Here is a 127067-nt window from a genome sequence, read left to right as displayed (position 1 = left end):
TCTCCTTTTGTTAAAGATAGATTTTTATGTGTTGCACAGACTGGCCTGGAACTCAAGATCTCCCTGCCTTGGCCTCCTGAGTGTTGTGATGTTGTGGAATAATCTTTTTGTACACTATAAAGACGCCAAGGCGTCTTCTGGTTTGGTTTAATAAGAGCTGAATGGCCAATAGCTGGGCAGGAAGAGGTTAGGCAGGACTTCCAGGCGGAGAGAGAGGAAGAGGAGATGAATCTAGGCACAGGAGATACGCCAGAGGACAAGGAGGGGAAACGTGAGGTGCAAGATGGAACAGAGGTAAAAAGCCAGGAGGCAAAATGTCGATTAAATGTTTAAGTTATAAGAGCTAGTGGGACAAGCCTAGCTATAGGCTGGGCTTTCATAATTAATAATAAATCTCTGTGTCGTTATTTGGGAACTGGCAATACAGAAAAAGCCTGCTACACATGGCACCCAATTAGAGCCATGAATATCCATATAAGGCCTGAGAAAGCTTAAAAAAAAAAAAAGGTTCAGAACAGAGTCAAACACAGCTTCAAACACGACCACAGTCTCTTGGGTAGGCTCAGTGACATACAGAGATGTGGCTACTGACCCCTGCCTGCAGGCTTGAGCCAGCTACCAGCATCATGTCTTAAGCTGAGCCATGTAGCGGCTGACACAGCAGTTTAAGATTTGTCTCATGTGGTCAAAGAATGCTGCAGGTGCTCAGTAAAGACAGATCCACACAGAAAAAAACTCTAAATAAGTTACAGTGTGTTTAAAAAATGTGTGTAGTCTTAGAAAAAGAAAAGAAAATGGGTATAGACCATCATTAAAAATAAAGGGGCTGGAGAGATGGCCTAGTGGTTAAGAGCACTGATTGTTCTTCCAGAGGACCCAGGTTCAGTTCCCAGTACCCACATGGCAGCTCGTGACTGTTTGTAACTCCAGTTCTAGGGAACCAACACACTTACACAGGCAAAACACCAATGCACAATAAAATAAAAATAAATAAATAAATAAATAAATAAATAAGTAAGATCAATTTAAATAAATAAATATTGCTCACAACCATCTATAATAGGATTTGATGCCCTCTTCTGGCATGCAGGTATATATGAAGAGCACTCATATATAAAATATAAATACTTAAAATTTTAAAAAAGGATAGGAAAACAAAAAATAAATAGTTTATAAATAATAAGATAAAGTCTTTAAAGAGAGAATAAATAATATAAAAGGGATAAGCCACATAAAGATGGAGAATACACAGAGAGTCTGGATCCTATATGGTGTCTTGTTGACTTAAATTTTGTGATTGCTGATGAGTGAATGACAACTGCTGAGAGACATGGGATTGTAAGAGGAACTGCTGAATTAAACTAGCCTAGATACTTTAAGAATGCCTTAGCTTTAAAATGGAATTCAAAAATGTATTGTGTTGGGGAAACGTTATGCTTTTGTTTCCACAGAAAACAAAAGACTGTGGATTCATCCAAGGTTAAAGAGAATCATGTTTCAGGGTAGAACCCTGAAAATCTTGACTACAGATATAAAGAAATACACCCAGAAAACCTGCAAGACAGAGCAAGGGGACCAGACACCAATGAATGAAAATGGGTAGCCCAGGTGATCCAGCCTCTCAGAGTGCCTCTGTTGCAGTTTCCTCAGAGTTCTGCATCCAGAACAGCTTCAAGGCTGCTGGCTAAGATGGGCCAGACTCAGACTATTCTAGCCAGGACTGCAGAGAAGCCTTGCACTTTCCCCTTGCACAGAGACTGGACAATAAATGTTATACCTAGCTTTCCCAGGACTTGACCATTATCCCAATTTTCTCAGAATCCTCTAAAGATGTCCTCATCCCCAGTCTAGAAAACACAATGCCAACATTCCCAAGAGGTGAGTGGGTGGTTTTTGGTCATTCAGTGGGTTATGGATGTTTGTCATCATTTAGGGGGGTTAGTTATAAGTTTTTATTGGTAATGGTCAGGGGAAAAAAACTAAACAAAGGAGATTAGATTCAGGGATCTCTTTCTGAAGAGGAAAAGGGGGGATAGAGTAGAGAAATGATGGGATAAGATGGTGGATTGTTGAGTCTACTTTCAAACAACCACTAGTCTCAAATATTTTACATTGGTATGGATTTTTGTAAATTGAATCAAATTTAAGATTATTTTGTTACACTGTATATATGTTCCTACTCTTGTTTAAGGTATTGTATCTGTGTAGCTCATTTAAGAAGTCCTGCCTAGCTATTGGTGATTCTGCTCTTTATTAAAAAATGTAATGCAGGACTTCTGAGCAGAGAGAGAGGAAGAGGAGATGAATCTAGGCGTGGGAGATACACCAGACAACAAGGAAGGGAAACATGAGGTGCAAGATGGGACAAAGGCAAAAAGCCATGAGGCAAAACATAGATTAATATAAATGGTTTGATTTGACTTATAAGAGGTAGTGGGACAAGCCTAAGCTATAGGCTGAGCTTTCATAATTAATCTCTCGTGTCATTATTTGGGAGCTGGCGGTACAGAAAAAAGCCTGCTACATTGTGATGACAGGCATGTGCCACCATACTGTAGGCTTTATTTATAGCCTTCTAATAGACAATATAATAATGATCAGAAAATTTTTTTCTTTTATGTACACATTTGTCTGCGTGAGGGTGTCAGATTACCTGGCACTGGAGTTACAGACAGTTGCGAGATGCCATGTGGGTGCTGGGAATTGAACCCAGGTCCTCTGGAAGAGCAGCCAGTGCTCTTAATCGTTGAGTCATCTCTCCAGCTTGGATCACAAACATTTTACAAGGGAAAAATTGCTATAAAGCTACCCCAGTCATTTATTTCAAATCCTTGACACTATGCATATTTTATAGGTACTTTTGATGTGGGGGTCTATACAATATATTTGGTCTCTGCCCTTATTTCCTGATACTTAATTCCTGAAACCCTTAAAATATCCAAAGTGGTGTCATTTTGGATGTTGATGAGCTGAAGATGTCTGAGGCCCCTGGACTGCTTCACTTGGTGGGGCTGGCTGCTTGGGGAAATCCTGTGATTACAGGATTGGAGCTATCAGCCCCACCCAGACCTCTGGGGAGGAAGGAGTGCTGAAGATTAAGCCAGTCCCTAACCACCAATAATTATTCAGCCGTGCACATGTGGAGGAACCACCTCAGAAGCCTAAAGGACAGTTTGGAGAGTGACTGAATGGAAAACACATCCAGGTACTATGAGGGTAGTGCCCCCACCTGGAGAGAGAGTGGACGAGCCTCACTCCAGCCCTTACCTTCTGAGTTGTGTTGCATTTTGTTTTGTTTTGTTTTGTGAAAAGGTCTCTGTAGCCAAGCTAGCTTGGAACTCACTGTGCAGCTCAGGCTGGCTTCCTGCTCATGGTGATTTCCCAGCCTTGGCTTCCTGAGTGCTGGGCTCTTGTCTGTGAGTCAACACACCCAGCTTCTGAGTTGTGCCCTTTATACTAAACATATGGAGTCAGCTATTTGCCTGACTTCTATTAAGTATTTCTGAAGGAATTGCAACATCAGTAGGGCCTGGGGCATAGCTCTGTAGCACAGCATGTGACTCACATGCAAAAGGGTCCTGTGTTCAATCCCCAGTGCTGGGGTGCAGGATGCCACCAAAGACAAAGACAGCAGCAACAACAAAAAGGTTACATCAACTCTCCAAGCCAGCACCTGCTAGACAACTCAGAAAGATAAGATGACAAGCTTGAGGACAGATAAGAGCTAAGTGGAGCCATGGAGCCTTTAAGTAACAAGCAACCAGGCCAGCAAGATGGCTCACCAGGCAAAGGTGCCTGCACTCAAACCTGAGGCCCCGAGTTAGATCAGATCTCCAGGACCTACCTTGTAGAAGGAGAGACCTAACTCCCACAAACTGTCCTCCCCTCCTTCACCCCATTACTCTCCCCCCATTAAATAAATAGATTAAATAGATAGATGAATAAATAAGATAAATAAATAAATAAGAAAAAAACAAATAAATAAAGGTTTAATGCTTTTAAGAAACAGGCTGCCGGGCGGTGGTGGCACACACCTTTAATTCCACCACTCAGGAGGCAGAGACAGGTGGATGTCTGTGAGTTTGAGGCTAGCCTGGTCTACAGAACAAGTTCCAGGACAGTCAGGGCAGTTACACAGAGAAACCTTATCTCAAAACAAAACCACCACAACAAAAGAAAGAAAGAAAGAAAGAAAGAAAGAAAGAAAGAAAGAAAGAAAGAAGGAAGGAAGGAAGGAAGGAAGGAAGGAAGGAAGGAAGGAAGGAAAGAAAGAAGGAAAGAAAGAAGGAAAGAAAGAAAGAAAAGAAACAAGCTGTTACTGTAGTCCAAAAAGAGACTACAGCATCCCAGTCTGGGGATGTACTAGAGGACAGTGCCTGTCTAACATCCACAAAGCCCTTTGTTTGACCCCCAGCCCTGCATAAATTGGGTACAGTGGTACAGTGGACTCCTGTCTGTAATCCGGGCACTCTGGAGGTGTAAACAGAAGGACCAGAAGGTTCAAGGCCATCCTCCGCTATACAGTTGGAAGCCAGCCTGGAATATAAGATTCCTTTTCTCAAAAAAAAAAAAAAAAATGTTTATCTAGTCCTACTTATAGAAGAATGGAGTTGCTTCTAGTTGGCTAGGATGCTCCAGCCAAGAACTAGAAAAACTAGATAAAAGACACAAATATCACTTTCTCAACAGTCTCGGAGAGAGATGGCAGGAGCTCAGTGGTGCAGTGTGTCTCAGCCAGGACAAGCCCTGGATTCCATCAGAGCACCCACCCCTCAACACACACACACACACACACACACACACCCTGGAAGGAGATAAGATAGTCTAAACAGACACTTGTGCCCTTCCCTTTGGCTATCAGATTATTAAAACAACAGGCCCAAAAATATTAAAATTTCCTAGGAATCCTATGCTGGGGGGGCAGTCTGTAGTCCTGGTGCCAGACAGAAAAAAAAAATTCCTCCCCCTAAAAAGATTTTGCACACTCCACTTTGAAGGACAGACTGGAGCAGAAGCAATGGTGATTCCAGTGATGGGCAGGACCATATCTTGATAAGGACTGCTTAGTTATACACACTCTTGTCCTCTCTTTAAACCTAAACTTCATGTAGGACCTAGAAGATGGCCTTTTGGCAGGGGAATCACTGGATCTGTTCATCTGCTCCTTTTGTCTATATAGCCACATTGAATGAATCTCCTTTGTCTTTTTTCATTATTAACTGTCTCTTTAATTGGTGTATTGAGGATGGACACCCCACTGCAGTTTGTTGGGATTGCCAGAGCCCAGACTGTGACCCTAACAACTACAGTAACATACACATATAGACTGTGTGTTTGCGTGTTCCCAACCACTGCTGACGTCGGATGGAACAGAACCTACTACCGCAGAGTAGGGCTAATCACAGAAAAGTAAGCCAACAATTGCAGAAGCTTTTTCCTGGCACTTGTTTGCTGTTCTGAGTTTGAGCAAGAGGCTAGGAATCCAAGAATGCACCTGGTCACCAAACAAGCCAGTTGAACTGAGTGGCCTCAGAACACGGAGGGACAAAGGGACAAAACTGGGACCCGAGGAGCCCTGAAACATAACAAATAAGTTATGAGATATTTCTAAATTCTAAGACTAGAGTGAAACCAGAGGCAAAGGGGAGGGGGCCTCAAACTCTGAAAAGCAGAGCAAGGGTTTAGGTTGATGGTGCTGATAATTAGATTCCAATACCCATCAGGTGGAGGGCGAAGGATCAGGTCTCCTTACTGGGAACGAGAGGAAACATGGAGTGAGGCATGTCAAGATTGCAGTGGTGGGCTAGGGAATAACTCAGTGGCAGAGTGCTTGCCAAGCACAAGCATGCATGAGGCCCTTGGTTCAATCTTCAGAACCATAGTTTCGGAGATGATCTTGCAGTATAGCTTCCATCCTAGCTGGGTTAAGACGACTAGTTCTCATCTTGTCTAGTAGAGGAAGGAGCAGGAGTGGAAACCATCTGGAGACACTAAGTTTTTATACATCTGGAGACACTAAGTTTGTATACATCTAATACAGTTTTGGAAGACTGGGGAGATGGCTCAGAATCCCTTTGGCAGATGTGAACCAGCTTCACAAGTTCCTGAGAAAAGCTGGTTTTTATCTAAGCACCAGAAATCTTCCTATAATCCAGTTTGAACTTATTTCTGGATATTTGGGCAGCCTGAGAGCTAACGGTGGCCTTTAATCCAAGTACTTGAGAGGCAGAGCCAGGCAGATCTCTGTGAGTTCAAGACCAACCTGGTCTACATAGTGAGTTCCAGGCAGCCGGGGCTACAAAGTAAGACCCTGTCTTAAAAACCAAAGCAAAACGAACAAACAGAAAAAAAATAGGGAAGAAGGTATGGAGATCTGAGCAGAGGTGTAGCTCAGAACCAGAGCTGGCATGTGCAAGGCCCTAGGTTCTACCCCCAGCACTGTAAAATGAAAGAAATGGAAAACTAGGAGACCTAAGTATGATTTATGCTGTTATCCAAACAAGCTAATTGTCTGGTAAAAGAAACATCATTTTTGGGAGAGAAATAACAGAAGCCAGAGGACTTACAATCTAGCACTTAAAACTGCTGCCATGTAGGCTGGTTCAGTTCAGATACTGGAATTAAGGAAGATTGTAAAGCTTTGGTGAAAGCATGTTCTCAGTGGAGAAAAAGACAGGCAACCTCTACAGAGAACAATGAACGATTCTTGAAATCCTGGAATAAAAGTTATAATGGCTGAAAAATTATATTTCTTTTTCTCTTGGGACACAGGGTCTTAGTGCCCTACGATGGCCTCATACCATTAAGCCACGATGACATTGAGCTTCTTCTGATCCTCTTGCTTCACCTCCCAAGTGCTGGGATTATAGATGTTGGACAAGACATCTGCTTTTATGTGGTGTTGGGAACTGAACTAGTGGCATCCTGCATGGTAGGCCAGCATGCTACCACTGAGCTACATTTACTTACCTTTTTTTTTTTTCCACTTTTTTTTCCCCTTCAAGACAGGGTTTCTTTGTGTAACAGTTCTGGCTGTCCTGGAACTCACTTTGTAGACCAAGCTGGCCTAGAACTCAGAGATCTGCCTCTCTGGAATTAAAGGCATGTACCACTGCCACCTGGCTACTTTTTTTTAAAGATAGGGTATCTCTATGTAGCTCTGGCTGTCCTGGAACTCCATATGTAGACCAGGCTGGCCTTGAACTCACAGAGATCTCTGCCTTCATTTACTTTTTTTTTTTTTAACACTCTTCTTTGCAATATCTCTCAGAAAAGGCAGCATGTTCATTTATATGTTTTCTGTCTCCATTTCTCTCTCTGTCTTCTGGGGCTTTCACAATCATATTTTATTTTCTATTATTTTGAGACAAAGTCTCAGGTAGTGCAGTTCAGGCTCAAACTCACTATGTTGGTGAGGATGACCTTGAACTCTTTAAAAAAATAGATTTATGTGTATGAGTGTTTTGCCTGCAAGTATGAATGTGCATCATATTTGTGCCTGGTCCCAAAGGAGATCAGAAGAGAGCATTAGATCCCCTGGGGCTAGAGTTACACCATGTGGGTGCTAGGAACTGAACCCAAGTCCTCTACAAAAGCAACAAGTGCTCTTAATCACTGAGCCAGCTCCCTAGCTCACATTTATTTATTTGTATGTTTGGGGGAGCTGCGTACATATCATGGAATACATAGAAAGGTCAGAGGACAACTTGGGGTAGTCAGTTCTCTCCTCCCTTTATGTAGGTCCCAGGGATTGAATTCATCAGGTTTGACAGCAAACACCTTTACCTGTTGAGCAATCTCACCAACCTCTTTTTGGTAGTTTTTGAGAGTTTAGTGCCGTCCATGCCAGCCTCAAACTTCAGATATTCCTGCCTTAGCATCCCGAGTGGTGGGATTGCAAGTAGGCGCTACCCTTGGTTAAAGGGTATTGTGTGGGGGCACTCTTTATTGGCACCCCACCCTCCAGTTTTCTGAGTTTCTTTTTTTCTCCTTCTTTCACAGTTTACTTTGTGTGTGTGTGTGTGTGTGTGTGTGTGTGTGTGTGTGTGTGTGACATACGTGTCACATGAAGGGCAGAGAACAACTTGGGGAGTTGGTTTTCTTCTTTAATCATGTGGGTCCCAGGGATCAAACTCAGGTCATTAGTCTTGATGAAAAGAGCCTCTACCCACAGGGTTGTCTTGCTGCCCCTAGGCTGCCCATGAACTGCCAATCCTCCAGTCTCTGCCTCCTGGATGCTAGCTTTACAGACAAGCCCAGCATGCCAACAGTCTCCACCGGGTGAGGGTGTGTGTGTGTGTGTGTGTGTGTGTGTGTGTGTGTGTGTGTGTAAGGGGCTTCTTTCCATTCCCATGTCCCCTCAGCTTTTTCTTTCTATCCTACCTCTGACTGATTTAACAGTCTAGTGACCTGGAAGACAGACAACAGAAATGATCCAAACCAAAGAACAGACAGAAGGGAAATAGGACAGCCCAGTTTTGGGAACTAGTTAGGTAGTATCAGACTGTCTAACAAATATAATTAGAGCTTGGGAGGCAAAGAGAAAGAAACGAGCAGACAGAAATATTTAAATAAACGACAGTCACATAGTCCCCAGATTTGGTAAGAGACATGTACATATATGAAATATCAAATGAGCCCACCCTGACAGTATTTTAAGTCCATATCTAGGGCTGGAGAGATGGCTCAGAGATTAAGAGCACTGACTGCTCTTCCCTAGGTCCTGAGTTCAATTCCCAGCAACCACATGGTGGCTTGCAACCATCTGTAATTTGATCTGGTGCCTTCTTCTGGTGTGTAGGCAGAACACTGGACACATAATAAATAAATAAATAAATCTTAAAAAAAAAAAAAAGGCCGGGCGGTGGTGGTGCACGCCTTTAATCCCAGCACTCGAGAGGCAGAGGCAGGCAAATCTCTGTCAGTTCGAGGCCAGCCTGGGCTACCAATTGAGTTCCAGGAAAGGCACAAAGCTACATAGAGAAACCCTGTCTCGAAAAACCAAAAAAAAAAAAAAAAAAGTCCGTATCTAGTCAGGCATATTTGTACTCATCTTTAATCCCAGCACTCAGAGGGCAGAGGTAGGTGGATCTCTGTGAGTTCAAGGCCAGCCTGGTATTCTAGACCAGCCAGGGATGCACAATGAGAGAAAAGAAAAAGGCCTGATCTAGGTGTCTCACAGTCATACTGCAACTAAAGATGAGAGCAAATGTGCTGCTTAGTTGCTTGGGTTTGGGGCAGAGCTCTAACCCAGGGCCTTTCATATGCTAAGGCTCTGCCCTTCCTCACCACAGCCCAACCCTGAGAGCAAAAGCCAGGCAGCACATACAGAGGACTTGCAACCAGCTGGCTCTCGGAAGCTCACAGGCCAGAAGTGAGCCCACAACAGCTCTAACAGGCCGAGAGAGATGGAACACTCAGAATTCCATGTTCACCAGAAACAGGCCCCGAGAATGAAGCGGAAACACATTTTCAGATACAAGAAAATAGAATTAGCTGCAGAGGGAGAGAAAGCAGGAGGACCCCTTTCTGTTCTATCCTAAAGGGTCTTGGCTTGCACTTTTGTGACAAAAGACACATTAACCAAAGTAATGCATTGCAAATTCACCAGACCATGGTTTTATGGGACATGAGAGCCTTTGGGTTGGAGACCCACTGTCCCTGATGTGCTATCAATTTTTGCTGTTTTGCAACAGAACAGGTGGCATGAAGAAATGTGATTGGACAGGAAGGGTCTGAGTGACAGAAACAGCCTGGGGCAGAAGCCCAGCAAGGCCTGTCTGCTCATGCTGAGCCTCTCCATGACCGCATTCCTTCCTCCGGCTGTGGAGCAAGGCCTCTCTGGAACAAAGGTCTTCATTTCATGACCAGCTGTTACAAGGAAAGGCTAGGGGGTGGTGAGAAGAATGGGGTTTGTTGTTGCTGTTTTTTGCTTTATGGCTGGCTTTGGGGAAAAAGAGTCCCAATTTCTGTGATCTGTCTTAGGGAAGAGAATTATAGTTCCAGTGGCCTGCCATGACGGAGAGGAGAGGGCTAAAGAGGCATTTTGCTTTTGAGGCTCTTGCACTGTAAGTGCTGAAGTCTTTATTTGGCCAGACAGGAAATGAGAACTGAGGAAAGTCAGGTCCTCAGCAAGGAAAGCAGCACACGGTGTCAGTGTTGAGGCGCTGTGCTGTGAGACTTTTCTATGTAGAATAACATCTACCCCATCAACTCCAAGAATAATTCATTCAAGTTCATCTTTCTTGTTTTAGACAGGGTCTCTCTACTGTAGCTCTGGCTACCCCAGAACCCGATATGTAGACTAGGCTGGCATCAAACTCACAGAGATCTGCCTGCCCCTGCTTCCTAAGGGCTGGGATTAAAGTCATGCACCACCACTTTTGGCCCTCAAGTTCATCTTGAATAAAATGACTTATTAAGGGTCACTTATGGGGACCTCCAGGCAGCTGCATTTTCCCCCAAAGTCACCAGCCCCTTTCCCCTTAGGAAGCTCCAATTTGTTTTTAATCACATTTACTTATTTCATGTGTGTGCATGGATACTGTGGGTGAGTACATGGTGTGTGTGTGTGTGTGTGTGTGTGTGTGTGTGTGTGTGTGTGTGAGCATACCCATGCCATCTCAAGCATGTGGTCATCAGAGGGCAACTTTAGGGAGCTGATTCTCTCCTTTCACCATCAGGTCTTGGGGACTGAACTCAGGTATCAGGATTGGTGACAAAAGCCTTTACTCACTGAGCCGTCTTGCCGGCCCAGAAAGTCCGGTTTTCTATGGCTCTAAATGTATAAGACTGGTGAGATGGCTGAGCAACTGAGTTTGATCTCCAGGACTACATGAGGGACAGAAATGACTCCTCAAAGTTGTCCTCTAGTCTCCACATTCTAGTGGTGGCATGGGCACACCCATCTGCGCTCTCTCTCTCTCTCTCTCTCTCTCTCTCTCTCTCTCTCTCTCTCTCACACACACACACACACACACACACACACACACACACACAGGATGCATGGACAAACAACGTTTTTTTTTTAAAAGAAAAACAGTGCAGCAGATGGCTGCAAATTTCGGTTGAGAGCGCTACCTAGTGTTAAGTGCTGGGGTGACGCACTCAGACAAAAGGCTCAGACAAAACCAGAACTGGGAAGTTTGTGTGTATCCATCCTACTTGCTGTCTGGGATTCTGCTGCTCTCAGCAAACACTGTCCAACCGTGGGGAGGATGGCCGCTTTGCTGCCCTCTGGAACTTGGGAAAGTTAAATGGCAGCTTGCTGCAAGATGGGGCACCCTGCCAGGATTCAGAGGAGCCTCACGAGTCTCGGGTTCAGTTCTGAGTGCCTCAGAGCAAGACAAAACAATCCCCAAATACAAACGGTATCAGGAAGGAAAAGGGGATGTCCTTGTGGCTATTACAAATAATAAGGAGCATGATGAATGTGTGAAAAACTTCACAACCGTGATGTTTGGAATTTCATTTCAAAGAATGGGAACCTCTTGCAAAAACAAGAGTATCCCAACCTTACTCAAGAAGTAGAAGATCTAAACTGTCTTAAATACATTAAAAGAATTTAGAGATGTTCACACACAAAAAAGAAAATTCCAGATTTAGCTTTATCAGTGAAATTTCACAAATATTTAAGGAAAAAATGACACCCAATCTCTTAATCTCTTCCAGAGACTAGAAAAAAAGAAACTTCTGCTTCATTTTATTTTTTAAAGATTTATCTTTATTGTTATTTTTAATTATGCATAGGTGTATGTGTCTACATGTGGATGTGAGCCACCTGACTTTAGTCCTCTGGGAGAGTAGCAAGGCTCTTAACTTCCTAGCTATCTCTCCAGCCCCTTATTTGTTCACTTTGAGACAGAGTCTTGCTATACAGTCCAGGACAGCCTTAATGTCCGATCATCCCACCTCAGCCTCCTGAGTACTGAGATTACACGTATGTATCATCATGCCAAGCAATGCTGCTGCTGCTCCTTCTTCTTCCTCTCTTCTCCTCCTCCTTTTCCTCCTCCTCGTCCTTCTTCCTTCTTCTTCCTCTTTCCCTCCCTTGCCCCATGCTTTTTTTGTCGCTGAAGATCAAACCCAGGGCCTTACATATGCTGGGCAAGCATGGTGTCACTGAGCTACATTCTTAACCTTGTGTCATTTTATGAAGGTAACTTAACCTTAATACCCAATCTGACAATGTCTTTACAAGAAAGTAAAATTACAGACCAGTGTCTTTCATGAATGTAAGACCTGAAGGAAACATCAGTCAGTGAAATCCAGCCATAGACACAGAAGAATGAACCAGGCCAGAGAGACGGCTCACAACACTCACCTGCTCCTTCTGAGGACCAGGATTTGGTTTTCAACACCCACATGGAAGTTCAGGAACATCTGTAACTCCTGTTCCTGAATATCCAGTGTCCTTGTCTGGCTTCCTCAGGCACCGCACATGGTACACATACACAAAGGCGAAGACACTCAGGTACATACTATAAAAAACAAACAAACCTTGAAAAAGACAATATATGGGGCTGGAGAGATGGCTCAGAGGTTAAGAGCACTGGCTGCTTTTCCAGAGGCCCTGAGTTCAATTTCTAACAACTGCATGGTGGCTCACAACCATCTGTAAGGAGATCTGGCGCCCTCTTCTGGCGTGTAGGCATACATGCAGACAGAACACTGTATTCATGATAAATAACTACATCTTTAAAAAAGAGATACCATATCTATGTCAGTAGTCCTCAAGACCACACCTGGTTTCAGTGGTTCACTGGGAAAAAGCAAAGACCTTGTCACCCCTCCCCCCCTCCCCTCCCACAACACAATGTAAAATATTTTTAAAAATTAAGAGTTGACTGGTATGCTCCTGTTATCAAATCCCTAAGGAGGTGGAGGCAGGAAGATTGGGAGTTCACAGCCCTCTTTAGCTACATAGCAAGTTTAAGGTCAGTCTGGGTTATAGGAAAGCCTGTTTCAAAAACAACAACAACAAAAATCTACTAAAACTTATTTAAAATAATAGGTATATTAGTCAAGGTTCTCTAGAGGAACAGAACTTACAGAATGAATATCTGTCTATATGGGATCTATTTGAATGGTTTACAGGCTGTGATCCAGCTAGTCCAACAATGGGTGTTTATCAACAGAAAGTTCAAGAACCTAGCAGTGGTTCAGTTCACGAGGCTGGCTGTCTTAGCTGGTTTCCAGTGTACACCGGAATCCTGAAGAGGTAGACTCTAATATCAGCGAAGGAATGGAAGTTCTAGTGAGACCAGAGCGAGCAGGCAGAGGGCAAGCTTCCTTCTTTCACTTCCTTTATATAGGTGGGGCTCAGATGAAAGGTATATCTTCCCCCTCAAAAACCTAGATTAGAAGTGGGTCTTCCCAGCAGGCCTGCTGGGCAGAGAAGCAGTTAAGCTAATTGCAGATCTTCACCTCTCTCTGCTCCTCCAAGTCCAGGTCCCCAGCCTCACCCCTAGATCTGCAACAGAACACCTACTGCCGCCTCCCTTCCCCTCCTGCACCCACCTCCAGGGGATCACACAGGTCTTCCCCTCCAGAATTCCTTCCCCCACTCACTGTTCTGTCCCAGCCCCCAACTCCAGCAGGCACTCCTTAGGAACCTACAGGCCACTCTGACCAGGGAAACAAGTAGGCTAACTGGAGATCTTCGCCTTTCCCTCCATCCTTCCACCAATCCCTCAGTCTCATCCCCAGCTCTACAGCAGGTCTTCTGCTGTGGCCTCTCTTCACTCTCTGTCCCCTTCTCAGGGAACAAACTAAGCAGATCCTGGTGGAACATCCTGATTTTCTCCCTTTTAAAGCCCCTTCACTGCCCCCAGCCCATCCCCATTCCTAAGTCTCAGGTCCCAATACCCAGAAGCACATTTTACCTGAACCCCCAGTGCCCACACCTATCAGGACCCCAGAAGATTTTCCTACAGGCAACACACAGCCACCACACTCTCCTAAGCTAAGAGGGAGAACAGAAATAGAACCAAGGAACAAAACACACACCAAACAAAACAAGACCAGATATCAGCACCTAGAATTACAATCTTCCCAATCCCAAATGCCTAGATACCAGAGTAAAAGCACAGTAACAGGACAGTATGTCTCAACAAGAACCCAGCAGCCCTAGCACAGAAGGCCCTGACATATGCCAACAGGGCTGAAGCACAAATAAAAACCCTTGAACAGCCTTTATGAATATGACAGGGGTCCTTAAAGAGAAAAGGGACAATCCCTTAACGAAATCTATGAAAAAACAAGTAGTGGAAGGAAATGAATAAAACTCTTCAAGACCTGAAAGTGGAAATAGAATCAATAAAGAAAACCCAAACTGAGGGAAATCTGGGAATGAAAAATTTAGGAACTCAAATAGAACCACAGAGGCAAGCTTCGTCAACAGAATACAAGAGATGTAAGAATCTCAGGAACTGAAGACACAATAGAAGAAATGGATACATTGGTCATAGAAAATGTTAAATCTAAACAATTCCAGACACAGACACCTAGGAAATCTGGGTCACTCCGAAAAGACCAAATCTAAGAATAATAGGAATAGAACAAGGAGAATAAACATAGGTCAAAGTCTCAGAAGATATTCTCAATAAAATCATAGAAAATTTCCCTAGTCTAAAGAAAGGGATGCCTATCACAGTACGAAAAGCATACATAACACCAAAAAGACTTGACCAGAAAAGAAAGTCCCCTTAGCACATACATAATCAAAGCACAGAATATACAGAACAGAGAAAGAATATTAAAAGCTGCAAAGGAAAAAGACCAAGAAACATATAAAGGCAGACTTTTAGAATTACACCTGACCTCTCAAAGGAGACTCTAAAAACCTAGAAGGGCCCGGACAGATGTGCTGCAGACTCTTAAGAGACTGCAGATGCCAGCTCAGACTTCAATCAACATAGATGAAGAAAATAAGACAGTCCACGATAAAGTCAAATGTAAGCAATATCTAAAAATGCAGCCCTACAGAAGGTGCTAGAAAGTAAACTAAAGAGGTTAACTACATCCAAGTAAACACAGGAATCAATAATCCCAGACCAACAAAGTCAAAGAAGAGAGGTGAACATGAGTGCGAGTGAGTGAGTGAGCACACACACACACCTATTACCACCACCACCACCACCAACAACAACAACAAAACCAGGAACCAACATTCATCAACGGTCTCAATTCCCCAATAAAAAGACACAGACTAACAGAGGGGATATGAAAACAGGATCTATCCTGCTGTATCCAAGAGACATACCATTATATCAAGGATAGGCATCACTGCAAGGTAAAGAGTTGGAAAAAATATATTTTAAGCAAATGGATCTAAGAAACAAGCTGGTGTAGCCACTTTAATATCTGACAAAATAAACTTCGAGTCAAAACTAATCAGAAGAGATGGGGAAGGACACTACATACTCATCAAAGGAAAATCCACCAAGATGACAATTCACTTCTTAATATCTATGTCCCAAACATAAATGGATTTTTCTTTGGGCCGACAGCTCACAAAAAAATGACACAGAGACTTATTATTAATCATGAAAGCTCAGCCTTAGATTAGGTTTGTTTCTAACTAGCTCTTATAATTTAAATTAACCCATTTCTTTTTGTTTGTTTGCTTTTTTGAGACAGGGTTTCTCTGTAGCTTTGGAGCCTGTCCTGGAACTTGCTCTGTAGCCCAGGCTGGCCTTGAACTCACAGAGATTCACCTCCCTCTGCCTCCTGAGTGCACCACTACCGCCCGACAAATTAACTCATTCCTATTAATCTACATGCTGTTGCATGTCTCATGACTTTTACCTCTCTTCCTGCATGTCTGGCTTCCTCTATGTCCAGCTGACAATCCCGCCTTCCCAAAGTTCTCTCTTTCTAAAAGTCCCTGCTATACCTCCTGCCTAGCAATGGGCTGTTTAGCTTTTTACTAAACCAGTCACAGTGACATATCTTCACACAGTATAAAGGAATATTCCCCAACACCCAAACACAAGGCCTCTCAAGTTGCAAAAGAAATACTACTATAGCTTAAATCATATATTAATCCTTACACACTGATAGTGGGAAACTTCAATACTCTGCTCTTACCAAAAGACAGGTCATCTAGACAAAAACTAAACAGAGAAATACTGGAGCTAACTGAGGTTATTTATAAACCAAATGGATCTGACATATTTACAGAACATTTCATCCAAAAACAAAAGAATATACCTTCTTCTCAGCATCTTATGGAACTTTCTCCAAAATTGACCCCATACTCAGACACAAAGCAAGTCTCAATAGATACAAGAAAATCAAAATAATACCCTTCATCCTATCTGACCACCATAAGCTAAAGCTGAATATTAACAACAATAGACACAACAAAAGGTTTACAAACTCATGGAAAACTGAACAACTTCCTATCGAATGAAAAATGGGTCAAGACAGAAATAAAGAAAGAAATCAAAGACGTTCTAGAATTGAATGAAAATCAATACATGACATACACAAATTTATGGGACACAATGCAGGCTGTTCTAAGAGGCAAGTTCATAGCACTAAGTGCTTATATTAAAAAATTGGAGACATCTCATACTAGCAACAGCTCACCTGAAAATTCTAGAACAAAAAGAAGAAATCATACCCCCAAATAGTATTCAGCAACAAATAATCAAACTCAAACCAATAAAATTAAACAAACAAACAAAATACAAAGAACCAATTTGAAACAGTTGGTTCTTGGAGAAAACCAGTGAGATTGACTAAGATTGACCAACCCTTATCCAAATAACTAAAAGGTAGAGAGAAAAGATCCAAATTAAAATCAGAAATGAAAATGGGGACATAACAACAGACACTGAGGAAATTCAGAGAATCAAAATGACATTTTAAAAACCTGTACTCCACCAAATTGGAAAATCTAAAAGAAATGGATGATTTTCTTGATACATACCATTTACTGAGTTAAATCAAGATCAGATCAAATAAGCAATTTAAATAGACCTATAACCCCTAATGAAATTGAAGCAGTCATTAAAAGTCTCCCAACCAAAAAAAGCCCAGAGCCAGATGGTTTTAGTATAGAATTCTGCCAGACTTTCAAAGAAGAGTTAACATCAGTACCCCTCAAATTATTCCACAAAATAGAAACAGAAGGAACATTGCTCAATTCACTTTGAGTCCATAGTTACCCTGATACCCAAACCACATAAAGACCCAACAAAGAAAGAGAATTACAGATCAATTTCCTTTATGAACATAGGTGCAAAAAATACTCAACAACATAACTTGCAAACCAGCCAAGCATCTGGGTGCACACTTTAATCCCAACACTTGGGAGGCAGAAGCAGACTGATCTCTGAGTTCGAGGCCAGCCTGGTCTACAAAATGAGTTCTAAGACAGCCAGGCTATAAAAAGAAACCCTCTCTCAACAACAACAATAACAACAACAAACCAAAATAAAATAAAATACTTGCAAACCAAATCCAAGAACACATCAAAAACACCATTCACTCTGATCAAGAAGGCTTCATCCCAAAGATGCAGGGATGGGTCAATGTATGTAAATCAATAAATGTAATCCACTATATAAAGAAACTGAAAGACCACAACTGTATGATCATCTCATTAGATGCAGAAAAGACCTTTAAAATCCAACAGCACTTCATGATAAAAGTCCTGGAGAGAGTAGAAATACAAGGGGCATACTTCAATAAAGGCAATTTATTGCAAGCCCACAGCTACTTACATGAAGAAAAACTCAAAGCAATTGCACTAAAATCAGGAACAAGTCAAGGTTGTTCATTTCTCTATGCCTACTCAATATAGCACTTGAAGTCTTAGCTAGAGCAATAAGACAAGTGAAGGAGATCAATGGTATGCAATTTGGAAAGGAAGAAGTCAAAGTATCTTTATTTTCAGAAGGTATGATAGTATACTTAAGTGACCCAAAGAATTCCACGAGGAAGCTCCTATAGCTGATAAACACTTTCAGCATAGTAGCTGGATACAAAATTAACTCACAAAAATCAGGAGCCCTCTTACATACAAATGACAAATAGTCTGAGAAAGAAATCAGGGAAACAACACCTTCCACAATAGCCTCAAATAATATAAAATATATTGGGATATGTCTAACTAAGTAAGATATGTATGATAAAAACTTCCAGTCACTGAAGTAAGAAATTGAAGAAGATATCAGCAGATGGAAAGATCTCTCATGGTCATGGATTGCTAGGGTTAACATAGCAAAAATGGCCATTCTATCAAAAGTGCTGTAGATAACACCTATACAATGCATTGAACAATGGAGGTGTGGAGCTGGTGCCTACATAGAGCCTTCATCCCTATGTTCCAGTGTCTTTGGTACAGGAAGGTATTCCGCATGCTATCAAAAAAGAAACAAACACCAAGCCAGCCACAAAACCTTTATCTACAATGGTATATACTACCTGCAAGATAGGCTAGGGCAATAGTGGCACAAATCTCTTGGGAGTAACCAACCAATAACTGGTTTGACTTAAGACCTACTGCATAAGATGGAACTCATACCTGACACTGTTGGGTGACCAAGAACCTGAGACAGCCCAGTGCCCTAGGGTAAAACCAAATATTACTGATCTAAAGAAAAACAAATGTAGTAATAAAACAACACCTAATGATATTTTGCTATACTCATAGATTAGTGCCTTGTTCAGCCATCATCAGAGATGATGCAGCAGATGGGAAACAGAGACCCACAGCCAGACATTACACAGGAAGTGAGAGACCTTGGAACACTCAGCCCTAAATGAGATGTCTCCATCAAATCCCTCCCTTTCAGAGCTCAGAGAACCCCCAAGGAAGAGGAGGTGGAGAGAATGTAAGAGCCAGAGGGGATGGAGGACACCAAGAAAACAAGACTCTGTAAATCAACTGTGAATTCACAGACTGCAGCAGCAAGCACAGGGCCTGCCTGGGTCTGCACCAGGTCCTCTGAGTATACACGGCTTCCAGCTTAGTGTTTTTATGGGACTCCTGAGCACGCAAACAAGTGGGTCTCTGATTCTTGTGTTTTCTCTTGGGTTCCTTTCCTTTGTTGGTTTGTTTTGTCCAACTTTGATGTGATAGTTTTGCTATTTTATTCTAAAAATAAATGAAGGATTGAATGAAAAACCTAGCCAGAATGAAGGCTAATAACTGAACTGTCCTATCTGCTGGGAGAGATAAAATCCATTTGCTTCAATGGAGTGACACTGGGTATATCAACCACTCCAGGACAGGCCACATGTTCAGCAGCAGTTGACCAACATATAATGAACTCCACAGTTTTTTGTGTGCATGCTTTTATTTGGTTACAGTTTTGTTTTTTTGTTTTTTTTTTTTTTCTGTTTGGGTGTTGTTTTATTTTGTCTTCTTGGTTTGAGGTGTTGCTGTTGTATTTCGTTTTTGGTTGTTTTCTGAGAAAGAACTTAAAGTTAGGTGGGTGGGCAGGGAGAGGATCTGGAAAGACTTGGGGGAGGGGAAGAATATGATCAAAATATATTTAAATTTAAAAGTTGTTTAAAGGAAAAAAAAGTGGAAGAAATAACCTTCCTCATGGAAGAGCATACCAATTAGTTATCCCATACAGAATTGTCAGCCCTGGAAAGAACAAATGAAATTATGCAGATTGTAATTAGGAATATATATGTATATGCATGTACATTTATGCATGAAAAAAGAAGCCATGGATTTGAGAGAGACCAAGGAGGGGTATATAGGAAGGTTTGGAAGGGGAAAAGGGAGAAATGATGTAATTATATTATAATCTCAAAAAATAAAATAAGTGGGCTGGTGAGATGGCTCAGAGGTTAAGAGCATTGGCTGCTCTTCCAGAAGCCTTGAGTTCTATTCCCAGCAACCACATGGTGGCTCACAACCATCTATAATGATATCTAATGCCCTTTTCTGGCATGCAGGCAGAACACTGTATATATAATAAATAAATCTTTTTAAAAAAGTAACAAAAAGGGGGGGAAAGTGGGTCTTCTCACTTCAATTGATTTAATGAAGAAAAAAATGTCCCTCATGGCCTTTGGGTTTTAGTTAATTCTAGATGTAGTCAAGTTGACAGCCAAAAATAGCCATCACACTGGCGCTGGTGGTGGTGCACACCTTTAATCCCAGAACTCTGGAGGCAGAGGCAGATCTCTGAGTTCAAGGCCAGCATGGTCTACAGAGTGACTTCCAGGGCAGCCAGGGCTACACAGAAAAACCCTGTCTCAAAAAAACAAAAAAGAAAAGGAAAAAAAAAAAAAGAATTGCTATCACAATGTGTAGACTGAAGTTTTCTCTGGTCTTGCCCAGCCCTGAAGTCCCCAGTTCCCATAGCTGCTTATAAACTAATCATTCAGAGGCTTAATATTAATTACCAATTGTGTGGCCTATGGCAGGCTTCTTGCTAGCTAGCTATTATAACTTCAGCCATTTCTATTAATCTATAAGTTGCCATGAGGCTGTGGCATTACCTGTTTGCTGGAATCATGCTGCTCCTTCGGGAGGAGGCTTACGTCTCTCCCTCCTCTCCTTTCTTTTCTCCCTATATCTGCCTAGATTTCCCACCTGCCTCTAAGCTGCCTTGCCATAGGCCAATGAAGCTTTATTTATCAACTAATCAGAGCAACACATATTCACAGCACACAGAAAGATAGCCCACAGCAACAATGTGTTAGTTTAGCAAGGTCAGTGAATACTGGACTGAATCTGGCATGGGTCTTTGTATTTCTAACCAATGGTACATGGCCCTGAAAGGTCTTGATACTGAGTACACAGGGCAATTAAGTAGGTCAACTAACTATGTAACTATAGTAAAATTTTGTTCCTCTGTAGAGGCTGGAGCTCAGCTTTATTTGTGGCTTACTAAAGAAAAGTACTGAAAGACTAGAGATACAGCTCTGTGGGGACTGTTGGATTACAGCCCAGAAAATGCAACGATTTGAATGAATGAATGAATCAATCAATCAATAATGTTTAAGAAGAATGCTGCATCTTTGGCCTTGGTTTCCTCAGCCCCAGCAAACCTGCTGTGTGTGCCATTATCTGGGCTACTGTATCATGCTCACTGACTTGGGGGCAGCAGACCAGGCTGCTATTCTGAGTTTCCTGCTGTTTACTGACTCAGTCTCAGTGTCCCCTTTTGGCACCCATGGAGTTATGGCATCCTTTGACATGGAACAGCATCATTTTTCTTAAGGAGCCAGGAGATAGGAAAGCTATGGACTATATAATCTCTGTTGACAATGGGTGAACTTTTCACTGTAGCATGAAAGAGATGTATGTGTACACCACACGTAGATGTATGTACTGACTGGGTGATTTAAGACCCTCTATTTACAAACAAAAAAACAACCGGCCGGGGCTGGAGAGATGGCTCAGAGGTTAAGAACACTGGCTACTCTTCCAAAGGTCCTGAGTTCAATTCCTAGCAACCACATGGTGGTGGCTCACAACCATCTATAATTAGACCTGGTGCCCTCTTCTGTCATGCAGGCAGAATACTGTATACATAATAAATAATTTTAAAAAAGAAAAGAAAAAGAATTCACCCTTAAAACAACAACAACAACAACAACAACAACAAAACAACCGGCCACCTTCCCTTCATCTAAGGCCCAGAGCAGGAGTGTATATAAGGGCAGTGCAGATGGGGTACAGGCAGAGATCCTTTCCATGGCCTCAGCTTGCCCTGGCCCTTGTTAGACCCTCAAGGTTCCAGTTAAGACCAGCCAGAGCATTGTGGCACCCACCTATAATCCCAGTACTGGGCGGGAAGCACAGGCAGGAGGATTTGAGGCCTGCCTGGCCTACATAGGGAGATCTGTCTAACCAAACCACAACAAAAACAATATGCCAGTGGAAGGCAAAAACAGGGGTGAAGGGGCCTGAAGAGCAGAGGTGGAGGTGAGGGGCAGCGGAGGGAGGCTTTCTACATAAAATTCTCTCCCCAGGCAAGGAGAATAACAATTACCATCTTTACCCACGCTCCTATTAGCTAGGGGTGTAGCACTTTCATTTCAAGTTAGTTACTCCCCAGTTATTCGTTGCCTGACTGCTACACTTTAAAGCTTGCCGGCTGAGTCAACCTGAGTCCCTTCAGAATCCTTACTCTTCCACTCTCCTGCCTACAACAACATGCTCTTGCAGCTTCAAACCGCAACCAGGGTTCATACTCAGCTTGTTGGAAATGCCTCTCAATTCCCGCCTGGGTGTATGCAGTCTCTCAACACCCTAGCACTTTTTGGGTCGCAGGAGGATCACGTTATAGTGCCACTGTTTTTCCTTGTACTTCTAGAAAGGGCATTCTGACGGTTCTGGTTTCTCCAGCAATATCTTGTGTTACGCCAATCGCCCCCGGAAGCCTAGTGCAGGGCAGTGCCATAAGGCGTTTGTTTTTCACAAAGCCGTGGGAAAGAAGAATGGTGGGCCCAGGGCCGATCCTCCGACCACACTACCCGACCCGGCCACTCAGGCCCAACGCCAGGGCGCGGGGAAGAGAGTTCGAGAGCTGCTTGGGTCTTCTGGACTCTCTGGTTTCGTACAAAATCGTCATCCTCCCGCAGACCACAGTAGGCAGTTGACGGCGAATGCTCTTCCGCGCGCGTGCGCAGCCGGTGCGATGATCATAGAGTGGCACGGATAGGCAGAGCGGCGCTTCCGGCCCCGCCACATTTGCTCCCGGAGCTGCCGCGTACGCAGTTTCCATGGGGACTGAACATGGCGCCGCGAGGTGAGACTCCGGAGGTGTGTGTCTCTGCCCCCCGTCCCATCGGTACCTGCCAGGCCCTCCACCTCTGTGCTCTCCAGAGCTCGACCTAATACCCCATTCTTAAAAGTTGGGGGTCTCACTCTTCATTTGTCCGAGTGGGGCTTGCGTTGCCCTGACCACCCCGAGTGCCCGCCTGTGTACAACTCGGATACTGTACCCTTAAAAATCCCGGGCTGGCCCTATTCTGGGACTGTTTAGTTATGAATCCTCTAGCCTTGGACAGACACGCTGTTGGTCTCTGCGCCCCAATTTCCCCTTCAGTAGTGACAGGGTTGGATCTCTGAGGTGCCTCTCAGCTGTGATGATAGCTGAATTGCAGAAAAGTCGACCTGAAAGTAATTCCTGGGCAAGGAGGTGAAGGCTACCCCTTCACATTAATACTCTCACTTCATAAACAATCAGAAGTTTCTCCCTCATTCACCATGACCTTGTGTTTTCTTCAGATTACACAGAACCATACAGGGAGTAGAACTCCAGCTGCCCTTCTGCCCATTCTTTGTGTTGCTTTTTTCAGATAAAAGGTTGTCCTCAACACCTCTGGAAGTCCTGTTCTTTCTGAATGGGTGGTACTATGCGACCTATTTCCTTCTGGAGCTCCTTATTTTCCTGTATAAAGGTAAGGCTGGTCTTGACTGCCTCTGCCCCAACAGCCCTTAACCACTTTAGTCGAGCACCAACTCCCACCAAGAACCTTTCATTCTTTTCTGGCCCCTGCAGCATCTCTTTTCACTGCAAGGCAGAAGTCTCTCCAAGTGATGGCTTTAGAATGATTCTGTAGGAAATTTCTTGAGTTTGGGAAATGTGGTCTTCTCCATCCTGACTCTTCCCCATCTCTCTTTGATGAAATATTCAGATCTGTGTACCATTATAATTCAGCCATTTGGTGGCGTAGAACCCCCACACTTAGTAAAAAAGCCCGCAGCTGGAACAACCCACACCTCGATAGCTGGTTCATGGGAAACTAAGACTAGTGTCCATGTTGTTCCTGGGTGTGTGGCAGTCCTTGTGGGGACTGTTCGGTGGCGTTTACAGACTCTGGCTTTTCCACCAGCAGGTCTCTTGCTGCCATACCCAACAGCCAACCTAGTCCTGGATGTGGTGATGCTGTTCCTTTATCTTGGCGTTGAAGTAATAAGACTGTTTTTTGGTAAGTTTTGTCCAGAAAATATTTCCATTCCTTATGAGACATGCTGGAGCCTGTAACTTGATTAACAAGACAAAGAACATAACCTAGACTCACTATCAGATGTTGGATCTGGTAATATATCTCATTACTTCTTCCCTGAAGCTTTAAGCTACTGCTTCATATTAGGTCAAGATTTACCTTTGTGTTTCTGAGTGGGGCTGGAGGACGGCCGTAGCATTTGATCTTAGATCATTCCTTTCCAGTTGCCTGACTGCTACAAGAGTTCTTACTTCTTGCTTTGTTTGGGAAAGTAAAGCATGCCTAAAGAGCTCTAAGATTCCCTCTACTTCTCTAAACAAGGATTTCTGTAGAAGTTTTTAAGCCCCAGAAACAGAGCAAAACCCCTTATTACTTAGAATGTATCACCTCTGAAAACAGGTTAAAATACAAACTCAAGAGGGGAAATGGTAAAGGGATACTAACAGTCACTTCACCTAAGTCATTGTAGAGGATCAAAAACCTTGCCAAGGTGAGCATGGTGGTACATGCCTTTAATCCCAGTACTCCCAGGCAGAGGCAAGGGGCTCACTGGGCATTTAAGACTACATAGTGAGTCCCAGGCCAGTCAGGGCTGCATAATGAGATCCTGTATCAAAAAAAGACAAAACTTGCTAATGTGCTCAAAGTCAGTAAAGAAAAGCAAGTTGAAACAAGGCAACATTTTTTTTTTCACATATTACATTGGCAATAGCAACAACCTACAGTATCCATATTTGGCTTTTGGAACACACTTTTTTTTAATTAAAAAATTATTTTATGTGTATGAATGTTTTGCCTGATGCCTACAGAGGTCAGAAAAAGGTGTCGGGCTAGAGAGATGGCTTACTGCTTTTGCAGGACCCCAGTTTGGTTCCCAGCATCAGGCAACTCACAACTGTGTGTAACTCCAACTCCAGGATCCAATGTTGTCTTCTGGCCTTGTGAACACATAAACACACAAGTAAGAATTAAAAGGAAAAGAGAAGAGGGTATCAGATCCTTTGGAAATGGAGTTCCAGACTATTGAGCTGCCATGTGGGTGCTGGGAATTGAACCTAGGTCCTCAGGAAAATCAGTAAGGGCTCTTAACCTTTGAGCCATCCATTTTACCAGCCCCAAGTAACAGATATTTTAATGCATTTTCTATATTTTCTTACATTATTTTCTATGTTAGTTGAAAAGTTTTTAGTGTATGTATACACACATATATTGTAGACACATTTTACATATATAATTTTTATAAGTTGTTGTATATATACATATGGTTACAAATGCATACATGTTATACACACACACACACACACACACACACACACACACACACACACTTTAGTTTTGATTTTTTGAATCAAGGAGACCAGGATGATCTTGAACTCTCAACTCTGATACTTTAGCCTTGGCTGTCGTAGACTCTCAATATAGACCAGGCTGGCCTCAAACTCAAAAGATCATGTTGTTCGAATGTTAAAATGGTCTTTTAATAAAAACCCAGAGCCAGATATCAGGATGAAAGTTGAAAGATCAGAGAAGCAGAGCAAGCTACAGCCACCACCTCTTACCTCACCAAGTCCTCAGCTTGAAAGAGCTCCAGCCAAAAGGGCTTCAGCTGAAAGGGTTCCTCAGCCGAAAAGGCTTTAGTTCCTGTCTCCTCACACCTTTTATACCCTTTTCCACCCACCATATCACTTCCTTCTTAGTGCTGGGATCAAAGGTGTGTGCCACTACTGCCTGGCTTCTCTCCTAGAATGAGTCAATCTCATGGTGGCTTTGAACTCACAGAGGTCCAGATGGATCTCCACCTTCCAAGTGCTAGGATTAAAGGTGTCACTGCCTGGTGTCTATGTTTAATCTAGTGGCTTGTTCTGTTCTCTGATCTTCAGGCAAATTTATTAGGGTACACAGTATATCACCACAGACCCACACCTGTCTGTGCTTCCCCCCATTTTTTTTTTTTTTTTGGTTTTTCGAGACAGGGTTTCTCTGTATAGCTTTGTGCCTTTCCTGGAACTCACTTGGTAGCCCAAGCTGGCCTCGAACTCACAGAGATCCGCCTGGCTCTGCCTCCCGAGTGCTGGGATTAAAGGCGTGCGCCACCACCGCCCGGCTCCATTTTTTTTTTTTAAATGCAGAATCCCATTGTTCCCTGGGTTGAGTCAGAATGGAAGCAGGGCCTCTGGAGTAAGTTACTTCAGTCACGTAACGCCCTGAAGCTTCAAAGTTTTAGTTCAGTGGGACTTCACCTTTAAATATGACACTCCTATCTGTCACATCCAGATACCTGAGGAGAAAAACAGACTGCCAGGGAAAGCAGTCACCACTTGGAGGTGACTCTGGGGGCTGTGTTTTACAGGTACAAAGGGAAACCTCTGCCAGCGAAAGATGCCCCTTGGCATTAGTGTGGCCTTGACCTTCCCGTCTGCCATGATGGCTTCCTATTACCTGCTGCTGCAGACCTATGTCCTTCGCCTGGAAGCTATCATGAACAGCATCTTGCTCTTCTTTTGTGGCTCAGAGCTGCTGCTTGAGATGCTCACATTGGCCACCTTCTCCAGGTATTACTGCTGAGGGCTGGGTTCCCCACTCAGGGATGGATGCATTGCTCTTTAAAGGCCTGAAAAGTGTAGAAAACTAGATTTGAGGGGGTGTCTATGGGAATGCTTTCCTTACTTCCAGGAGGTAGGAAGGTTGTATGTGTGTGGGCTGCATATGTATGGTTCACCTGTGTATACACAAATGTCCAGGTAGGTAGGTAGGTAGGTGTGTGTGTGTGTGTATATGTGTGCGTGCATGTGCAGACCAGAGGGTGATAACAGATGTCTTCATCAATCACTTTCCACCTTATATACTGAAGAGTCTCCGACTTGGCTAGTCCAGCTAGCCAAGCTAGCCAGCTTACCCCAGAAATCTCATTTCTCCATCCATGGATGCTGGTCTTCATGCTTGGGTGGCAAATACTTTTACCACGAAACTATCTTTCCAGTCCCAAAAGTTTCTTTTTTAAGGAAGATAGTCTTCTGTTTCTTTGGAGTTAAGAGGCTTGAAATATACAGAGTTCAAGCTAATAGTTGTTACTCAATGGTCTTTTTTTTTTAAGTAATTATTTTTTATTTTATGTGCATTGGTGTTTTGCCTGCATGTATGTCTGTGTGAGGGATTCAAATCCACTGCAACTTGAGTTACAGACAGTTGTGAGCTTGGAATTGAGCCTGGGTCCTCTGAAAGAGCAGCCAATGCTCTTAACTGCTGAGCCATCTCTCCAGCCCCACTCACTGGTCTTTTAACAGTTTCTTTCTTTCTGCCTTTAGTATGGACAAGATCTGAAGTACAAGAACTCCAACTGGTACCCATGAAGGTGACAACACGTATCCTTCTGGTCCTTCAGCCACACTTGTGAAGAGGGGTAGGTCAAGTTGGCCTGGGAAGGTGGTGTGGTTTTCCTCAGCACAGACATGTGGGCCTTGAGCAGCTACCTGAGGTCAGTGGCATCGTCTTTAACCCAGGACCATCAGCAGGAGACACTGACATTTTGTGGTAGGGAAGGGCAAGGCTGTCCCCATCTTGATCTCACAGCTTCCTACTGACCTCAAGTTTTCTTCCTTGGTCATCATGGCCAGAGTTCCTTGTGTGGACCATCTAGGCTTATTGGGCTTCCAGTAGGACCTGAGCCACAGCACCCTGTACATGTACCACATCTGTCCTGCATGAGCACGAAAAGTCATGATGATGGGCTCCTGGGCTGATTCAAATACCCTCCACCCTCCATGCTCAGAGATGGAGATCCAGAACCCTTTTAGTAGTTCATAGTATTTTTCTATTATGATCATGAAGAAAACATGGTTTTATAATAAAAAAAAATTATTTTCTCATGTGGGGCTGGTTGTCTTTTCTATATCATACCTGGTTTAAGTTTCATCTCTTCTAAGGGAGGGCAGAGGCTGTCCCAGCAGTGTGTTCTGAGGCTGTTTAGTGGTAAACTGCGACACAAAGATAGTGATGAAAGTGTCCCACTGATCTTTACCCCCCTCCCCATACCCAAGTTGCAGCCTGAATCCCAACAGGCATTGCCATGTTGTTTGTCTTCTTTAGGTCTGTCAGTGGCAAAAGACTGGGTGAATGTTCCACTGTGCCCCAGGTTTGCTTGTCTCAGTTCTTTCCAGCATAGGCCACGTATAATTAGAAATTACAAGAAATATATTCTAAAACTGACCAAAACCTTTTTCCTTGAATTAGCTGAAAAGGAACATTTACTGGTCAGTGCTGAATATGGCCATGTATTTTATTCCAGGAAGCTACCAGTTGTGAAAGAGTCCACTGTAGGAAGCCTTGAGGTCAATCGTCTGTGTCAGACAGATCCTGGAAGATTTTTGTTTGCTTATGTTGCCTTTTAAGCCTGTTTCTTTTCCCCTTAACTTTCTTTTATTAATGTTTTATTTAAACTCATTTTATGTGGATTGGTGTGAAGGTCAGATCCCCTGGAACTGGAGTCACAGTTGGGAGCTGCTATGTGGGTGCTGGGAATTGAACCCATCTCTGAAAGAGCAACCAGTGCTCTTAACTACTGAACCATCTCTCCAGCCCCTTAACTTTTTTAAAAAAGATTTATTTATTATGTATACAGTGTTCTGCCTGCATGCCAGAAGAGGAAACCAGATCTTATTATTGATGGTAGTGAGCCACCATGTGGTAGCTGGGAATTGAACTCAGAACCTCTTGGAAGAGCAGCCAGTGTTCTTAACCTCTGAGCCATCTCTCCAGCCCCCTTTCTTAACTTTCTTAAGGCTGTCATTCTGTGGGCTCCACAGCCCAAAGCACTGATGACTTTGTTTTCTCTTCTCTGTGCCCTTGCCTCCTAGTTGTCCTTGAGTCTATGATGAAAGTTCAACTACAAAAAATAACAAAAATGTCTAATAGGCCCTTCCCTGGGGCTTCTATCTCCTGTCTCATTGAACATCAACTTTCTGCTTCTCACACTTGCTTTCTCTAGCTTTGCTTTGGTTAGTGCCATAGAATAGAGAGGAACCTATTCTCCGTGACTTCCAGATCTCATTTAGATGTCCACTAGTTTCAGCCCCCTTCTCAGGAGCACAAATGAACAAAGATCAGCTAAGTGGAAGTGGATTTTACACCTAATTGTTAAAATTCAGGACTTTCTAAAAAAATTTTTAAAATATATAATTTAACTTTATGTGCACTGGAGTGAAGGAATCAGATCCCCTGGAACTGGGAGTTACAGCTTAGTTTTAAGTTGTTCTGTGGGTGCTGAGAATTGAATCCCAGTCCTCTAAAAGAACAGCTAGTGCTCTTAACTACAGAGCCATCTCTCAAGTGCCTCAGAAGGGCCTTTGAGACTGTACTCATCCATTTTGCAGGTTTAGAGGTGAGAAGTAAAAGCACCCATGGAACTCTAAACCTGTCTTACAAGTCAGTATGTACAAAGTGAACTATAAATAGAGACCCAGCCAGGGCACAGTGGTGTATACCCACAGTGCCACTGAGGATGAGTTTTAATGGCTGAACATGCTGATTAGGACATCATTTCACTTCACACTTATGTGGAAACTTAGTCCACTGGTTCCCATGGGTAGCTCCTTGTTCTTCATGCTGCTGGAGCCACTTGAATAGTCATGCACAAGAGAAATCAAGGCAGTGACTGGATGTGGTGGTATACCTTAGTCTCAACCACTTTGGAAGCAGGGGTAAGAGGTCACAGCTTTGAGACTAGCCTGGGTCCCCATCTCAAGACTGAGCTCTAGCTTTTCAGTAGACCACAGCATTTTACTGTGATCATGAAGCAAACACTATAATCAATACATGTTTTTACAATTTTTTTTTTTAAAGATGGGGGGAGTGTCTCATGTTTACAGGTAGTTTCAAATGATCCTCCTGTTTCAAACTCCCGAGTGCTGGGATTATAGGTATACCACTCAATCTGGCCTGAATTGACTTCATTTTTTTTTGAGACAGAGATTCTCTACTTAGTCCAGCATGACCTTAAACTATCTTCCGGCTTCATTCCTTTCAGTGCTGAAATTATCTGGCCTAGGGAGTTAATGTGGCTAAAAGCTGTGCTTGTTAAGAGTGAGGCAAGCTACTTTACAGACCTGGAGACACCTATGTTCTGAGACAGTACAAAGTCTGAAGGCATAAAAAGCACATGGCTGAATGTTAAATTAACTGACATGCACATGACCATTGACCCCAATGTGAAAATACACATCTCAATAGTGAGGCACTAGAAAATCTAGCCCAATAGCAGTACACAGTATCATCTGGTCTGCAGTTTATCTTTCTGTCATGTAAGCCTATTCTTACTTCACTTAAGAAAAGTGATGTAACTGAGCATGGTGGTATACCTATATAATCCCAGCACTTTGGGAGATGAAGCGTAAGGATCAAGAGTTCATTGTCAGCCTAAGATAAAAGACACTGTCTTAAAAAACAAAAGGGTTGGTGTGATGGTTCAGTGAGTTAAGGTGGCAAGCCTGACCAGAGCTTGTTTCCCCAGGAACCATATGGTAAAAGAGAACAAAGTTTGCAAGTTGTCCTGACTAGACATAGGCCTATGTGTATGAAGACAGGCAGACAGACACACATACACTAATATGTGCATGTAAAAAAACAAAAAACAAAAAAAACCCAAACACAAAACAATCCAAGTGACTTTATGGATGCATTTCTGACTTTTATGGATTCTGAATCTAATTCCTCCATTCAGGCTTAGATACTAAGTTTTAGGGACCAGCTCAACACCCGCATTTCAGTACTTAACCCCTCTTGTCATATTTGTCCAAACAGTAAATTGTTAAGATATGACGACTTTGCCAGTGGGCCTTTATCTGTGCTGCTTTAAAAAGAGAACTCTTCTGGAAATCCCTCAGTACTTCTAAGCTTTCTAGTTTCTACTTCTCATATTTAGATAGTAACTCTGTTCACAAAACACATTCATTATGTGATTCCTAACGCACCTTTAATACAAAGGCAGAACAGCAATTATTCTCGTTTTGATGAGAGACTGAGGACATATTGCTTGCCTATGGTTATGCAGATGGAGGACCTAATTACTAGCACCCAGGTATTCATTTCAAACTGGATACCACCAGAACTCCACAGGATAGGAAACCCAATCTGCCAGTAAGACTGGAGAACGTGATGGTCAGGATGACTTGGAAGCTCTCTTTAACTCAGGGAAAGGACAAACCATGAGAGGCACAAATAAAGGTTCAAATTTTATGTCTAGGAGGCTCACCATGTCAGCTACAACTGTGGACAAACGACTGCCCATCACCAAGTTAGTGAAGAACCTGAAGTTTCCCTACATCACACAGTATCTGCATCAGTCCACACCCATGCCCCAGACACCTCAACAAATCTATTCAATGCAGAATCCGTAAACAGCTCACACCCCATTTATTATTTAAAAATATTTTGTTACAAAAGGAAAAAAATACAATGCAGTATAAAAGATTGACATCGTCATCAAGTTTATTACACAATTTTCAACCTATCAGAAAGACAAACAAATCACTGACAACAAGGGGACGGGGCCTTGACCTTTTGAGGGCTGGGATTCTTTTTTTTTTTTTCTCCTTTTGCTATGAGGAATAAAACTAAAAATTCTGTCATTGAGTAAAAATAAAACAAAAATGGGGAGAAAATAATTCTCCGGGTAAACAGCTTTTCTGATATTCTATATAGTTTTTCCTTAACTGTCACTTTACTTGGTTTTCTCTACATTTTAAAAAGACACCCCAAGTTGCTTTCAAGAATAAGCACATCACTTAACACTTGGCCAATTGGGCAGGGTGTCATGTTCTGAAGTGGAATAGGGATTGGCTTGGAGGACAGGAAGATAAGCTACAACTTGTAGCCTCTGTCCCAAGGGAATGTGCTTCTCCAACCCTGGGGATGCTCCCTCAGTGATTGAAGGGGTCTATTAGAAGTGTGTTGGGAAGAGAGGAAGGATCCAATTCAGTCTCTCTCCTGAGTCTGATGGGTCTCCAATGACCCTATGCCTCACACACCAAGTCTCATCTCACATGCCATGTCTCTTTTCACATTAGATGTCATAGACCCTGCAGATGCATGCAGAAGGAACATCACCTTATGGAACTCCAGGACTGTGGCTGCCTCCTGCAGGAGCAACCTATCACAACCTGGATGCTGAGAAAAGCAATTCCATTTGCCTGTGCAGAAAACAGCCATGAGTGTGCTGGCCCTTAGAACTCTGAGCTGAGTTCACTTAAGTCAGGCTCCATTTCTTCTCTGCTCTTTGTCAAAGGCAGGAAGCACCTCCAGGCCAAGTGAGGGGAAGTATTATAGTCAAAGGATAAAAAAAAAAAAAAAAACCAACAAAACACCACATTTGTGACTTTATCTGCCTACTAGTGCTGAGTTATCCCACAATAAGTCAAAGTATGTACCGTGGGGATGCAAGCCCATGCTTACATCAAACCTGAAAAAGAAGAGCCCATGCAAGTAGGCCACATCTTGCTCAAATTGCTTCCTTCCCCACACTCCTGGTACTTAATTAACTAGGGGTCCTCATTACTGAGGTCCCATGACATCCCTATGTCCCAAAGGCAATACCTTCCTCTAAAACAAGGAAGCAGCCTTCTTGGGGGAAGGATTCCATGTTAAATGGAAAGCCTCAGGGAGAGGGAACACCTAAGAGCTGGTTATTGCAACAGACAACCGAGCCTGAAGCAGCAAATGGTGGTAACTGGCTTGGCTAGGCCTCCAGGAGAAAGGAACCTCCTGGGTTTTGCTTCTGAGGGGCAAGTCCACTGAGGAGTTAGATAGCAAGGAGTCAAAAGGAGTCAGCCCTCTAGAAGGCCAGGGAAATAAACCGTCAATACGTGAGAAGAGAAAACCCAGAACAGCAGCTTGTCACAAGGTAGTTTCTGTTCTCATGGTCCCTCCTCAAAGGGCTAGGAAGGTAAAGGAGTTGAACAAAGAAGTGGTATGTTAGCAGGGTTTGGACCCTCTTGCCCCCACCAAATCTAGTACCGAGGGCACAACCCTGGGCATTTTTGGCACACCCAGTCACTCTCCTAAGATCCCACAAAGAGGATCCATTTTCTCTGGGAAGGAAGTTTTCTCAGTAACCTCACCATTGACTGCTCCTGGGGAATCAGAAACTCAGGTTTCCTTGGACAAAGCACCATTCTCTATGGAGACTAGGGGCTGGACATGTTGCTGTCCTCCTGTCTGCCCCCATTCTCTACCCCATCAAGTCTTTAGGTTCTTCCCCCCTGGCAAACAGGAGGTGTGGGATTGGGAGGGCTGCCGAGCCATCTTCAATCCTGTAGGGCAGAGGGTATTGCCTGGAGGAAGTTAGGGGTTTGGAAGAGGGGAAAGGGGTGGAGCGGCCTCCGTCCTTTAGTCCTGATCAAGGTGAGGAGATGCAAGTCCATTAAAAACAATTTGCTTCCACCCAGACTCCTGCAATGAAAGCACCAGAAGAGAAGAAAACACCAGTTAGAGGCCACTCTCTTATCAGTAAGGGCTTATATGAGACACACTGGCATTTCCTGAAATCACGACCTAACTCAGAATGTAGGAAGAGAATGCAAGCTTAGCAAAGTAGAATAAAGTGGACTGTCTGGCATCGAGTAATGTGAGGAAATGGATGGAGAGAACACAATGAATAGAGATTAAGACTAACCAAAATGGTGACATCTTTAAGGTTAAGAGGAAAACACAGACAATAGAATGAAGTCTCTGAAAGCAGTTTGAGAATATTTTATCAGGGAAAGGCTGGGAATTAACATTTCAAGAAAAGTTGCTGCAAGGAAACACAGCTTCAGAAAGTCCACTATGAGCAAGTCATAGCTTACCTTAAGGGGAAGAAAAAAAAGAGAGAGAGAAGGAAAAGAAAAGGGAGAAATAATAGTAAGAAAAAAAGTGTGTATACAACCCAATCCACCAATTCCCAAAACACCCAGAGGCACCAGCAGGAAGCACTCCTTTAGCAAACTCCTCAATATCTGTTTTCTTTTAAAGCAGCCCTGGTAAGAACAGACTTCAAAACCAAAAAGCATATACATTCATACACCCCAACCAAAAGCTACAAACCAAACCAAAATACAGATTCCAAACATTATGCTTATGTGTGTGCACACAGACACACAGCAACAGAGCCTTTTCAGGCTGTACTGAATAAAATGCAAGTGATTTTAAGACTTTTCCCAGATAACAGTTGTGATGAGGACCCAAAAGTACAGGAACATTAACTAGGAATGACTTGACCAAGCCAGAACTAACACAGAGATGGAAGAAGAAAACAGTAGAAGTCATCACCAAAAATATCTGACAGCCTGTTCAGAACCTTTACACCCAACAGAAGAGTCTGCTAGGCCACTTGCCACATTGCTAATCTTAAGATCCCTAGCCAACCCAAAACGTGCAGATGGTAGTATGGTCACCTGATGATAAAAACAGAAGCAACAGTCAGAAGGAAAGGGGAGAATTAAATTCAATAAATTTAGTAAATTCAGTTTACTAAATTGAACCTAGAACTGCAGCCATACACAAATGCTTACCCTTTATATAAATAACTTTGTAAAGAAGTGCTATGGGATGGTCTATATGTCAAATTGTTCTGATTGGTCAATAAATAAAACACTGATTGGCCAGTGGCCAGGCAGGAAGTAGGTGGGACAAGGAGAGAGGAGAATGCTGGGAAGCGGAAGGCTGAGGCAGAGAGACACTGCCAGCCGCCGACATGACCAGCAACATGTGAAGACGCCGGTAAGCCACCAGCCACGTGGCAGGTATAGATTTATGGAAATGGATTAATTTAAGCTGTAAGAACAGTTAGCAAGAAGCCTGCCACAGCCATACAGTTTGTAAGCAATATAAGTCTCTGTGTTTACTTGGTTGGGTCTGAGCAGCTATGGGACTGGCGGGTGACAAAGATTTGTCCTGACTGTGGGCAAGGCAGGAAAACTCTAGCTACAAAGAAGCCTCACACATCTCGTAAGAGCCAGCCAAAAAGAAATATACACACAAAAGACATCTGCATGCTGCCTCATCCTTCTAACCCTGGGCTGGCACTATCGTAGCCTGTTACTCAGAATCTGTATCATCTTCTTCTTGCTGACATCTCTAAACATATGTGCAAGTATTTGTCCTTTTTTCTATAAAGAAAAACTAAAGCTCTTAGTGCCTTCTTTGTTTCCTAAAATTCAGGATCCTGAATGTTGTTTTCTCCAGACAGGGTCCTGCTGTGTAGAGCTTAGGTTGCTTTGAAATTATGATCCTCAATTATCTGTTTTCTTTTGAAGCAGATTAAGACCAACCGAAATGGTGACATCTTTAAGGTGACACCTTAGTCCTGCAAGTGCTGGCATTACAGGCATGTACCATCAGAATTGGCTGAATCTTTAAGCCAATTTCTGTTCAAACTTGAACAGAAAGCCCAGTTTTCAATGGATCAGGAGGTTATGGATGAAGTGAAAATGATTCTATTTCAAGTAAGAAACACCCTAAAATAATGGACAATAGTTATAGTGATACCCTCAAACTCCAAAGCATACACATGCATGTCCTGAAGAAAAGACATTTTTTGTGAAGTGTCCCTACAGAATGAGATGCAGAGGGTAACTGGTTTGTCAAGGGAACTGGTGCTGGCAGTAGTGCCTGAATGCAGACAGAAGTCAAAGATCCATCACTTTAGTTGGCCCATCAGTCGCAAGCTCCAGAGCTGGGGCCCCCTCCTGGGAACAGAAGAGGATGTTGCTGTTCCATTGATGTCTCTGAACAAAACATACCTTTCCTGATCAAGGAATACATGCTCACAGCATAGAAACACAACTATCTTTTGAAGGAAAGATGCTGTGAATGCTTTTCAAATAGCATGGAGGATTAAGTTCTTTACAGAGAGAACTGAACATCACTTCCCCAACATGAAACCCTTCTAAGCTACAATTTAGTAAATGAAGATAGAATTCAGACTACCATGAAAATTACAGATGATTTTTCTCTCTTTTTAAAGTGTCTGATTCACTTGTGCATATAAGTTAGGGGAACAGGAGAAGAAGTGACGTGGAAAACTTACCCAAGAGAGAGCTTTCCTCACTTCATCACAGGCCTGTACCAGTCAAATAAATGTTTTTCTTTAACTACCAAAAGAGGACTTTCAGGTAGACCAATAAATCTTTCTGGCAATTTCACTGTCAAAAGGTTGTTAAAGGAGCAAAGGCAGCAGGAATGTTCATATACAGTCATATAGTCTGTTAAGTACACTGAATGTGGGTTAAGACTACAACTGCTGCTTTGTACAGACCAATTAACAGCTCCCTTCCTAATCACTTTGTTTTAGTTTTTCAAGACAGTTTCTCTGTGTCGCTCTGGCTGTACTGGAACTCACTCTGTGGACCAGGCTGGGCTCCACAACTCAAGAGATCTGCCTGCTGCTGCCTCCTGAGGGCTGGGATTAAAGGCATATGTTACTCTGGCTCTCCCAGGTCACTCTTATCCCATCCATTTCCAAAGAACACATACTTCATAATGGGAGGTGATGGCTCCCCCCCACTAGGTCCATGCTACGTAGCCCTGGCTGCCCTTGAACTTGTGGTTCTTCTATCTAGGCTTCCTGAGTACCAGCATTATAAGTTTGATCACAACACCCAGCGCTGGTTGTTTTGGATTTCAAGTAAGTCTTCAATTGTGCTAGCTCAGAAGAGGTGATGCTGCTACTTACTGAAGGGAAAGAGTAGAACCAAGACATCCATGCCCACCTTGCCCAGCCCCAACAAGAAAGAGGGCCAGAGCCACTAGTAGGCTCCATCTTCATTAACCTGCATTTCCAAAGGCTACGTATGTTATGTGAGCACCTTTCAAAACTCAATGTGTTGCAAAAATCTAGAAAGACGAACACAGAACTCATTCAGAGCTAAATTGTTGGCTCTTATGCGAGTTATCCTACATTTTAGAATTCCATGAGATAAGTAAAGAACAAAGAAAGCATTTGCCTGTTTGTTTTCTAAAGAGAGAAAGAAGGCACAAGTTGGATTGTTTGGGAGGTGGGGAGGATCTGGGAGGAGATGAGGGAGGGGGAACCATGATCAGAATATACTGTATAAAAAAAATTATTTAAAAAGACAAGATAAAAAGAAACAGGCAGCTTAAAAAAAAGGACAGAGAAAGGTGTAGACTGAAAACATTAGTAATTTTTATCATTCCATTACTTTCTGTGGAAGAGGACAAAAACACTCTCAGCTGTGAAACTGTTTAAGTAAAGTGCCTGGTTGTTTTTAATCCCAGCTTTCAAGAGTCAGAGACAGGAGGATCTTTGTGAGTTCGAGGCTAGCCTGAAAGTCATAATGAGCCCACGAAAGTCAAGACCAAATAAAAGAGACCCTGTCTCAAAAAAACAAAACCTGAAAAAGTTAAGGTAGATAACGCCAACAACAAAGCAGAGGGCAAACACAAGGGAATGCTTTCTTGTCTGTTAGTAGGCTGTACCTAGGCAGTGTTCAAAAGGTTTGAGTTTACCATGAACTATGAAGATAAACAAGTAAGGGTTTCCAGTTTCCGTCATCCAGTCATCCATAGTTAAGATCTACACAGCCTGCTCAACTACATTACTTCTCAACAATCAAGCAGACAATAGAACAGCCAGATCCTCCTAGCCATATTCTAGTCTATTTTATACATCTCCACAGAAACAGAACCAACACCCACTCTTTCCTACACCACAAACAATCCTTAGCAGTTTTCTTTCAGTTGCGATTGCAAAATGGTGGGATAAAACTCAAGAGTTACAGGCTCATCCTCCAAGATGGAGATGTTTCTGTGAATGAAAATCTATAAAAGCAGAGCTGAGAGACAGGGAGCCTAAGTCCTGCTGACAGTCCTTGAGCCAGACAATCTGATCTAATTTCAATTACCCACGCCAATTCCTCCACACCCCTGCTTTTAACAAAGCTTACTAAAAACAAAAATACCCTTCCATGATAATTATTCATAGGGTCTCTAAAGCTATTAAAGATTTTTCAGAAAGGTTTTTCCTACTCTAAAGCTCCAATTTTCAAAATCTTTTTAATGGCTATCAATTCTTCAAGTCATTAATATTGTTTCATGAAAACTAAGGCAACAATCCCTCCTGCCTTGGCCAGTTTTCCCTTTTACTTGAAAATTGGGATTAAAATGTAATAATAATAGTAACAGTGGTTTTCATTTATTGAGAACTTGGGGGAGAAAGGAACATCTCTGTAACAAATCTTTCTTTTTGAGACAGGGTCTCACTTTGTAGTCTAGGTTGCCCTTCAACTCATGGCAATCCTCCTCTCTTGACCTCCCAATGCTGGGATTACGGGCATGAGCCACCACACCCAGTTTACACTCAATCCATTGTTTAGGAACAGGGCTTCTTCCCACCTTTCTCAGTGGTGCCGGTCCCGTTCTCTATCCCGGTGTCTCTCATGCTCCCGGTTCCTCTCTTGGAAATAATCATCATGCCGATCTTCGTTATGAAGCAAGTCTCGGTGCCGCCTGCTGCTCTCCCGGGACCGGCTGGGTGACCTCTCCCTGGACCGATGTCTTTTCCTGTCAGAAAGATCCTTCAGCCTCAACTCAGAGGGCCTACCACATTCTTTCCACATGGGGTTTTGAATCTTCCAGTGTTTGCTTAAAATATTCTTAGTTCTCTATCATGGGGGTACTGTCTTGAGGATCTTAGCTCTTTGAAGCCTATTCTTTATGGGGGAAATGGTTGACAGATTTGTCAAGACCTTACTAATGTATTGGACAGGGTATTTAGAATTTTGCAAGTATTATGATTTCATCTTTATAACAGGTCTGTAGGTAAGTACTAGGACTTTTCCCCTTAAATTCTTGGAATGTTGCTAACTCAACTTCCCACTCAAGATGGTCAAACAGGTAGTTAGCAACAGAACTGATATTCAAACCTAAGATTCAAAATCCCCATGTGTCCACCTAGTCCAGTTCCCCCTTTTCCTTGATCCCATGGTGAAGATTGAATCTAGGGTCTCATGAATGCTAGGCAAGAAGTCTTATCACTGAGCTACCTCCCCAGCATGGAAGTCTGTGTTCTTTATTAGTCTTTTTTTTCCCTAAATGAGGCCAATGATTCTACCAAAGACAAGTTCCAGACATTAACAATACTTAATTAATGAAATCATCTCATTAATTTCTTCTCCTTAAAGACATGAATGTTTGGCCCCTCTTTAATCCAGACCCTTATCAGATACCCTGGGTTTCCTTCCTTTCCCAGCCAACCTCCAGGACAGTATTGCTTGAGGCCCATCAGCCCCCAAAGCAATCAGCTCACCTGGAAGAGCTTCCACTGGCACCCACACTGTATGACTTGGCCTCTATGCCATGAAGACAGTCCTTAAGAGAGGAGATGAGGACACGACAACGCTCATCATTGGCGACTCGGGACTGTTTGATAACTGCAATGGCTGTTAGTAGTGTCTCAATGGCGTCACTGTAATCCCCTGGTAGGATGGAGAGAAAAGGCAAAGATGAGAAAAGACAGTAACCAAACTGGACCAAAAAGAGAATGTAGGAGGACACAAATTCTGAGTGACTGGCTATTTTAAAGGGCCATGGTAAAATGGACAAGGCAGACACAGCAGGTATAAAACTGAATGACAGTTATAGTACAGTTTGAAATCTGACAAAGGCTAGTGGCCCTATAATCAGTGCATCCTGATTATTGTCCAAGGGCTACTTGACAACACTGATTAAAATAAACTGTCCTAGGGCTAGAGAGATGCTTAGCTGTTCAGATCACTTGTTGGTCTTGTAGAGAACCCAGATTTGAGTTCCAGCACCTATATGACAGCTCACAACCACCCATTAACTCCAGTTTTAGGGAATCCAATGGGCACCTGGGTTCCAAGGATGCATGTGATATATGTACATATACACATGCAACACACACAAGTCTAAAAAATAAAAATAAACTGTCGAATAAACATTTGAGCCAACAATTCTAAAAATTTTCTGTCCACAGAACTGTGTATGTTTAACCATGTTTTAATAATATTGTTTGTTGGGCCTGGAGAGACGGTTCAGAGGTTAAGAGCACCGACTGCTCTTCCAGAGGTCCTGAGTTCAATTCCTAGCACCCACATGGTGGCTCACAACCATCTGTAATGAGATCTGGCACCCTCTTCTGTATACATAAAAAATAAATTAAAAAAAAAATATTGTTTGTTTTATCTTTGCTAGGACCTGGCAAGGCTACATAAATTAAGGAACAATGGCTCTACAGATTACTAGTTGTTAAACTCATGAGGTAATTTTGTAGGCAAATAAAGTAATCTATGTAAAGTGTTTAGCCTAGTGCCAGACACACAGTAGAGCTAAACAAATATTAGATGTTAAGATATACTAATAACATAGGTGTCTAAAACATAGGAAGTGAAAAGATAATGCTGAGAGCAGGGCAAGTTAGCTAAAATGGTGTGATATGCCTTAGGATAACAAATTTGCCTTTCTAGAACAGGTTACCCACAGGTCACTAGCTCTGCCCAGATTTCTTAGTGTAACAAATCTGTTGTCATAGCACCATCTAGTTGAGGCACTACTTCTAAAACCCCAGAGCTTTTAATTCTACCTGTATGGAGTTACTACATAGACACAGGTCTAAAGATTACTTCTGAGATAAAGATCTCCCAGAGATAGCAATTACATTCTACAATAAATACAAAAAGGAAATAGTGTCCATTACTCATAGTGTAGGCACTGAGTTGATCTCTACAGAGCAGGTTTAGACATATCAATGGAACTTCCTCAAAGCCAAGAAACCAAGTCATATACTTCTTTTGAAGTGCTTATCTTCTGACATCTAACAGTGCTCCAACTTCAACTTTTCCAAATGGAAATGACAAAGGGGAAAATTTAAGCCAAAGGCAGCAAAGTAAGAGTTAATCACCTGCACTGGCTCCAGACACTGCTTTGGAAATGGCACTGCTGGAAATTGCTCTGTTTCGCTTCATTATCTCTTCAAATTCAGCTTCACTCACTGTAGAGGGAGGGGGGCCCGAATCTCGGCTGCAGAGAGATAATACCATATCAGACTGCCACATCCTTTACTTTCACCATATTCTATAATACTGTTATTTAATTCTTCTCTAGGATATGTCTCAAATGTTTTATGTGTTCCTTTTTTTTTTCAAGGACAGGATTTATGTCACATATGTTCATAATTTTGGTTTGACACAAAAGTATTAGTCACTGCAGTCATTTATGGCACCAAGTTTAATCAAGCTGCTTAAAGGGAGTTATGAAAGATATGATTTGGGTCAGGTAGTTAAGATGAAAACAGAAAACACTAAATAAAAAACATTGATGGAGTTGGGGGAACTAAATTAGCCAGTAAAGTTCCTGCCGGGTAAGCATGAGAACCTGAGTTCAAATGCCCAGAACCCACATAAAAATACCAGGAATGGTGCAGCATGCTTATAATCCCAGTACTGGGAAAGTGGAGATAGGTGGATCCCTGGGGCTCACTGGCTAGTCAATTTAATCTACTTGGAGAGCTCTAAGCCAATGAAACACTGTTTCAAGCAAGGTGGACAACAAGATTGAGGATGACACCAAAGGTTGTCCTTTGGCTTCCATATTCAAGTACACAAAAGCACATATGCAGCTGCACACACACACGTGCACTTGCACATATATAGGCATGCAAAACAAACCTATGACAGATACTAATCTATGTTCCAGGACTCAACATCACAACAAGATTATAGAGGAAAAGTATCAGCATTCAGTACTAATTCATGTAAAACCAATGTCTAAAACACTGTCTTACTTAACTCACTCTGTAGACCAGGCTAGCTTGCCTTTGCCTCTGGAGTGTGTGTGCCACCACTGCCCAGCAAAATACTGTCTAGAGGTCAATCTGGTCTACACAGTGAGACCTTGTCTCAAATACAAATAAAAAAATAAAAACACTGTCTACTCTACTATCCTGGCTCAAATCTGCAGGGACATATAGTTTTTACCTGCCATGGTGGTTATAAGGTGTAGAGGCCTTCATGTAAGTATCTGGTGGAGGCCCCACTGTAGCATTTGGTGGGGGGAAGAAGGCTGGATTGAGGTGAAGGGCTGGTGGAATGGCCCCAGGGGGAGGTACAGCCAGATGAGGAGGTAATCGAGGAGGGGGGGGCATGAGATGCTGGTAGTGGATACCAGGAGGAGGAGGAGGGACACCAAAGCTTGAGGAGAGAGGTGGTGGGGGTGGAATTGGAGGTGGGGGCAGACCCATCAGGGGAAGGGCTGAAGGAGGACGGTTAAAGTAGGGCAACACGCTGGGGGGCTTATCCACACGAGCAGATGAAGGTACAAGGTTCTCGGAGGGAGTTGCCCGTCCATCAGCAGAATCACTAGAATCTCGGGAGTGGGCTCGTGGAGGTATTCCTGCAAAGCAAAACAGAGCTCATGTTACTGCCCAGGCAGGCTTTGGACATAACAATAGGACCAGCTCATCCCTCAACAAGTCATCGGGCACCATGCTGAAGAAAACAAGTGAAGCAACTGAGAGAAGAAACAAATCATGTGATGCCTTTCTGCTGGCCTCAGTGGAAAGATTGAAGTATCTTGGTTAAGACAACCCCAAAAAGCAACATGATTCAAAAGTCCTGTATGTCAAAGAATGCTCTTATCTAGGGTCCTTAAAGTGCTTAGAATACATTTAACCCTTAAACTTATTTCTTGTTTTCAAATACACACATTCCAAACAACCTATGAGAAAATGATGTTGAAGTACTCTCACTGATATTCTGCTGGAAATCCTATATCCCCCAGATTTCAGAGACTCTTAAGGCTACTACAAGCCGACCTTCTTTATTATGCTGTACTCTAGAAATGGTCTCTTTGTCATAGAACTCTGGTCAGAGAATTGAAAAAGTATGGGAAAAGTAGGAGACAGAGCCATTTTCCATCTACATAATTTCAATGAGAGACCTAGCTCAGCCTTCTTAAATTAGACCCTAAGAAATATATGATAGTATAGCCTTGAGAGTCTTGCAGGTAGGAAGATGCTTAGCAAATATGGAGGAGGAGGAGGAGGAGGAGGAGGAGGAGGAGGAGGGGAGGAGGAGGAGGAGGAGGAGGAGGAGGAGGAGGAGGGGGGAGGAGGAGGAGAAGGAGAGAGGAGGGGGGGGGGGGGGGGGGGGGGGGGGGGGGGGGGGGGGGGGGGGGGGGGGGGGGGGGGGGGGGGGGGGGGGGGGGGGGGGGGGGGGGGGGGGGGGGGGGGGGGGGGGGGGGGGGGGGGGGGGGGGGGGGGGGGGGGGGGGGGGGGGGGGGGGGGGGGGGGGGGGGGGAGGAGGAGGAGGAAGGAAGAAGGAGGAAGGAAGAAGGAGGAAGGAAGAAGGAGGAAGGAAGAAGGAGAAGGAAGAAGGAGGAAGAAGAAGGAGGAAGGAAGAAGGAGAAGAAGAAGGAAAAAAAAAAAAAAAAAAAAAAAAAAAAAAAAAAAAAAAAAAAAAAAAAAAAAAAAAAAAAAAAAAAAAAAAAAAAAAAAAAAAAAAAAAAAAAAAAAAAAAAAAAAAAAAAAAAAAAAAAAAAAAAAGAAGAAAAGAAGAAAGAAGAAAAAAGAAGAAGAAGAAGAAGAAGAAGAAAAGGAAGAAGGAAAAAGAAGAAGGAAGAAGGAAGAAGGAAGAGAGAAGAAGAAGGAAGAAGGAAGAAGGAAGAAGGAAGAAGGAAGAAGGAAGAAGGAAGAAGGAAGAAGGAAGAAGGAAGAAGGAAGAAGGAAGAAGGAAGAAGGAAGAAGAAGAAGAAGAAGAAGAAGAAGAAGAAGAAGAAGGAAAGAAGAAGAAGAAGGAAGAAGGAAAAAAAAAAAAGAAAAAAAAAAAAAAAAGGAAGAAGAAGAAGAAGAAGAAGAAGAAGAAGAAGAAGAAGAAGAAGAAAAAAAGAAAAGAAAAAAAAAAAAAGAAGAAGAAGAAGAAGAAGAAGAAGAAGAAGAAGAAGAAGAAGAAGGCGGCGGCTTTTTAAACTAGAACTTACAGTCAGGGCCAATGCCCAAGGAAAGTCTATGGTGGGATCAACTACACTGACAACCATCTTGACTTCTTCACTCTGGGATACTGCCAGCCTGACACAGGCCCTGTTCTTCATGTTTCAAACACATGACAATCTGTTCCTTTCTCAAGCTGTTATAAACAGAAGAAGTTTTAAAGTAAGTGCAATCCTCTGTAACAGTTAACCATGTTCTTAGGCACTGTTTCAATATTGACTTGTATATTTGGTTACAAGTCCCCAGAGAAGCAGTCATTTTCGAGCAGAGGAAGTCCATCAGCTTTATGCTTTTCAGCAAAGTAACATGTACAAGGAAAAAGCTGAGAAGAGGTAGAAATACTATTCTCAATACAGCTATAAAGAGCTGCATCTTGGGGAAACCATGGGAGGAGGGTCAAATTATACAAAGATTCTGAAACAGAAGGGACTTGAAAATGTGAGTTGTCAAGGAAGCTAAGTGTGTGCCTTTAAGTCAGGGCAACTGGAGCTCACACCTCATCCACCTAGCTGTCAATACAAAGGACAAAGACAACTGTTTCTACTAAAGAGGCTCTATTTCCACATGAAGGACATACCCCATTAATACAAGGAACTACTGTTTTAGAGCTCGGTATAAGTAGTGACAGCAGGTATGCGGTGAAATGTTGCTGCCACCACCTATCCCTGAGTAGTGAAAGAAAAGGAGGCTGACTATTTCAGGCAGGGCCTTACAGGGTAGCTGTACCTTGTGAGGTCAGGGTAAGCCAAGATTGTTCCTCAGGTTTAGAAATCTAATTTCAATAATTTACCAGGGAGTAATCAGACCCCAGGAGAGTGAATTGTGCCAAACTCATAAGAAATTGATACACAAACCAAAGTAGTAATTTATTAGTTGATAATGACAAATATTTACTGCCAAGCAAACTGGAATACTTGTAGGCTAGCCAATGCATTCTCTTCCCAGGAGGAAAGCCTCATTAAGAAATTAAGGTAGTATCAGAAGGTGGTTTTGTGAACAGAGTCAGATTAAAGGGAGTAAGATGAACTTAAAGGATCAAACATAGAATGCTGCACTTTTTAAAAATTGTTAAAATTTTATTATGTGTTTGGGTAAATTGCCTGCATGTATGTCTGTGTACCACACATATGCAGGGCCCACTAAGGTCAGAAGAAGGCACTGGATTTCTTGGAACTGGAGTTAGAGACAGTTGTGGGTTTCAATGTGAGTACTGGGAACTGAAGCTGGGTCCTCTGGAAGAGCAGCCAGTCTCTTAACTGCTGTGAGCCATCTCTCCAGCCCCATATAATCCCCACCCCCTAGACAGGGTTTCTCTGTGTAGCCCTGGCTGTCCTGGAATTCGGTCTGTAGAGCAGGCTGGCCTCTCAAGTGCTGAGATTAAAGGCGTGCACCACCAATGCCAGGCTCCATTTTCTAAAAAACCAATGTGATATACTTGCCAAACAAACTAAGTATTCAATAACTGTTTCCTTTCTCTAGGATAACAATAGAGAAATAATGCTGTATTTTTGTTATCTAACACTTCTTTTGGTTGATTCTTACAGAGCACTCCATATATACACTCATGATGAGATCACTTATCTTAATTATACTCTAGGGTGTCTGCTTTTTAAAAACTCAAGAGAACCACGTCTTACTTAAAAAGCAAGCAAATTCATGGTGTGTCCATTTATGGAAGAAATAGAATTGACAGTTGACAAGAACTTTAATCATTTTTCAGTTCCGATGAGAAAGAGGTCCTAAGTAGTGAACTGACTCGTTCAAAAGGTTAAAAAGGTCAAAGGCAGAACCCACTGACAAGCTGAACCTGATTCCCAGGATTGTGCTCTTACACAATCTCTTAGGCCGATTGTACCAACAAGCCATACCCAATACTCCACATCAGTCTGAGCCCACACCACACCAACAAGCCCACAACCTCCCCCCATCATACAGATGGTCTCCACGTACCCCCTCTTGGGACTCGGACGCACTCACGTTTCCGAGCCTGCGCCTCAAACTGTGACAAGTTCTGCCGGGTGGCCGGCCTCACATCCACTTTTTCTCCATTAAGAACTTTTCCTGGCAAGAGTTCCAGCAATTTGTGGACAGAATTTTCAGAGGCTACCACCACCTCAGCATATCTGGAGGAACCAAGTAAAAATGAGAAAAATATTTAGACACTGGAAAAGGAACAAAAATTCTATTTGACAAAGGAAAAGGCATCTTGCTAAATTAAATATTTATACATACATACACACACACACACACACACACACACACACACACACACACACACAGCAATAAGAAGGTGCCACTCTATATACTTCCTGTTTTTCCTTACTTTTTGGAATTTAAAATTAACATTCTTCCCTTCAATAGATGGATGTTCAACTTCAATCTAGCTAGGTCCTCAATCTACTATGGCAGTTTGTCAAAACCAAAGTAGTAAGCTAGGCTGGAGTGGAAGGGGGTTGGAATCCAAGTTCAAATATATAATAGATCCATTACCCTAATAGTCACAAACTAAAAGGGGGCTCCCCAAATCCAGACCTCACCCTTTAGACTGGCCATTTGCACGGTTCTCTGCAAATTTTAACTCCACCACATCATAGACTCCTATAGAGCGAATAACCTGGATCAGCTGCTGGTCTGTAGTCCACTGGGGCCGGCAAGATGGAAGAGGGAGAAATGTCAAGAGCTACATGCCTGATACCCACCCACCCAAATGTCCCAAGTCCTGTTCCCAAATCTAGGACTCCTGCTACAACCATAACCGCCCACAGGAAACCCCCAAAGCCCAGCATTATTTCAGTCAGTGCAGGCTTTTCCCATTGTCCTGAACTCTTAACCCATCTAAGCCCACAGCTTCTATGTTTGGAGATTTAAGATTGAAATTTACTTTAATTTTGACTGACATGTGGGCTGGTTGATCATCAGATCAAACAGATTGCTAGCAACTTTAATTATAGATGTGACAGGCTAGAGTTGACCATGCCAGGAACTTTCCCATCAGTATATACATCTCCTGATTTGGCATCCCCCACCACCAACCCAAAACATGTCACACAGTTAACTTTTACAGAATAGTCAACACATATCCCAATACACTAGAGCTATCAAGGTCTTTGATCCCCATCACCCACCATTATCACAGGACCATCTAATGACCACCAAGAGTTCAAGGTGTTCACTCTGAAATCTCGTCCCATAGATGACCCTGCTAGACATAAAGCCCCAGGGTCAGGGGCAGTAATAAGATGGCAGAAAAGGCAACTACCCACTTAATCAATGCTTTCTTCGGCACCAGTACGTCCTCAGGATAGTTCTCTTTCAGAGATCAATCCAACCTGATCCCAGGAAAAAGAAATCCAACCCCATCAGAGCACAAAACAGTGCAACAGTGGTTTCTGAAAATGCCATCACCTCCCAGTGCTCTCCCTCCAGCCTACCCATAAGACTTTTGGTTATCCTTGCTTACCCAGGAGAAGCTGCCTACATAGACAGCTGCTCGTCTACTCCGCAGGCCACTATACGTATACAGGATTGCAGGGGTCTTGTTGTTTGGTTTGGGAGATGGCTCCTGGCGGACAGGAGGGGGTGGTTCAGTGCTACTGCTTCTATCATCTGAAGGCTGTGAGGTAGCCGTCAACACATCATCATACAGGTCAATCTGATCTGTATTGTTGAACTCCGAGTCCTAAAAGATGAGAAATTGACAATGAAACTTTTCAGTTTGTTTTTCTGCTTCATTCTAGTTGACTTAGAACCTATAGTTAAATGCTTTATAAAGCAATGCACAAAGCCTCCCTGTCCCACTCTAGGAAACAGGGTAAGAAAGAATTCCTGATTTGAAATTAGTACTGCTTATGAGATTTCCAAGACTATTCATGGTGTGTAAGTTTCTGTTAGCCTCCTGTGAGGATCAAAAGGCAAATGGTGAATAAGCAAACAAACCACTAGTAAATAATTAGATATATGTATTGCTGTCATCAATGATGTCAGATTCAAAGACCACATCTAAAATATATTAATAAAATGAATTTTCAATATCAGGTTATATACTAGTATTGTTTTTAATAAGAGTACATTTATTTAGAAATATAAAGTAGGGGAAAAGAATGTGAAAGTGAGTAAACAAAATGCGAACAAAACATTGAATTACCCTTTGGTTTGTACAACTGATCCAGGGAAACTTTTAAGCTCTTAGAATACAATCTCAGCTTTCTAATAACCATCTAAGAAACAAGAGTAGAGGACTGGGGATATAGCTCAGTTGTAGTAGAGTGCTTGCCTTGCACATAGAAGGCCCTGGGCTCAAGTCCTAGTACTTATGTGCCATGTATCGGGTAGTTTGAGGTACAAAAAGGACTTAAAACTGGGCATAATGGCACATTTGCCTGTAATCCCAGCATTTGGGAAGTAGTGGCAGATCATCAGCAGTTCAAAACTGGCTTCACACAGAGTTTGAGAGCAGCATGGGCTGCATCAGACCATCTTGAAAAAACCAACACCAATGAGATGATTCTGTGGCTCATGAGTTCAATTACCAGGACCACACGGTAGAAGAAAAGTCTTGTCCTCTGATCTCAACACACTTGCCATATACAAACAAATGTAAAAATAAGTAAATCACCAAAATCCCAAACAAACAAATCCCCTCCTCCCCCCAAAAAAACTTGATGACTCCATCCTGTTCAATGTTCTAATCCTCAGAAACCACTATACTTAGCTTTCTATATCTGTCAGTTTCCCATCCAGCTAAATATCAGCTGAAAACATCCTTTATTTTAAAAGGCTTTTGCCTTTTAAGATGGGGGCAGAGGAGATAGCTCAGTGGTTAAGAACAATGGCCACTCTTCCAGAGGACCTGGGTTTGATTCTCAGCACCCACTGGCAGCTCACAACTCCAGTCCCAGGGGATCAGATGCCCTCCCCGGCCTCTGAAGGCAATGCACATACATGGTGTATAGACATGCATGCAGGCAAAACACTCATATGCATAAAAAATAAATGAAAAAAAAAAAAAAACTACAAAAGGCAAGACCTGTATTCAACCCTTAGCAAAGTTGAAATAATCATTATCATCTAGAGACATTTTTACAGCATGGGGAAGGAATGCATAAAGATTATGTATGCAAAAATACCTTCTCCAAGTGGTTCTGAGCATGCTAGGTAAAGTCTCTACCACTGAGCTATATCTTTGATTTTTTTTTTTTTTTAATTTTGAAACAGGGTCTGGATAAGTTATTAAGACTGGTCTTGAACTTGCGATCCCTTTTTGCCTCAGCCTCCTCAGTACAGGCTCATAACTTCATAACTTTTTTTTTTTTTTTTTTTTTTTTTTAAGATTTAAGTACCTGAATACTTTGTTAAAGAGGAAGATTCTGAGACCAATCCCCCAAGGATATTAAGGACAACTAGACTTTATACCTCCCATGAAGGCTTTTTAAAGGGGAAAAAAAGATTTTCAAATGAAACTTAAAGACAATAATAACAATATTTTATATATTCAATGCCAGAAAACTAGGATTCCTTTTATGCAGTATCTGTGATTTTGAGATGTATCTAAAAGTTGTAAGACAGATATCATCACCAAAAACTGGATTAAAACTAGATTAAAAAAAAAAAAAAAGTGAGCCAATAGGAAGATTTCAACTTGGAGAGCAAACACATCAGTGGAAACCTTTTCATACTGTTAGCTTAAAGGCAATCAATGGACTCTTTTAAAATCCCTAAAAGAACAAAAAGAGGCTCAATCCTGGAGGATCTTGTTTCTGTAGATTACCACTTCAGAAAGAAAATCCAATAAATTTGATGTTCTAAGTTTCAATGGTCTATCTGAGCCATGGAACCCCAGTTTAAAAAAAAAAAAAAGCTAGCAATAGCTGAACACAGTGGCACATGACTTCATCTTTCAGGAGGCAGAGGCAGATAGATCTCTGACTTGGAGGCCAGCCTGGTCTACAGTGAGTTCCAGGACAGCCTGGGTTACAGAAAACCCTGTCTTGAAAAACCAAAATAAAAAAACCCACTGATCCTACAAAAGAAGTAAAAAAACACATACCCACATTTTATAGGTGGCAATGCTAAAATTTTTATTGTAAGAAGTTTAAACTGGAAACATGCATTCAACACTGAATAAGTATCTCAGCGAGATTTTGTGTTCCACACACACACACACCACACACAGGGCTAGTTATATCATGAAACTTCCTATTAGGAATTTGATTTTGCCCTCTAATATGCTCAATGTTCCTACATTCTAGCCCATTCTTGGTATCAACCCAATGAATTAACTAACTTGGGTATATTTTTCTTAGTGCAACCATCTTGACTATTAGTTACTTTTTCTTCCATTTTTAGAAGGGCACATCAATTTGGGGTCTCACACTCAATCTTCACAGCTCTCCTCTCACACCTCTTCCCCATCACTGTTGCCCATTTCTCTGCATTGTTACCATCCACTTTGTTATTTTACAACTTTTGTTGTTGTTGGGGCAAGGGAGGGATTCTAACAGTTTCACATTGTAGCCAAGCTGGCCTCCAGTTTGTAGCCAATACTGCCTCAGTCTTTAGAGCGCTGGGATTATAAATGTGTATCACCACACCCAACTAATATCACTACTACTTTTAGCCACTAGGAATGGCACCAATTTTTGAGCACTGGGATTTACTTACACTCCCAACAACTCACTAGCTCTGGCAGTGCTCAGTATACAGAAGTAGTTCAAATCCTTCTTGATAGAGAACCAAGCATACTATCAAGCCCATCTCAGCATGAGAAGGAACAAACAGAAAACTTAGCAGAGTGGCAGTTATCAGTCACCGTTTTAGTTTCCCCTGTCCAGCAGAGCAGTGGGAGTCCCAGGGCTCCCAATGCAACATCAATAAAGTATCTCTGCAAAAGGTTTTTGCAGTATAGGCTGCCAGAGATCAGAAGCAAATACAGGGTTCCATGTGGTAATTGGGCTAATTTTCCTTTGGGAGCAAAGTGCTCTTGAGGAAGTTGTATGCAGGGATAGCTTGGGGCAAGTCAGTAACTGTCTCAAGATATTCAACAACCCAATTTATACTGATTGCTTTCCATCTAAGTCAACTTTTAACAACTTCCAGATTACACTAAAACCAGCTTTGCCAAAAATTAACTTAAGGGGATGGGGTTCCCCTTCTCTACTTTCAAAATCTATACCTGTTTCAATTTTCCCTGTATCAAACATTGCCTGTTTGGTATATATGTCTACAAATTTATACACTAAGTAGTCCATACACTAATTTTGGTTTTAGACCAAAAAGTCCTTAAAAAGAAAAAAAGGAAGAAAAAAAAAAAGCTAACTAAGGAACAAATTACCAATGTTAATAATGTCTACCTTGACAAAGCAGTTGACCATTGGACAAGAAGTCTTGTCTACGACCCCCCCTCAAATCACATTGCTTAAGCAATTATTAATTTTTTTAAGATCAAATATGACCCATGGTCAAGGATTCTGCCATCTGTTCTTTAAAATAAGTGAGTTGCAGTACAGAACTAAGAAAGTCTTGTTAATTAACAAAGCTATAAATTTCAAATGGTGAAAGTCTGATTCAAAAAAACACGTAAAACTCAGGAAACCAAGACTGGAGAGGACTCCACAGTTAAGAACACTTTGTTTGTCCAGAGAAGCTGAGTTTGGTTACTAGTACTACAGGTCACAGCCACCTGTAGCACCAGCTCCAGGGGGACCTCATACTGCTGGGCTCCTTGGGCACCTGCACTCACATGCATGTAACCACACACATATACAAAATTGAAAATAAAATAACGGGGCATATGAGCCTCTTTTGTTGCTTCCTATCCAAGTCAGGGTCCAACCCAGGCACTCTATTTCTCTGGCCCATTCTCCCCAGGTCTTTACACCATTGGAACACACCAATGACAAGAACCAGCTTGCTCAAGGACAATAGTGTTGAAGAACCCAGGTTAGACAAAGTTTTAAATAGAAAGTTTCCATTGAGCTTTGACTTCAAGATCACAGAACTCAATTGCACAGATTACTATTTCAAGGGACATTTGTATAAATTCTCTGTTATTGTAATAAAAATGCAACGACAGAAACAAATTCAACCTAGCCTTTGACTTGCCTTTAAACTAGTTTATTCAATGGTCTTTACGTCCCTTCCACCTTCCAGAAATCTTAAGTTTTATAAGTAAAATGTATACCAAAATGCCCACAGACTTCTCAAAACCACAGTTTAAAAAGACTATTTTAGACTATTTAAAAAGACTAAAGACACCTGGAGTGGAGCTGGAACCCCATCTTTAAAGTACCTAGTATACTGTGTCTTTCAAAGTTATCTCTTGTACTGTGTGCACCATTGGGAGGGGACTAGCAGGAGGGACTAACATTCTGGAGCCTGGAGCCGCAAGCAGAGAGACCAGCAAAGTAACAAGTATCAAAATTATCCTCACAATACTGCAACAAATGTAATTTTGATTTTTAATTACGGTTAGTCATCCAACTTTGGAATGACTTGGGGAAACAAATTCCACAGGCTGATTCACTATTCTATTACACTTGGCTTTTTATTTGCTCTTAAAGTAAACCCTTTAAAATTGAAGCCTGGAGGTTCAAATTAACACAGAGGAATGGTCAGTCGTCTTCAAAGCCTCCGCTAGGGGGAAACGCTTCGATATTAAGGGGAATTATTTTGAGCTGAGAGAGAAGCCACTGTCAGTAGACTGATGAAGGAAAACCCAAAGCTGCTTATGATCCCTCTCACCTGGTTGAACTCTTCATCAGCGTAAATATCAATCAAGTCCACTCCTTCTGACATGGCTCCGGAAACACGCTCTCGAGCCCCGAGAACGGACAAAGTAAGAAAGATGCCACTACGGTATTCAGAAAAGGGTAAACAATTTTAAGGGACGAGGGTCCCAGGCTGGGAGGAGGGCAATGGTCTCCCGGCAGCCAGAGCCTGGCCCCACCCGCTCCGCCCCGCCCCCAGCCTCGCGCCGCCCCCAGCTCTCCCAGGCCGCCCGGGCTCGCGGGGCTCGCTGCCCATCACCCGCGGGCCCGACCCGAGTTGCGCCCGAGTCGGCGCCCGGAGCTGCCTGTGGCGCCACCGCCAAGCCCAGGCCTCGACGCTCGAGAGGGCCCAAGGGCTGCGCCGTGAAGAACCATCGCAGCGAAAGCCGCCAGCTCAGCCCGCCGCACCTGCTCGACCCGGGGGGCGGCCCAAGCTGGAGTCCCCCGCGGGCCCGGAAGCTACCGCCGCCTCCACTCCCACCGGGCCCGGTCCTCGCCCTCGGCTAGGCCTACCCTTGCTCCCTCCCACAGCTCCACTCCAGGACCTCAGCCCCTCCCTCGGAGGCCCGCGCTTCCCTCCACCCGCCGTCTTCCGCCACCGCCGCCACCTCAACCGACCCCCCTCCCCGCCGCGGCGACAGCCCCGGCCCTCCTTCCGGCCCCGCCGGCCCCCGGCCGCGCGCCCCCGTTACCGGGAATATGGCGGCGGCCGCGGAGAGTCCCGACTAGGCCCGAAGCGCGCGAACCGCTCTCCGCCCCAGGTCCCGCCCCCCCCGCCGGCGGCGTCAGACGCACCGCTACTTCCGCCATACGCTGGGACGCGCCTTCCGGCTTGAGGTCCACCTCCAGTGGCGAGGTCCACCTCCACTGGTGAGGTCCACGGACAGACCGCCTGGAGTTCCCGGAAGTAGCCCGGCTGCCAGCTTCCGGTGCTGTAGGGAGAAATGGCGGTGGTCACCTTGATCCCGACGCTGGCGCGGGTGAGAGAGCCGAAGATTTAGGGTTCGGGGCGGGCAGCAGCTAGGACTGTTTTGTTCTCGTCTGGGTCCTGGAGACTCTAGGGAGAGTTCAGCTATCCCACAGCCCAGGGAAAGATCCCGTCAAGGCGAGGCTCGTACAGGCGCTGGACATGAAGCTCTTTCTCCGTTCTTTGCTGAAGCCACGGTGTGCTCGAGTGAGAATACTCGGTAATATGTGGTTAAGTCGTCAGTCATCGTGCGAGACAACTCAGATCTTACTTACGTCGCCAGGCACAGTTACCTAACCTCCTCCAAACGCCCACTTCTAGCTCCTGTTCTTAAAGTCTTCAGTTCCTTCTCCCCCCTTTTTAGCCGGTCTTAATGTGTTGCCTAGGCTGACCTCTAATTCGCAATTCTCCTGCCTCATCTTCCCAACTACTGGGATTATAGGCTTGAATCAACACACTTAGCTTACTCTTTTTTTAAAACTTACATCTTGGTACTATTTTGCTCCCATCTCCACTTTTTTTGTTAGGCTTTAATCTGCCTCGAGATTTTTTTAAAAAGCGTTTTTCATTACTCTTAACATTTTGGTTGTTCAGATCTGTGGTTTTAAGTATCTGCATGTCAGTGAATTTTCCGGTTTTCATATGCTGTTGGTTTGCGGTTTTATTTCAGTGTTGTTGAAAGGTAGTTGTGATTTGTCAAGACTTGTGATATAACTTGTGTTCATCCATGCATTTGAGAGGAATGTATGGTCGGTCTATTGTATGGAATGTCTGTATATCTCAGTTAGATAAACTTATAGTGTTGTTCTAGTTGTCAAATATTGAAACCCCCCCCCCCAACCAAGCCCTGCCTGGTCTGGATGTACTGTCCCTTATTGAAAGTGTGGTATTAAAATCTGTTGCTGTTTTTTCTCTCAGTTCTGTCAGTGTCTGTTTCATAGATTTGTGTTCTCTAATGTTAGATCCACATATAGTTATGATTGTTACACCTTTCTGCTAACTCTTATTAATACTATATAATGTTCGTTATCTCATGCGACAGTTTTTGTTGTTGTTGTTTTTTTGTGAGCTAAGCTCCAAACTCATCGCTTTGGCATGCTAGGGAATCTCATTTTCTTTTCTCTCTTTCTTTCTTTAGATTAAAAGTATGTACATATGTGTATGTGCTTTCATGATTGTATGTATACTGTGTGTGTAGGTGCCTATGAAGGCCAGAAGAGGGTGTTGGATTTTCTGGAATTGGAGTTATAGATGGGTATAAGCCATCTGCTGAGTGTGTTGGGAACTCAACCCCAGTCCTATGTAAGAGCAGTAAATGCTCTTAACTGCTGAGCTGTCTCTCTAGCCTCAGCAATCTCATTTTCTTTTGCGTCTCTTCTACAGGAATTTTCCTTGTGGTATGATGAGGCTTACATAGAATATTTCTAAGTCTATTTTAAATTGATAATTTTAACTGCATACAAGAACTTCTACTCCTTATGTACAGGATATTGATGCCATAGAGTATACTTTTTTTAAATTGGAAATTGGTGTGTGTGTGTGTGTGTGTGTGTGTGTGTGTGTATACTCACACACACTTGTGAGTATAGCTACCCACTGAACACTCACTAAAGCTGCAGAGGGTGTTGGATCCCCTGGAGCTGAAATTATATGTGTCTTGGCTAGGTGTGGTAGCATAAGGCATATGCTGGAGGGTCTCTTTGTTCAAGACCAGCCTGACCTAGAAGTCAAGTTCCAGGCCAGCTAGGGCTACATAGTGAATAATAATAATAAGAAGAAGAAGAAGAAGAAGAATAAGAAGAAGAAGAAGAAGAAGAAGATCCTGTGTCATAATGAGCTTCCCTCCAAAATTGAAGCTTTTATCCTGGAGGAAATTGCTACACAACACCTATCATGCATGAAAGCCCTGGATTTGATCCCTAGTGTCACATACAACAAAGTGTAGTAGTAGCATATGCCTATAATTCTAGCACTCTGAAGTTGGTGGCAGGAGAATGAGAAGTTTAAGGTCATCATCCTTGGTTCTTTAGCAAGTTCAAGGCCAGCCTAGTGTGCTGCTATGACGAGATGGGAGGTAAAGACAAGAGAATCTCTGGAAGTTCACAGGCCAGCTTGGCTGACATACACAGTAGAGAACAACAAAGAAAATGTTGCAAAACAAGGTGGAAGGCAAAGAGTGACACCTGAGCTGTTCCTCTGACCTCTACATGTGCACCCATGTGTAGCTGGAGAGTTTTCTCTCCAGGTCCCGCCAAGCAAGCTCCCGCCAAGCTCCGGCAGTCTTGACAGCCCACTTATAAAATAAACACACAGACGCTTATATTATTTAAACTGTTTGGCCTAATGGCTCAGGCTTCTAGCTATCTAGTTCTTACATCTTAAATTAATCCATTTCTATAAATCTATACCTTGCCACGTGGCTCCTGGATTACCACCATCTTCATAATGCTGCTTGCCATGGTGGCGGCTGGCAGTGTCTCCCTCACTCAGCCTTCCACTTCCCAGAATTCTCTCTCCTTGTCCTGCCTATCCTTCCTGCCTGGCCACTGGCCAGTCAGTGTTTTTTTATACAGAAGGATATCCACAGCACCCATGTTTGCACACATAAGGACTTTTTTTTTATGCATTTTCTTTTCTTTTCTTTTTTTTTTTTTTCTTTTTAACTTACAAATGAGTGCTCTATATGGATGTACAACTTTATTCCAGAAGAGGGCATCAGACCCTGCTATCGATGGTTGTGAGCCACCATGTGGTTGCTTAGAATTAAACTCAGGACCGCTGAAAGAGCAGCCAGTCCTCTTAATCTGAATCTCTTTTTTTTTTTTTTTTTTTTTTTTTGGTTTTTTCGAGACAGGGTTTCTCTGTGTAGCTTTGCGCCTTTCCTGGAGCTCACTTGGTAGCCCAGGCTGGCCTCGAACTCACAGAGATCCGCCTGCCTCTGCCTCCCAAGTGCTGGGATTAAAGGCGTGCGCCACCAACGCCCGGCCTAATCTGAATCTCTTAACCACTGAACCTCTTAATCTCTCCAGCCCCTAAAATGCATTTTCAAGTGCATTTTCCAGAGATGCTGGTCCAGAATGCTTAGGCTGTGGCTTAGGAAATTGAACTTTCAAAGCATGCTGTATTCATTTACTAAAGGGGCCTTACAACAGAAATTTCTGTTTTTAAAGTTCTGCAGACTGAGATCTAGGATAAAGACGGTAGTACAGTTAATTCTTGTGGTCTCGCTCCACAACTTGCAGATAGCCACTTTGCCATTGTGCCCTCACATGGTCTTTCTTTATACATGCACATTTCTGACTTGCTGGACAATTTGTGCCTTGGTGTGGACTTCCTTAGGTTCATGATACTTGAGGTCTCTTGAGCTTCTCAAATCTGAGTGTCTATTTCTTTTTCCAATTTTGGAAGTTTCAGTCATTTTTTTTTAAAAGATGGTATCTGTCTGTCTGTCTCTGTCTCTCTGTATGTCTTTCTTCTGTGTGCATGTGTTCTGGGGATAGAACTCAGGTCCTTAGGCTTGGAAACAAGCACCTTTACCTTCCTCTATCAGTTCATAATCAGTAGCTTTCCCAAGTGTCTATGATGCTATAGTTTCTTTGTAACTACTAAAGTTACTCAGAGTCCCCTTCCTCTTTCCTTTCTTCTCTCTGTTTTGTCTGGTATTGGAGCCCTTCAGTTTCATAGTAGCCCTGCTCTAGCCTCTCAAATGCTGGGATTACAGGCATGAAGCACCATGCCTAACTAGTTGCTCTGCTCTCTTATTCTCAGTGGCTGCCGGACTTCTAAGAGTATGTTGACTCTATTAGTGTTGCAGGTTGTTCAAAACAGAAACCAACCAAGTCCCTTAGGCAATGCCAACACCCATGCTCCAGAACATTGACCATATACTCCTGAGCCCTGGGGAAGAGGCTCCCGAACGATACTAGATTTTGGCTGCTATCTAAGGTTTTCTCTGCACCAAAAGTAAGCAGCTCAGCTTTCTTGGTCTCTGTGGCCCCTAAGTGTCAGGAATGGGTTGTGTCCTGTTGTTCTGAGGCAAGAGAGACAAAGACCAGCCTCATAGGCGGCCCCTGAGATGCTGGAGCATTAGGTGGACAACCCAGTTCTGTTTCCCCAGGAAAAATTGGTAGTTGTGATCTTTTTTTTTTTTTTTTCATTCTGCAGTAAGGCAGGAATGGGGACTATGGCAAGTGAATGCTGTTTGTGTTAACCATCACCGTTTGCTACAGCTTTCAACCAAGTGCCTTTTCTTATAGCACTTAGATTCAGCTTGTTCGGATGACCTTCTAGAAGTCTTACCTTTCTTTCCTAGGTAGAAGCCTGATGCTGGGATATTCTCCCCATCATCTTGTGCTTGGGTGGTGGCTTAGAGTGTTGGGGAAAACAGGATTATGGCATGTGCAGCCTTCCTATTGGCAGCTAATTTTGTCCTTATCTAGGGAGCAGGAGCCTGTTTTCCCATAATTCTCACAGAGAGAATAGATCTGTGAATTGTTGAGTCAGTATCTCCATTGGAAGGGTTTGGTGGCAAGGAGGATGTGGGTCTTCCTGTTCTGCCATCTTGCTAACATTACCACCTTACCATTGTGTCTTTTTAAAATTTGTGTATGTGTGTGATATATGCTTGTATGTGAGAGAGGGAAGGGGAGGAAGGGAAGTGCTTGCCTATCCTTGTGTGTGGAGACCAGACGTCAACTTCAGGTGTCTTCCTCTATTTTCACCTTATTTCCAGAGACAGAATCTCTCTGTTTTAGCTAGACTCCCTGACCAGTGAACTTGTAGGATCCACCTGTGCTGGGGTTACAGATGCAGGATGCCATTCCTGCCACGCTTGGCTCTTACGTGGTTCTGCACTCAGGTCCTCACGCTTGCACAGCAGGCACTTACTTACCGAGTCATCATCCAACCTTCTCATTAAGTCTTAGGGTTTATGCCCTTCTTAGGTTTGGAGTCTTTAGGAGACCTAGGTATCCTTGGCTTTAACAGGTGAGTAACTGGAACACAATAGGACTGTACAGTTTTAAAGAAATGCAAAAGGAGACATGTTTCTGCTGGGGTAATTTCTGGAAAGATTGGTTAACAGTACATCTGGAATATTCATTCTGTCTTGTAGAGTGAGGTGTTGCCCAATTCATAAACATGTATCTGTGGTTCTATTTCAGTGACTATCACCTCTAAGTCTTAGATTCATTGGTTTCTGTTTGCTTTACTATAAAGGGACCAGAATCAGCACAAGGACTAAGTGAGTTCTAATGCATTTAGCACCTTATGTGTTGAATAAATATCAGTGATAGTAACCATTGTCTTATAAAGATATTTGTGGTTTGTTTGTTTCAGGTACTGTCAAAGCACAGCCTGCTGTCTCCTTTGTTCAGCGTGACATCATTCAGACGATTCTACAGAGGTGACAGCCCAACAGATTCTCAAAAAGACATGATTGAAATTCCTTTACCTCCATGGCAGGAGAGAACTGATGAATCCATAGAAACCAAAAGAGCCCGCCTACTCTATGAGAGCAGGAAGAGGGGGATGCTGGAGAACTGTATTCTCCTTAGGTAGTCGGGAAGAGGGCTCTGGGTGTCACTTCTTTTTGACAAGGCAGTCTTGTCAACCTCATTTTCCTTGTCCTTTTTAGCCTCTTTGCTAAAGAATATCTGCACAACATGACAGAGAAGCAGCTGAACCTCTATGATCGCCTAATTAACGAGCCTAGCAATGACTGGGATATTTACTACTGGGCCACAGGTATGCCATGTGATAAGCTGAATTTCATGATGATCGGATAACAAGCCTATTTAAGTCTGAAATAGTATTTTAGCAATCTTTTGAGACAGGATCTTTCTGTGTAGTCCTGGCTGTCCTTGAACTCTCTATGTAGACCAGGCTAGCTTTGAACTCACAGAGATCTATCTGCCTGCCTCTACCTCCTGAGTGCTGGGATTAAAGGCATGTGCCACTAAGTCAGGCCCTGTTTTTATCTTTTTTATTTATATATTAGATACCAAACCTAAACAATGTTCAAAAATTTCCAGAATGTGCAAAATTTATTTAATTGGTTATCTCTTTAAATTTTTTTTTACATTTATTTATTTTGTATGCGTGTGTAAGTGAGCATATATGTGAATGTGTATTGAGGTCAGAGGACAACTTACTTTTCTCCTTTCACCCTGTGGGTTCCAGGGATTGAGCAGAGGTCATCAGGCCTTGCAGCAATACCTTTCCTGTCCTCGGTTCAGTTTTTTTGTGAGACAGATGGACTACAGTTTGATGTAGGTGGAAAGGGAGTGTAGTAAAGCAAGTGAAACTCACAGTATCAAAGGGAAGGCTGAAGACTAGGTTGGGAATGGGGTAGAAATATGCGAGGCTGCTTCCTGCAGAACAAGCCAGTTCAGTTGAGAGACAAGTGGCAATATTTTTGGGTTGTCTTTTGAGACAGGATCTCACTGTATAGCCCAAGCTGGCCTGGAACTTGCTATCTAGACCACGCTGACCTTGAACTCACAGAGATCTGCCTGCTTCTGCCACCTGAGTGCTGGAATTAATGGCCAGGCACTTGCTTTGTTTTGAGATGGCAACTTACTGTGTGGATGTTCTGTATGGCAATAAATATTGTATTGGTCAATAAATAAAACACTGATTGGCCAATGGCTAGGCAGGAAGGATAGGCGGGACTAACAGAAAGGAGGAAAGAAAGAACAGGAAGGCAGAAGGAGTCACTGCCAGCTGCCACCAGGACAAGCAGCATGTGAAGATGCCGGTAAGCCATGAACCACATGGCAAGGTATAGATTTATGAAAATGGATTAATTTAAGCTATAAGAACAGTTAGCAAGAAGCCTGCCATGGCCATACAGTTTGTAAGCAATGTAAGTCTCTGTGTTTACTTGGTTGGGTTTGAGTGGCTGTGGGACTGGCGGGTGACAAAGATTTGTCCTGACTGTGGGCCAGGCAGGAAAACTCTAGCTACAGCTTTGAACTCATGATCCTTCCATCTCAGCCTCCTCAGGGCTGAATTTACAGAGTGTTGGGAATACAGACATGTGCCACCATCCCTAGTCAGGATGATGACTTTTTATTCTAACAGCTTAATGCAAAGATGAAGGACTCTTGTCCAAAGTCCACCTTAATCCTGGGGGGCCAGTGAGGGCTCTTAAAAGGGAAAGTTTAAGGAAGTAGGAACAGAGGCTGCAAATAAATCAAGCGTTTTTGAATTGCAGGCCACAGGTATGATGAAGATTGGCTTTCTTAGGGTAATGTTCTCCGAACTTCTTGAGTTTTCTGTGACTTAAACAGTTTTACATTAGTGTAATGGCCATTTTAAGTTGTATATTAACAGATTGCCTACTCATAACTTCCTGTAACTCCAGCTTTTAGCCTTTTATGAGCATGTTCACTCATGTGTACACTCACATAATTGCAATTAAAGATAAAGATCTTTTATAAAAACAGGAGTCTAGATGCATATTTGGTTATTGGAAAACCCAGCAAATCTTAAATATTTGCTGTCTGGCCCTATGTAGAACAAGTTTGATGCTGACTTAGCATAAGACGTTTGAGAATGACCTTTGTTGCTTGTGTCAGTAGTTCATTCTTTTGTTTGCTGAGTGATATTCCAGTGTGTGGATTATACCAGTTTAGTTCTTGACCAGTAGAGGGATTCTAGTGTTTTCAGTTGTAGGCAATTATAACCACTGCCACCATAAACACTTGTGTACAGATTTTGTGAAAATAGATTTCAAGTTTTCTTGGATAAGTACCCAAAAGAGTCATTGGATTGTGAGTGTGTTTACCTTTATACCATACTTTATCCATATGGGCCAGACAGTAAATATTTGCTAGCCATATGGTCTCTCATAACTGTAGCTGCATCTGTAGCATGTGATCAACCACAGGTATCAGGTCTACAAATGAGTGTGCCTGTGTCTCAATTAAATGTCAATCCTGGACATTGGATTTGGACTTCATATACTTTCTAATCATGAAGTATTATCCTTTTGACTTTTCTCCCTCAACTTTTTAAAAATCAGTCTTGCTGGACATGGTGGTGCACACCTTTAATCCCAGCACTTGGGAGGCAGAGCCAGGTTGATCTCTGAGTTTGAGGCCAGCCAAGGATATATAATGAGACCCTGTCTCAAAATAAAATTCATTCTTTGCATATGAGCCATTACAAAAATAGGCAACTATCCATAGTTTCCACCGCTTATGCTAAGATTTAAGGAGTATCTACCATGTGCTTACGTTTTCATGACCTTCTGGGAAAGAAGACAAAACAACAGGGACAATAGATAGCAGCGATTGCCAGAGACAAATTATGAAGGAACACTTGATGTCTAAGGGGTTTTATTGCTGTGAAGAGACACTATGACCACAGCAACTCTTGTAAGTGAAAACATTTAATTGAGGGGGCTCACTTACAGTTTCAGAGGTTTGGTCCATTATCATCATGGCGGGGAGCATGGTGGCATGCAGGCAGACATGGTGCTGAAGAAGTAGCTGAGAGTCCTACATCTTGCAGACAATAGGAAGTCAACTGAATCACTGAACATTATCCTGAGCATAGGAAACCTCAAAGCCCACCCCCACAGTGACACACTTCTTCCAACAAGGCCATGCCCACTCCAACAAAGCCACACCTCCTAATAGTGCCACTCCCTATGAGCCACTCCCTATGAGGGCCAGTTACATTCAAACTACCACGCTTGGTGTTGTCAACATGACAGCCATGTTGGTGAGACATCATGGGTGTAGCTTTGACACTGCTAGGAGATATAATCTAACAGCAAATTCATTGTTCCTCTGGCTCTTGCAATCTTTCTGCCCCCTCTTCCACAACGATCCCTGAATCTTAGGTGCAGGAATTGTGTTGTAGTTGGCACTGGACTCCACAACTTCAATTTGATTAGTTGTGGTTTTCTGTAATGGTCTCTGTCTCTTGCAAAGAGATATTTCCTTGGTGGAGGGTGAGAACTGTTCTTTCTGTGGGCATAAGGACAGATATGTAGAATGCAGTTAGGATTATGCTGGTTTAGTGAAGTGGCAGTTGTATGTTCTCCTCCAAGATCTATGGTTTCCCTAACCCTGGGTAGTTGGCTAGGTTTCCAGTACCAGGCATGGTTTCCCTCTTGTTGAGCAGGTCTTAATTCCAGTTAGAGAACTGTTGGTTACTGCTAAGGTATATGTACCATTATTGCACCCTTATAGTTATCGTGCCACTCTGGTTGTTGTGGCTCAAAGATGTCATAGATGGGTAAGACTGTTGGTTGCCTCCATCCTTTGGAATCTTGAATGGTGCTGTCTTAGATTTTCTGTTGCTGTGAAGAGCCACCATGACCACAGCAACTCTTATAAACGGAAACATTTAATTGAGGTGGCTTGCTTACAGTTTCAGAGGTTCAGTCCATTATTATCATGGTGGGACATGGTGGCGTGTAGGCAGATTGGTGCTGGAGAAGTAGCCGAGAGTCCTATGTCTTGCAGGCAACATAAAGTGGTCTATCTCATTATGCATTTCTTAAGCGTGTGTGAGACCTCAAAGTCCACTTCCACAAAGACATACTTCCTCCAACAAGACCACACCTACTCCAACAAGGCCACACCTCCTAATAGTGCCACTCCCTGTGGGGGCCATTTTCTTTCAAACCACCACAGGTGCCTTCATTTCTTTTCTTTGGTGAAGTGACTCTCCCAAGTTTATTAATATAAGTTATTTGGCTTTGAAATCCTATACCAGTCTTACATCCCAAAATTAACACTAGAGAGTCTTGATTTATTAACAGTTCAAGATCTTTCATCTCCATGAATATTGGTGTATATTTCATAAGTTGTCATCTGGTTTTGATCAGATAGGTTGTGAAGTGCTCTTTTCCATTTTCTGGAAAATATATGTAGAATTGGTGTTACTGTTTCCATAAATATGTGATAAATTTGCTAGTGAAGTTATCTGGGCTAGTAGTTTTCCCTCCTGGATACTTTAAACTGTGAAGCCAGTATTTTTAATAGAGGTTGAATGATTGTAGATGTTTCCTCTGGGGTGAGATCCAGTCATTAGACTTTCAGAGTATTTGCCATTTCATCTAAGATGTCAGGTATATGGATAGGATTTTATTTGCAATGGCTTCTTCTTCCTTTTACTGTTATAGTAGACAGTATAGTATCTTTCCTGGACCTGTAATAGGGCTCAGCTAGCGATGCCACTTGTTGCTGAAGCCTGGTGACCTGAGTTCAATCACTGGAATTCACATAAAAGTGGAAGGAGAGAACCAAATTTACAGAGTTGTCCTCTGACCTCTGAGTGCGTGCTGTGGCATTTGTGCCCTCCATTATGTACTCACACACTTACTAAGAATAAATAATAAGCCAGGGGTGGTAGCGTACACCTCTAATCACAGCACTTGAGAGGCAGAAGCAGGTAGATCTCTGTGAGTTTGAGGCCAGCCTGGGCTACATAGTTAGTCCCTGGATAGTCAGAGCTACATAGTAAGACCTTCCCCTACCCCGCAAATAAATAATAGGTATCTTTTATATCTATTATTGGCAATTTGTATTTTCTCTCTCACCCCCTCCCCCATCTTTTATTTTGATCAGTATTGCCAGAAGTTGCCATTTATTTCTTTTTTTTTTTTTTTCCTTCAGAGGGCTTGTCTTTTATATCATTGGTATTTTCTGTTGTTTGCAGTTTTCAGTTCCATTGGTTTCTGTGGTTACTCATGTCTTTCTTTCTTGAGTGTGATTGGCATTTCCTAGTTGTTTGAAGTAGAAGCTAAGCTCATCAGAGACCTTCTTTTCCATCATAAACATTTAGTCCCTCTAAGCCAATGGCTCCCACCCCTCCTAATGCTGCGACCCTTTAATACAGTTCCTCATGTTGTAATGACCCCCAACTATAAAATTATTTCATTGCTGCTTCATAACTGTAATTTTGCTACTGTTATGAATTGTAATGTAAATATCTGATATGCAAGTTATTTGATATGTGACTCCTGTGAAAGGGTCATTCAACCCCAAAGGGGTTGTGACCCACAGGTTGAGAAACACTGCTCTAAGCACTGTTTGAACTTCTGTTACATAATCTTACATTTTCCTAAGATTCAGATTATTTTCTAATTTCTCTCATGACTCTGTTCAGCCTATGAGTTACTCAGAAGTGCATTTAAGTTTCAAGTATTTGGGAATTTGCCAGCATTTATTGAAGTTTGCTTTCATGCCTGAGATACAAGTACTTTGGTGATATTCCATGTACACTTGAATGTGTGTCTCTTGTTCTTGTGGGCAGAGCACTCTATGAATGACAGCTAGGACAAGGAGGTTGATGGGGTGTTCTCCATAGTTCTCAGTTTCTGAGGGAGGAACACTGGAGTCTGTAAGTATGGGTTGTCTCTCACCCATTCTCTTTTCTGGGTCTTTGTTCAGGTGTTAGGTGCAAACACATCTGGAACTGTTATGTTTTCATGTCAAATTGCTCCCTTTGTCATTGTGTTTCTCTGTCTCTATTGTTGATAATGATTCTTGCTTTGAGGTTCTGTTAGTATAGACACTCTAGCTTTTTTTTAACATTTGTTTGTGTGTGTGTGTGTGTGTGTGTGTGTGTGTGTGTGTGTGTGTGTGTGTGTGTGTAGGAGGAGCACCTGTATACCATAGTAGACATGTGAAGGCCAGAGGACAACTTGTGGGAGTTGATTCTCTGCTTCCGCTTGTAGGTTCCAGGGATTGAACTCAGGTCCTAGGATTTGGGGACAAGTGCCTTGACCAACTAAGCCAGCTTGTTGGGCCTTCAGATTTCCTTTGATTAGGTTTTGCCTGGTGTGTAGCTTCCAGTTTGGATTATTTTCCTCTTGCTTTATGAACAATTACCACAAGTTTACTAAACTTGGAGCCACATCTATTTCTTGGATCATAGTTCTGTGGGTCAGTAGCTCTGCCCAGATCTCACACTCTGAAATCAGTGTGTCAGGTGTACTGTGTTTCTGTCTGGAGTCTCTGGGGAAGGATTTAATTCTAAGTTCATTGACATTTTTTTATCCCCCTGAGAATTTGTTTCCTTACGTTGGAGGGCTGAGTTCCTTATTGACCTGCCAGCAGGCTTCCCTTCAGCTCTTTGAGGGCCTTGCTCTATGGCGCTCTGCTTGAGCAGTGGCTCTCCTCCCTCCTTCTTCACATTTGTCTGACTACCCCTTCCATTACCCGCTGGAGTGCCTGTGTTCTGAAGTCACCAGCTATCTTTGTCTTTATATCTAAATTGAGTTTTTCTGTAGACAGAATACAGTCTTTCTTTTCTTATCCAGTCTGATGGTGTCTGCTAGTGCGTTTAGACCTTTCATATTTACTAAATTCTCAATGTATTTGAATTCAACTCAACCATTTTTGGTTGTCGTTTCTTCCATCTGTTCTTTTTCTCTTGTTTGTTTGTGTGTGTATGTGGGGTTATTGCCACTCTTGATTTATTTATGTCCTTTTAGGTTTTTAATGATTGCTCCTGGGTTTACAGTGTACAGCTTTAATTAATCATAGTCTGCTTTTGAGACCTGTGACCCTCATGTATAATGTATGGCCTTTACAACAGAGTGTGCCACCCCACCCCCACCCCCGCTGCCCTCAGCTTTTGTACTGTGGTCATTCTTTTTACTTTGACCTTACTCTAAGCCTGGAACACATTTCTCCTGGTTTACTGTGGGCAGTAAAGGAAAATCATTCAAAATATATGTTCCACTCTCATTAACTTTGGCCATTTTGGAGATGGTTGTTTCTTTATATAAATCTGTTTCTATTCCACCATAATCCCTCTGCTGTACTTCCTTTCCTATTCCTTGTAGCACAAATTGGGTGCTTTGAATTCCCTGCCTTGGGTATGGAACTGAAGGCTCACAGGTTTGTTTGTTTGTTTCCCAGCACTTTTTGAAGGCATACCTGTTTTTTTTTTTTTTTTTTTTTGGCCAGACTGTCAGTATGGAACTCCAGTTCCAGGGGTTCTGGCACCCACTTCTGGCTTCCGTGGGCACCAGGCACACACATGGTACACATACATATACACAGAGACAAAACACTCACATGCATAAAATAAATAAATAAATCCAAAATCAAAATAAAAAGATTTTTTGAAGTTACTCTTTAAGAGATGAGGTCTTGGGGGCTGGAGAGATGGCTCAGAGGTTAAGAGCACTGCTTGTTCTTCCCGAGGTCCTGAGTTCAATTCCCAGCAATCACATGGTGGCTCACAACCATCTGTAATGAGATCTGGTGCCCTCTTCTGGCCTGCAGGGATATGTGCAGACAGAACACTGTATACATAATAAATAAATAAATCTTAAAAACAAAAAGAGAGAGAGATGAGGTCTTACTGTGCTCCCCAGGCTGGCCCCAAACTCCTGAGCCTCCAACAAACCTCATGCTTCAGCCTCCTGAGTAGCTAGGATTACAGACACATGCCGCCATGCCCAGTTTAGAACAGGTTTGTTTGGCTCACAGTTTTGGGGGGTTCAGTCTCTGGGTGATGGACCCCAGTGCTGGAAGAACTGAGGTGTGTAGGTGAGGCAGCACATGGCAGCAGTAAGTAGCTGCTGCTAAGCAGTGTTCACTTCATGGCCAGGAAGCGTGTGGGGGAGACGACGGGGGACGGGGGACTGGATCTGGATCCTGGTATTTCCTTTGAGAATGTGTCTCCAATGACTGGAAGACTTCTTGGGACCCCCAAGGTTTTCACTACCTCCCAATAGCACCAGGCTGGGGACATATAGGGGACATTGTCCTTGGAGGAACATTCCCCATCCTAACTAGAGCACTGTGTCTAGTGTTTGTTTCAGTATTTATGCTGTATGGTGCTGTGGGATGTTCTATACATTAAATGGGTTGCTCTGATTGGTTAATAAATAAAACACTGATTGGCCAGTAGCAAGGTAGAAAGTGTAGGCGGAACAAGGAGAAAGGAGAATTCTGGGAAGTGGATGGCTGAGTCAGAGAGACGCTGCCAGCCACCATGATGAGAAGCAGATGTTAAGATACTGGTAAGGGGCTGGAGAGATGGCTCAGGGGTTAAGAACACTGGCTGTTCTTCCAGAGGTCCTGAGTTCAATTCCCAACAACCACATGGTGGCTCACAACCATCTGTAATGAGATTTAGTGCCCTCTTCTGGCCTGCAGGCAAAACATGCAGACAGAACACTGTATACATAATAAATAAATAAATTTATAAAAAAAAAAAAAAGATACTGGTAAGCTACAAGCCACGTGGCAACTTATAGATTAATAGAAATGGGTTAATTTAAGATATAAGAACTAGATAACAAGAAGCCTGCTGCGGCCATATAGTTTGTAAGCAATGTAAGTCTGTGTTGGGTCTGAGCGGCTGTGGGACTGGCGGGTGAGAGAGATTTGTCCTGTCCGTGGGCCAGGCAAGACCAGGAAAACTCTAGCTACAGTTTGGGGTTCTCTGGACATGTTGGATCTGGATTTTTATGTTTTTGATTATTATTGGAAGATTCTTCAGTCTCTATCATGCCCTCTTTTTCTTTTGCAATTCTGATTGCACTTTGAACAACTTGTGTCCACAGTTCTTGGCGTCTGTTCTGTGTGCTTCTCTCTTGGTGAATCATTGTGGGTCTTTTGTATCTGGCAGCATCTCTTGGCCTCTCTTTCACTGATTTTTCCTTTCATTGTGTCAGATGTCACGATGAGCCTCTTGAAGTCATTTTGCATTGCTGCTCTGTGATTTTATTTTTAGCATTTCCATATGACATTTAGACTTTCTCATTCCCTGCTGGAATTCCTCATCTGTTCTTAGACTTTGCCTGCTTTTTCCACCAGAGCTTTTGATGTTAGTCATAATTACTTTGAATTCTTAGTGGGAGTCTTGACACAAGTTATCCCTGAGTCTGTTTCTATTGCTTGCTTGCTTGTAGTTTCCTTCCTTCTGGATTTATTTTATTTTTCAATATGTGTGTCTGTTTGCCACATGTGAGCACAGGTGTGTCAGTGGAGGCCAAAGGCATTGGATCCCCTGGAACAGGAATACAAGTGGTTGTGAGCCACCTGTCATAGGTGCTGAAATCAAGCTCAGGGCCTCTGGAAAAGCAGTACATGCCCTTAACTGCTGAGCCATCTCTCCAGCCCCTGCATCACATTTACTTTTTTAGAGAGAGAGAGAGAGAGAGAGGAGAGAGAGAGAGAGAGAGAGAGAGAGAGAGAGAAAGAGAGAGAGGTTGACATGGTGTGTGTGCATGTGTTACAGTGCACATGTGGAAGGCTGAGTGTGAACTTATTTTTCTTTTACCTTAACATGGGTTTCGGGAATGGAATTGGAGCACGACAAACAGCTTTGCCTAGTTTGCTAGGTGCTTCCAGGGATTCCCCTGTCTTGTTAGAGGAGCACTGGGATTACATATGTGCTCCTTTAGTGAGTCCTGAACATTCTAACCTAGGCCCTCATGCTTGCATGCCAAGTGCTTTACTTACTGGGCTGTATCCTGAGCCCGGTGTTAGCTTTTTGAAATGGGTTCTCATTGTGTATCCTAGGCTGGCTTCAAATCTTTTTTTTTTTTTTTCCTTTTGAGACAGGGTCTCACTGTGTAGCCCTGGCTGTCCTGGAACTTAGAGAGATCTACTTACCTCTGCCTCCAGAGTACTGGGATTAAAGGCAGGCTCCACCTCACTGGTTTTGGTTTTAAATTTTTGATTCTTCTGTCTCAGTTTTACCAGTGCTAGGATTATAGGTATGTGCCAACCCACCCATGTCTAACTGATGTTAAACATTGGAGATCAAGATATGTAGTGTCTGTGTCTTGAGGAGCCATGCAGCATCTAGGCTGTTAGTGTAGGGAATCAAGTTAGTGAGCTTGGCAGTTAAGCTCAGTCTAGATTATGATTTTGCTCTGTTTATTCAGGACCTCAGCAGCCCCATGTAATGTGTGCTCAGGGCAGAAGTTGTTTCTAAAGAGTGTTGTCAGTGTTTCTGTTCCATTCCCAGCCTTCAGCTTTCCTATATTTCTGGGCCTCAGAAGGATGCTGTCTGCATGCTCTGGCCTTCCTCAGTGCTAGATTCCTGTGCCTTCCACTTGGCCTTGCTAGTTGAGGGGTGGCAAGGATGACCTTTCCTCTTTTCCTCGTCCAGCCTTGATCTTGGGGAAACCTATGGCCTGGCTCTCAGGTGGGTTTGCTCAGTGATAGTGTCGCCCCCTCAGGCCTATGTAGATGTAACCGTCTTGTTAAATAAGAAACACAGAACCAAATACAGAGTTAAAAGCCAAGAGGTCAGAGCAATAGCTACGAGCTGAGATTAAAAACCTTACCCTTCACTGCCGCTGCTGTCCTACCTCTCCACAAGAGACCTACTTCCTGTGTGTTTGTCCTTTTTATTGACTTTTTGTTCTGCCTTCTCATTGGTTGTAAACCGAACTACATGACCTCCTCTTCACTGCCCATCTATACAGACCTCCAGGTCTTCTATGGTTGGTATTGAGATTAAAGGCGTGTGTCGTCTCCATGCTGGTGGTATCCTTGAACGCACAGAGATCTGCCTGCCATGTAATCGGGATTAAGGGCATGTGCTACCACTGCCAGACTTCTGGTATGGCTTGCTATTAGCTCTGACCCCCAGGCAACTTTATTTATTAACATACAAATAAAATCACATTTCAGTACAAATAAAATATCACCATAGGCCTACATGTTTTCTTTTTTCTTTTCTCCTTTGACTCTTCTTCCAGCCCGTATGAGAGAGACAAGACTGATTTCCCCACTCTCGGTCACAGGTTACCTTTGTTCTTTCTAAGAGAGGGCCCCAGCTGAGCTCCCTCTTCTTTGACCACATGGACTGGGCTCCTCCTCCTGGCTTCCTACTCTGAGCCCAGACTTCATCAGAGCAATCCAGTGGAGGCTTTCAAGGAAGAGCCTGTGGATGAGTACCAGCTCTACTTGGGTGTGTGGGCCCAGAGCTTTCCATTCTTAGGCTAACCCACACTAAGCTTTGAACAGTTACTTTAGATGTAGCTGAGAGTTTTTTGTTGTTGTTGTTGTTTTTAATTTTATTTTGTTTGTTTTGAGACAGGGTCTCAATATGTAGTCTTGGATAGCCTGGAATTCACTGGAATAGGCCGGCCTCTAACAGAGATCACCTGCCTCTGCCTCCTGAATGCTGGGATTAAAGGCCTCTGCCACCATTGCTGGCTTACAAATTCTTGTCTGTTTGTATTACACCCAGTGACTCTTCCTGTCACAACCCAGCAAGTGCTCATGTCCAGTTTCCTGTTGATGGGCTTCTCTTCCTTATTCCTTATGCTTTGCTGCACTGTGACCCCAGCCCTGACAATGTCAAGAAAAGTCTTCTTTGTTGTCAGGCTTTTCCTTACTGTTAAAGTGCATGTGATATCCTTTCCAACTCTCTGTACTCTAAAGGGAAGCCTAAAACTCCTGGATTTTATTTTGACTGTCACACAAAACCCAGAACAGGCCAGGGCTGTTTCTCCTTCATGGCTTAGCAGGTAAAAGTGCTTGGCCTCACAAGCCTAGGACCTGGGTTAGATCCCTGAAACTCATGTAAAAAGCTCATGCAGTAGAGCATGTTTTTTGTTTTTTGGTTTTTTTTTTTTTTTCACAAAATTAAAAAATTACAGAATTACAGTCTCACACCACCATATCCAAGTAGTACATAGCTGTAATGCCAGTACTCTTATAGCAAATCCTCTGGAAGCTGGTAGGCCAGCCAGCCTGGAACATCCAGCACAGATACAAGGTAGGAGGAGAGAACTGACCTCCATGGCCATACTGTAGCATGCCTGCATGTGCACACACACAATTTTTAAAAATAAAAAATACAATAAAAATATAAAATTAAAAAAAAAAAACCTGTGTGGAGGACTTCACGATTAAGAACATTTGCTATTGCAGAAAACCCAGGTTTGGTTTCAAGCACTCCCATGGCTGTTCACAAACGGCTGTAATTCCAGTTCCTGGAGTTCTGATGCCTTTTTTTTTGGCCTTTGCTGGCACCAGTCATGCATATAATATATGTATATACTTGCAGGCAAAATACTTATACACTAAAAAATAAATACTAAGAAAAAAATTTTAACCCCCAAATCCAAAATACACACAGAACATTCACTGGTTGCCAGGCTCTGGACTGACAGAATCTGTCTGGGTTTGAAGGGATTCTTTCTAGCATTTTATTTAGCTTTCTGGAACTTGCCACCTAAGCTTTGCTGGTGGGAGGCTTTGCTTGTAATTGGCATCTTAAACAGGTGTCTCTAGTATGGAAAGAAAGGTTGGAGGTAATGAATGCTGCCAGACTCCTGCCACTGGACAGGACTGGCACTTTCGTCTTTTTGTCTTCTTGCCCCTTTACCTGTCCATTAACGTCTCATTCTGCAGGTTTATGTTCATCCTATGGACCTCTCATTTCTTTCAGAAAATTCCCATTTGCTTAAGTTTACTAAAGCTAACTTCTGTCACTTAGACCCAAGGGTCCCTAACTGATAAAGAGAAGAAGCAGAGCTTTGTTTCGGGGAGTTTATAGCTTAGAATAGGAGGACTGGAAATGGAGCTCAATGGCAGAACACTTGGAGAGTGTACATGAGGCCCTACCTGGGTTCAGTCTCCAGCTCCACAAAACACAAAAGAATATAAGTGGAAACAATACTGTAGTCTCCCTTTCTTTGTAGGGAATTCATTATACAGTCCTCAGATGATTCCTAAAACTGGATGATCCCAAGCCCTGTGTGCCCATGCCTTCCCCATATACCCTGCAGTGTTCCCTGCTGCATGGCACTAGAATCAACCTCTGTCCATGTCTATGCCTTGGTGCCTCTTTGCATCATACTCTTGTGCTTTGGGTCTGTTATTGAATAAAAATTTAAAAAAAGAAATGATTACATAGCCAGACATAGTGACGCACGCCTTTAATCCCAGTACTCAGGAGGCAGAGGCAGGTGGATCCCTGTGAGTTTCAGGCCAGTCTGGTCTACATAGTGGGTTCCTGGACAGATGGAGCTGTATAGTAAGACCCTGTCTCGAAAACAAACAAAAAACAAAGAATGTGGTCACTTGAACATAAGCCTGCAATATTTCTACATTCATTATATTCCCCAAACTAGGTATCTAAGTGACTAATGCATGGGTAGCATATACAGTGTGGATATATTGGACAAAGGATGATTCATATGCAAGGTGGACAGAGCAGGATGGTGTAAGATTTTATCAGCCTATTAAGAATAGCATGCAGTTTAAAACTCACAAATTATTTCTGGGACTTTGCATTTTATTTACCAAACTGTAGAGAAGCCAAGCTAAGTGATACTGTGGATGTTGAAACCAAAGGTAAGGTACCTAGAAGACAACTGAGGCCAAATGCAAAACAAAGCAGTATAGCCAAGATTGCACAAGCCAAGGGTCATCTGATTTGTTTCTTAAGTATCAGATAGTAAATGTTTTAGTCACAAGGCCATATGAATTCTGTTGTCATCCCTTAGCTCTGCCATTGTAATACAAAGTAGCCTGGACCATATGCAAGCAAATGAGAGCAGCTGCACTAACAAAACTTTATACAAGTATAGGTCAACCCTGGTATAGCCTAGAGTATTTGGAGGCCCGTGGTCTATTTATCCATTTGTGGTTCTTGGCAATTGCCGGAGTTTCAACTTGCTCTTTGTTGTTGTTTACTTTTAGATTTTTAAAGAGATGTTTTCTTTTAAAAATTATTTTTATAGTGTGTGTATGTGTATCTGTCTGTCTGTGTCTATATGTGTGTGTAAGAGGTCAGAGGATAACTTGGGAGTTGGTTCTTTCCTTCTACCATGTGGGCATCCAGGGATTGAACTCAGGTTATTAGGGCAAGTGTCTACCCATTGAGCCTTTGAGCTGGCCCTTAAATTTATTTTTTATTTTTATTGATATATGTTTATGGGTGCCTGTGGGTGGCCAGAAGAAGGCATAGGATCTCTTGGAATTGGAGTTAAAGGTAATCGTGAGCAGCCTGACATGGGTGTTTGGGAAGTGATCTCTGGTCTACTTCAGGAGCAATAAGCACTCATAACAGCTAAGCCATCTCTCAGCCTCTGTTTTTGTGTTTGGAGATAGGGTTTTACTGTAGCCTGGGCGAGCCTGGAACTCACTCTGTGACCCAGGCTGGTCTTGAACTTCCAGTAATCACCCTGCCTTAGCCTCCTAAGTGCTGAGACTGCAGCATAAGCTCTGTATGCAGCTTCATAGCTCCGTGTCTTTCACATGAACATTGACAATGGTACAATTCTTTCTGCCTACCCTTCTGTTGCAGAAGCAAAACCAGCCCCAGAAATATTTGAAAATGAAGTCCTGGAACTTCTGAGAGAGTTCGCGAAAAACAGAAACAAAGAGCAGAGACTGCGTGCCCCAGATCTGGAATATCTCCTTGAAAAGCCTCGTTAGGCTGTGTGCCACTGTCCGTCATGGTGATCAGTATGTGGACAGAAACTGCTTCTGGTACAGACTTTGGCTTCCTGCTTTTCCTTAGGCCCTTGAACCTCTACCAGGACAGACATGTAATATGAAGATGATACACTCATTCTAACCTGCACTTGTCTGTACAGCACCGACCGATCGACCCCTTCTCCAGCTGCTATGTGCTATGGTGCAGGTCTGCCACAAGAGGGCACTGAATGGGAAGCAATTCAGCTGCCTCAGCCCCGACAGTACAAAAGATGCAGCTGCTATATGAAGAGCCACCCACCCCACCCACACCCAGTGCCCTGGCCTTTGTTAAGGTAAAACTGCCTCCTTCCAACCTTGTGTAGTTCTTTCTGCCAGAGAGAGCCAGTCCAAGCCGCCGAGCTGAGCCTATCAAAGGCATAGCAGGCTGAATGAGGGCCCCAAGCTGGAATGGTGTGAGCACGCTGCTTAAGTCAACATTCTCATCAGATTTTCTTCACAACACGCACTTTGTAAACCGAAAGATAATTGAACATTGAAGGAGATCCAGAGAAGGAAATTGACAGTTCTCTAACCCTTCAATAATTATCTTCATTTGGTCTGTTCTGTACAGCCATAGTAATCTTATAATGGGGTTTTACAAACCTTCAGGTTTTCTGGCCTTGCAGCAGGCACTGGACAAACTTTTCCTCTCATTGCTACAGCCTTTAAAATTATTTTAGTTGACCAAATAATGATGACACTTAAAAAATAACTTGTTAACTGGGTGTCATGGGTCATGCCTGTAATCCTAGCCCTTGGGGTCTGAGGTAGAAGTATCACCAAGAGTTTGAAGCCAGCCTGGGCTCTAAAGTGAGTTTGAGGCCAGCCTGGAGCACACTGTTAGAGTGAAGTAGCTGGGAGGCCTGTGCATTGCTGAAGGCGTTCTCTCTCTAGGAGCTCTGCTCTCAGCTGAGGAGAGGCAGGTATCGGCCAAGAAGTGAAAGTGATGACTGGAGAAAAGCAGGCCAGAACTGATAAACATGGGGTTGGTAACTCTAAGAGCTGCAGGCAAAGAGGAAAAAAAGAGTTCCCTGGCCAGAGGAGGAAATGGGGAAACCAGCCTTTGGTTACCTCTTAGCACTCCCACGAACAGGTGGCATTAGGCCTGTTTATAGAGAAGAGAGTTGCCTTCGAAGGAGTCAGTAATACATTCTTTATCAAAAAGCCAGAATTTGGGCCTGGAGAGATAGCTCAGTGGTTAAGAGCACTGGCTGGCTGCTCTTCCAGGGGACCCAGGCTTAGCTGTTAGCACCTACATAGTGGCTCATAACTGTCTGTAACTCCAGTTCCAAAGGAGCCAATGCCCTCTTCTGGTCTCTGGGCACTGCATGCACATGCTACATGGACAAACGTGCAGGCAAAATGCATAGAATAAAGTATGGGTTGGAGAGACGGCTCAGCAGTGAAGAGCACTGGCCGCTCTTCCAGAGGACCTGGGTTCAATTTCCAGCACTCACAAGGCAGCTCACAGCTGTCTGTAACTCCAGTCCCAGGGGATATGACACCCTCACACAGGCATGCATACAGACAAAATGACAAAGCACCTTAAAATAAATAAATCATAAAAAAATAAAAAGAAGGACTGGAGAGATGGCTCAGAGGTTAAGAACACTGACTGCTCTTCCAGAGGACCTGAGTTCAATTCCCAGCACCTACATGGTGGCTCACAACCATCTATAATGCAATCTGGTGCCCTCCTCTGGCCTGCAGGCAGAACACTGTATAATAATAAATAAACAATAAATAAATCTTTAAAAAGTAAATAAAAAAGAAAAACTAGAATTTATTACTGTTTGATTTAGCTTTCTGCTAGATGACAGGGCTTCTTCACTTCTGGACATTGCACTGGAAAAGAGAAGGCAAGTAAATAAATAACAGTCTGAGACCCGAGGTCTGTGGTGAGTAGGCTACCAGCTACTTCCCAAATGAGGGCATTCCCTCACCTTGGCCACCCAGAACAGCTCTGGTAGGGGAGGAATGTTGGGGGATATTATTTTAACTCTGTGAAGCTGTGTTACTGTGCCTGTCTAAAACACCTGATGGGAGCCGGGTGGCAGTGGTGCACACCTTTAATCCCAGTGCTCGGGAGGCAGAGCCAGGTGGACCTCTGTGAGTTCGAGGCCAGCCTGGTCTACAGAGCGAGATCCAGGACAGGCACCAAAACTACAGAGAGAAACACTGTCTCAAAAAACCAAAAAATAAAATAAAACACCTGATGGTCTAATAAAGATCTGAACAGCCAATAGCGAGGCAAGAGAAAGGATAGGCAGGGCTGGCAGCCAGAGAGAATAAATAGGAGGAGAAATCTGGGAGGAGGAGAGAAGGAGCCCGAGAAAGAAGAGGACTCCAGGGGCCAGCTACTCAGCTACACAGCAAGCCAGGAGTAAGAGTAAGATTTATAGAAGTAAGAGAGTGGGAAAAGCCCAGAGGCAAAAGACAGCCAGGTTAAGTTAAGGAAAGCTGGTTAGGAACAAGCCAAACTAAGGCCGGGCATTTGTAATAAAGAAGAAGCCTCCATGTGTGATTTATTTGGGAGCTGGGTGGCGGGCCCCCCAAAAGAGCAAAAACAAATAACAGGAAGCAGTGCAGCATGATGGTTGCAAGTTCAAGCCTTCCCTTGATTGCTTAGCTGCTGAATAAACTCACTGGCCTAAGCTTTGGTTTCTAACTAAAGGAAGTTTTAACACATAACAGTGGGGTGGCTCCCGGTACAGAGGGCACCATAGGATGACAGGAGTCTTTTCTTGTAGCCTCGCCCTGAGACTTAGAGCCTGTCTTCTAACAGATTGCCTATCGTCAACTGCATGCATACATGCAGGGCAGTTTCGCCTGAAGGTCAGAAGGCTGAGCCTATTAAAGTAACCACAGGGTGCCTTACCAACCAGTGGAAACTGGAAAGGAAAAAAAAAAACTACCTTGGTGATAAGTCCTTTGATGGAAAAGTATAGCTCTCACTAATGGGAATGAGACGTAGGGAGTAGAAGCGGAAGGTTACAGAGGTGCTGGCCCTTTGCTTGGGCTTCTGATGTCCCTGGGGGGGAGTGCTAAACAGACAGGGTTTATATATAGAAACATCTGGACTGTAAGGAGTGCACAGGAATTGCTAGCACCTTCCTTATTTATCCTGAACACCTTATACAACAAGCCCCAGAAGCCAAGTATGCAGTGTCGGCTCTCCTCAACTCTGATCCCCTCTTACCCTCATTTCGTCTCATCTCACAGTGTTCGGTTGCTGTCACTTGCACCTGAGAAGGGCATGCTTCTAAAGGGATTGTTTTCCTTCCAGGCTGCTGGTTTGTGTAATCTTTGAAAGTGAAGGATCTTGCTAACTTCAGCTGCTCAGTGTCAAGCCCAAGGGTGCTATGTAAACAGTTTTCCCCTTTGTTGGGCATTAAGGAAAACTAGGCCGGCCACAGTGCATTTTCAAAAAAATTAATAAACGTATCACCAGGGCCAGCAGCTCCCCAGGAGCCACAAGAAGCACCAGCTAGATTCATTGTTTTTAGTTTGACATGTTGCTCACTGACCTCATTCAAACCCTGCGTCAGGCACATGAGCCTCTGACCTGCCGAGAGGTCTGCAGTGGACCTGTGGGTCCCCTTACACAGGCTTCTCCGGACACATCAAACCAGGTCAGGGCTGCTTCCTTCCCATCAGATCCTCCCTTCATTGATTTAAGTTGTACCCAGGCTTTCCCTGGTGGGTGAGTGTCTCTTGTGGCTGCCATTGGACAGGCACCTCTTACTGACTTGGAGCACCAGCTGGAGATATCCACTCTCTTTCTTCAGCTCTCACCAAGGCGGCAGTGGCACAACATGGCTTATATTTTTAAGCATCATTGGGGAAGGAGACTCCTCTGAGATAGTTGAGAGCTTCACATTTATCCTTCAATCCATCTGCACTTCGTGGCTAGACAGGGAGAGGAGAGCTTTGTAGTAAGTAAGCCCAGAGCCAGGTAGAGTGCCACTCACCTGTAAGCCTAGCATTCAGGCAGCTGAGATAGGAAATAACTGAGTTTAAGGGTTAGCCTGGGCTACATAGTTAATACCAGCCCAACCAGGGTTATGGAATAAAGCTCTATCTCTAAAAACGAGGTGAAGAGCAATTGAAGACACTAGATGTCAACCTTTACATGCATGTGTGCACACCCATTCACACAAACACACGTTTGCATGTACACTAGCACTGATGAGCACAACCATTCATACACAAAGGTAAGTCAAACAGCCTAATATTATAAGGTCAGTGAGACTGGGAAGCTGAAAGTCCCCCTTGCTAGTACAGCCCATCATTTGTAGGGTACTGAACTTTCTTGTCCTGCAGCTAGCCACTTGAGACTATTCAAATGCCAGCCAAGGCACCTGGTGACACCTAAGTTTCCCAGCAAGCTCTGTGGGGATGGGCTGTGTAAGCATCTATCCCCATCTAGTAAAACAGCATGGGTGGATGGGTAGCTTCAGATAGGGGCGCTCTAGTTTTGAGAAACAAACATCTAGCCACACCTGGTGATGCATATGGACCAGCCTGGGTATTGCAGTGAGATCCTGTTTCCAAAGATGAACTTTAAAAAGCAGGCAATTGGGAGAAATGTGGCCATCTGAGCTGTGAAAGTATCAATCTTGAAAAAAAGGAGACGTGTAGAAAATTCTGACCCATGATGAGTGACGTCCGGGTCCCAGGCTGCACCTGAATCTAGAGATTCCTGGCCAACAAGAGAGTATTGTCTGCAAAATGTGAAATTGGCACACCATTTTACGTAACTAGCCAGCACTACATATGATTCTTTGTTTTTGTTGCTGTTAATTTTAGACAGGGTCTCATGTAGCCCAGGCTAGTCTTGAGCTTGATAGGACCTTAATCCCTGATCCTCATGCCTTTGGCACATGCTGAGACTCCAACTGTGTGCTGTGAGGCGGGCGAGATGGCTCAGCTGGCAAAGGGGCTTCTGCACCAAGCCTTAACTGGCTCCTCCAAGTTGTCCTCGGACCTCCCCACACATGTGGCACTCACACAAAATACAGGTGTGCGCTGCCATACCCAGCTTGTCTGTATTTAATGATGAGATTTGCCTGTCGGGGCTGGAGAGATGGCTGAGTAACAGTGACTGTTGCTCTTGCAGAGGACTCAGGCTTGGTTACTAGTGTGGCACCCATGTTGGGCACATCACAACTTACTGTAACTCAGCTCCAGAGGGATCCAGCCTCTCTGGCTTCCATGTACACCTGCACTCACATGCACATACCCCACACAGACTCATAATTAAATATAATAAAAATTTGGATCAAGAGAGACGGCTCAATGGTTAAGAACAATTGCTATTCTTGAAGGGGACCCAAGTTCAGTTCCCAAAACTCAGGCAGCTCATAACCACCTGTAGCTCTAGCTCTAGGGCATCTGACCTCCTGATGTCAGAGGGTATCTGTACAAGTGCACACATACACACCACACACACACATTAAAAAAAAAATGTAAGCTAAAAAAAGTGCCTATTTTACCCTAGAACGCATACAGGGAAAATAACAAAGCTGTTAAGAGCAGGCATTTGGGAATTGGGGATCAGAGTATGGCTCAGTGGTTAAGCACTTGCCTAGCATGCATGAGATCTTGGGTTCAATTCCTAGTCCTGCAACAAATCTGTAAAACTAAAGCAGTGGGTCTGGAGAGATAGGTCAGTGCTGTGGGATGGTCTGTATGTCAAATCTGTTGCTCTGATTGGTCAATAAATAAAACACTGATGGCCAGGCAGGAAGTATAGGCGGGACTAACAGGAGAATTAAGGGAACAGGAAGGGAAAGGGAGTCACTGCCAGCCGCTGCCATGACAAACAGCATGTGAAGATGCCGGTAAGCCACGAACCAAGGTATAGATTTATGGAATTGGATTAATTTAAGCTATAAGAACAGTTAGCAAGAAGCCTGTCACAGCCATACATTTTGTAAGCAATATAAGTCTCTGTGTTTACTTGGTTGGGTCTGAGCAGCTGTGGGACTGGCGGGTGACAGAGTTGTCCTTACTGTGGGCAAGGCAGGAAAACTCTAGCTACAGGTCAGGAGTTAAGAGCACTGATTGCTGCTCTTCCAGAGGACCTGGGCTCAATTCTCAGCATCCACATAGCAGCTCACAACTCTCTGTAATTCCAGTTCCAGGGGATTCAACACCTTCATAGCTGTACATGCAGGCAAAACACCAATGCACATTTAAAAAAGAAAAAAAACCCACCAACAACAAAACAACCCTAAACAGCTGTTTAGAACTCATGCTCAGAATCCTAGAACCATTACTGGTCAGTCAGGTGACTCTGGCCACATTTCTTTTCCAGCTTCTGCTTCTCTCCTGTGGATGCACCTGAACCTACCTTTCTAGTGCAGGGAGGGACAAGGACTAAAGGATGCATTGAAAGTGCTCAGTGTGGTACCTGGTACCCTAGTGACACCATAGTAGCCACAGTAAATGGTTAACTCTGGTCATGTGCCCAGATGGCCAAGGGTTTTATGTAGATCTTATCATTTAATCCTTGTTTACCATTTCCCCCCTATTGGTAGGAAATAAGGCTTGGTAGAATGGGTTGCTTGCTCAGAGTCACAGATAGAAAGTAATAGGACTAGGGTCTGAAAGGAGGCAATGGCCCCCAGGGCTATCATGTGCCACACTTCTTCATGGCATGAGCCCCTTTGTAGATCTTGCTGCAGTCTGTGGAAGGCTACTGTTCTCTGAGGACTCAGCTGTAGCTACCCTCTGGTGGCTCCCTGTAGAACTGTTAATCACTTCTTATAAAATAATGCCTGGCATACATAACTTAAAAGGAGGAAAGATTTGTTTTGACTCACAGTTTCAAAAGTTATGGTCCGTGGTCAGCAGAGCACCACAGCAGGTATGGAGGGCCAGCCTTCCCCATCTCATAGTGGCCAAGCAGTAGAGAGAAACAGAAGGGACAAGATGCATCCTGGGTATGTCTTCAGGACCTATTTCCTCCAACTAGGCCCCACCTCTTCCTTTCCACTCCCTTCAAAGAATGCCACCATATGATAACTCCATAAGGAACGAGGTCAGAGCCCTCGGGAGCCAGTCACTTCCCATTGCCCATCAGCTGGCAATGCAGTCCCCAGTATATGAGCCTGTGGGAGACATTTCATATTCAAACTGTAATGAGTACCCTGGGGCATTGTTTTTCACAGAGAGATGGTCACAGCCTTAGCCACTGCAGACTTAATTACTTAAGTCCTCCAAGTAGGACACACAAAGCCAAGCTCTCTTGCTGACAGTCTGAGCTCAGACTTCCTTTGGGCTTAGGGAGGGGAGAGCAAGAGGGGAGGATTAGAATTCCCATCCTGCTTTGGATATTTCCTACTCTCCTGGGCAAGAGAGACAGAGTCTGGTGCTTACAGGGTCCTCCTGTCACTGGCTGGCTGTTTCCTCCGAGTGTGGGCGAGGGGGATGGCGGAGGGTTGTCAGGAAGCACATAGGACCTCATTCCACGGTCCCCAGATTGGCTTTCACCCCATCACAGCTCCTGCTCCAAGGCTGTTACTGGCAAGCCAGCACTGGTTCCTCCTGAGGCTGGAGACCCTGAGGCTAGCCCTCTTTTGAGCTGGACCCTTGCTCCCCAACCCCTGCTGCTCCTGGCTCCCATCCGTCAGCACGGTCATGCTGTGGGAGGTTTCAGTGGATACTGGGTTAGATAGCGTGTCTCCTGTTTAAGTAGAAGCAGGAAGAGTGATGCTCAGAAGTCTAACTGGAAAGATAGCCTGTAATGGTTTTCACTAGACGCTGGGGATGGGGAAGAGCGTGCCTTGTCTTCCCTTGAAGCCCTCACCATTGTCCATTGATTGCCAGGCATCTTGCTACACCCAGTACCAGACACACAGACAGATCAATGAGATACGGCTCACACCCCGGGGACCGCTGAAGCAGAACTGCTAAATGGAAGAAGGCCTGGGCGCCTTGTCTGCGTGTTCCCGCCACTGACCCCCGAAGGCATCAGCAGGACAGAAGCTAGCCTTGGGTGATAGGTCTATTTTGCAGTTGCGATGAGGATACCAGGCCGTGGGATCTTTAAGGCCATACATATAAAAGTTCCTTATTCTGAATTCAACTCCCCAGTCGGGATTGCCAGACTCTTAGGCCTGGCAGCCTTATCCTGTGCTGTGCAGCTGTGATAGGCTCAGCCATGGTCCTGACATTGGCTGAGTGATCATGAAGCTTTCGTGATGAGTACTCACTCTAGTTCTGCCTCTCCCGCCGTCTATCAGCCTGCCCAGGCCACATGTGTGGAGAGTGAGGAACTGTGTCTAAGCCACCCCCAGTCCCAACTGACCCGTGGATCTGGTAAAGACAAGAAGAATTAGGCTGAGCAATTAAATGCTCTCACTGCTCTTGCAGAGGACCTGAGTTGGGTTCCCAGCACCCACATGGCAACTCACAACTGGCTGTTACTCCACTTCCAGGGCAGTATCTTCCTCTGGCTTGCACGGGTACTATATACACATGGTACATAGACATACATGCAGGCAAGATACTCATAAAATAAAAATAAGTCTTTTTTTTAAAGACCAGAATTAGCCACACCCAGTCCTAATTGCTAACCCACAAACTCTGGCTTATTAGTTCATGCCACCAAGTTTGGGCTGATTTGTTATGTACCATCATTGCCACAGTTGATAACTGATGCAGGTGGTAAATTGGGCTCCAATGTGGCCTTGCTTACAGGGAGAAAAGTCATTGACTGGCCAGTGGGAATGAGAATTTGTCCCTTGAACTGGAGAACTTGCCACTTCAATTTTTTTTTTTTTTTTTTTTTTTTGAGCTGAGGATTGAACCTAGGGCCTTGTGCTTGCTAGGCAAGCGCTCTACCACTGAGCTAAATCCCCAACCCCCATTTTTTTTTTCTTTAAAAACCTGTGTGTGGGCAGGACCAGGCATGTATGGCAGTCTGTGAACTTTTGGAAGTCCTTCTCTCCCTCCACCATGTGGTTCTGGGGATTGAACGCTCCAGGCTAATAATAACAAGCACTTTTACCTACTGAAGCCCTCAATTTTTTTTAAGGTAGTTTCTTAGTATCTCCAACTCTAGGCAGTTAGTACATCAATCTTGCCTGAACACATGCAATTTCCCCTTTGCTGTCTGAACAGCAAGTGATGACTAATACTATTGACTGTTTACTCCGACCAGACATTGGGCTAGCAGTGGGGGCAGTATGCTGCTTCTAGGGATAGCCTGCTCCGCCATCCTACTTCCTTATAGCCCAGGAGTAGGATGACAAAGGAAGATTCCCCACCCACCCAGAGAGAAGAGCTGGGCAGTGGGAAGACTGGAAGAGAAGTTCAGGAGCCCAGCAATGGCTGGCTGTCCCGCCCGCCCGCCCTGAGCAGGTGGCCAGGGGGGTCTGCCGGGTCTTTGGTGGCTGAGTGGTTGGACAAAGAGAAGCCACACAAGCATGAGACAAGACTCTTGCATATCACCACAGATCTGGACTTTGAGCTGGACATGGGGGCTTGTGCCCCAAGTATGAAGTAAACCTTGATTTGGCAAACAAGAGGGTTGACAGTGCCAGAGATGAGGGTGAGAAACCATTTCTGCTTTCTATATCATTTCCATTCTCTGCGTAAATGGCTTACGGTGGTGGTGGGGAGGGGGACTTCTAGACACACAGCAAACCAGAGGGAGCCTTAGTAAGGACTTGTGTTATCAGTCAGGCCAGAGGGATGTGGGTAAAAGGAATGAAAGGCCTTGATCCCCAGGCCTTTCAACCTGCCATTGTACTGCCACTGATTTCCCAGGGGCCACTTGGTCAGAACAGTGGCCTACACAAAGCAGGAGGGCCACCTAAATTCTTTCAGACTGTGTGAGTATGAAAAAAACCACCTTTCCTGTGGTAAGCTAGAGACTTGGCTCATAGTTCTTTCCTTGTTATTGTGCGCCACAGTTGGACACATCTTAGAACAGAAGGCTCATGGTGTGTCACCAGCCTGTCTTAGTAGAACAGACTCATCGTGTGTCACCAGTGCAGCTGGGGACAGTGGACTCATGGTGTGTCACTAGCTTTCCACCTCATGACTCTAGGATAGCGTTCCTTCCCAAGCACACTGTGACCTCTGCATCCTCAGACCAAGCAGACCTTAGACCACTGTTGCCATTGCTTCTGAACAGTAGGAGAAACCTCTGCCCCTGGCAGGATAGTACGGTAGGAGGCCTCAGTACTCAGCCCCTTCCTTCTGGCCTCTGGAGACAGACCAAGGACATGCCTTCTGGGAAAGCTGTGGAAGCATCCTCTGTGTGTGTGCGTATGTGTGTGTATGTTGGTGAGTGGGTGTGGGTGGGTGTGGCTGAGTCTTTTTTTTTTTTCTTAAACATAATTTTTTATTGATTCTTTGGGAATTTCCCATTATGCACCCCAATCCCATTCATTTTCCAATCCTTCCATGTCTACTCTCCACCCTTGTAAACCCCTCCCCACCGAAAGGAAATAAAAAAATAAAAATTAAAAGGAAAAAAAAAAACCAAAACAGCCAGGCAGTCATGGTGCACACCTTTAATCTCAGCACTCAGGAGGCAGAGGCAGGCAGATCTCTGTGAGTTTGTGGCCAGCCTGGTCTACAAAGTGAGTTCCAGGACAGCCAGGGCTGTTACACAGAGAAACCATCTCAGGGGGCGGGGGGTGGATTCTCCCCAACCCCTGCTAGGCACGACCTGCTCCTGTCTACTGCAGCCTTCTCTGACTCCCGTCACAGCTGTGTGTGTCTCCAGTTCCGCTGCGCATGTTCCATTCTGCTCCTCCATCTTGCCTGCCTCTCCATCACATTCATCACAGTGGCACTGGAAGCTGTGGTGTGTCACACAGTATACACCCTTTTGCCCAAATAGCTTTACTTGCAAATGTTCATTGCAATGTCATCAGTCTGGTGCAAGGCCTCTGGCTTCTGCTACACCATCAATACTGGACCCTCACTGAGATTCCTCTTTGATATCCTCCTGTTGTCCTGAGTCATGGAGACCCTGCGGCTATGGTTCTGCAGAACCAGCCCCTTTTCACACTCCAGTAGCTCACAGATGGGGTAGATGTTAGGGTGGGCCAACTCAGATCCCTGAATCTGGGCCTGGGTGGTAGCTGAGTTGGTCAACCTGCCAGCTGTCCTGTGCCCACACCACCGGCCAGCTCTCCCACGCTGCCTAGGCGAGGGGCGGGGAGTTGCTGAGTCTTGAACCCAAGGCTTTGTATATAATAGGTAAGAGCTCTACCACAGAGCTATGCTCCTGGATCCCTGGACCTATTGAGCCTTTAAGGCATAGTAGAGGTGCCACATTAGCAATCAGCTCTGAGGCTGGAACTCTCAAGCATGGTTTGAAGGAGAATAACTCACATACAGGTAGTCAGAGACACCCTGGTGTGGTTGAGGTCACTATTGAGAGTATCTGGGGAAAAGTGATTAGCATATCACAAAGTCATCGTGATATGACTTAGATGTGACTCACAGAGGCAAAGATATGACTAGAGATGCAGCCGGAAGCCCAAGGAAATGTCAGAAGCCCAAGGATTTCTGTGGCTTGCTCTGGCACAAGTATCAGTTTGTCACCAAAGGGGATAAAATGGTGTCAGTGTCCAGAATGTTTTGTTTCAGTGATGTGTGTGCAGGTATAGTTTCTAGAAACCACAGAGAGCCCTGCCACCTAACAGGCCCCTATGCAGCATTGCCAGAGGCTTGGAGCTGGGAACCTGGGTCACATGGCCTGTTGCCTGGTCAGTGTCAGGAAGAGAGTCAAACAGTGCCTCCTTCCCCTAATTTGGTTAGTCATCACCTCTGGGAGCCTGAGTCTGAGACTGCAAGCTGAGAAGTTGCTTACCGTGTGTGAAGTGTGCGGCTGACGTATCTCACTCATACTCATACAGAAAAGCAGGAGCGCTCTTATCACCCCACTGAAACTGAGAAGCAGAAGCAGTGAGATGTCGTCTGCTTGCCCTCAGGTCTTCTGGGTTGTCTCTATCCCTCCTAAAACAGCAGGGAGCCGTCTCCTCTTGGGCGCACCACACTGCTGTTTGGGGCCTGCACTCTACCGACTCTCCTGAGGCTCCTGCCCAAGACCTCAGTCTCTAGTGGGTGCTGCAGCTCCCGAGTCAGGTCCCATTGGACCGCAAGACTAGCCTTTTGATGCTTCTAGTAGTTGGCAGCACACAAAATCCCACTTCCTAAATATGTCTTTCACCTTTGCAAACACAAATGCAGCTGGAGAATGATCCCTTGTCGCCTCAGGAGCCATTGAGGAGACCTGTGCAGGGAGAGGGATTGTGGGCAGAGGAGACTGTGCAGTCAGAGGCAGGCACTTGGGGAGTGCAGGGTGTGTTTGGAGAGGGCAGCAATGTTCCTGGTGGGGCGAGGACAGAGGGCATCCAGTGGGAAAGCATTAGGTTGGGGTTTCAAGAAGAGAGAAGGGCAGATCTCATATAGTATGCTAAAACTACTGCACTTAATTATAAAGAAAAACAGTGTTTTAGGTTTTCATTTTGATGAAACAGCTGAGATAATTAACTTATAAATACAAAAAAGATGTTTGGTTCAAGGTTTCAGAGGTTCTGGTCTAGGACTGGGCAGACCCATTGCTTTGGCTTCTAATGGGGGAGTCACCCAGCTATGGCAGGAAGTGTGTGGCAGAGAACTGTTCACTTTGTGGTCAGGAAGCAAAAGAAGGAAGAGGGAGCCAGGATCACCATTCCCTGAGAACATGCTTCCAGTGACCTAAGGGCCTCTGGTGATGTTCCACCTCTTAAAGGGCCACAGTACCTCCCAGTAGCGCCACTGCGGGGACCCAGGCTTTAACACATTAACAGACATTTAACATACAAAATATAGCAATGTAGTGTTTAAAAATTATGATGCTTGCCAGGTGGCAGTGGCGCACGCCTTTAATCCCAGCACTTGGGAGGCAGAGCCAGACGTATCTCTGTGAGTTCGAGGGCAGCCTGGTCTACAGTGTAAGATCCAGGACAGGCACCAAAAACTACATAGAGAAACCCTGTCTCAAAAAACAAAACAAACAAAGAAACAAAAAACCTAACAAACAAAAAATTATGATGCTTAATCACAGACATATAATTCGGTAATAAAGCCCTGGCCTAGTATTTCCATAAGGCCTTGGGTTCTATTCCCAGCACTATAAAATAAAAACAAATAAGTTAAAATTATGGAAATTGGACCAGGGATGATGTCTCAATGGGTAAAAGTGCTTATTGGGAAAACTTGATGACCTGAGTTCAAATCCTCTGAACCTGTGTAAAGCTGGGTTCAGTGGGCTATATCTGTAGTCTCAGAGTAGCTATGGCAATATGGGAGGTCGAGGCAGGAGGATCCCTGAGAAGCTCTGCAGCCAGGAGCCCGGAGTATGAAGCACAGATGCAAACAGGTGAGTGTGAAGGGCCAACACCGGAGGCTGACCTTTGATCTTTACACATGGAGACCCCAGGACCTGGTGGCTCCTTGCAGGACGTATCTGCTTTTTATTTGTCTTACATGTCATGGACTGTGGTCTTGGTGAGATGTCTATATTGTCCTCACTCTGGGCCTCTCACTGGCAGAGCACTCATGTGCCCATGTGGAATACTGCAGGTACAGACGGGATGTGTTAGTGGGCTCAGGCTGTGGTTTAGTGTGTTTGCTGTTGCTATCACAGAATGCCACTGACTGGTCAATCAGAAACAGAAGTTTATTTAGTTTACAGCTCTGGAGACTGAGAAGTCCAGAGTATGGTGCCATCTGGTGATGACCTTTGTACTGGTCATCCAGTGGCACAGGGACAAGTCAGTACCTGTTAGATAGAAAGGGTGTCTGCTCAAGGGTCCCTTCTCTTCATGTAACGCCGCTAATGCTGCTATCATGGGCCCTACCTGCCTGACATCATCTATCCCTAATCACATCTCTATATGATCAAACACATGAATTTGGGGGGTTAAGTTTTCGACACGATGGATTTTGGGGGACCAATCAAATCACAGCAGGCTGCCATAGTAGATCACCAGGCTGTTCCCATCTGCCAGGTCCCACATTCACTCTCCATCCTTGAGGGGACCCTTGTACCAACTCCAGGGGACCTCAGATGGGAATGGCACAGAGTAGCTCCTCCCACAGCACCAGCCATTCCAGCTCAAGGCAGGCTGGGAGTGTAGTACTGCCCGTGTTGTTCACTGAGTCCTGTCGGTGTGGCAGGCTGTGTGTTCAGTACTTGAACACTGTCTTTTCTGGATCCTCCACTCCACTCTGAACCGTTTCTCCACGATTCCAGCATGCAGCCGGGAAACGGGCTTAGGGAGGGGAGGCCTGAGTTTGGGCTATGAGCCCGGCTCTCCCTCTAACCCCTTCCCCGAGTGTCTGTCTTGCTGATGGCTTTGGAGAATCTCCTTTGCTGTGTGAGACTGAGACGGGCTCCTGTTCGCTCATCTTGCAGCATCTTCTGAGGGAGTCATAAATTTTTAAATCTTGTGTAAGATCAACAAGCTCACCGGAGGAGACAGTGAACAGAACAGGCAGAGCCAGAACAGCCATCAATTCAGCACTGTTCTTCCAGGAAATGTTCACGGGAGGCTGCAGGAGGAAGCACAGAGTTATGCTAGGAGTGTGGAGTGAGGAGAGAGCCATCCTGGGAGTCTATGTCCTTGAGAAGAAGGGAGCTGGGGAGAGATTGCATTTAACATATTAGACTCAGAGCATTTGTATTCCCAGTGATGATGTCACTCCATGAACAGAGTCCCTGAAGTGAGTGTGTGTGTGTGTGTGTGTGTGTGTGTGTGTGTGTGTTCACTCACCCTGCATGCACATTTACATTTGCATGTGGAAATCAGAGGACAGCCTTAATTGTTACTGCTTAGACTCTGTCTACCATGTTTATTTTTTTAAATCGTTTTTATGTGTGTGTGTGTGTATGTATGTTTGTGTGTATACATGCGTGTGCATGTTGTGGGAAGGCCAGGGGTCAACGTCAGGTATCTTCCCCAGTCACTATCCATCTGCATTTTTTAGATGCTCTTTTTTAGAGTCTCTCACTGAACCTGGAACTCACAGATCAGCTAGATACTGGCCAGTGAGCCCCAGCGATCCATATCCCCCCCCCCCCCTCCTTTTTCAGGGCTGGGATTACCAGCACAGGCTGCTGTCCCCAACTTTTTCATGTGTCTCTGGGAGATCAAGCTCAGGTCCTCACGCTTGCGTGACAAGCACTTTACTGACCAAGCTGTTCCCATAGCTGGCCTTGTGTTTTGAGACAGGGTGTCTCACTGCCTTGAAACTTGCCCAGTAGGCTGGGCCAGCAGACTAGCGAGCTCCAAACAAGCGTCCTCTTATCTCTGCTTTCCAAATGATAGGAATACAGGCATATGCTACCATACCTGCCTTTTTTTTTAATGTGTGTGTTTTGTGTGTGTGTGTGTGTGTGTGTATGTGTGTGTGTGTGTGTATGTGTGTGTGTGTATGTGCACACATGTTCACACAATAGTTTCCTCTGAGATTGAAACATTCCATCTTGCAAGTTCTTTAAGCAGAATGGTAAAGGACTCAAAATAGCTTCAGGAAGTCCCTGAAACTGATCAGATTCACTGTGCCTCTCTCTACCAGCTATAAAAGCTGAGTCCCTCTTAGACAAGTCAGGCTGCAAAAAAGACTCTTGAGACCAGACCAGCTTCCTGGAAGAAGCAGAAACCAACCGAGCTGCCTGGGTGAGGTTTAGGCCAACTAAGGCACCTGGAAAGGACACGCTTCAACTTTTTGAGCTGCCTACAGGCTGTGCAGTGTGCTCCAGGTTCCCTGCTTTGTGAACTGTCACCCATGCTGGGGTGGACTTTGGTGATGCAAATGTCTGAGTCATTTCGGTTCCTGTAAGTTACCCTCACCCACACACCTGTCACTGACCTCAATAAAACTCGCTGGTTAATCAAGTTGGACTTTGATGGTAGATATGATTCTGGTACTTTTGTCTGTCAAGGGCTACCTATCTGAGGTGAGTAGATGTATATGTTGTGTCTCCCCAGGAAAGGTTTGGTCACATACATCACCACATGTGTTCATGGTGCCTGTCAAGGTCAGATGGCATCGGATCTCCTTGAACTGGAATAGAGATGGTTGTGAGCCACCATGTGGGTACTGGGAACTGAACCTGGGTCCTCTGCAAGAGCAACATGTTTTTGTTGTTGCTGTTTGTTTGTTTGTTTTTTGTTTTTTTTGGAGACAGGGTTTCTCTGTGTAGCTTTGCGCCTTTCCTGGAACTCACTTGATAGCCCAGGCTGGCCTCGAACTCACAGAGATCCGCCTGCCTCTGCCTCCCGAGTGCTGGGATTAAAGGTGTGTGCCACCACCGCCTGGCTGAAGAGCAACATGTGCTGAGCCATCTCTCCATCCTTCCCTCCTTTTAGAAAATGTGGGTTCTGGGAGACTGGCCTCATCTTGCTGAAAACATGCTACTGAGCTGCACACTCTCAAGGTTGTAAAATAAAAACAAACTCTGACAGATGCTCTCTCGAAGCAGTGTTTTGAAAGGTTGGTCCTGTTCTGCCATTCCTTCCTCACTCAGGCTTGCTGGTTCCAGTGTAGAGAAACTAGAGATGGAGCCCTGTCCACTGGCGTCTCCGGACACATGATCTGTCTACACAGTCACATCACCCGCCACTCCCCCGTGGCCATCATGTGGCACCATTCAGACTTCCCTTCACTCTCTGGCTGTGCCATCTCTTTACTGCGGCCCAGGAAGCAGCCGCTCCCCACTGTCATGACTAGACAAGCCTCCTTGGCCAGTCTGTGACAGAGCTCTGATGTAAAGGCATGTCCACAAGGCCCCAAAGTTAGGGCTCTTAAATGTCTTTATTTATTTTCTTTTGAATTAAGGTTTCGTGTAGCCTAAACCGGCCTTGAATTCACTATCTAGCAGAGGATGACATTGAACTTCTAGGATCCTCCTGCTTTGACCTCCTGAGTGCTGTGATTGCACACTTGTGCCACTGGGTGGTGGCATCACCATTTTTATACAGTGCTGGGGATCGAACCCAGGGCCTCATGCATGCTAGGCAAGCACTCTACCAACTGAGCTACATCCACATCCCCCGGCTTCCCACTTTTGATTTTTTTTTTTTTTTTTATTAAGGCTGGACAGTGGTGGTGCACACGTTTAATCCCAGCATTCAGGAGGCAGAGGCAGGTGAATCTCTGAGTTAGAGACCAGCTTGGTCTACAAATCAAGTTCCAAAACAGCTAGGGTTATACAGAGAAACTGTCTCAAAAAACAAAAAAACCAACCAACAAAAAAAGGATTAAAAAAAAACCATGTCATCGAAAGGAGGATTTTTGAAAGGAACTCAGAGAACCTCAGCACAACCCACGAGGTGCTATCAAAGTGGTTAGCAGTGTGGCCTTGGAGGCAGGCGAACCTGCTTCAAATAGTGGCTGCTTCCTTTACTAGCTGCGTGACCCCAGATAAGGCAGGCAGTCTCTCTGGGCCTCAGTTCCTTCACCCATGGGGAGGATCTGATCTTTTCCACTCGCATGTAGTAAGGTTTAGATGTGCTAATATGTGGGGAATGATCAAGATGGCTTCTGGTACCCAGCAAATCCCAAGTCGGTCTGCTGTTATCATCAACCGTGAGGCTCTTGCTTGAATGCCCCTATTAGATGGTACCCTTCCATTAAGCTGGACTCTACTGGCCTGTCTCTTCTTGGCTCTGCACTCCAAGATCAGCCATCGAGATGCACCAACCAAGGTGAAACCATGCATGCTTGATGGTGTGACATCTTACATGCTCCATTTAGCCCTTTTATGGGGGGACCTGTAGCCCAGAGCATAAATATCTGAACTGATTCAGATCTACAAAAGAGGAGGATGTTGCCCTCCTGCCTAAGGCAGCCATTACTTTGCAAAACCATTGAGCTGAACCAAGTGGTGGCAGAGCTCACCGCTGCAGTCCCAGCACTCTGCAGAGGATTTCCTGGCAGGAAGGAACGGACTCTTGAGTTAAAGCTGAATTTGGAGCCAAGATCCACCTCTTCCTGCCTGTGAGACTGCAGTTGGCTTCCCTATTTGTAAAGTAGGCTTATTAACAATAATTCCTGGCTGGTAGGACTGGAGCAAAAATTGATGAGATGTAGTGGGCAGAGGACTGGGAGTGTAACTCACTTGTTAAAGCGCTTGCCCAGCATCCACAAAGCCCTGGCTTAAAACCCTAGCACTGTATCAGCTGAGTAAGAAGCCCATGCCTGTGGTCCAGCACTTGGGAAGTAGAGACAGCAGGAACACAGATTCAAGGCCACCAGTGGCTACATAGCAAGTCAACATGAAGCCCTGTCTCAAAAGTAAAATGCCAGGAGATGTTTCCTAGGTTGGTGCCTGCTGTGGACCCCAAAAATATGAAGCAGGAATTCAGCTGACTATAGCAAAAGCTAGTACCTGGAAGAAGCAGGTCTCTTCCAGAGGAAAAAACCAAGCCTCAAGGAGTCTTGATGATATTAGCTTTTAAATATATATTAACCAGTTCCTGCGATGATTTTCTCTTGTGCTTTTCCAATTAGTTCTTCTAAGAACTTCTAACAATGTATTTTATCCGACTTACCTCTCAAACATCCAAAGACAAATGGAAGACAGAATAAGCATTCCAGACTACCTACTAGTCTCCTGAAAAATATCTATACGGAGACACCACCTAGGCCAGTCAGATAAGGTGAACATTAGGTACATAGCTTTGTTTCTTGTGCAAATTAAGCTCAGACCCTCCTTTCTTCCTCAGGCCAAATGGCATCCCCAGAGTTCCCCTAAAACAATTAGCTCAGAATGAAGGGCTTTTTTCTTACCAGGTGCATTCAAGCAGGTTTCCTAGCTACCGAGAAGACTCACCCTACCCGACCTGAAGCAGCAGGGCAGAGGATTGCTGATGTATGTGTAGGGAGAGGGGTTATGGGAAGAGGAGAAGAAGGAACAAAGATGGAGATATGAATGAAGACGAAGATGAGAACGAGATGGAGAGAACTTGATAGAACTATGAGAGGACAGGAGGAGAAGGAACAGAGAGGAACTAAGTATGAGAACAGAACTGAAGCTGTGTAGATAGGATTTTGTCTTAGAAGACTAAAGTGAATGGATTCAAGAGCTTCCTTTAAGTAGATTCATTGATACCCCTTAGATTAGTATCCCCACTGCTTGCAGCATCTTCTCCAGGACTCTGGGAGAAATCTCCTCAGGGCAGGCACCTGAGGAGGTTTCCATAAGTGCCTAGCACAGAGGCAGTAGTTAATAAATAGGAACAATTATGGGAAGAATGTGGGTGATGTGGGTCCTGGATTTTCAACCTCAATTGAAAGGATTGTTAGCTTCTCTGTAGAAGTGGGAAAAACCTAGGTACACAGAGGGGCCCAAGTCACATCATTTGGTTGCAAGGACTTTCATCCATGTGGGCAGCCCTTAGGCTTCAGCCACTCATGCGATCCAGGCCTATCGAGTTTGTTCTGAAGAGTGGGTGTGTAGGGGTGCGTAGGTGAACCAGACTCTGGCCATCTGTCCACTCTGCAGGCTCCTCCAAGGAGTCCCAGCTCTATTATGTTCTCACCCGCAGTTCTGGATTACAGCCACTAGATGTCGCTGCACAACAGAAAACAAGATCTGCAGCAACCTGGGACTGCCAGCCCTAAAAAGCCACTTTTGTAAGCCCCAGCAGCCCAAGATGCCCAAAGGGGCTATCTAGAACTTCCCTCCCACCTCTCTTCCCTGTACAGGATCCAGCCATGCAGAATCTGTCTCAGAACCCAGGCTGAAGGCCACTTTCTATTTGCTGTTTCCTTCCTGGTGGAGAGTCCTCTTTCCCCTCTGCCCGTACAGATTGCCAGACGTGGTTGTCAGGTATGCTATCTCACCAAAGCCCCTGACCTTGAGAGTCAGATGTGTCCTCCCAGCTTGCAGAGGCGGAAACAGGCTCAGAATAGTCCTGCAGAGGAGACAGATTTGAGTTCAGAGTAGAGCTTTCATCCACCCCATCAGATGACTGTGTCTGAGAGCCTGTGGAATTCCTGTCTTTAACTGTTTGCCTCAACCCTTTGCCTAGGGAACAGGGACATGGCTCAGTAGGTAAAGCACTTGCCTCACAAGCATGAGAGTCTGAGTTTGGATCCCTGGAAACCGAGTATTGTTGTGGAATAGAGTAATTGTTTAACTATGTAGAGATGTGTTGCGTTTATTTAGCTATGTAAAGATGTGTTGCTTTTGTTTATGCTGCATTTGTTTAACTTGTAAAGATATGCTGCTGCTTCACCTTGCCTGCCTAAAGCACCTGATTGGTCTAACAAAAAGCTGAACATCCAATAGATAAGCAGAAGAGGAATGGGGGGGGGGCTGGTGGGTAGAGAGCAAAGGGGAGCTGGACAGCCCGCCAGAGCCAGCCAGATACAGAGGAAGCAGGAAAGCAGGATGGACAGTCTAAAGATGAGGTAAACGAGCAGCACATAGATTAAGAGCAATGGGTTAATTTAAGTTAAAGGAAAAAAGAGCTAACTAGAACAAGCCTAAACTAAGGCCAGGCATTCATAATTAATAATAATAAGTCTCTGTGTCATGATTTGGGGGCTGGCAGTCCAAGAAAGCCTACTACAACGTATAAAGCTGTGTGTGGAGGAATGGACTTGTAATTCCAGCCATGGTAGGATGGGAGATGGAGACAGGCAGATTCCTAGAAGCTCAGGGACCAGATAGCATGACTTATATGCCAAAGTTCCAGACCAGTGAGAGACTATGTCTCAAACAAAATGTGGAAAGAGCCTACAGTGGTCAGTGTTCATTGTCAGTTTGACAGGACCGAGCATTTACTGGGAGATGGCCTACAGGGTATGCTTATAGGAAGGGTTATTCTGTTTTGTTTTGTTTTTTGATACAAGGTCTGTCTCTGCAGGCCTGGCTGTCCTGGAACTCAATATTAGACTAGGCTGACCTCAAACCCACAGGGTTCTCCCTGCCTCTACCCCTGGATTAACCGATGTGGGAAGATCTATTTAAATTAAGGACACGCCATTTCCTGTCCAAGGGGCTAGCTGAACAGTAAGATGTATTCATTCGCTGTTTTCTTAGAGGGTATAGGATTTCCTGGAGCTGGAATTACAGATGACTGTGAGTCACCTGAAGTGGTGTTTTCTGAAAGAGCAGGAAGTGCTCTTAACCACTGAGCCACCTCTCCAGACCCTGATCTCTGCTCTCTGGTTGTGCATGTAACGAAACCAGCTATATCAAGCCTCTGTACCCTGACTTCTCTGCCTTGCTGGGCTGTATGCTTGAACTGAGAGCCGAATAAACCCTTAGCTTGCCTTTTTCAGAGTATCTTGTCAAAACAACAGGAAAAGAAACCAAGACAGTGCCTAAGGTCATACACTGAGGCTGCCCTCTGACACGCACATGCATACCATGTTCGTACATACATACGTTTACACACGCATAGGGCAACCCACAGGCAGTTGTCACTGTTGTCCCTCTCTTCCAGAAAGGGCTACTAAGGCACACACCCCCTGAACCAAGCTTCCTATGTGTTTGGTGGCAGAGCCACGGCCGGTGCCACCCAGCTTCAGAACCTGAGCTCAGGCTGTGACCTCTTCCCCAGGGGTGGCAGAGGAGCACTGACTGCTCTGTGCCTTTGCCCGGGTGTGCCCCACCGATGACCTTCTCAGTCTTCCCATGATTCCGGTGTGGAGTGCCCATGAGCCTCTCGTTGGCAAGCTGGACCTGCTTGGTGGAGGCGAGGCTGAGTGCCCCTGACCTCTGGGCTGAGTCATGACTTTGGAGGGTGAGAATCCGGTGTGCCTCGGTTTGTCCCGAAGCCCTCCTGGACGACGGTCACTTCTGAAGCCAGGGTTTCTCTGTTGGGGTATGACATGCTCATGATCCCTGGTGCTGGTAGGGCTAATGTGATGTGCGGATATCCGAGGCAGGGCAGCCCCTTTCTCTCTCTGTTCCTTTTCCTCACAGGTCGCTTGTCCCAGAAGAGAAGTTCACACACTCATGACAGCCGAAGGCAGGGACTCTACGGGCTGGCTGTTAACCCCTGGGGTGTTCAAAATGAAATTATTTCAAGTTCTGTTTGGGCCGCAGCATTGATTGAAAGCAGCAGTGATGGCAGAACTTGCACCCCAGTAATTGGCAGACCCTGATCAGAGTCCCCCTTCTCCCCCTAGAGATCCAACTGTCACAGTGTTTACAAGGCTGAAAACCAACTGGAGGCATGCAGGCTGTTAGGGCAATCCCCGGGGAGCTGACTGGGGGTTGCCTCGAGACAACAGCTTGCAGGTAACAATGTTGCCCCTCTCCTTCCATCAAGAGCTGGACCCACACTTTTCTGCCAGAAGTTACATACTTAAGCTGGAGAAGTGAGGTCCTGACAAGGAAAGACACCTTAGGAAAGCCAGCAAGCCTGGTTGGAGCTAGCTGCTGTGGTTATTGGCCATATACCAAGAGCCCCAAGCTCATGGGGGAGTCTGGGAGATTGTAAGAGGTAATGTGTGTAAAGAGCTTAGCACAGATTTGGCTGGAGCAGAACAGAGTAAACATTAATTTACCAGGAGGCATAAGAGTGGGATCAGGATCCACCCACGTGGAATCTCAATTGGGTTATTTTTTTGATTTTGAGATCTCTGGCTGGTCGAGCTGCTTTGCCTATCTAAGCCTCTTGTTCCCCAGCAAAGAGAGGATAATAATAGCTACCTGGAAGAGCCGATAGGAGGATGGAGATAAAGGTTGTAATGTGTCTGGTGAGAAGTGGGTACTCTATAAACGGGAGTGATTGTCCATTATCGTTTATTTCACGTCAGTTAGGACAAGCAGCTGTTCATGGTCTTGTGCAGGCAGCTGGGCCTAGAGTCAGGAGATGGGACCAAGTCTGTGCCATGCCTGACGCTCCCCTCCTGGGCAGGTCAGCCCTTCAGTGGGCCATGGCTTGAGAAGGGCTTCAGAGGCTTGGGACGCTGTTGCTAGGTGCTGGTTGCTAAGCAACGCTCTGTTTCTTCTAGCTTGGCCATCTCCACCTCAGGAGGGCCGGCTTCTCAGCAGCTCCTGCCTCCTGTGGCCTCTGCCGACCTCAGAGACAGCTGCAGAGGGCAGGTGAGGGTGGGGCCTACTGTCTAAGGCCCCAGGAGAGCACCGTGAGCTTCCAGAGGGAGGGGGGTGGGGAAGGAACTGAGTCAAAGATGGAGGTGAGGGGTATGTCTCACAGGAGAGGAATCCCAGGTAGGCAGTCATCTGGTCATGTACTCCATAAGACACACACGTGTGTGGGGGTGGGGTGGGGGTAGGGGTGTCAGACCAGAGGACTAGGATTCAGATAACCCCAGGTCTGAATCCCAGCTCTTGGCTCTTGTCAGGAACTTCAATTCATTCCTTGGCATTGAAGCCTCTTGGCTTTAAAATGGGGGCATTTGAAAGCTGGTGTGAGTTAAGCCAGTGTGAGAGTATGAGAATGGGTTCTTCCTTTGGCTTGAGATGCAGTGTCCAGAAACGGGAACAGGGGCCTTACGAGAAGGCCTCGAGTCTATGGGGGTGATTGCCACTGCTGGGGTTGGAGCCTGGGACCAGGACTCCTGAGGGCCTCCTGGGTTTCTTCTCAGGCCTGCGGGGCCCTGCCCCACAGCATCATGATGGGAAAACTCCCTCTCGGGGTTGTCTCTCCTTATGTGAAGATGAGTTCGGGGGGATGCTCTGACCCTCTGAAGTTTTATGCTACCAGCTACTGCACAGCCTATGGTGAGGACCCCCAGTGTGGGACCCTGGGTGGCAAGAGGGGCCAGGGGAGGCACAGTCTCTAGTTCAATCCCACTATAGTGACCTGCTGCTGCTGCTGCTGCACAGAGCTGTTCTATTATTCCCAGAACCCACACAGGGCTCACACTATCGAGCTGGCCTTGTCCAGCCACTCCCCCCATTCCCCCACTCCCCGTCCCTTGTCCCTTGTCTTGTCTCTGCAGAGAGTCTGTCACATGGTTCTTGTGTCCCACGCCATTGGCTCTGTTTCCTGCCATCATAGTGCCCTGAAGGGCCAGGCCTACCCAGCTCCCATCCCCTAGGATGTTGGGTATTCCCCGGCTTGGTGGTTCCTGGGCCCTGGGGGATGCTGACCCTGGAAGCCTCTCCTCCCTTTCTGATGACCTTTAACCCTGTCTTGCTCTTGCTCCCTGGCAGGTCGGGAGGAGTTCAAGCCCCGAATGGGGAGCCACGTAGGCACAGGCTACAAATCCAACTATCGGCCCCTGGTCTCCTATCAGCCCCACCTGGACACCCTGGACAATCCAGCCATGGGGTACAGTTTCCATTGCCCCTTTCCTCCCACCTCTGCCCTGCCGGATTTTAGCTACTGGAGATGTCATTGCCCCACCTCCAAGGCAAAGCCTGGCAGCCCTCAGCCCGAGAACAAAGGCAGATGGCCCCGGGAGGTCACAGCTCTTACTTCCTCCTACCCTTTAGGGAACAAATCCATGACACTTCCAAGTCTGTGACCAGTCAGAGCTACTCTCCCCTAGAAGTGCCCGATGGCAAGCACTCCCTGCCCTGGAACCTGTACCAGACCACCTCTGGCTATGGGCGCGAGAAGCTCAATTCGGGGCCGCTTTCCAAGGAGGTCAGTGCGGGGGGGGGGGGGGGGGGCAAGGGGGCGGGGGGGAGCATGTTGGGAAGGAGTGAACCCAGGACGTGTGCAGGAAGGCAGGGAGGGTGGGTTCCTTCGAGCAAGCAGGAACAGTACTTCCAACCATTGCACAAAGCTCAGATGACAGCGTCTTGGGTGGGGAACCACTCCCCAGTGTGACCTCACCTTCATCCCCGCTGTCCCCACCGCCACTACCCTCTCCATGTCTCCCCACGGCCCTGTCACCACTCTCCCCTCTACTCCATCCTCCCAGACGCCAGGGTCCTCCTCCTGTCCAGAGCCTTTGCCACCACTCTCCCGACCTCCCACCCGCACACACTCACCGCCATCTCCGCTTCTGTCATCGTTGTTGCCACCAGTCAGGTCACCGACGTGGTCCCGGGGACGACTGTCCCTTCAGCCAGCCAGTCTCTTCTGAACACACTTTGGCTTTGGAGGGAGTGTGCTTAGGTTGTAGCTCAGTGGGTAGGGTGCTTGGTAACATCCATGAGACTCTGGGTTCCATCCCCAGCACTTCATAAACCAGGCACAGTGGTATTTACCTGTAATCCCAGCACTGGGGGATGGAGGAAGCCGAATAAGGAGTTCAAAGTTATCCTTAGCTACATATCAAGTTTGAGGCCAGCCTGAGCCGCATGAGACCGGATCTCAACTTTGATGACAATGGCAGGAGATATGGCTCAGAGATGAAGGGTGGTCGCTGCTCTTCCCGAGGATGTGGGCACAGTTCCCAGCACCCACATCAGGAGCCTCATAACTGCCTGCAACTCCAGCTTCAGGATATCTGATGCCCTTATCTGGCCTCTGTGGACACCTGTCTACATGTGACATATATAAGCACAGACACATAAAATACTAATAAATCTTTTTTTAAAAAAGATTTAATTATTATTATATAGGCTTGTATGCCTGCCCACCAGAAGAGGGCACCAGATCCCATCACAGATGGTTATGAGACACCATGTGGTTGCTGGGAATTGAACTCAGGTCCTCTGGAAGAGCAGCAAGTGCTCTTAACCACTGAGCCGTCTCTCCAGCCCCACTAATAAATCTTTTTATTTAAAAAAAATCGGAAGGAGGGGCTGGAGAGACGGCTCAGAGGTTAAGAGCACTGACTGCTCTTCCAGAGGTCCTGAGTTCAATTCCCAGCAACCACATGGTGGCTCACAACCATCTTTAATGAGATCTGGTGCCCTCTTCTGGCCTGCAGTCATACATGCTGTATACATAATAAATAAATAAATCTTAAAAAAAAATGGAAGGAGTAAGAGCAGAGGGAAATACAACGTGAGGAAGGAGAGATGAAATACAAGCCCAAGGGCTGGGAAAGAGGTTACTATGGAGGCACTGGGCAAGGTTCAAAAGAGGCTGCATCATCCCTCTAGTCACAGCTATCAAAGGGATGTGTGTGCCCTGCAGTACTTCTGTGCAAAGGCCCCGAGGCAGGAGTCTCTGGTTGTGGGACTCAACAAGGAGCTGAGTGCTTGCAGCAGCCTGAGGACCCGACGTCCCTGTGGGCTGCTGTCAGGGTATGAGAGTCACTCTGAGCAAGACGTTGCAAGCTCTGATACAGGAGGGACCCCACTGGCTTCACTATAACAGAGCCACATAGACTGCCGTGAAGGTGGTCTGTAGAATGGAGGGGAGAAAGTGATTGGCACCCCCTCACCTGCCAGGATAATCACTTGTATTCTCTCCTCCAGGTGAGGAAGGTCCACTTCGACACCCAGGATCACGGGCCTCAGACCATCACAGGGCTGGAGCCCAAGGAGGTTCCCCTGCTCCACCAGCAGCAGGGCAAGGGCTCTATGGAGTGGGAGAACTCGCACTATGTGAGTGGATGTCTGCTCCGGCTGGAATGGGAAGGGCTGTGGGACCACACCAGCCTCCTCCCCCTGCAGAGCTTGGACCTGGGATTACTCTCTCAGGGAGCTACTGCATGTGGGCTCAGGCCCCTGTGAAACATTGCAGAGAGCAAGGCATTTTCAATTTGATAGTTATCAAACTGCATCAAAGTGGCCACCATACCCTGCCCTGTCCCGTGTGTCCCATGACCAAGCTTATGTGTGTTTTCTTCCATCAGTTTTTCCCCCTTCATCACGACCCCCTTGCTTCTGTCTGAGTTCCTCGGGGTCATTTCCAGAAACTCAGCATGGTGTGTGACTTGGAATTATCATGGAGGCATCTGACACACCTCATCAGGCATATTAGCTGTCTTTTGGGGTGTTGTGCTAGTCTCCTCCTCTAAGGCTCACTGGGAGTTCATACATCCAAAGAGCTACCACTACCATCATGGAATGCTCACCTTCCACCCTGGCCCACTGTGTCCCTATTGTCCTGGCTTGTATGTTCCAGGGCCCACGCTTCATGACTTCTGAGTACAATTCCAAGTATATCAAGGAGACTCCAAACCACCCAGGTAGGTCCCCCCAGCTCGGCTTTCCTTCTCCGACCCCTTGGGGAGACTCCAGGGGGATTGGAGCTAGCACGGTTCTCAGAAGCCACCAGGGGAGAAAGGACGACAGACATCCAGGTGGCTTGAGGGAACTGTGTCCCGGGGCTGATCTCAGTGCCCTGGCCTGCTATTGTAGCAGGGTCACTAGGGCCTGACCACGGCTACTCCTGGCCTGTTAGTTCCTATTCTTCCTTCTGCTTTCCTGGCCTCGGCCCTGGAGTCTGTCCCTCTCCTGCTGGGACACAGAACTGTGGCTTTTGCAGATCTCTTGCTCAAGAAGACAATCGGTTCCAAAGAAGAAACTGGCTTCACTGAAGAGTCTACCAAGAATCCCATTGTCTTCCAGCCACCCTCACAGGCGTTTCCTGGGGACCCCGTGAGTGTTGTTTCAGGAGCATTGAAATTCTCAAGACTAGGGGTCTGCAGTCACTTTTTAAACTTCTGACACAAAGCTCTCCGGTCAAGTATGGAGTGAAAGAGCATTAAAGAACACCACTACCACAGTTCAGGGCATCCCCTTATAGATGAGAATACTGAGGTCCAAGTAAGTGAAGGGCCAAGGTCACTCAATGCTCAGATGGCAACTTTCCCTGCTGGCTCTCATTCAGAACCATGGGGTTGGTCATTCCACCTAAACTCCACCTCTTCCTCAGTTGCACTGGTCATACCTGTCCATACAGAACCCTTCTGCATGCCTGAGACAGTGGGGGCTAGAATCAGAGGGTGTGGGAGCCACTGAGGGCAAGGGAGGCTAAGCTGATTTCCCACTGTGCACCCCTCTCCAGATCCTCCACCCGGGACGGAGTGTCACCAAGTCAGACTTCCTCCCTATAAGTCATCCTCAGGTAAGAGCTGTGCTCCTGGGGGGCCAGGGCCACTTGTGGGAACAATTGCACCTGGCTTGGAATTGTGAAGGGGTGGTACCCACGGCTGCTTTGCTCCCTTCAGGGAAGTGAGTTTCTCCCTGTGCTGGCCAGAGGCTCTGATCGGGACACAGGATACAGCCGAGTGAATGAAAGGACCCTGAACCCCAGAGTGAGTGACAGGGGCCCAGCAGGGAAGAATGGGAGCAGGCAGACTGTCTGGAGAGGTAGATGAAGGGTGTCTGAGATGGAGCGTAAAGCTGGGGACTGGGGCAGAGAGGTGTGCTTTGAAACTCGGAATGATTTGTCAGGGTGTGGAAGCACCCTGCCCATCCTTCCTCAGTTATACGACCTCAGCTAGCCACCCAGTCTCCCATCTTGTGGCTCTGCTCCCTACAGATGCCTACTCCAAGCCCACAGCCCGCCAGCATGAGCCACAGATCCTACCAGCCACCCCAACGGATGCAACAGACAAATGTTGCCCTGCTTGGCAGGGAGTCCGTGGGGAACAAGGTAAGAGTGCCACACCCACCCCTACCCCTAAGGATGCGCCTGAGTCCTGAACATCCTGTCTTCATCTTGTGCAGGAGCCCACAGGGTTCACGATTAACAACCCCAGCTACGTTCGGGGCTCCTACGAGTCTGACAGAGATCAGCGGTACCTGACTACCTACAACCAAGGGTAAGGCTCCTTCCTGGCTGAAGGCTGAGATCCATTTGACAGACTGCAAGTGAGGCAGAGCAAGTAATGAGGCCATAACCTCTGGGAGGAGAACCAAGACCCACACCGAACTCTCCCAGAAACACGGTCAACTGAGCATCCCGTACCAGCCCCTCACTGGGAGAGTGGTTTTTAGGGGGCTTATGGAAGTTGAATGCAAAGGAAAGCAAACAGCGATGGGCTGTTATGAGGCCAGCTGTCCTGTGGCAGACACTCTAGGCAAAAGTGTAAGGCACACAGCTCTGAGCTGTCCCCACCTGAGGGTGAGAGCCAGGACAATCCCATCCCAGAACCATTAGTCACTAGTTGAGAAGCTGTCCCCAAGGTGACATTACGTTTCCTGGGGGCTCCTTGTTCAGGAGAAACAGGTTCAGCAGCTCCAAGGGAGGGGGCTCTCACAGACGGGCAGATAAGATACTCGGGCCAGGCTGGTGGGCTCGGGAATGGAAAAATGCAGGGGTCTGCAGCAGCAGCAAAAACATCAGTTGCTAAGTTACTGCATCCATCACATGCCAGGTAGGCTCAGTGCTCGCTCAGCAGGTAAGCTCTGAGCCATGACTGAGGCCTGGAGGAGTGTGTGGGGGGAGCCCAAGAGACGGGGTGGGGGTGGGGGGTGAGGGGTGGGGATGGTGGGGATGGTGGAGGGTCGGGGATGGGGAGGCAGCTTCTGAGATCAGGGCGCGGGGGTTGAGGGGCGCATCTAGGAGCAGCAGAAAAAGGACAGTCTTGCTATGTGGCCCTGAACTGCCTGGAACTTTCTCTGTAGACCAGACTGGCCTGGAGCTTGTGGCAATAGCTCCTTCTGTCTTTGCCTCCTGAGTGCTGGAATCACACGTTTATTAGTCCATTCCAACAGGAAGTGGGTGTTTTGGGGGGAGGGGGAAGCAGAATCCTAGACCTGGGAAAGCCAGGGTTCCTCCAGCACACCTCTCATCAACACACACACACACACACACACACACACACACACACACACACACACACACACGCACGCACGCATGCACACACACACACGCACACACTACACACATACACACACACTACACACACACACATACACACACATACACCACACACACATACACACACACTACACACACACACATACACACACACATACACACACATACACCACACACACATACACACACATACACACACATACACTACACACACACTACACACACACACACACCACACCACACACACACTACACACATACACACACACATACACACACACACACGCACGCACGCACGCACATATACACACATACACACACACACATGCATGCACGCATGCACGCACGCACGCACGCGCACACACACACACACACACACACACACACATGCACGCACGCATGCACGCACACACGCACACTGTCCCCCAATACCTGAGTCTTCCAAGTTCCTCTGGCTTGCCAGGCTTCCCTTCTCCTAATCCTGTTCTAGGGTCCTTCCTGTTTTCAGAGTCTTGACAGAGGGCAGATATTGGCCTAGGTCCAGTGGGCAAACCATGTGATCACATGGGCGGAGAGGTGGAAGCTGGGATGGGGGTGCTGTAAGAAGGAGTCTAGACTGCAGAGTACTCTGACTGAGGACCAGCCAGCAGTAGAGGTCTGAGCTGGAAGAGCCTTTGATGGCTTCTGGGCTAAACCCTTGGGCCTCAGCTTGGGCGCACAGTAACTTCTCTCCTTCTCATAAAGGTGATGGGGAAAAGGGGAGCATTTTGGGTGTTGGGGGACAAAGATCTGTCCCTCGTTAGGTGACCGCTCCCCTTTTGAGGCCCCCATAGGCCCTCCTCAGGCAATAGTCTTTACTGCAAGTCCCTACCCTGCCCACACGTCCGCCCCCATTACCTGTCAGGAATTCCTGCCAGGTATCAGGCACCCTGTTTCTTGCTGGAGATCCCCAAAGCCCCAGGGGTTGTAATCACTGATTTCCAAATGTACCTATGTGCATCCTGGCAACTCTGTCTTCATAAGCCAAGGGTGGGGTCCAAGTCTTAGTCATTTTGTGTCTCAAAACTTGGCCTAAGTCTCAGCTCTTTGGGTGGATGGAAGGAAATCAGAGGCTTAGGGGAGCCTGGTGGAGCAGGGCTCCTCCCTGGGTTCTGGCCGGGTCACAGGTGGGTCTACCACAGATCCTCTTCATTGCTCTCCACACCTGTCTCAGCTTTGGAGCGAGGGAGAGGCTCTCAGCTCCAGGAACGAGAACAGGCTTCCTGAGTGAGAATGTCCTTGGTGGACAAGGGCTCAGGTGTATGGGCAGAGGCGAGAGGACTGAAGAGCTCCGAGGCCCAAGATGGGTTGGTAGTGAAGGGTGGGGCAGGCCTCAGAAAGAGGTGAGTGGTGGCCAACGACCCTTGCACTATATTAGGTACTTTGAGAACATCCCCAAGGGGTTGGACCGAGAAGGCTGGACTCGAGGCGGCATCCAGCCCCAGAAAGCAGGAGGCTATGCCCTCAATGAGCCAGTTACCCGCATGGATGCCACCCCCAACCCCACGGAGACCCTGCGGCACCTGCACCCCCATGTTGCAAGGTAGCATGCGCCCCCTCAGCTCTGCCTCTGTCCCTTTTCCTCACTTGGCGGCCTCTTCCAGGCTGGCTCAGCCCTGTCGCCTGCCTCTGTTGTTTCTGTGAGGCCGTTTCCTCTGGCCTCCTACCTGCCCAGATTCATTCCCTCGGCTCTGTCTAGTGAATGAACTGTGGGCCTGCCCCTCTTGTGACTCCTGCTCAGTTCTTCCAAACCTCCACTTGGACAGTAAAGGCTCCAGTTGGCAGGCAGAGAACATCTGTGGTTTGGCTGTCCTTGTCTGGGCCTTGCAGGCTCTTGGGATCTCAGGGAGGGAGGCAGAGGAGAGAGGCGCAAGCCTGGTCACCCACCCTCTATCAACTTCCTTTCTTCCCGCAGAACCTTGACTTCAGTTGACCCCTACTATCGAGACATACCTCATAGCAACCGCTACACGGCTTCCAGTTGAATCTGGAGGGGTAAGGGAACAGGATGCACCCACTCCCCAGGGGAAGACGTCATTGGCCAGCTCTCTTCCCAAGCCCTGGCTTAAGCTAGGCTTTGAGGGATGGGAGTCAGGATGCCCTTTGTTTCTGCTGAAGAGTGTTCACCCTGGGGCCTTCCCTCAGACCTTGTCTTTGTTCCTTCTACCCAGGTTTGTCATGATGGGGCAAGCTGCTTTCTCCGTGGTCCCCAAGATCCCCCAGTTACTTTCCTAAGGAAATAAAGAACACTGAATCAGCACAGCACTGCAGTCATTGTGCGGCAGGGTGGTGCTCTGCAAAGGGATCGAGCTAGGGTGTGTCTGGGTAGAGGGTTCAAGGCCAGATTTGGAGTCACAGTGGCTCAGCAGACAAGATGCATCATTGGTTCCTGCCCTGTTGAGATAAGCTCCTCCGTTTGTGCTGTCTAGGATGGTGATCAGTCAGGCCAGGGTGGAGCTGGGATGCAGGGGAGGGGAGAGGTGGGCCAGAGGGCAGGCGTGGCGAGGGGCCAGTTGCTGAGCTTCCTGGGTCTGGTTACCTCTAAAATGGGAACACAGATTAAAGCAGGACTTCTGGGTCCCACTTTTGGCCTCAGAAGAGAGAAGTCTATAGGGATAGGCCAGGAAAATGCCAGAGAGGTGGAGAGGACTCTGATAGATGGGCAGCTAGACATGTGCACAGGGTCAAGGGCTGACGACAAAGGCTGGGTCTCTCTCCCACCAAGCAACCAGAGGAAGACAACATCTTCTGTGAGAATGAGAACAAGTTGTCTGTTAGAGGGACGCCTCACTGAGCACAGTTCCCAGTGAGCAAATGTGTGGGAAGACAGGGCAGCTGGACACCGGAGCTCCTCGCCTGCAAGGCAGAAGCTAGCCTGTCTCTCAGCACCTGTTGTCACTCAGCCAGGTATTTGTTCAGTACACAACTGTGCAACTACATGCCCTGGTTCTATTAGCAACAACCCCTTGTACCCCAGGAGCCTAGATCCTAAAGAGGTATGTCAGTTACTGGGGGTCCTGGAGGGCAGCCAAATGGCAGCAGTCCTGAACTTGGGAGTGTCCTCTCAAAGCCCAAGCTGGCAGGAGGAGGGGATGGCCTCTCAGGGCCCAGCAGCCATTCACTACCCCTGTGTCCTTTTGTGCTTCTCAGTGGGTATCCACGTTGCAGTTTTGCTGGCCCTGGAGCCCAGCTGTACCCAGTGCAGTCCTATGTAGCAGGCCTGGGACTGTCCACAGCCTGGCAGGGGCTCCATGTGGGCTGTGGGAGGCTCCAGCTGGTTCCAGGGTTGGAAGAGGGGAGTCAGGGACACATAGTCTCTTGGGCTCCAAACCCAACCAGACTCAGGGCCCAGGGACAGGCTCACAGGCTGTGCGTGGGGACTTGCTGGTCCATGGCCTACAACATTAGGGGTGAGTCACCAACCCGAGATGGGCCTGGGTCCCAACAATGTCCCATCATAACTTCATAGTGCGGTAAGGGCACCCTCCTTTACCTAGCCCCTCCCTGCCCAAACACACACACACACACACACACACACACACACACACACAGGCACAAACACACACACAACACACACACACACACACACACACAGGCACACGCATGCACAGAGAACACAAAAGCACACATAAGCAGTTAAAAAAAGGACACAGAGCCCTGAAGATGCCTGTATACAAACACACAGGCACATCTACGCCGACAAAATGTAACAGTTGCACACTTGGTCATGGTGGCACGTATCTGAGGAGCACTGGTGAGGTGGAAACAGGAGGCTCAGGAATTTAAGATCATCCTCAGCTACACGAACCAGCCTAGACTACGTGAGACCTTGTTTCAGGAAAACTTAAAAAAAAAAATGATATGAGCACATCTGGAAAGACAAGAAGAACATGGGTGTTCACACGAGCACCTAAGATGCTTACACATGCACATCTAGACACAGTGATGACCAAGGACATGGGTATGCAGACACATGAGAACAGACAAGGGGTGGGGGAGGGGGCTCAGTCAGAAAATCGTTCGGTGCACAGCATGAAGAGGAGTTTGGATCCCCAACACCCATGGACGAAAGCTGGGCGCAGTGGCATGTGTCTTCGGTCTCAGTGCTGGGAAGGCAGAAACAGGAGATCCCTGAAGCTTCTGGAGACAGCCTGGCTGAATCCATGAGCTTTGGGTTTGGTGATAGACTATCTTAAAAAAATAAGTTGGAAAGCAATTGAGAAAGACATTCAAGGTAAAACTCCACCTCTCTCCTAAGTATGAATGCACATGCACACACACATACACCACACACACACACACACACACACACACACACACACACACACACACACAAATGGATTGCATATAGCAACTTACAAAGCAAACACACACACACACACTGACACACATGCACACCCACACACATGCACACACTCACATATGTTCACCACCCCCAACCCCACTTCACTTCTCGAATCTGTTTCCCCAGGAGAGTCACTTTACAGCTCATGTTTCCTGCTTGTTCTATTTCTCTACCTGGCCCAACAGGAGACATGGTGTCTGTGTCAGAGACACTGGAGTCTGATAACACCTTTCTCCATTGCTTCTCCTTATTCTGCACCCTGCATGCCCAGTTTCCAGGGCATGTGAGATGATTCGCCCAACAATGATTCTTGAGCAGGGGCTGTGGACTCCGCCTCCGAGGAGGGGTGGAGATATACTGTGTGTTCCCTGAATTTCTGTTTCTGTCTGCAGCAGGGGCCACAGCCTGCTTCCCCGTAGACAACTCATGGGTCCTTGTTTGGGTCCTCTGCCCCAGTCCAAGAAACTCTGTGAGGACAAGGTAGCATAAGGTCCTGGGGGCAGGAAGGATGTCTAGGTCAAGGTCGAGCCATGGTAGGGTCCCTGCCTGGTAGGCCTGAGTTGTCTCAGGCCACATAGCCATAGGGATGTGAGTAAGTCCTGCTGGTAAGGGGTGGACTTGGCACCCTTCAGTGGCAGCTACAGCCTGGTAGGGTGACTCAGCCCAAGTCAAGTTTGCTTCCTTAGAGACCTTCGCAATAGGCCTAACGGGAGCTGAGGTGCGGGAGGACAGTGACAGATGGGCTGAGCCTGGGGCATGGCTAGGGCCTTAGAAATGGGTACCCTGGAGAAGGCAGGCTGTTCAGACCTGAAGACCTTGCTCGTGGCCCTCCATATTCACCTCCTGGCTGGTAAAACTCAGCAGGGGCACAAGCAGCATTTGTCTAGTTCACAACTGACACACCAGAGTCCAGCACAGTGCTGTCTAGAATGTTTGGAAGAACATGGATGGATGGATGGATGGATGGATGGATGGATGGATGGATGGATGGATGGATGGATGGACGGATGAGTGGTGGATGGATGGATGGATAGATATATAGATGGATGAGTGGGTGAGTGGATGGAATTATACTGTCTGCCTGTGGAAGTACCAGATGTGTGTTTCTGAGTGTGGCCTGCCCTGACGATGACGGGATGTTGGTCAGCAGACATCTCCTTGCATCTGTGCAGGAGACAGCTGAGGCTCTTCTGCGCTCCCTGCCAGCCTCCTTGGCTGTGACCCTCAGGACGTCTTCTGTGCTCTTTTTGACTGCACTGCCCTTTTAGCCTCCCCTTCCCTGTCATCCAGCCTCTCTGATCCTCGCAGCTTTCCTGTTGGGGCGAAGGGACCCTACATTTCAACCTGGTGGGTGAGCAATTAGTCTATCTAACCTGGCAGGGAGGCTGCCTCTCTGCATGGCTGGGCCCCACCTGTTCCCAGGGTCACACTCCGCCAGACCTTGGCGGCAGCTGACTACCGTAGATCTTCCAGAATGCTTCCTTCCCCACGCTACAGATATCTTAGAAAAGGTTCTAGGGGTGCCATGCTCATGATTAACCTCTATTAAGCTCCCACGGCTTGCCAGGTGCTGAGAATATTCCGTGGGCCTTCCCTCTGCAGCTAGAGCACAGAGTGTCTCCCTGTGGGGGCACGCTGAGGACACATGTAGGCAGGGTGGTGACGGCATTAGGGTGGGGGTGCAGAGTAGGGCAGAGAGGGAGTGAAGCTGGGTCAGGCCGTACCTCTTACGCACAGGGACATGTGTGAGGCTGCTGCCCGTCATAGCAGCATGGCAGCTGATGTTGACAGGTACCATCTGGCCTGGAGCACGTGATGACGCAGAACCAGCAGCTCATGGGCTTGACAGCTGGCCAGCTGGGAAAACGGGGCTCCCAGGAGAGTGAAGAGGGGGTTTGTTCAAAGGCATCTGTCTGTGGGAACTGGAGGCTCTGGGCGGGCTGGGGGCTGAGGATGGTGGGCATGATACACACAGGCAGATGGAGTACATGAAACTTCTCTGATTTCCTCTCTGACCATCTGGAGAGCCACCCATTCCCCGGGAACTGTTCCCCAAACAACCACACACGCAGAAGGGAGGGATGGGGCCACGGGCCGCCCACCCAGGGGTTCTTTTGAAGAGTCAGGGCCCCTGAGTACTTCTGCCTTCCTCCAGGTGCCGCTCCAAACAGATCTGCCAAAAAAAAAAAAAAAAAAAAGTGTTTGAGGAACACATGTCCTCCCCCAACTCCCAAAGACCTTTGGAATAACCAGGTCAACCTGAGTCAGAGAGAAGAAGCCACCTGCCCAAAGTCATGTGACTTAGTGAGCATGTACTGTCTCTGGACCTTCTTATCAGGTCACTTAATCGGGGGCCTGGGATGGGCAGGAGCCTAGGAGCTTCTCATTTGCAGCCAGTGACGATAAGGGCTTTATTTACTTTTGTGCTAAATGAAGAGGATAAGAGTGTTAGGATGTGTAAGGTGTTTGTGTGTGTTTGTGTGAAGTCCTAGGTAAACAGCCAAGTCAGCGAGGCATCTCCCCACCTGACCTAAGTTCAGATGATGCTAAGCTGTTTTCAGCAAAGATGCTAAGAGCGTCAGGGTCCAGTGACAGGTATGGACCCTAGACATCGAGTCTTACAACAGTCACCTTCTCCCACTGGGCCCTGGCACCATAGGCAGAAGGCCGACACTGACAACCCAGGACAAACTTATTTCCAGGCCCCCAGGAACAGATCTGGTGGCACAGAGGCTCCTTGGTTCACAGTAGAAGGTAGGTGTAGGGTGAGGGATGGGTGTGGGTGGCTCATGTGACTCCCAGAGTGATAGCAACCTGGGTCTCAAAGTTTCTTGAAAGATACAGAAACCAATTCGATGGCCTTATTTTATATTTTAAAATGATACTTTATCCATTTATTTTGTGTGGGTGGGGGAGGAGAGCACAAATGTGCCACAGCTTAGGTCAGAGGACAACTTGAAGGAGTTGATTCTCTCTTTCATCATTTGAATCTAACTCAGGTCATCAGGCTTGGGGGCAGGTGAATTTTCCCTCTGCACATCCTGCTGGCTTGATGCCCTATTTTATGGTTTTTGGGGATCAGAGTCCCACTGTATAGCCTAGGATAGTGTCAATCCTATAACAATCTTTTTAAATAATAATTTATTATTTTTTAAATTTTATGTGCATTGGTGTTTTTCCTGTATATGTCTGAGTGAGGCTGCTAGAGTCCCTGGAACTGGAGTTAGAGATAGTTGTGAGCTGCCATGCGGGCACTTGGAATTGAACCCAGATCCTCTGGAAGAAGAGCCAGTAATCTTAACTGCTGAACCATCTCTCCAGCCCCTACGATATCCTTTGGCCTATGACATCCTACGATAATCTCTTGGCATCAATCTACCAAGTGCTGGGATTGCAGAAAGCCATGATACTCCAAATGCAGGACAGTCTGAATGTACAAACCATCCCCTCCTCACCACACAACAAAGAAACATAATTAAAATATTTCAGAGGTTTTGAACTCATATAATCCTCAAGCGGACGTGAGGACAAGGCTTAGAGGCACACAGTCATCTTCTATGGTCCCCAGCTCCCCTGCTGCTCTGGATATAGCCCTGGCTGCTACTCTTCTCCATCAGGTAGAATCCTGCTTGACTGTTCTCCCGTCTGTTTCAAAAATCTGTGTGGTACTTATTGGGGGACACGTAGGTCACATACCTGTGCTCAGCTTTCAAGGTATGTTGTGTGTCTTAGTTAGCTGTCTATTGGTGTGATAAAACTCCATGACAAAATCAACTCGGGGAGGTCAGGGTTGATTTCTTCTTACAGCTTGTACTCCATCAGTGAAGTCAGGGAAGAAACTTAAGGCAGGGATCTGGAGGGAGGAATTGAAGCAGGGACAGTGGAGGAATGCTCCTTACTGGCTTATCCCTTGTGGTTTACTGAACCTGCTTTCTTATGGCACCCAGAACTATCAGCCCAGGGGTGGCACCACTCACAGTGAGCTGGGAGGCTACATCTCACTATGTAACTGAGGACGAAGCTCAGTTGATAGAGTGCTTGACTAGCACACACAAACCCTGAGTTTGATCTCCAGCACTACTTAAACTCGGTGGCGGCACATGCCTGTAATCCCAGGAGTTGGAAGATGGCCACAAAAGGATCAGCAGTTCAGGGCTAGCCCACATACTGAGTTCAAGGCCAACCTGGGCTATAGTATGTGAAACACTGTCTCAAGGGAGAGAAGAAGGGGAAATTAAATAGATAGATAGATAGATAGATAGATAGATAGATAGATAGATAGATAGATTTGTGTGTGTGCATGTCTTGGTCTGTCAGTAGCTGGATTTAGCAAAGATATTAGTCTAGTTATTCCCAGTCTCACTCCATTTCCAGTGCATGGATCTACCCTTAAGGTCTCAAATCCAATCAGGTCAGGATTTCTGTCTTCTTCCTTGTTGTTTCCTTCTCCCTAGGGAGTGGACTACCTTCCACAGAGCTTGTAAGCAGGAGAGACACACCTATTCACATGGCTTTGTTTGGGCTTTAAAAAAGCCTTTTCAAAGGAGCATGGTGGTTGGTGGTGCATGCCTTTAATCTCAGCACTTGGGAGGCAAGAGATAGGTAGATGTTTGAAATCAGCCTGGTCTACATAGCAAATTCCAGGCCAGCCAGGACTACATAATGAGACTCCATCTCATAAATAGTAAATCAAGCCAACCAACCGATAGATAGATAGATAGATAGATAGATAGATAGATAAATAAATAAATAAATAAATAAATAAATAAATAAATAAATAAATAAATAAATAAATAAAGTTATCATTGGAGCTGAATTGTAAATGACCCAGACTGGGTTCTCAGCACTCACATGGCTGCTCACAAACATCTTTAACTCCAGCTCCAGGGGATCTGATGCCCCCTCTGGCCTCCTCAAGCACCAGGAAAACTGGTAGTTAAGTGGTCACATATGACGGCAAGAAGCACTGCCTCCTTTGGGCCCTATAGCCCAAGGTCATGGGTGGAGCAAATACCACTACATTTCCCCTTTTTGTCTAAGTAAGAAGGTTCTAAACCTAATGTAAACTATATACAATAAGAATGACTATCAAATATTGTCCAGGAGAAGCAAAGAGTAATAAATAACATAAACAAAACAAAAAATACAACAAACAAGAACAACATCAAACAAGAAACACATGCTAAATGTTCAGAAATGTCCAGATCATAGGTAAATGGCAAATTACTGAGATTATTCCAATAGCTGTCCTATCCTGAAGAATCTAACTCTAGCACCTAATATGTTCTTAACTAATACATGAGAGGATTGTAACTGTAACTATCTAGTCTTCAACTCCATCAAAGACCTGAGAAGGAAAATAATATTACCTGAGAAAACAGGAAGTGCAAGCAAGCAGCTTCCAAAAAATTGCTAGAATAGACAGAGACAGCTGACAGCCTGGACAGTCACCTAAAGATTCTCAGCACCGTTGGGGCATCCATTTTGGCCTAGAATATCTGACAGACCATTTTCAGAAGCAGGGATTTTGAAAGACCATCTTACCCTGTCTTGGCAAGGTTCAGTAGTCGCTTTTCCTTATGTCCTGCTTGTCTGGAAAGGACAGCATTCATACCATCAGCAGTCAAGGCAAGGGCAGTTCTTTGCCCAGCAGGCCATTTTGTGCCAAGAAGAAGACAAACTTCCATACAGAGAGTCTTTGAAGCTCAACATTCTCTCAGGAGTAGATAGGTGCTGCTAGGAGCAATCGTGTCTCACGTCAACAGAATTCTAAGTTATCAAAACATTTAAATGTCATGTTCTCTAGGTCTATGAAGTGTTTGAAGATTATCTATCCATCTGACATATGTTTCTGTAAATCTGGAAAACTTAACTAACATAACTGTAGATATGACTATCATGGATGACTATTAATCTGTAAATTTTATCTACTTAAATAAGTCAAGGACTAAGGCTTTCCATATCAAGGTAAACAATCTGTAAATAGATGTACAGTATAAGGACAAAATTGTGACAATATACAAAATATCTTAAACAGAGGTAGAAATGTATAGTGCAATATGTTAACAATAACCTAAATATGTATCAATACATATCAATACAAAATATCCTAAGCAAAGGTAGAACACACAGACAATATGACCATTATAATTTTACATTTGTATCAATATACAAAATATTTCACATAGGAGTAGGAATATGTGTACAATACAACAATTATAGTTCTGAATTTGTATCAATATACAAATTATCTTAAATAGGAGTAGAAAAATAGTTTACATTTGTATCTATATATAAGAATCCATATCAGTGCAAATTATCTAAGGCTGATAGTTTGCTAAATCAGTTTACTAGTATATACAAAAATCTACCTTAGTATACTATACCTATCTATTCCCCTTTATTCTTTTCCATAAAAGAATCATGAGTCTAAGTTTTATTGTCCCCGCCCCCAACCCTATAACAACTTATCCATAACCCTGAGAAAATGAAAATTTTGGGAGAGGGGCATTGTTTTCTTAAAATTGCTTCCTGCTGTTTAGGGGATGATGGTATCTCTGTGGGATCCTGTAAGAAAGCCAAATGGTTAAGTCTCAAGAGTAATAGTTGTAATGTTTGTAGCCAGTCTCAGAGTAACAGGTAAGGTTATCTCAGATTCTGGCTAGAAATGTAATATGATGGACCATGTCATCTTAGAACTGTCCTGAAGAGTTTGCAGTCCAAAGCTGATCATTGAGTAATTTTTTTTTTGTTCAATGGCATCATTATGGACCAGGTAGAGTCATGTTGTGGAACCCCATCTTCCTTCTGGAGACTTCAGAGATTGCTATTGGAAAGACTTATTTTTCACTGTGGAAAACTTGAGAGGAGAGAAATGGCTCAGTGGTTAAGAGCACTGATGTTCCAGAGGAACCGGGTTCAATTCCCAGGTTGTCTTGTGTCCATCCGATCATGCTTGATAAAAAAAATAAAATAAAATAAAATAAATAAAAGGAAGAAGGGACTATGTGACCCCTCCTTTTTCTCTCTTTTAAGAGGTCACATACAATGGCAAAAAGCACCACCTCCTTTGGGCCATATAGCCCAAAGTCATGAGCGGAGCAAATACCACTGCAGGTAGTATACATACATGTTGGAATCTGCCCACAAGTCAACTGGGTATCTGGGTGGAGGTGTGTGGATTGTAAAAACAATGAAGAAGACAGAACAGAGTCAAGAGGACTGCCAGTCAATGCCGGACAGCCCCGAGTTTACTTCACAGCCAGCTTATACACAGTCTTGAAGGACAGAGGTAGAACAATGCACAGCCCAGGCATTCAGCCACTATCTATCCTGTCCTTGAGTCAAAGAGCAGGTAGTTTCATTTTCTATCTCGATGGACCTCTGGCTGGTGTCAGCAGCCTATGTCTAGATAGATAGTATGTTCCTCCCTGTGGGCTAATCAGGACTTTCTCAAAGCCCTTCAAGAGACTCTGTGGGCTAATTAGGACTTTCTCACAGCCCTGGAGCAAGCAAGCCTGAACTCTATTGACTCAGAATAGACTTCAGATTCAAACTGGGACACAGTCAGTTGTGGGCTCCCACAATTCCTCTTTTTTTTTTTTTATTTATTTAAGACCCCACTGAGTCTCTCAGATGACTATGCCTGTCTTAAGTCGTTCCTTGCCACGCTCCAATCTTACCCATCATTCATGTCTTGTCTTAGGTTGAAAGGAGGCAAGGAAAACTTACTGTCTTTGGCTACCAGCCTCTGGTATCATAAGTCAGAGGAATGTGCAGAGTTTTACTTCATGGAGTTCCGAGCCCAGTCTCCATAATGAGTTCATAATCAGCTTGAAAATCATAGGCAAACAGATTATGTCTACTAAACATGCTCCAATAACTACAGCGCTACTTAAGAGCAAAGTAAATGATGACCACGATAGAGTAACCTTTTTGAATTGTTCTAAAATATCTTCAGCTGTTTTAGCTTATCAAAAATTCAATTTAGCCTTTTTCATTTCTATAATCTCTTGATGTAATTTAGCCAAACCTAAGGATTCATTAGAATCATGCCAATTCCTTTAAGATGTGCCTTAACTCTTTCCCATCCAATAGCACTTTCATCATACATAGAAGATGTAACACAAATTCATTCATAATTAGCATGACATTTCAAATGCACTCTTGTTTTCAGGCTTTGGAGTTCATCTCCCAGAAATTGTACCACATCATACAAAACATTCAATTTCTGTTCCATTTTCACATCTATACATTCTTGAGTCTCTAAGGTCATAGGAACATTCATAGACAATTGATTAACAAACCCTGCTGTCTGAATGGATTGAGACAAAGGCCACTGAAGCAACAGTAGTAGGTAGCAAGCATAGTAACAAGAGCTGTAATTCCTGCAATAACTAATCCAGCAACAGGCTTCTGTCTGTAACCATGTAACCCTTTATTATCAAACCATGGATCACTCATATATACTGACAATATCACAAAAGAAGGTTGTTTTAACACTATTACATGAGTATGATTATCCATTTGAGAAATACAATTAGTCAAATTATAATTAAGACATGATACATTAAACATAGAACTATTCATAGAAATATTTGCTTCACCAACTAAAAGAACTTAGGGCAACTTAACACAAGCTAAAACAGTTCCTTCCAGAGGACAAACAGGCTTCAAGTGACTGGAATGTCCTGTTACTGTTCCCATGCTGGTAGCAAGTTTCCAAACATAAGTTTGTGGAGATCCAGTACTGGAATATCAAATTTCACCTGACAGTCCTTGGTCCCAAGATTCTGCTGTAGACACAGGATAAGAGTCACTATAATCATCTTGATTCCTGGACTAGTCAAGAATATGTTACTGTGTCCCTGTGATGTTATATTTTAAAGTTACAATGCCAGTATATTGTCTCCATAACAAGGTTCTGTTAGACTCTCGCAACTCTTTTGTGCGTGGAGGAAATCATTGAGGGGGGTGAAATATTACTTATCCAATTACCTTGAGGAAAAAATAACTTTGTATCATGTGTACATTGTTTATCATGTCCCAATACTTGTTTTGGAAACACTACAAGACATCCTCTTGCAAAAAAAGTAATATTTTTTTGCAAAACATACAGGAATCCCTTTACCATATCCAATATAAGAAAAATTGCGAGCAATCTGGAACACTTGGGTGGCAGGTGGATCTAAAAGCCTGGTGTCATTACTTTTCCTTCCCAAGTTGCAGGATGTAAAATTAATGGATCAGGAACATAAGCGCAATAGGTCTCACTCTGACGTCTCTGTGTGGTCATCAGCAACATCAGGATCAGCATCTCTCTGCTCCATACACCGGCAGCCAAGAAGCTTCATTTTCATCCTGTGAAAAACACAAACATGCCCTCATACCCATATTAATACTGGGTCGAGGCCCTTCTGTAAACCAGTACAAGATCTTTCTGCTGTGATGTCTGTATGTCTTACTCTGTTGTCATAATAAAAACTGATTCATGCAGAGAAGTAACAAGAAGAAATTAACAAGTGACAAGAGACACTGCAGCTGCTATCAGCAGCATGTAGACACCGTAAGAGCACGTCGTATAGATTTATAAAAATTTAATTTAAGAACAGTTAGCAAAAGCTGCACGCCATACAGTTTTGCTATTCTCTGTGTTATTGGTTGGCTGATCTTACTGCTACAAGATCTGACTGCACATCCTATCCTGACAGATTGTTATGCAGAAGCATCCACATTTAAAAAATTTAAAACAAATAAAGCATGACTTAATACATTATGTGATGACTGACTGAGGGTCTAATTCCCCTTCTTTAATTTTTGAAGATGTATTTTGAGGCTGCCATGAGTTCTTTCAATGATACCTTGTCCTTGAGGATTATAAGGAATACCTGTTTTATGCTCTATTTGCCATTGAGAACAAAATTGATAAAAGGCTTTACTAACATATCCAGATCCATTATCAGTTTTAATAACTTTTGGTATTCCCATATAGGAGAGACATTTCAGGCAATGAGCATTTACATGCGTGGTAGCTTCACCAGTTTGAGCAGTAGCCATTAAAAATCCTGAATAAGTATCAATTGCTACATGCACATATTTCAATTTTCCAAACTCTGTAATATGAGTAACATCCATTTGCCATAAATGATTAGGAAGACGACCTTGAAGATTTACTCCAAGATGAGGTAAGGCAGATATTATGAACATGTAGCACATTTTTGACAATTTGACAAGTGGTTTTTCTTGTTAAATCAAATTGTTTTCTTAAGCTTTTACTATTTTGATGATGCCATGCATGTGATCACTGAGCAAGCTCAACTTGAGATAAAGCAATCAACTGAGTAAATTTATCAGCTAAAGCATTACCTTCAGCCAATGGACCAGGAAGATTTGAATGTGCTCTAATCCGTCTCACAAAATATGGCAATTTTCTTAAATGAATGACATCCTGAATTTGTTGAAATAATGTTCTTATTTGCTCATTAGTAGTTTTAATATAAGAAACAGTTTCTATAACTTGAAGAGTTCTATAAATATAATGACTATCTGTATATAAATTAAATGAACCATCTTTAAGAACTTGAAAGACTATAGCAACAGCTCATCAACTACTTGAGCTGAAGCAGTAGTAGTCTAGATTACATATCCTTTTCCATTGATTACATAGGCTGCTTTTCCATTAGATGAGCCATTAGTAAAATCTAAAGCAGCATCTTTCACTGGAGTTTGCATTATCATTTTAGGGAAAGTAAAAGAATGCATCTAAGCAAATTGTAATAATTGATCAACAGGATAATGATTATCAATTTAACCCCATAATTGAGCAAAAGCAGTTGCCTAAGAATCATTATTTTGAAATAGCCTATCAATTTTGTTGTGAATGGCACACCAATAGTCTCAGGCTCTTTGCCAAAATATCTTCTAGATTCAACTTGACTCTTTTTGCACTAGACATGCTATAGCTTCATAATATGGACAGAACACTTTAGCTGATGAAGCAGGAAGGTGTAAACATAAAAGTGGACCATTTTTGCCATAATACGACTGCAGGAGCAAGTCTAGTGGGCAGGATATATGCTTGCCAAGGTTGATCATAATCAATATAATATACCTGCTGATATTGAATAGCATTCTCAACCTGTGAAAGAACATGTCTTCCTTCTTCAGTTAACTGTCTGGGTGAATTAAGATCATTATCTCCTTTTTTTTTTAAGATTTATTTATTTATTATATATACAGTGTTCTGCCTGCATGTATCCCTGCAGGCCAGAAGAGGGCACCAGATCTCATTACAGATGGTTGTGAGCCACCATGTGGGTGCTGGGAATTGAACTCAAGACCTCTGGAAGAGCAGCCAGTGCTCTTAACCTCTGAGCCATCTCTCCAGCCCCATTATCTCCTTTTAAAATATCATTCAAAGGCTCTAATCACCAGTAGATAATTTTAAATAAGATCGTAACTACTGAATAACCCCTAATAACTTTTGAAAATCATTCAAAGTTTTTAACTCATCTTTTCTTATTTCCAATTTCTGAGGCTTTAATTCCTTAGGATATAATATATGTCCTAAACATTGTAAAGGCAGAATCATCAGCTAATTTTTAAAATGAAGAAAACCAACCAGAATTAATATAATATGGTAAATCCCCAATATATGCTACGGTTTCCTTCAAATTCAGCAGTGTTCACATCCCCTCTGGCCTTCTACAACTTCCCATGTGCCTTCAGGTCAGGCCTTTCACTGTGTTTGCTCTTCTGGACCAGCCAGACATAGACAAATTCCTCTTTCCCCTTTCCTTTCCTTATTCCAGTCTTTTGCCTTCTCTTGCTTTTCAAACAATATGCAAATTTCCATCCAAGTCCTTTTTCTTGTGGTTTCTTCCCTGCAGTTTAGAACATTGCATAGGTATAACATTTCAAAAAAGAATAGAAGCCAAGTGGTGGTGGTGCACACCTTTAATCTCAGCACTGGGGAGGCAGAGGCAGGTGGATCTCTGTGAGTTCAAGGTCAGCCTGGTCTACAGATTAAGTTCCAGAATAGGCTCCAAAGCTACACAGAGAAACCCTGTCTTGAAAAAAAAACCAAAAGAAAAAAATAGAAACATATATATGCATATATCATAACAAAAAAACTTACATTTTCATTAATATAAAAAACCTGTATCAATGTGAAACATTTGAGATTAGCGGTAGTTTTTTTTTTTTTTTTAATCTTAACCCATAATAATTTGTAACCAATTCCCTTAAATGGTGACAAATATTTGTAACCCACTGAACTCAAATGACCAAAATCCATGTAATTTTTCTTTTCCTGTGGAAGCAAAAGCATAATTTCTCCCAAACATAATGTATCTTTGACTTTTGTTCTAAAATCAAAGCTTTTCAAAGTATGCAGGTTGGTAAGTCAACATTTTTTTTTTTTTCAAGCAGTATCAGGACAGAGAAGGTTGAGGTGGGAAGCTGCTGGCCAGCAGAAGAGACCTTGAAGTTATCACAGTGAAGAAGAACCTGGCTTAGGAAGGAAGGGAGCGGGAGCAGTGGGCACAGAGTGTGCCCTTGGCTGCCAGTGTTCCTGAAAAAGAAGTTTTTGACTCCTTTGACTATAATAATAATTAACAATTAATCCCAGATTCTCTGGCAGCTTTCAGCACGGCTTGTCAGTTGTAGACAGTAAACTCCCTGCTACTTCATCCGTAACTCCTGTCTTTGCCCTTCCTGCTCTGAGAACGCACAGCCTCACCCTCTGAGAGACACTGGCTGGCTGCAGGCTTCTCTTGCTGGCCAAGACCAGCTCTACCTGTGCTGTAGGCCTAAGAGAGCTACCGAAGAGGGAGGCGGCCCTTGCCACGCCTCTCTATCCTTCTCTTCCAGGAAAATGAGTGAGGTTAGTAGACAGAAACAAGTAAGACTTTCACAGACAGCCAAGTACCGGTATACCAGCACTGAGACGATGGCCTCATCTAACAGATGGCGTCTCTTGCAATACACAAGCCCCACCTGGCAGGAGCTACCTGCTTATCTCAGTTCAGTGGGGGGACCCAGTCCCCTTAAACACATGGAACAGAACAGTAGCATAGTAACAGTCAGAACTCAGACCAAGACAAAGAGTGCTCACATCTACATTTACCGGCCAGCTATGAACAGATTTGAAAGTGAGACACTGGACTAATGGTTTGCAGTAGTGACTTGCTTAATCTTTCCAGAGAAACCATTCATAGTCAGGAGTGAAGTTGGGGTAGAATCTTGAGGTGGGGGAGAATCTTCATTATAATAATTAGCAGCCTCTTCCTCTAATTCTGCCTCATACCAGAATCTAACTGGCCATTATCACTAGATAACTTTATGAAAGCATCTGCATAAAGTAATCTCTCTGGCAGAGCAGAATGTTTAGTTTGCATTTTACTTGATTCAGGAAACATTTTTCTGTCTGTCAGAACAAAGACCTAAACTGTCCCAAATAAGTGTCCAGAGACTAAAGACATCTGTTGGAAGCTTTTCTGGACCATGCTTATCATAATACCTCTGTATTTTAACTCTAATATGTCTCTAAGTATCTGCATCCAAGGTACCCTGCCCAGAAAACCAAGGACAAATCTTTTCTATAAATTCTAAAAATTTACACAGTTGCTGACCTCCTGCTTTGGTACCTCTAGCCTTTAAGATATCTTTAAGTAAATCTACAAACAGCTGTTGTCTATTTCCTTGACCCATACTTATTTTTTACACTTATTCTCAATTTTTTTTTTACCACACATCTGCTTTTTTATTTACACTTATCACTTTTATTCTCAAGTCGTATTTACCATGGCTCCCACTTTTTTTTGAGTTCACTCCTTTTTCTCCTGTGGTGTCCGTCACGAAATCCCCCGTGTCCAGCCCCCACAACAGGCGCTACCTGTTAGAACCTCCCGGTGAGTCCACTGGGTATCTGGGTGGAAGTGTATAGATTGTAGAAACAATGAAGAAGACAGAACAGAGTCAAGAGGACTGCCAGTCAATGCCGGACAGCCCCGAGTTATTTCATAGCCAGCTTATATACAGTCTTGAAGGACAGAGGTAGAACAATGCACAGCCCAGGCATTCAGCCATTATCTATCCTGTCCTTGAGTCAAAGAGCAGGTAGTTTCATTTCTATCTCGATGGATCTCTGGCTGGTGTCAGCAGCCTGTGTATAGCTAAATAGTATGTTCCTCCCTGTGGGCTGATCAGGACTTTCTCAAAGCCCTGGAGCAAGCGAGCCTGAACTCTCTATCAGAATAGACTTCAGATTCAAAATGGGAAACTGAGTCAGTTGTGGACTCCCACACATACATACATATATACATATATACATACATACAGGCAAAACACTCATACCCATAAAATAAACCTTTATAAAAATTATTGTTATTAGTGTATATGTGTGCATCTGCATGGTGTGTGTGTGTGTGGTGTGCATCACAGCACATGGAAATCAGAGAGCAGTATTGCAGAGTCAATTCTCTCCACCTTTGTAGTTCTGGGATCAACCTCATGGAGTCAGGCAAGCGAGGTGAGCACTTCTTCTTCTTCTTTTTTTTTTTAATCTGCTGAGCTATCTATCCCCTTGGCCCAGTTTGGGCTTTCTTGAGACAGGCTTTCATGTGTATCAGGTCAGCCTCAGACTTGTTATATCATTAAAGCTGGCCTTAACTCCGGATCCTTCCGCCATTACCTCTCAACTGATGGGATGGCAGGTGAGTGCCACCATATCTGACTGTTGTCTTTGTGTCATTCATCATGACCCATCCTCCTCCAACTGCCCAGATAACCTGGCCCGTGATTTCTAGGGTCACAGAACCACCCCTGCCGCTGGCTTATGACCTCTACTGCTCAGCCCCTTTGAGCTTGCCACCCTGGGCCTTGACACACCGATACCCATCTTGGAGCTTCAGAAACATCTGCTTGATACCGGTGGGGAAAGAGCTCTCCTCTGCCTCTGCTCCAAGAGGCGGGACACAATCTCAGGCCTCAGAACTGGTGCCCTGTTTAGCTGGTGGACCCCGTACAGATGGGGCTTCTTTCTTAACCCCGTAGGTCTCTTTCCTTGGCATCTGTGAGGTCAGGGCTCCTTTCCTTCTCTCTCACCTGCAGGTCCAGCCTCAATAGTTGTCTGGGTAGAATCTTGGCTTCTGTGATGATGCATGCCGTCCCTCTCCAGGGCTTACGGCATCAGCTGTCTGCTCTTCAAGTTCAAAGGCAGGCTTTTGGACCTACAAAATTCTTTTTCTCATTCAAACCCTGGCTGCTGTAAGACTCTGTAGTCTCAGCTCTGGATTTCAAAGCCTCTTTCGCAACTCTGAGCCGAGGATTTGCCTCTTTGTTCTGGTTGCCCTGGAGAGTAGCAGGCTGGGAAGCCAACTCGGCTTAAGAATGGAGGGGAGTGGATGGAGGAAAGTGTCTTCGGAGGAACCGCTGGTCCTGAGTTAATGCCTCGCTTGACCAGCCACCCAGCCCTGAGCTTCATGTAGACCCCCCCAGGGCAGAGTGGTTCTGCCCTTTGTGGACTGGAGGAGGGGGAGAAGGAGGCCACACTTTAGAAACTGCCAAAAATCAGGTTAATAGATGGCTCAACAGGTAAGAGCGCCGACTGACCAAGCATGAGGTCCTGAGTTCAAATCCCTAGAGTTAGGGGTGGGGAGATAGCTCAGTGGTTAAAGCACTTACCTCACAAGCATGAGGACCAGAGTTTGGCTCCTTAGAATTTAGATAAATGCTGGGTGGCTCCCTCGCCCCCCATAAATACAGCCTCAGAAGGCAGAAACACAGAACCCCCAAGGGAGGCTCTGGGTTTAATTGAGAGACCTTGCCTTATTGAATAAAGAGGAGGAGTGAACAAAGAGAATTCCCAACATCAACTGTGGTCCTCTGCATACATGCACACCCACATGAACAAACACTACCCACATGTATGCCTTTATATACACACATATCACACACAACAGAGAGGGGTGAGAAAGAGACAGACAGAGACAGAGGCAGAGAGATAGAGAGAGGGGGAACCCAGAATCTACATAAGAACGTGGGTATGGATCTACGCACCTGTAACTTCAGAGCTGGGGTAAGCTGAGGGATGGAGACAGAAGGATCACTGGGGTTTGCTGACCACCAGCCTAGCTCCAGGCTCAGTGACAGATCCTGTCTCAAGGGAACAAGGAAGAAGTGTTAGAGTAGGAAAACCAAGTTCTCTGGCTTTTGTGCATAGCTGTGTGCACCCGACACACACATGGCGTGAAAATGTTATTCATTTATTTTATGTTTACTTATAGACAGTTTTTTTTTTTTAGGTCTCACCCTTACTGTTTATATTTGTGTGTGTGTGTGTGTGTGTGTGTGTGTGTGTGTGTGTGTGTGTGTGTGTACTTGTTCATGTATTCATGTGTGTGTAGATGCAAGTGCACTTGTGTGCATATGTGGTTTTGGAGATCAAAGGACAACTTGAGTAGTGTTCCTCAGAGGCTATCTGCCTTATTTTTTGAGACAGTGTCTCTCACTTGCTTGGAACTTCCAATTAGGCCTGGATGGCCCGTGAGCCCCAGGGATCCATCTTCAGCTGCCTCTCCAAGTGCTGGAATTTCAAGCACATGTCATCAAGCAGCTTTTTACATGAGTTCTGGGGATCAGTTTCCAATCCCCATGGTTTTGAGACATGTACTTCACCAACTGATGCCTTTTCGATTTTAAGGCAAGGCAAGTGCCTCTCAGTCTGACACTCAGTTCTGGCTTTCTCTAGATGTAAGGACTGAGGTTCAGAGAGAATGAAGCACTCAAGTGGAGAGAACACGAAACAGAGAGGGTCCCTACTCTCCTAGAGCTCACATCCTTAACAACCTTCAATCCAACAACCCATGACAGGGTCACCTGGTCAGGAACCCATTTTGCAATATGGTGGCCCACTAGGACCCACCTTGAGAGCCGGGATCCACCAAGTCCATCACACTCCCCTTCATCACACTCTGATCTCTGTTGTCTCTAGGGATGGGGTGGGGTGGAAGGTGTAGGCAGGTGACCATGCACTAGGGTTCCACGGAATGTGATCCGAAAGCCACATCTGGGTTCACGTTTCACTGGACTGGAGGAGAGGCGTGGCAGAGACTGACCCAGTCCTGTGAACTCCTTTCCCATGCACCTCAGGGCTCTGGGATAACAGTAGGCTAGGAACTGCCTGTAATTTGCTCTCAGGAAACCCTGAACCTGGGTCCTCTGGACTTGGGGACCTCTTTGTTCTCTTGAATCTGCTTTGGGACTCTTGTTCTCTCACCTGCAGGATCCCTCCGTCCCTCAGTTCAGCAAATACACGTAGTCCTCATGCTGCGATAGGGAGTGGGGGGGTGGTGGTGTTCCTGTTTCTTGGCCACTCTTGTCCTCTCCAGCTACAGCAACATCTTCAAGTGGGGCACTCCTGGAAATGTTGTTTTCAGGCTGAGGACAAGCATTTGGGCACACAGGGTGGTTTCTTTGATTTCTCTCAGCCAACCGAGTCCAAGATCCAAGGTATGAAAAGTTTGGGCTTCATAATGCGATGGATCTGCATCTCAGCTTTGCCTCTCCCCAGCTGTGTGACCTTGCTCAAGCTGCTTACCCCCTCTGAATCTGTTTCCTCATCTGTGGAGTGGGAGGGTGGAGGGGGATACAGTACCTGCCGGGTGGATCGGCAGTGAAGGGTAAATTAGACAGCCCGTAGGTGCTCGGTAAATGACAACGTTCATTACCGTGTGGGAGAGAAGCAGGATGAGAGGGGGAGCCGTGCAGGCTTCCTCCGGCAGCTGTTGTTCTAATGCACGATCTCTGCTCCGAGTCGCTCAGTGACCTCGGATTCAAAGTCAACACCCAAAGCAGGTGCTGCCTCCTCACCTTCCCCCTCTGCCTCACCTGCAGCCACACCCTGGTAGCTCCAAGGCCCCAGGGAGCCCCTGGGCTGCTCTGCAAATCCCAGACCCACTTTCACCCCACTGACCACCTTCAGGAATGCACCCCTGTGCACATCTTCCTGCCTTACTCTTGTCCTGGCTCAATGCTGCGCCCTTACAGAAGCCTGCCTTGGCCACTCAGGTGTCTGTCAGAGGCAGCCCACTCGCTTCTTTTCCTCCTCCTCTCCTCCTCCTCCTCCTCCTCAGTCCTTGCTTCATGTCCCCCACAGGCTGACCACCATTCAACTCCTTTCTAGTTGACTGTCTCCACTGGCAGAATACTGTCCTCAGAGACACAAGACTTTGACCTTGGTGTGTATATTCATAGCGATCCCCAGTGCCCAGGCCTTGAAGCAGGTATTTGATGTTATTTTGAATGTATACCTTAAAGACTGTGAAGAATTAGGTTCTGACTGGTCCAGGTAAGGGGACAGCCCTGTGGCATGAAGAAGTCATCACTCTCCTTTCCCAAATGAGAGAATTAGATTAGATCTTCAGGAGATCATGAACCCATGCATGAACACAGCAGTGGGTGAGTCCCTTCTGCAGGGTTTTTGGAAGCCAGGGTCTCTAGCTTCTTGCAGACATTAAGAACACACACACACACACACACACACACACACACACACACACACACACACAAGGCAACGAGCCCTCTCCTTGCCCTGACATTTCCTGATTGGTTCTAATAAGTTGGAGTCTTTGCTTTCTAAGAACCTCATGGAATGTGACATTCTGGGACTACTCAAGTCTCAGCAAGCAGCCAGTGGTCCTGGCTCAGGGCAGGGAGGAACACTCAAGAGGAGCCTAGGCAGGGTCGGCAGGAGAGAGGTACCTACAGGGACACAGAAAGGGAGAGAAAAGCCCCCTTCTGTGTGATTTGTCAGTTTTTTTGTTCTTTATTTCAAAGAAAACAGATTTAGAACAAGCATAAGAAAATGTGAACAATTGTAAATGCTGGAGATTGGGTACAGAGACATTTATCACGGAGCTGTTTTCATTCTCAGAAAGACCTTCATATAGATTTGACGGGGGAATAAGA

General features: G+C 45.0%; 4 protein-coding genes and 1 non-coding gene across 16 annotated transcripts; 3 read left to right on the top strand and 2 right to left on the bottom strand.

The window, feature by feature from the left end:
• The first annotated feature begins 22646 nt into the window (after positions 1–22646).
• On the top strand, positions 22647–27800 carry Tmem216 (transmembrane protein 216). 3 transcript variants are annotated; one of them, XM_028884254.2, is made up of 5 exons: positions 22647–22730; positions 23284–23385; positions 23824–23916; positions 26285–26486; positions 27240–27800. In XM_028884254.2, exons 1-5 carry the CDS (start codon positions 22718–22720, stop codon positions 27253–27255), a joined length of 426 nt encoding a protein of 141 aa, XP_028740087.1. In that variant the 5' UTR covers positions 22647–22717; the 3' UTR covers positions 27256–27800. The 3 variants fall into 3 exon arrangements, with proteins under 3 accessions (XP_028740087.1, XP_028740086.1, XP_037060577.1); XM_028884253.2 differs by having other exon boundaries at positions 23821–23916; XM_037204682.1 differs by having other exon boundaries at positions 22653–22744; positions 23821–23916.
• Positions 26284–53476, bottom strand: Cpsf7 (cleavage and polyadenylation specific factor 7). 9 transcript variants are annotated; one of them, XM_028884262.1, is made up of 11 exons: positions 53385–53467; positions 52667–52775; positions 47388–47606; positions 47191–47256; positions 46465–46568; positions 45878–46050; positions 41919–42333; positions 40844–40962; positions 39230–39398; positions 38317–38484; positions 31319–33375 (listed from the first exon to the last, which is right to left on the bottom strand). In XM_028884262.1, exons 7-10 carry the CDS (start codon positions 42179–42181, stop codon positions 38322–38324), a joined length of 714 nt encoding a protein of 237 aa, XP_028740095.1. In that variant the 5' UTR covers positions 42182–42333; positions 45878–46050; positions 46465–46568; positions 47191–47256; positions 47388–47606; positions 52667–52775; positions 53385–53467; the 3' UTR covers positions 31319–33375; positions 38317–38321. The 9 variants fall into 9 exon arrangements, with proteins under 9 accessions (XP_037060550.1, XP_028740095.1, XP_037060554.1 ...); XM_037204659.1 differs by lacking the exon at positions 47191–47256 and adding an exon at positions 47053–47129 and having other exon boundaries at positions 53385–53446; XM_037204668.1 differs by lacking the exon at positions 47191–47256 and adding an exon at positions 47053–47129 and having other exon boundaries at positions 45905–46050; positions 53385–53446.
• A 27-nt stretch (positions 53477–53503) lies between these two features.
• Positions 53504–74811, top strand: Sdhaf2 (succinate dehydrogenase complex assembly factor 2). The gene is made up of 4 exons (XM_028884265.2): positions 53504–53672; positions 58997–59214; positions 59295–59404; positions 73919–74811. Exons 1-4 carry the CDS (start codon positions 53637–53639, stop codon positions 74047–74049), a joined length of 495 nt encoding a protein of 164 aa, XP_028740098.1. The 5' UTR covers positions 53504–53636; the 3' UTR covers positions 74050–74811.
• Positions 74812–91085: 16274 nt separating this feature from the next.
• Positions 91086–91159, bottom strand: Trnaa-agc. The gene has a single exon. It is a non-coding gene; the product is annotated as a tRNA-Ala (tRNA).
• Positions 91160–95228: 4069 nt separating this feature from the next.
• Ppp1r32 (protein phosphatase 1 regulatory subunit 32) lies at positions 95229–106013 on the top strand. 2 transcript variants are annotated; one of them, XM_037204647.1, is made up of 16 exons: positions 95229–95948; positions 96050–96828; positions 97087–97177; positions 97681–97816; positions 98252–98369; positions 98534–98687; positions 100418–100546; positions 101070–101133; positions 101433–101545; positions 101955–102014; positions 102118–102204; positions 102432–102545; positions 102620–102714; positions 105132–105296; positions 105669–105748; positions 105925–106013. In XM_037204647.1, exons 4-15 carry the CDS (start codon positions 97708–97710, stop codon positions 105736–105738), a joined length of 1278 nt encoding a protein of 425 aa, XP_037060542.1. In that variant the 5' UTR covers positions 95229–95948; positions 96050–96828; positions 97087–97177; positions 97681–97707; the 3' UTR covers positions 105739–105748; positions 105925–106013. The 2 variants fall into 2 exon arrangements, with proteins under 2 accessions (XP_037060542.1, XP_028740101.1); XM_028884268.2 differs by having other exon boundaries at positions 95229–96828.
• The last annotated feature ends 21054 nt before the right edge of the window (positions 106014–127067 follow it).

The sequence above is a fragment of the Peromyscus leucopus genome, chromosome 1 (assembly GCF_004664715.2).
Source record: "Peromyscus leucopus breed LL Stock chromosome 1, UCI_PerLeu_2.1, whole genome shotgun sequence".
NCBI lineage: Eukaryota > Metazoa > Chordata > Mammalia > Rodentia > Cricetidae > Peromyscus > Peromyscus leucopus.
Note: the sequence above shows the minus strand (reverse complement) of the source record. Positions and strands in the feature narration are given on the sequence as shown.

What these genes read in the sequence shown, in the direction of transcription:
- Ppp1r32 (XM_037204647.1), top strand. Translation starts at nt 97,708, where the DNA reads ATGATGGGAAAACTCCCTCTCGGGGTTGTCTCTCCTTATGTGAAGATG. An exon ending in CAGCTACTGCACAGCCTATG is followed by an intron (nt 97,817 to 98,251) that starts GTGAGGACCCCC and finishes GCTCCCTGGCAG; the next exon opens with GTCGGGAGGAGTTCAAGCCC. An exon ending in CTGCACCCCCATGTTGCAAG is followed by an intron (nt 105,297 to 105,668) that starts GTAGCATGCGCC and finishes TTCTTCCCGCAG; the next exon opens with AACCTTGACTTCAGTTGACC.
- Sdhaf2 (XM_028884265.2), top strand. Translation starts at nt 53,637, where the DNA reads ATGGCGGTGGTCACCTTGATCCCGACGCTGGCGCGG. An exon ending in TGATCCCGACGCTGGCGCGG is followed by an intron (nt 53,673 to 58,996) that starts GTGAGAGAGCCG and finishes TGTTTGTTTCAG; the next exon opens with GTACTGTCAAAGCACAGCCT. An exon ending in TATTTACTACTGGGCCACAG is followed by an intron (nt 59,405 to 73,918) that starts GTATGCCATGTG and finishes CTTCTGTTGCAG; the next exon opens with AAGCAAAACCAGCCCCAGAA.
- Cpsf7 (XM_028884256.2), bottom strand. Translation starts at nt 52,720, where the DNA reads ATGTCAGAAGGAGTGGACTTGATTGATATTTACGCTGATGAAGAGTTC. An exon ending in CTGATGAAGAGTTCAACCAG is followed by an intron (nt 47,607 to 52,666) that starts GTGAGAGGGATC and finishes CTCATCTTTTAG; the next exon opens with GACTCGGAGTTCAACAATAC. An exon ending in ATGTAGGCAGCTTCTCCTGG is followed by an intron (nt 46,569 to 47,387) that starts GTAAGCAAGGAT and finishes TGCCGGCCCCAG; the next exon opens with TGGACTACAGACCAGCAGCT.
- Tmem216 (XM_028884253.2), top strand. An exon ending in CCTTATTTTCCTGTATAAAG is followed by an intron (nt 23,386 to 23,820) that starts GTAAGGCTGGTC and finishes CTTTTCCACCAG; the next exon opens with CAGGTCTCTTGCTGCCATAC. An exon ending in AGTAATAAGACTGTTTTTTG is followed by an intron (nt 23,917 to 26,284) that starts GTAAGTTTTGTC and finishes TGTGTTTTACAG; the next exon opens with GTACAAAGGGAAACCTCTGC.